Raw genomic sequence first — 144179 nt, 5'->3', positions numbered from 1 at the left:
TGTTGATAGTCATGCTGTAGTAGCATGAGTGGTATCTCATTGTGGCTTTGATTTGCATTTCCCTAAAGACTAAGGATGTTGAGTACCTTTCATGTGCATATTAGCCATGCGTGTATCTTCTTTGGAGGAAGGTCTATTCAGGTCTTTTTGCCATTTTTAAATTAGTTTGTTTTTTGTATTGAGTTGTAAGAGTTCTTGGTATATTCTGTCTACTATAGTCTTACCAGGGGGTGCCTGGGTGGCTCAGTTGTTAAGCTTCTGCTTTTGGCTCAGGTCAAGATCCCAGGGTTCTGGGACCGAGCCCCAAGTCAGGTTCCCTGCTCAGTGGGAAGCCTGCTTCTCCCTCTCCCACTCCGCTTGCTTGTGGTCCCTCTTTTACTGTGTCTGTTGCTGTCAAATAAATAAATAAAATCCTTAAAAAAATTTAAAAAAAAGTCTTACCAGGTATATTATTTGCAAATATTTCCCCCCATTTTGCAAGTTTTCTTTTTGCTTCCTTGCCTGTCTTTTGATGCACAAAAGCTTTCAATTTTAAAGAAGTCCAATTTCTCTATTCCTTCTGTTGCTTGTGCTTTGGTGTCATTTAAGGGACTTGGCCATATCCAAGGTCATGAAGATTTCCACCTATGTTTTCTTCTAAGGGTTTTATAATTTTAGTTCTTACATGAAGGTATTTGATAAATTTGATAAATTAGTTCTTACATGAAGGTATATGGTATATGGTAAGAGATCCAAATTCATTCTTTCACATATAGATATCCAGTTGTCCCAGCACAGTTTGTTGCAAAGGGTTATTCTTTCTCCTATTGATTGGTCCTGACACCCATTTGTATTTGTAAAACAACACAGTTGTGCATTCAACTTGTCTTGCAGATCTATTTATCTGCATAGCAAGGGTTGCTAGGTAATAATTGCTCAGTGATATAGTTATTTGAATATTTTTCTCATTGTTACGACATTCTCTGCCATGTTGCTCCCTATGTTTTGCAGGAGAAAACACTTTGTAATGAATGCTCTGTTATCCTTCCTCTCCAAATGTTATTCTCTTTTTACTACACTCTCCTACATAATGAGCATTTTTTGAGAGGAGCATTGGATACATACAAAAAGTCAGAAACATTGGCCTGGTTGACTTTGTTCAAGAGACCCACTGAGAGGACAGGTTTTTCTCAATATTGAATGAAGGAACTCCTTTCCAAGTGTTACCTAATTAAATGTGAAATTTGTGGTTGTGGTTTCTGACGTATGGACTTCTTTAAAAGGATCTATATTTCCAGATGTGTTACTTGGTATCGGCTAACTTTTACAGTGTGTTCTTCACAGTCCTCATTCACTTTAAGATCCTTTATTATAAAATAGCCTGAAGGCAATCATGCATATTTCATACCAAGAAAAAGAACTTTTCTATGTACAAACATAAAAACATACCTGAGACAATGAAAACATACAGTACATGGTTAGATATTAATGCCCTGGGAAGATGTTTGGGGGTTATAATCACCCAGATCCTTTCGTTAGGAGGTTCTATATAGATCATGGACTGGTGTGAGTTTGTTCACTTGAAAGTGAACCCCAAAGGAAAAGAGTAGAAAAATCTATCACCAATATCATTGAAAATTCTGTATGAATCAGATAATAAAGGATACATATTATAAACGTTTGATCTTCTCACCATGCTTTTACAGGTTTACCTTTTGCTTCCTCCCCGCCAGAGTCAAAGAACATACTTTAGGTGCTCCCTGCAATTCTGTCATTTCCCAGTAGGGAGCGCTATTGCATTAGAAGCTGCGCCAGTTGCAGCATTACCCGGGTGGGCCTGTGTTCCTTCTGTACTTTCAAGTCGGGGTTTTGTTTTGTTTTGGTTTGTTTTTAACAAAGTCCTGTACATGAATATTTTCTCTCTAAACTCTTACGGAAATGAGAGTTGAAGAACAACAGAATGCTTGCAAGATAGTCTTTTTACCCACTGTCTTCAGAGATGGTTCATTTTAAGTGACATTTCTTGGAGGATGATATCAAAGTCCCAAAGTACGAAATGCATCTCGTAAGTCATCAACCTCATACAGGGGCTGTAAAGAAAGAAATGAACCCAGTGGATGCATTTGTAACATTGTGGAAGGAAGGAAGTTGGGGGGAGTATAGGAAGAGGACAGGAAGGAATTGTATCAGAAGGAAAACAGAATCCTGAGGAGAGTCCAACGGAGAGACTTGTGGGTGATGAAAAGAGGGAAAGGGAAAGGCATCTCGGTAGAGGGCTCTGAACTGTGAAACAGAAGCGCAAACTCAAATGTAGGAGAACTAACTAAACATAAAGGAAGGTTTTCATCAGAGGAGAAATGGAGAGTGATACCCGCACACACATGCACAGGCAATGTCACAAACATAAGAAAGGGAAATATAAGGAGCTCCAGGAAAAGATGACTTCGGAGGGAGAAAGCCAACGAGAAGCGAAGAAGCCCCTTACCAACAGAATGCGTCGAAGCTGTCTGGATAGTCGGACGGAATTTTCGTGCAACCCCTCCCAGGCTTTGAAAGTTTTTTCACGATTTTCCACAAAAGTATTCCAGCAATAAAAATAATCTTCAAAAAAGGAGGGGAATGGGGCAGATAGTTCAGATCCCAAAATGGAGAGGAAAGAAAGAAAACCCTGCCCCCCCCCCCCCCCCCCTTAGATCTCATTTCCCACAAAGTCAAGTGTCCATGCCCTTAATTTTCTTCCTTCTATTCTAGTCAGTTTTGGGCTGAATCCCACCCCCCACCCGGCCCCTCTGATTTTTCTCCTGAATTGCAGTCCCGGCCACGTCCCCTTCGCACCTTTGAAGGTCATGATGGCGATCTGGACCCCCGCGCGGTGCAGCCGCCGCAGCCCCTCGGGCTCAGCCTTGCGGTCCTCGCAGAAGTAGAGGCGCGCGGTGAAGATCCTCAGGCTGAGGTTGGGGTACCCTCTCAGAAAGTCGGCCACGTGCCGGGCACAGTCGTAGCAGGGGCTCCAGGAGGTGAACCAGGTGACGCGGTAGCACCGGCCAGGGTCTAGGTCCCAGTCGGAGATGTAGCGGAGGAAGAGCAGCTCCACGTGGCAGCCCGACTGCAGACAGAGGGGGGGACTTGAGTGAGTGACGTTTAGTGACCTTTCCTGCGGTGCTGGCAGCTTAACGGCCACGAATTCATCTGCCTGCCACAGTCAGCTTTTTTAGGGTGTCTGCATTTGGGCCTTAGGGTTACAATAAGGCTGTGGGTTTTCTGTCGAACAGAAAAGCAGGAGGGTGCGCTGGGTCGGCTGAAGTAGCATCATGGTACCCCAGAGTTCTGAGTTGTGTCTGTTGCTGGAACATTTAGGAAACACACCAGACCACTAGGGGGCGGTAGGAAGCGTGGTTGAGGACTGGAGCGGGTAGAGGCCAACAGGGAATGTTGAAAGAGAGGTCACAGGACTGATGTGGGTTCAGAACAATGAAATAATGGGTTTGCTCATCGTATGATCCCTGTGATTGTAATAATCTCACAATAGTGAAATATAGCAAGTCTGCCTAGTATGGCAGAGAAGTCATTAGTCCCAGATCTGAAGATCTAGTTTCCATTTCCTGGTGCCATTACTGAGGTGACTGGGACAACTCACCCAACTCTTGGATCTTCTAAGTCCTCACCAGTACAATGGGCTTGTATCGATTGCGAGGATTAAATAAGAAGGAAATGAAGGGTCGGTAACTGCAAAGCCTTCTCTACTTAGAATGTGTCTCATCACCCAACAGGAAAGAGATTAGAATGTAAAACAATTGCAGTGAGATAATTTACGCAAGACAAATGGAGGCAAAGGAAATTGAATAGTAAAATAAACACTTAACAGTGAGCCAGACAATGTTGGTCCACCTACAGATTATGGAGTCTTCCCTGGGATCCCACCAAAATCAGATGTTGCTGCTTGTTTTGAGACAGGGAATACTCATTGGCAGAAGTTTATGTAAGCCCATCTGGAGATGGTGAAGTCGCTTGAAAATGTAATTCTCTGATCTTGCAGATGCAATCTAGAGATTGATTGAATCAGTCAACCAATTGAGGCTTCCCTGAGTATTCTGGGTCTCACCATACTGAATGTACTCATTAGCCTGTGGTATATGTAAGCAGGAGGGACTAGAAATCATTTGGAAAACAGAACTGAGTCATTATTTTTTGCTACTTTTTCCTTAACTTTCAAAAATTCTAAAAATTTGTTTTTATTTAAATTTAGCTTGAATGAGCTGATGATATTCTTCCAAATCAAAGTTTGGATTTCTTCCTTAATCTCAAAGGCAGTTAGGATGCTGAAGAAAGTGAAGGAATATTTGGGGGCAGTTACTCTTGGCATTGAAGCAAGGGGTGGCAGTAATGTGCCCAGCATGATCGGGGAGGACGTGAAGTGGCATAATGTGAGGGCATACTTACTGTGGTTTCCTGGACAGAAAGAAAAAGATTTCTGAAATCTGGTGGAGACCTAAGTGTGAAACTGGCTGAAAGTAGTACTCTCTGTAGATGGTTCTAAAAGTGCCTGCACTCTAGCTTGGAAGCAATTAACTGATACCTTGTTTCGAAGGTGACCGAAGTCCAGTGAAAAGGAGGTGGCGCTATCCCGCCGCTTCACCACGTAGCACAAGTAGGTCTCATGGCGACCCTTAGCCCAGCGGACATTCTTGAAATGGTAAAGAAATTTCCTCTGCTTCATCAGGAGGCTGTGGGTGAGGAGAGGGAGGAACTTTCAGGAGCACCACTCACTCTCCGCTCACTCCTGGCTTTCCTCCAGTTTTTAAAAAAATCTCTAATGATTTGAGCCACACCAGAGAAGATCCTCTTTCTTACCTTGCTGGATACCTGAGACCTGCTGAACTTGGAACCCCTTATAAACCCCTCTTCATGCTTATATTTAAGACCAGTTGAGGGCGCCTAGGTGGCTCAGTTGGTTAAGTGTCTGCCTTTCGCTCACGTCATGATCCCAGTATCCTGGGATCGAGTCCCACATCGGGTCTTTAAGGAATCTGCTTCTCCCTCTGCCTTCCACTCCCCCTGCTTGTGCTCTCTCCCTCTATGACAAATAAATAAAATCTTAAAAAAAAATTGAGACATAGCCAGAACCCCCAAATGGTATGACGTCATAGGATAGTCTCCTCCCATAGCTGTCTGTTACATGCTGACGACTTGGACTTAAAAACTTGTTCCTTGGTTCCATAATTTTTTCAAAGTTCCCCTCCAAACTCTATCTAAATGTCCAGTATGTACTTCAAACCCAACATGGTCAAAACAGTAATTCCTAAACTGTCCTCTGTCCTGGCTATCCTGTCTCTTTACTTTTTCATCTCAAATAAAAGCTTAGGCTTAGGCTTATTTGAAAAGCTTGGGCTTATCTTTGATTCTTCTCCTCCATATTTAATGGTCTAAATTTATTTATTCAAATCTCAATTTTGTTTTAGTATTTTTATTTTCTAAACCTCCAGATATTTTCTGGTTCATATCTGCATTATTCCCTCGGTTCACTGTTTCAGTCTAAGCCCTCAATCTTCTTTAGGTTTATCTCTTGTCCTGGCTTTCTAAGCTGGTCTGGTTCCCCCCCAGTCCCTCCAAAAGAACATTCTTCGTACTGTGCCAGAGCGATCTCACAAAGACCCAGGTGTGACCATGTCGTTTCTATGCCGAAAAATCCCCAGTGAATCTCTTGTGCCTACAGGATAAATCCCAAACTCTAAGGTGGTATTTAGGCCAGTTTTTACATTTGATCATCAAATCGACATTTCTTGCTTCCTTTCCTGCTACTTTTCCCCTTCCTTTCCCTGTCTTCAATTGCCTATGCAGCTGATCCCTTGGCACTAGTATCTGATCCTGTACGGTCTTTTTTCTTTCCAGTCACCTAGCTGATGCACTTCCTCTCAGTGAATGCTTTCCTACCTTTTTCGTTGGACAAAACTTATATATCCTTCAAATCCAGTTCACAATTCAACTGCTCTTTCTCACCCTGCTATAGAAAAATTTCTAGGCAAAAAGCTGAACACTGACAGCAACAAAAACCCTTCCTGTAGCTTCATTCTCCAGTTTACCTAGTCTATCCCTGTCAAAGCTCTCATCGTCTGTTACCAACTGATCACTGACATCTCTGTTTTCTCAATTGGATTTTCTGTGTTTTGAGGCAGAAAGTATCACTTTATGAGAAAAAAAGATAAAATAAAATGTTTTTAAAAATTTAATTTTAAAAATGTAATGATTTACAGTGTCTAATGATAATTCAATGTAGTGTCTAATGACAATTATGTTAAGATTTTTTCTAGTCTTTTTAGAAGCATGTTTACACGATTTTGATTATACTGATCTCATGCAGTTTTGCATCCTGCTGCTTTTTTTTAACTCGGCAACATAATCCATTACTTGTGTCGCCCACATGTGGGGACTGGTTGCTCTAATTTCCTTATGCCTAACAGTGTTTTGCATGTCGTAAGCACTAAATTGAATTGAATTTGTGGAAATACTCTCAGCTAGCCAAAGTTTCTTTGCAGCTGTGGACGTAACACAAGCTATACAATGTGGTTGATACCAAAGCACTAGTGATGTCTCTCTGGTTTTTGTCCCTGGTCTTTTCCAGAAATGTATTTACCAAGTTGTGGAAATAATGCTGCCACCTAATGGCATTGAGCAGAAGTGCAGTAAACTCTTGAAAAAGTAAAGACCTAGGCAAGGATTTGAATATGGTTTGCTGGCAAGAGAATTGAAACTTTTTCGCCTTCATTTTTTTTTTTAAATACACTGAGGTATAATTTACATACTTCACCCATTTAAAATGTGCAGTTTTATGAGTCCTGGCGAATGTAAACACCCAAAAGTGGAACCACAATTGGGACACAGAACATTTCCAGGGCACCCCTCCCCCAAATTTGCTTATTTCACCTTTTCAGTCAGTTCTTCCCCCCCAACCACTAATCTTTCTGTAACTACATTTCTCTCCACTTCCTAGAATTCCATATAAATCTTACATTATCTCTTCCTTTGTGTCCAGCTTCTGGCACCTAGCATAATGAATTTGAAATTCATTTGTTGTGTTGCATGTATCAGTAATTTGATCCTTTTTACTTCCAAGTAATATTCTATTGCATGGCCATAGCTCATTTACCCATCTGCCTGTAGATGGACGTTTGGATTGTTTCCACTCTGGGGCTATTGTGAAGAAAGCTTCTACAAAACATGTACCAGTCTTTGGGGGAGGACAGACGTTGAGAATTAATTTTAAAGCAATACATGTGATAGACCGTGAAGTTAAAAGTTAAATACCCAAGTGTCAGCCTGATGAGTTAAGTAAGCAGGAACATACTTTTTATAGCTGTCTCAATTTAAATGTCGCGCTTCACACACAGGACGCTTACTGAAATACACTTTAAATCCTGAGGCAGAGAACTAGATTAATCACCAGTATACACATTATACCAAACAATATGAAAATTGTTTAATCATATTGTTTTGGAATTCAGTTAGCAGGAATCTGACATGAATGCTAACAAAGATCTAATAATCGCTGTCTTTATTTTAAAATGATAATGTTGCTTTTGGGCAGCACATGTGCTAAAATTGGAATGATACAGAGAAGATTCGCACAGCCCCTGTGAAAATCACATGCAGATTCATGAAGAGTTCCATATTTTTTTACCAAGATCATGAGTTTTGGGACGCCTGGGTGGCTCAGTTGGTTAAGCAGCTGCCTTCGGCTCAGGTCATGATCCCAGGGTTCTGGGATCGAGTCCCATATCGGGCTCCTTGCTCGGCAGGGAGCCTACTTCTCCCTCTGCCTCTGCCTGCCTCTCTGTCTGCCTGTGCTCGCTCGCTCTCTCTCCCTCTGTCTCTGACAAATAAATAAAACTTTAAAAAAAAAAAAAAAAAACCAAGATCATGAGTTTTGATGGGGAAAACATGCCAAGTTCTCATATACCAAAAAATAAAATAAAATAATTGTATATTAATCATCATAGCACTTACCACCATTACTGTTACTGTCAGGACATAATTTGCATATAATCATTAGCATAAGTTGAATACATCATAAGTGCTTAATCAGTACTGAAGTAAAAGGGGGAAAAATGTCTTGGCGCTCGGTTTTAAACAGATTAAGCATCATTCCTCACTGATAAATTTCTTTAAACAGTTAATGTACCCTTCTGGGCTGTATGTCTGAGAAAAGGGTGGAGGGCACTGTGTCAGGCAAAGCAGGTGTTTTGGGGGCATCTGCTGTTGGGAGAAAGCAAAAGTGTTCTGGGAATATAGGAAAGGACATGGCACAGCTAAGGGAATTCAGATGGCCTTTAGCTTTCTGCTCACACAAAAATCCGTCGTTACTGTTTCTTTCAGAAGTGACCAGTCACAGTGAAGCAAATTGCCTATGACCTTTTAATTAACTTTCTTGGTCCCTCACTTTCCTTCAGCTGTAGCTAGGAGCCTGTTTCAAGGACCTTGCTCTCTTAGTTTCTCTTCTGGGTACGAAGGACTTTGTAGGGGCAGTTTTTCGAGCTCACAGTTTGACAGCTGCTCTAGACAGCTGTGCTCCCTGAGGCAGAACCTGCTGCATCCCCAGCAATGCAAACTGGAGACAAATGGGTTAAAAATAATCGTGACCAAGTCCTCTCCTGTCCTGTGCCATCACTGGTGCCCTCTGCAAATATCCTTTTCCCTAATGATAATTACATATTTCCCTTTTACTCCTGTTGAATTTCGTCTTTTCTCCTTGTTGCCTTTGAATTCCAACTATTAGTTATCGCCTAGCATTTCATGTACAAATATTTTCACTGAACCCTTTACCTCTGACTTACACCTCAGATTAATTTTCGATCTCATTGCAAGCTGAGCAGACAGTTGACATTTTCGCCCTCAAGAAAATTTTCTGAAAACTTTAGTTTTCCATTAAAAAATCTTAATTCTGGGGAACACCTGGCTGACTCAGTTGGTGGAGCGTGCAACCCTTGATCTCGGGTTTGTGAGTTCAAGCCCCACGCTGGGTGTACCGATAGATTACTTAAAAATACAATCTTTAAAAAAATTTAAAGAAATAAAAATCTTAATTGTGTAGTGTAAATTCTTTGTCAAAATTAAATTGAGGTAAAGTTTATGGATTAAGTATTCTCATATTTTTAGTAATCATAAAAATAGGAATAAAATAAATTGTGGTAATAACTTGTCATAAACTGCATGTAAAAATATTGTGTAAATCTTATTAAATACATTTTAAGAAATATGTTAAGCAGGGTCTGAAGAAATTGAAAGACTGGGTAGATAGTAAAAATGCCATTAACAGCCCAGTAATTGGAACTATAACATTAAATAACTTGACTGATTTTTTTCTTCCCGGAATAGATATATACCATCATAGTGACTTTCAAGCAATTTTTAATATTGGCACTAAAAAATAATTTCCTTACTATGTAGCTGAATTATTCAGTATGTAGCTAAATTATTCAATAAAATCTCCCCAGGAAGGTTTACAAAGTCCTTTTGCAGTTCAATATTTACAAAATTATTATTACAGTTTCTGTTACTGTTCTTAGTATACTATATTCTTGTTATTACCTTTCCATGCTTTGGATGTCTAAACACTTGCTATGTTAATATTACCATAAACTAGTTCTAACTGCAGTATGTGGCCATACGTGGTGCATGACAGTTGAGTGTGGAAGAGAGACAGAACAGAGAATTACGCAGAGAGCATGTAAGATCTGAACAGATGAGACAGCGCCTGAAAAAATAAATGCACATATTGACCAAGCAGTGAGTCAGATAGTGAGAGGAGAGAAAGGGATAGCTACCGATCTGAAAACTCAGATTTACTCTGAGAGAAAAGCCAGGGCAACCACCCATGAAGAGACTGCTTTACCTGTCCATAGTGGATTCCATAGTGTCTTTCTTAGTCTTAGGCATGGAAAGGCTTGCCTCAAGTCCTGCTGCTTCACTGACTGTCTGGTGAGGCTTTGGCCCCACACATTCAAATCTGAACTTATCCTCGTAGGCTCCTCCTCCCAGGCATCATCACTACCAGGTACCCAACAGCCTTCCTCCTGTTTGGGTCCAAAAATGGTAGGTGGGGCTGTCAGAGTCAGAGTCACGTGGGTACATGATCGAGGGCTTCTCTGCTTAGTGTATAGGTTCCTATAGGGCTACAGCTCTAAAAATCCAGTATAGACTCCACAGGTCACAAAGATCAGGAGCTAGTAGCTCTAGACACTTCAGAAATTGTATACCTAGTGACAAATAGTATCTTTAATTCTTTTTTTTTTTTTTTTGAGATTTTTTGTCAAAAAGAGAGTACAAGCAGATAGAGTGGCAGGCAGAGGGAGAAACAGACTCCCTGCCCAGCAGAGAGCCCTATTCAGGACTCGATCCCAAGATTCTGGGATCATGACCTGAGCAGAAAGAAGGCAGGCACTTAACTGACTGAGCCACCCAGGCACCCCGCATCTTTAATTTTAAAAGCATAATAATAATAATGTTCATTTAAATGGCATCTTACACTCTGTTAGGTGCAAGTATCTATTCCCTTCCTTACGTGCACACTGTCTCTCAGTCCCAAAGACCAGCACTAAGAGCTCCTGCTTTGCGGCTAAGCAGGTAAAGTCAAATGAATTATATAGGACTTCGGAATAGAAATTTTGCCTCCTAAACTAATGATTTTTTTCTCTTTCTGATTGCACTACAAGAATGACTAGAAGACTAGATGATTGATTGCACAAGAGTAATTTTTGTAAAAGCTGTCTTTTCCACGAAAGCCATATATTTTGAATTGAGAAGCAGCAGCCTCCCCAACCATTAAAAATGTTTATTTCATCAGACAGAACCAGCATCTAAATGACTGCATTAAACTTGGAACACAGGTTGGGCTTTTCGTATAAAAGGCTTTAAATTTCTGCCCTTACCCGATTTGGTCTATTAAAGATTTTGCTTCTCCCTCCTACCTCAGTCTGTATGCATTCTATTTCTTCACTCAGTAGAAACTTAAAACCTAACTACATGGTAGAAGCTGGGTGCTCGGGATGCAGTGGTGAGGGATGCATCGAAGATCTCAGCTCCCTTCTTGCCTCAAGGCTTTAAGTACCATCTACACATTGATTCCCAAATCTCTAGCTCCAGCTTGGACCACTTCCTTGAGCTCAGGACAATTGCAAGCTGCTTCTGCCTCAGCATCTCCATTTGAATATCTGATGGACATCTCAACCAAACTAAGCACCTGTGTTAGACACACACCTGTTCCTTTTGCCATCTTCCCTATCTTGGTGGTAACATCATCCCTCCCATGGCTCAGACCAACCTGGCAGTCTTCCTTGATGGCTCTCTTCCTAACTCTACTTGCAGAATAAATCCATATCTGACCACTTTGCAGCACCCTCAGGTCCGAGCAACCTGGATCGCTACATTTAGCCTGCCAATTGGTCTTCCGGCTTCACTCTCCTTAAATTACAGTCTGTTCTCCACACAGGAGTCAGAGAAAGCTTTTTGTTGTTGTTGTTGTTTTAAAGATTTCATTTATTTGTGAGAGGAGGGAGGGAGGGAGGAAGGGGCAGAGGGAGAAGGAGATGCAGACTTCCTACTGAGCAGGGAGCCAGATGTGGGACTTGATCCCAGAACCCCAGGAACGTGACCTGAGCCGAAGACAGATGCTCGATGGACTGAACCACCCAGGCGTGCCATTGAAACCCTTTAGATCATGTCAGTCCTCTGTCAATACTCTCCAGGTCTCCCCATTCTCTCAGTAATAGCCAACAGCCTTATATGATTCACAAGACCCTCTACCATCTGCCCCTGCTTTACCTCTAAATTTTACCTTGAGGGGCACCTGGCTGGCTCAGTTGGTAGAGCTTGCCATTCTGCATCTAGGGGTTATAATTTTGAGCCCCACGTTGCATATAGAGATTCCTTTAAAAACTAAAATCTTAAAAAAATGATCACCTAAGTCTAAAATAACAATCACATAAGTCTAAACCATAGAAGTTTAGCCTTTCCAATTTGGCCTACTCCTCCCTTCTTTACTCTATCAAATCTTGGACATTAAGGGAAATTTCTGAAGTGGGATAAGGCATAGAACAGCTAGTACTTCTGAGTACTTATCATGGTTAGACATTGTACTAAGCACATTAAAGACAAAGTAAATGTATTTAGGAAACCTGTGGTGGGGACAAATCTCTTGCATGCCCCTGACTTGTGCTCCTGGTCACTGATTTGATGGATTGCAAATTCTACTTTGCTTCCCCAGTGGGTACCCAGACAAGGATGGCCTAATGCCAGTTCACGCTCAAGGACTCTCTAAGGTGGGCACGGATTTAATGTGGGGAAGCCTCACTTCACTTCACAAGGCTCTCTCTCACTCGCCTCCGACAAACCACACCAAATACGAAGTACAGCAGATATCAGTGAAGTGTTGGCGAAATCCAAAGGAGTAATACATGTGAAAGAAGTATTGAATTAATAGGTTAATTTTGGCTCTTTATAGTTTCGGAAAGAATTTCCAGAGAATTCTGCTGTTCACAGGACTCTGCTCAAGACCCCATTCCTGCCCTCCAGGCTACTCCTCTCGGTCAAAAAGCCTCTTTTTCTCACTTCCACAGGGAAACTTGACCTTGGATTCTTCTGGATTATTCTCACCCCTGGATCCTTTTCCTGTGTAGACATTTATTTCTCCAAGTCTTTATTTCTGAAAGATTCTGAGGGCACCAGAAAGAGGATAGCCAGTTACCTTTGGCACTCTGAATTCAATGGAACGAATGGGAAAGGGGAGAAGGACACTTCACAGATTCTTCAGTGGAGACCAGAGTGGGGCAGGGCCACAGGCATTCTGATCCCTTTAAATTGTCTCCTCAGATAAGAGCTGGGCCTTTACCATATTTTCATCCAGTTGTCCAGAGAATTGCATACCCACCCACACACATATACACATCCTCCTAAAAGATAAATATTAATTTTAGAGATGGTAGTATCTCCAAATCCAAAAATTAGAAATTCCCCAGGGACCCAAATGATATTGCTGCTGTACTTTTCATGATTATGCCAAGCTGTATTAGCTCCCTTTATGTATTCTCTCATCAAATTATTCCCCTTTATTCCAGCCAGAAATAAGAAAACTGGCTCATTGCTGACTCACATGCCTCTTTGTTTGGTTTTGGTTTCACTTGTTTTCATTTTGCACAATTCTGATCATTTCTAAGTGTATAATGCAATGGCATTAATTATATTCACAAGGTTGTGCCACCATCACCACTGTTTCCAAAATGTTCTCATCACCCCATAAAGAAACTTCATAACCATTAAGCAATAACTCACCGTTCCCTCTTTGTACCTCCTGGTAATCTCTGATCTGCTTTATTTATTTATTTATTTTTATTTAAAAAGATTTTTATTTATTTTATTATTTATTTGACAGAGAGAGAGAGATCACAAATAGACAGAGAGGCAGGCAGAGAGGGGGGGGAAGCAGGCTCCCTGCTGAGCAGAGAGCTTGATGCGGGTCTTGATCCCAGGACCCTGGGATCATGACCTGAGCCAAAGGCAGAGGCTTTAACTCACTGAGCCACTCAGGTGCCCCTCTGATCTGCTTTATTAATTTGCTTTCTCTAGATAGTCCATATAAGTGAAAAACATACAATGCCTGTTCATTTGCATTTGGTTTCTTTCACTTTGTATGTTTTCAAGATTCATGGTTTAGCATATATCAGAACTTCATACCTTTTTATGGTTTATACATTTATAATGTCCCATTGTATGTACATAGCACATTTTACCTATCCATGCATCTGGACACTTGGGATGTTTCACCTTTTGTTATCCTGTGTAGTGTCCCAGTGAAGATATGCATACAGCATGAGACCTTATTTTCAAAGTAGAAGTGGATGGGGCGCCTGGGTGGCTCAGTCTGTTAAGCGTTTGCTTAAGGCTCAGGTCATGATCCCCGGATCCTGGGATGGAGCCCCACATTGGGCTCCTTGCTCAGTGGGGAGCCTACTTCTCCCTCTTCTTCTGCTGCTCCCCCTGCTTGTGCTTGTGTGTGCTCTCTCTCAAATAAATAAATAAAATCGTTTTTTGTTAAGATTTTATTTATTTATTTGACAGACAGAGATTACAAGTAGTCAGAGAGGCAGGCAGAGAAAGAGAGGAGGAAGCAGACCCCCTGCTGAGCAGAGAGCCTGATGTGGGGCTCAATCCCAGGACCCTGGAATCATGACCTGAGCCGAAGGCAGAGGCTTTAACCCACTGAGCCACCCAGGTGCCCCTAAATAAATAAAATCTTTAAAAAGAAGATTTATCAAACTAGAAGTGGAGTCACCTTCTGAATAACATAGACATAGGAACACACACACATACGTAAAAGTTCTGGGGGCACCTGGGTGGCTCAGTTGGTTGGGTTTCAGCGCGGGTTGTGGTTGGTCCCAGGGTCCTGGGATCGAGCCCCACATTGAGCCCTGCTCCACAGGGAGTCTACTTCTCCATCTGCTCCTCCCACTCTCTCTCCCTCTCTGTCAAATAAAAAACAAAATCTTTAAAAAAGTTCTGGCCGAGGGGTGCCTTGCTGGCTCAGTCGATACAGTGTGCACAACCCTTGAATTCAGGATTGTGAGTTGGAGCACCATGCTGGGTGTAGACATTAGGAAAAAAATAAGATCTTAAGAAAATAATTCTGGAGGAAACTGTGGTCACTTAAAAAGATCCAGCGGCTCCTCACATAAGGGCCCTCCTTTCTGCTCATCCTCTGGCTGGGGAGAGATTTTCGTTCCACTTTTCACAAGCTCAGTCAATACCTGAGAAGTAGAAAAGCTACACATGACGTCTGAACCCAAGTCAGCCATTCTTCCATACTGTCGATGCAATACTGTCAGGCTGGTAAAACCAGCCCAATAGAATCATGATCAGGTTGACTGTATCAGCTCAGGAATCTTTATCAGAGCTACAGAGGATTTTCTTCCCTGTATTCCTATATCACTTAGAACTGGGCTTGGCTAGATATGTCAGGCAAACTCAGTGAATTACTTATGGAAGTTATAATTTCTCTCCCACGTAAAACACATAGGTGTCTAGCAGGGAACTTATTTATTTTCTTTTTTAAAGATTTTATTTATTTATTTAACAGAGAGAGATCACAAGTAGGCAGAGAGGCAGGCAGAGAGAGAGGGGGGAAGCAGGATCCCCGCTGAGCAGAGAGCCCGATGGGGGGCTTGATCCCAGGACCCTGGGATCATGACCTGAGCCAAAGGCAGAGGCTTTAACCCACTGAGCCACCTAGGCTCCCTCTGGCAGGGAATTTAATCTAAATCTAATTGAAACATGCATTTTGGAGCTCTTCATTTTGTCAACAGTATCTGTGGGTCATGTTTTTGAGCCGGAATGTTTTTCTCATCTCTCAGTTCAACGATGGGGTGTGAGTCTCAGCCAGGCACCGCTGGGAAATGAAATGTTGCATATCGGGAATTATACAAAAACAGGGGGTGTGGGAGAGGATACAGGAAGGTGGCTATGGGGTTGCCTGGTTAAAGTCAATTGGTGGAGCATATGACTCTTGATATCCAATCTGGGATATAAGTTTGAGCCATACATATTGTGTGGAGATTAAAAGTGACTATGGAAAAAAAAAAAGTGACTATGGAGTCAGTTCCTGCAAACTGGTTTCTGGAGTAGAATTATCTGTGAATACTTACTTGATTTATAAAGTAGATTTGTAGATTTGTTATGGTGTTGGAAAAATCTATGAACACAACGTAAGTATATTCTTGGATATCTCCTGTTTGAAAATCTCTTCAGTGTAGAGACTATGAAAAGATTTCCTCCAACAGATGTAAAAGTTTTAAATGTTTATTACTTGAAAATGAAGGTTCTGGGGGCACCTGGGTGGCTCAGTGGGTTAAAACCTCTGCCTTCGGCTCAGGTCATGATCTCAGGGTCCTAGGATCGAGCCCCGGATCAGGCTCTCTGCTCAGCGGGGAGCCTGCATCCTCTTCCCTCTCTGCCTGCCTCTCTGACTACTTGTGATTTTTGTCTGTCAAATAAATAAAATATTTAAAAAAAAAGAAAATGAAGGCTCTGGAGAAACTAAAATATGTTTTCATGTTCTGTTTGAAGGCAGTATTTGAAAAGCTCTTGTAAGTTACGAGCACGATACTTGAAAACTGAAGTTCGTTCAATTAATATTTATCGAAAGCCTACTATGAGAGATCATAAGGCTGAGCTTTGAAGGGGAACAATGACCCCCATTGTAGTTCTTCAAGGGGTTTGTAGTTTTGTTTAAACTTTCCAAAGTAGACAAAATACTTAAAGACAACATAAGAGAATTAAATATCGGTGAAAGATCTAAAAATTACAGAGTCAGGGACACCTGGATGACTTGGTTGGGTGTCCAGCTCTTGGTCAGCTCTGGTGGTGGTCTCAGGGTCATGGAATCTGGCCCCATGTTTGCTTAGCACCCAGCGTGGAACCTTCTTGTCCCTCTCCCTCTGCTCCTCCCCACACTCTTTCTCAAATAAATAAATAATGAAAAATAAAAATTATAGAATCATAATATTTCAGAGTTGAGGAACCTTGGTGTATATCTGGCCCTATGCTTCTCAAAATGACATGCATATTTAGAGATACACTTAAATATGAGGGCATGACAGTATATTAGATCCTAACTACAGGATAAATATGTCATGCTATCCTGGAACATACAAGTTTTCCAGAGAGTAGGGAAACAGCAAATTTAAAAATTTTATTTATGGCCCCACTCAGAAAAGACTGCACCAAATACCTTTTGTATTTTTTTTAAAGATTTTATTAATGTACCTGATGGAGAGAGGGAGAGAACAAGAGCAGGAAGACAAGCAGGGAGAGTGGGAGAGGGAAAGCAGGCTTCCCACCAAGCAGGGAGCCTGATGTGGGGCTCAATGCGCGGCCCGATTTGGGGCCGGATGCAGGGCTCGATCCCAGCACCCTGGGATCGTGACCTGAGCCAAAGGCAGATGCTTAACGACTGAGCCACCCAAGTGCCCCTGTATTTTTTAAGCAAATAGCAGAGACATAGATTACCAGCTTTACTTTTTTAAACCTAAGCTTAACATTACATATTTAAACAATTGTTAGAACTTACTAAGTTGCCAGCGGTCATAAACAACTAGAAAAAGATCCTCAATTTACGTTAAATGAGAAATGTATTACTATTAACGCATTAATATCTCTCACTACTAAATACCGAAAGAAAAATATTTTTGTGGGAGATTCTTCCTGGCAACGTTAACTTCACAGCGTATGAAAAAATCCTGGCCACCTTGGATTACGTTTAATAAAAGAAAAAAGCAAACATTATTTGAAGTAGAATATAATATGCACATTCATTTTCCTTACATGTATGGCTTTTCCCCAGTATCCTGTCCCACCCTCATGTAAAAAGTAAGGGTTCTCAAAACATGAAAGATTTAAAAAATGATCCTCCCTTGTATGCCAGGCTCACAAATGCAGTTGCTAATAGAGCATCATGTAAATGTTAAGAATGAACATTCCAGGGAAATTTCAGCCTCAAGTGGGTTGTTTGGGATTATATCCTCAAATCGTCAGTATTTATTATTATTCTTTTTTTTTTTTTTACTTTGAGATTTTATTTATTTATTTGAAAGGGGGAGAGAGAGCACACTAGCACACAGAGGAAGAGGGAAAAGCAGACACCCTGCTGAGCAGGGAGCCCGACTTGGGACTCCATCCCAGGACCCCAAGACCATGACCTGAGCCAAAGGCAGGCGCTTAACTGACTGAGCCACCCAGGTGCCCCCATTTTACTCTTACAGGGGAAATTTGAGGAACAGTGGCTCTCTAGTTCTCCATAGAAAGCATGAATCCTGGGGTGCCTGGGTGGCTCAGTGGGTTAAAGCCTCTGCCTTCAGCTCAGGTCATAGTCCCAGGGTCCTGGGATCGAGCCCCACACCAGGCTCTCTGCTCAGCGGGGAGCCTGCTTCCTCCTCTCTCTGCCTGTCTCTCTGCCTATTTGTGATCTCTCTCTCTCTCTCAAATAAATAAATAAAATCTTTATTAAAAAAAAAAAAAGAAAGCATGAATCCTAAAGCATCCCAAACAGTTATCTACTAACCTCTTGTATAATTGCAATAACCTGACATGCGTCATCCACTGAATGCCATGAGCTCGGGTGGCTGCTGGTGTGAATGTGAAAGCATGGTACTTGGAGTATGTGGAGTACTCCTGGTCAAAACTTCAGTATTCTCTGTCCAGGTCACAGAAGTTCCATGAGCAAAGGCTGGGACTTCGTGGATGTGCTTCATTTGTTTTAGCAGCAGTGAGTAGCTTTGTTTGGTTTGAGTGATGGCTCATAACAAAACAAGAATGACAGATAAAATTGAGATGTTATTCGTATTTTATGTAAGCTTTTAAAAAAATTTTATTTATTTGCAAGAGAGGGAGGCAGAGAGAGAACACTTGTTGAGTGCCTGCACACAGGAGCAGAGGGAGGACAGAGGCAGAGGCAGAGGGAGAGGCAGAGGCAGAGGCAGAGGCAGAGGCAGAGGCAGAGGCAGAGGCAGACTGCTCATTGAGCAGGAGCCCTACGTGGGGCTCGATCCTTGGATCCTGGGATCATGACCCAAGCCGATGATAGAAACTAACCGACTAAGCCACCCAGCTGCCCCTCATGAAAGCTTCTTAAGAAAAGCTTTTTTTTTTTTTTTTTAAAGATTTTATTTACTTATTTGACAGAGAGAGAGAGAGAGATATCACAAGTAGACAGACAGGCAGGCAGAGAGAGGCGGAAGGAGGCTCCCCACTGAGCAAAGAGTCCATCACAGGGCTTGATCCCAGGATTCTGAGATCATGACCCGAGCAGAAGGTAGAGACTTAATCCAATGAGCCACCCAGGCGCCCCTAAGAAAAGCTTTTGAACAAAGTTCTATACCTTGCACAATGGTTATAAATAAAAAGCTACTGAACAGGCATGATTTGCCCAGCATAAGAAAAAAATGTTCCCCCCCAAAGCTTCATTCCCTGTTTCCCTTTCTTTTAAAGGAAGGAAAATTCCATCTCTTATCATTACAATAACATTTTTCATTCCTGGGCATTTGGAGTTGGTGCAATTAAAAAGACCATTTTGTGAGGGGACATTTTGCTATTTTTCAAACTTATCTTCCTTACTAATTACCTTCTCCCCTCACCAACTTCTCTTGAAAAACCACAGGACAACCTGGTTAGTTTATTTTTAACAAAAACAACATGACTTGGAAATTATGCCTCTGGTGGCTGAGTGAAGTTTTGGACATCTGGACTTCACCACTGCTGATTTTCACCACGGGAAGCCCGAGGTGAGGTTTCACTCTGGCCAGCATGTGAGGCCAAAAGGCCCCCTGGGAATCCTTGAGGGCACACATTCCTGGGTCTGTGAGCCAAGATGCTCAGATAATGACTCCCCAGACCACTATTTTTGGACACCAGGTAGATTGTTCAATATGATACTTTCTTGTTTTTGAAAAAGCCCAAAATGGGATCCGTGTGGGTGAAATGTGGTTTTGGGAGTGCTCTAACTTCTGCATTTCCTGATTTTTGTTTTTCTCAGTTGGCTGCCAGACACATTACTGAATTTCTCTGGGGTATGAACAAGCTGAGGGACAGACCTTTAAACATATACAGGAATTACTCACTCAACTTCTGTGCAGCTGCCCAGGTCTCATTGAGGTTGCGAGAACAAACAAGTATTCATCAAAAGCCCAGGGATGGCCAAAGGGCTGAAGAAAAAGTTATTCTCGATGGGAAAAGTCACAAAAGAAGCTTCACTGATCATGCACATAATGAAAAACAGTCCAGAGCAGTGGGACGAGCTAGGTTTTGAAATGAAGCACGTTGAGTTCAGTTGTCGCTGCCACTTCCTAGCAGAGTGTTTGAGTGCGTCTGTTTCAGTTTCCCCACATGAAAAGTATGAAAAAAAATTAGTATTAACAGCTAATCTTTATTATGCACATACCCTATGCCAGCTTCTGTGCCAAGCACGTTGCATATATTAAGTACAAGAGGTGGGGACTATCACCCCCATTTTCAGACATGAACACTGAAGCTTAGATATGAAACAACTATCTTGCAGGATTCTTAAACATAATGTAAGCAAGGGACTCTAGTACTGCCTAGTGCATGGCAGATATTCTATAAAGAACTGGTTTTATAAAATATTTTATAGAACTGATCTATTTAGAAGGCCAGATATTTTAAAAATATCAATGGTAAGCGTCACGTTATGGGAGCGCATCGTTTTCTGATGAGTAATAAAATGGGAGTGAGGAGTTTTGCGGTTCTCACACTACAGTCTGAGTGAGTGTCTAAAATTGCAGATTCCAGGATTTAATCCCCAAAGAGTTTATTCAGCAAGTCTGGAATGTAGCCCAGGTTCTCTGCCTTTCTGACAAGTAGCCATTCATTCCAAAGCAGGTGGTTCATTTGGAACCTAATTTGAAAAATATTGGCCTAGTGGAGCTCAAGTCTCTCCAAGCTCTAAAAGTCTGTGTTTGTATGACTTCACTCTACAATTTTGTGTTTGTATGACTTCATATAGTTTTGAAAAATTGGCAAAGTGTTTGCTTCATGGCTCTTTAGCCAGTTGAAATGCCAGGGAAAATTAGAGACGCTCCAGATAGCATGGAGATCTTTTCTCTTTTTGTGGGAAGGTGCATTCCAAAGACCAAATCCCATGTTCTTTGTTTGCTCAGTGATGTAATACAAAGAATGATGATTCCAGTCTTGACAAAACAGCTCTGAACTGGATAAGGGACAGTTCCTGAAGAAAGTATACCATATTAAAAACAGTATGTTACCTATGGAATCGCCTTTCTCTCTCTTTCTCTCTAAATGGTCCTGAACAGTTGAAATCAAATCACCCTCTGCTCAAAGGAAGTCCTGGCACCATACTGGCAAATCCTTCCTCTGTTTTTATAGAGTCTGTGCTCATTATTGCTTTTCTTCTCAATAGTTGTTCTGTCACTAATCATTAAATCAAACCCTCTTGGTTTTATTATATTCAGTATTCTTTCTTTTTTTTTTAATTTTATTTATTTATTTAACAGAAAGAAAGACAGTGAGAGAGGGAACACAAGCAGGGGGAGTGGGAGAGGGAGAAGCAGGCTTCCTGCTAAGCAGGGAGCCCAATGCAGTACTGGATCCCAGGACCCTGGGATCATGACCTCAGCCGAAGTGAGCCATCCAGGCACCCCTATATTCAGTATTCTTGATGAGATTTGAGAAACAGCTACTTGATACCAGCAGTTCCAAATTGTGGTTGGCCTGGTTACCTCCTCCCCCCCAAACTCTCACATCTTTTCTCCTCCTCACCGGTACATTGGCTGAAAGTACCAACAAAGATTTCTTTCCTTTACCAGAGGGAGACTGGAAGAGCCAACTATATCAGGAACAGTAGGAGAAAAACACTAACTTATCCAGTACATTCCGTGTTTTGGTTAATTTATTAATAATTTATTTTGGTTAATTTACTCTGCAGGGTCCTGTCTCCCACATATCCCGAGTACTTTAGACCCCCCTCCACAGGTTCCATAGAGCAGGTGTGGTTACAGCATATGAAGAAGTGAAGTCAAAGTTCTCCCTAATGAGATAGTTGCTGTGGATAGGCTCTATAGCTAGTTGTTTATGCTCCAAAGAAATAACCTATTTAAAAAAAAAATTTATTTATTCATTTATTTATTTGTTTATTTATTTATGTATTTAAGAGAGAGAGAGAGGGGCACATGGGTGGCTCAGTGGGTTAGGCCGCTGCCTTCGGCTCGGGTCGTGATCTCAGGGTCCTGGGATTGAGTCCCACATTGGGCTCTCTGCTCAGCAGGGAGCCTGCTTCTCCCCCCCCCCACCCCCCACCTGCCTCTCTACCTACTTGTGATCTCTCTCTCTGTCAAATAAATAAATAAAAATTAAAAAAAAAAAAGATTAAGAGAGAGAGAGTGAGAGAGAAAGAGAGTGCCTGCATGAAAGCAGGCAGAGGAGCCAAGGGGAGGGAGAGGGACAAGCTGATGGTGCTGAGCTCGGAGCCTGTCATGGGGCTTGAACTCTTGAACTCGGGACCCTAAGATCATGACCTGAGCCAAAACCAAGAGCTGGACACTTCATCAACTGAGCTACCCAGGTGCCCCTTCATACGTATCATTGTAACAAACATGGTTATGGCAGGCACAAAAGATCAGAGTATACAATTCCATTTATATTAAATATCCAGAATAAGTGACTCCCGAGAGGCAGAAAGCAGATTGGTGGTTTCCCAGGGGCTGGAGGGAGGAGGAATAGGGAGTAACTGCATAATGGATGTGGAATTTTCTTTTGGGGTGATAAAGTTTTGGAAGTAGGGGGGAACCTGGTTGGCTGATTCAAAAGAACTTGAGAGTCTTGACCTTGGTTTCATGAGTTGGAGTCTCCTGTAGGGTGTAGAGATGATTTAGATGAGTAAACTTAAAAAAAAAAGTTTGGGAAGTAGTAAGTACAATGTACATACCGAACATCGTTGAACTGTACTTATTTTTGTTGTTGTTGTTGAACTGTACTTATTAAGATAGTTTTATGTTAAGTGAATCTCAAAAATTCTTGATTAATTCAGACTTCAAGGACTGAACAGCCAGAAAAAGGAGGAGAGTGACTAGTAATGGGAATGGGAAGGAAGAACTCAAGTTATAAATGGCGGGGCACCTGGGTGGCTCAGTGGGTTAAGCCTCTGCCTTCACCTCAGGTCATGATCTCAGGGTCCTGGGATCGAGCCCAGCATAGGGGCTCTCTGTTCAGCAGGGAGCCTGCTTCCCCCTCTACCTCTGCCTGCCTCTCTGCCTACCTGTGATTTCTTTCTCTGTCAAATAAACAAATAAAATATTTTTTTTCTTAAGATTTGTTTTTAAAGATTTTTTTTTTTTTTTTTTGACAGAGATCACAAGCAGGCATAGAGGCAGGCAGAGAGAGGAGGAAGCAGGCTCCCCACTGAGCAGAGAGCCCGATGTGGGGCTCAATCCCAGGACTCTGGGATCATGACCTGAGCCGAAGGAAGAGGCTTTAACCCACTGAGCCACCCAGGCGCCTCAACAAATAAAATCTTACAACAACATATAAATGGCAACTTGGCTTGACCAGCACTTAGGAAGTAGGTGCTCATGGGAACTGAAGGCTGTGGGTACAGTTGTACAAAATTAATGGCCTCTTTATTTCTGACCAGGAGAAGCATAATGAATTTGTAGTATAAATAAAGCACTGTTTTATCTCTAATCAAAAATCAAACCTGGAAAGAAAACAGGAAAATATATGCCATTACTGGAAACCCAAGGTGTTATTCCCAGCAGAAAGAAAGAAGCTGAGTAACAAGTGATTCTAATTAATCTCCTTGAGGGAAGGCACCACGTCCTCAACTTTGTATCCCCAAGCATAGATAGTCAAACATTGCTGGTGGTCTGTCAGCTCCTGTTCTCACCATCTGAGTCGGTTAATCTTACAAAGATCCTAAGCATTTGGTATCATTGAGTTCTGTGAGGCATGGAAAGATTAGGATCATAATGGCAGAGTTAGGATTTGTACCCAGGTAGTTTAGCTCCAGAGTTTGTGCTCTGAAACACTTGCTGTATTTCCTGAAGGAATCAAAGAAACAATAATTAAAAGACTAACTAGTCAGCAAACATATGGATTTTCTTTATCCTTCTGAGGAGAGGAAAATACATGAACCTCTTTGGCATTTCCCATGTTCTTTCTTCCAGCCAGATCATAGCTCTCAACCACTGGGTGTCTGCAAAAAAATTCTCGAGTGACCTAGTTCGTGGGTAGTCTACAGTGGCGTGTGAAGGCAAGCAACACCTGCTTTCAGCTTTAACTTTGAATATGGGAGTGCACACACATCTCTCACCAGGCAAAAAAGTGTTGGGCGCCCTGGGATAAACAAGGAAGCAAATAAGTAGGATTGTACCAGCTAGCTCTGGTCTCAAAGCCAACCTTCAGTCTCTCCTGTGAAATTGCTGACCTTTAGCAAAAATGATTGTACACCTCTCTTTGGCAGTGGTGATGTCTGAAGTTAGCCTTTGAGGGTATGCTAATCATGTGGAAAAAATTCCTGTTTTTCCACCAAGAACGGACTAATAAAATTTGGTTGTCTTAAGAATCTTTTTTTTTTAAAGTATACTGGATTTTTTGTTCCAATTTTTGGAAAACTCTAGACTCCCTCAGAAACCTTTTGCAACTCATTTCTGACTTTTTTTTTTAATTCTATTTATTTATTTGACAGACACAGAGAGAGAGGAAATACAAGCAGGGGGAGTAGGAGAGGGAGAAATAGGCTTCCTGCTCAGCAGGGAGACTAATGCAGGGCTCCATCCCATAATCCCGCCCCACAATCATGACCTGAGCCAAAGGCAGACACTTAAGACTGAGCCACCCATATGCCCCACTCATTTCTGACTTTAAACACCTTTGTCTTTGAATCTTCTTTCTGCAATGGAACGAACATTAACCTAACTAGTGAGTTCAGCCGTGTTTCCACCACACTAAATTTTATGAAGTCATTAGCACCTCTCCACTTCTCAAAACCTTGCTCCCTGTCAGAAAAATAGGAGCCATAATCCCTTCAACCGCCCACCTCCTGGGGTTGCTCTCAGAATGAAATATGAGGCTCATAACAAACAAACAGCCTGATTAAAAAATTTGAAAGTTGGGGCGCCTGGGTGGCTCAATGGGTTAAGCCCCTGCCTTAGGCTCAGATCATGATCTCAGGGTCCTGGGACTGAGTCCCGCATCGGTCTCTCTGCTTAGCAGGGAGCCTGCTTCCCTCTCTCTCTCTCTGCCTGCCTCTCCATCTACTTGTGATCTCTCTCTGTCAAATAAATAAATAAATAAAACCTTTAAAAAAAATTTTCAAAGTTAAATTTAGTCTGGGCTAGTTGGAGTAGGAGGTGGTATCATGCAAATCGCCCTCCACCGCCACAAGGACCCCCAAAGCTAGGGCATCTGCCAAAGAATGGACAGGCTGACCCGGTTTCTGGGCAGATGAACCAATGACACCTTCCACTAAGTTGTGCCAAAAAAGTTTGCATTTCCCTAACCAGCCGCCTTGGTCCCTTCCCTGGACCGTTGGAAGATGAAGCTTCCTGGCAGAGAGGACAAAACAGCTCTGGTTGTAGGGACAGTAACAGGTGACCTTACGTGTCCCCAAGGTGCAGAACAGTATCTGCGTGCATTGCGCAGGCACGGCCACGCCCAGAGAGGCATCCCCAAGGGCAGAGGCCAAATCTTGGCCTTAGACCAGCTGGCCATGGACTCTCCCAAGCACTGTGGCGCTGGCCTGACCTGCGCTCCAGTCCTCGCAAGGGCCGAGAGGTGTACAGGCGTTTGGACAAGGTCTCACGAAAAGGGCACACCCACACCAGACCCTAAGCGGGGTGACTGCGGGGGTGGGGGGCGCTACAAAATCTAACCCCAGATTCTGCTCTCTTTCTCTCTCTCTCTTTTAAAAAGATTTATTTATTTATTCGATGGGGGGGTGGGGACACAAGCGGGGAGTCCTAAAGGGATAAGCAGACTTCCTGCAGACCAGGGAGCCTGATGCGGGGCTTGTCCCAGGCCTCTGGGATCAAGACCTGAGCCAAAGGCAGCCACTTAATGACTGAGATAACCAGGCACCTCCAGATCCTGCTCTCTTATTAAGATTTTGAATGGTGGGGGAAAAAATTAAATTTAAATGAGAAACCTTAAATTAGAGAGAAACTAGTATTGGTGATATTGTACATCCTTTGCAGGTCTGCACACCTGTCTGCTGGGTGGCTAATCAGCAAGGGTCAGCTCATTTTGGTGCAAGGGAAGGAAGAGTAAACCTACTCCAGAACAGTTAGGGAGAAACCAATCCACTAAAGTAGAAAAAAATCTTTCTGTTATATTAAATATATACTGTTGCAGGTGCTAACCCTTTTGAATCTTCCTTGTTCTCAGAACAACTGAAATAGATGTGCTCCCATAAATTTACAGGTGAGCAGCTGTTTGCTTAGGAACACAATAGTGAGTGCTAGGTTAGGATTGGCCCTGAAAGAAACACGAATTCTTTTATATTAAAATGAACAGGATATGGGGCGCCTGGATGGCTCAGTGGCTCTGCCTTTGGCTCAGGTCATGATCTCAGGGTCTTGGGATTGAGCCCCGCATTGGGCTCTCTGCTCTGTGGGGAGAGCTCTCTGCTCTCTGCTCTCCCTCTGCCTGCCTCTCTGCCTACTTGTGATCTCTCTTTCTCTGTCAAATAAATAAATAAAGCCTTTAAAAAAAAAATGAACAGGATGATGTAAATATGTATTTTTTTTAAAGATTTTATTTATTTATTTGTCAGAGAGAGAGCGAGAACAGGCAGAGTGGCAGGCAGAGTCAGAGGGAGAGGCAGGCTCCCTGCGGGGCAAGGAGCCCAATGTGGGACTAGATCCCAGGACGCTGGGATCATGACCTGAGCCGAAGGCAGCTGCTTAACCAACTGAGCCACCCAGGCGTCCCTAAATATGTATTTTATTATACCTAGAGCCGTGTTGATTTGAGTGTAGGTGCCCCATGCACAGATGATCTATTTGGCTGCAAGGTAAAAGAAAAAATTATTACTCCCCTATGTCACTAAAACATACTGTGATTCTTAGGAATTGTACCTACACGTACAGTTTATAATTTATGAATTATTTTATTTTACCACTTATTATACTGTGCCTGATCTTTTCATCCTAGTTTCTGTGAGATAATGGTAACATAAGAGCGTAGTTTAACATTACCAAGTTATAGATTACCTTCCAGCAAAGTGGTTTCTCTGAATAACCAGTTGAGGAGCTCTCATTCATTTTATATGAACTTTTTCGAAGTACTTTTGTTTTCAAAGCTGTTGACTTTGAGGTTAACATTGCACATTTTCATAAGCTTTTTATATTAATACTTTGTTGGGGCGCCTGGCTGGCTCAGTCAATGGAGCATGCCACTGTTATTCTCAGGGTTGTGAGTTTGAGCCCCGGGTTGGGTATAGAGATTACTTAAATAAATCAACTCTTGAAAAAAAAAAAAAAAACCAACATTGTTTCCCTTTCTCCGAAAATCTCAGACCTTTTGGAAATGGATGGATAGGTATATGAATGTAACTTTACACAAATAGAGGAAAACTTTTTCTGGGCAGTCCTTATTATCCTTCAATGTAACTCCTTGTGTTTGAGCCTTGGGGACAGAACAGCATGTTAAGAAATGATGTATAATGACACAGTTAATAACCTCAGTGCCCATCTATCCCTTAAGTATCACTTGGGTTATTTTCCACTTAACTGATAGCTTCTATTTGCTCAAATTCCATCTGTTCTTCTTTTTCTGGGTTAAGGGAAGAGGAGAATCTCACAAATATAAGAGATCATCCTGAATTCAGTCCTTACGGTTTTTCGTGTAAATTTAATCATGTACTCCATAAAGCTACACATATGGTAGGTAAACCCACAGAAGAAAGGAAAAGGGAGAGGAAGGAGAAAATTAGCAGAGATAAGAGAAAGGACCTGTAGGTCTTTTTCCCTGCATTAGGAAAAAACCCAGAACCTTCCTGAAAGTGATTGGACAAATTGAAAGAAAGAAAGAAAAAAAAAAAAAAAACACCTTTTATCGGCTGTGTAAAAAATAATTGAGGGTTTGAGGTGAAGTGAAGCTCATTTTGTCAACAGGAAACTATGGGCTCTGCACCTCTATTTATATAAACAGCATTTGCTTTTTCCATCTTGGGTTCTGCCCAGAAGTGGTTGTCTGACTGCTGTTTCTGGTTCTGCTTCATTGGTTTTTAGAAAAAAAAAAAAAAATGTGGCCACATGTTCCTTTCTCTACCACAGAGAACCTCAACAAGTCACTTTCCCTGATATTTGGTTAGTGAAAATGGTAAATGATACAGGATTTCAATGTTGATTGTTGTATTTTTCAACCACATCTTTGCTTCCCTGTGGACCATCCTGCCTCCCTTCTGCTGTGATCCTGAAGTTTTTCCATTCTACCCTGCAAAGTTACAGGTCTCTCGGTACCTCTTCCCCTCACTTTCCAAATTCCCTTTCCCCATCAGAGCTAAGAATTCCCATCTTCTAGCATCCTGGTCCCCTGCCCTGATGATGCCAACCTGCTGTTACTCTCCCATCTGCTAACTCCCTTTGTCCAGCACTCTTCTGTCTTCTTTTCTGTTCATTCTCAAATTTCTTTCTTGCCTGGGTTACAGCTGCCTCAGTACTGGAGGAAAGGTAACCTTAGAGGTTGCAAGTTGTTTGCACCTCAGACCGGGTGTCAGGTAGTTGGTTTGACACAAACACCCTGGGGCAGAGGAGGGAGGAGCTTGTGGCTAGCAACATCTACTTCTCGATGTCATCAAAAGCAAGGCCCAAAAGTCGGGAGACCAGCTGGGGTTTGCACCATCTGCCTGAGAGTCAAATGAATACTAAGAGAAAGTATGCATAGAACTATATTTAGAGTAGAGTGCACACTTGAATTTCCCGTTCAAGGAGAAAGGAGAATTTTCATAAGCATGCAGTGTGGAAAAAGTTAGGCTCAGAGCAGAATCAGCTCAATTTTTAGAAGAGAAAACGGGAGTAAACCTCCCGGCTAGGCAGATGAAGCTGTCATCTTTCAAGGTACCAGGTAGGGATTCAATTCCAAAAATTGCCTAAAGATACATTCTTTTTTTTTTTTTTTTAAAGATTTTATTTATTTATTTGAAAGAGAGTGAGCGAGAGAGAGCATGAGCAGGGGGAGGGGCATGGAGAATGGGAGAAGCAGACTCCCTGCTTGTGAATCCTACAACAATGAGATCTGTTTCTGGGCCAGGAGCCCAGAAACAAGGGGCTCTGATCCCAGGACTCTAGGATCATGGCCAGAGCCAAAGGCGAGCCGAAGGTAGATGCTTACCAACTGAGCCACTGAGCCACTCCTGCCTAAAGACACTTTGACCAAATCCTTTAATTCCAAGATTAAAAATGCACTGTTTTGATTCAAGTAATTATTTTTCATCAAAATATAAATTCCTCACTGAAGAGGGTTATCATTGGTGTTTGCCAGAAAATGGATAATATTAACACCTAAAAGAGTAAAAAGGTTTTCAAATCCTTTCATGGGAGGAACAAGGAATGAAAACTAGAACATCAGAAATGGGATGAAGGTAAAAAACAGTGGGTAAGAATACAGAGGGAAAGGGGGCACCGGGGTGGCTTCGTTGGTTAAGTATCTGCCTTCTGTTCAGGTCATGATCCAGGGTCCTGAGATTGAGCCTCATGTAGGGCTCCCCGCTTAGCAGGGTGTCTGCTTTTCCCTCTGACCCTCGCATGTTCACACGTACTCTCTCGTGCTCTCTCTTAAACAAATAAAACCTTTTTTTTTTAAGATTTTTATTTATTTATTTGATAGACAGAGAGAGATCACAAGTAGGCAGAGAGGCAGGCAGAGAGGGAGGAGGAAGCAGGCTCCCCGCCGAGCAGAGAGCCTGATGTGGGGCTCGATCCCAGGACCCTGAGATCATGACCTGAGCTGAAGGCAGAGGCTTAAACCACTGAGCCACCCAGGTGCCCCAATAAAACCTTTTTTTTAAAAGAGGGAAAGGAGGCGCCTGGGTGGCTCAGTGGGTTAAGCCTCTGCCTTCAGCTCGGATCATGATCTCAGGGTCCTGGGATTGAGCTCTGCATTGGACTCTCTGCTCAGTGGGGAGCCTGCTTCCCCCTCTCTCTCTGCCTACTTGTGATCTCTCTCTCTCTCTGTCAAATAAATAAATAAATAAATATCTTTAAAAAAATAAAAAGATGGAAAGAACAGGAGTGGGGCTCCTGGGTGGCTCAGTCTGTTGACTGACTTACTCTTGGTTTCCGCACAGGTTGTGAGATGTATGCTGCCCCTTCACCCCAGTCTAGCCCCCTATGGGGCTGCGTGCCCACCAGGGAGTTAGCTTGGGATTCTCTCCCTCTGCCCTTCCCTCCACTGCCTCGCCACCTTCTTTCTAAAATAAATAAAGCTGAAAAACAAAAACAAAAAAAAAAACAGGACCAAATCAACCTCTTGAAACTGATCTGGAACTGTTCGCATGGGAAAGTTGTGGTGGAAAATAAGAATTTAGAAGCATAAGGAAAGAATGGGAAGCAAATTAGAAATGTTGGTTTACATATCAAGAATAAAAAAGGTAGAGAACCTAAGAACAACGAGAAATGGGAAAACACTGGAAAATGATCAAGTAGAAGAGAAGCGAGGGTAAATCAAGAAGCTTTACCTAGCTCGACTGTTGGGTCCAAAGGGGTTAAAAAAGGAAAATCATTTTCTGATGAATTGAGGAATTTCCTGGAGGAGAGTAAATGTGGTGTGTTGGAGAACTGATGGCAAAATGGTGGAGTGAGGAAGGTTACAATAGAGAATAGTGGGATAGAGCAATGCTGGTGCTCCTTTTGCAAAGTGGGATAAAAGCGTAAATTGGTGCAGGGGGCAGGGGAGTTGGCAGAGAAGCACCTGGGTGATGCAGTTGGTTAAGACTCCTACTCTGTTTTTGGCCCCAGTCATGATCTCTGGGTTGTGAGATGGAGCCCCTAGTTGGCCTCTTCACGCAGCACAGAGTCAGCTTGCGATTCTCTCTCCCTCTGCCCCTCCCTACTCTGCGTGCTCTCTCTCTAAAGTAAATAAATTAAAAAAAAAAAAAAAAAAAAAAAACTTGGGGCGCCTGAGTGGCTTCGTCTGTTGAGGATGGACTCTTGATTTCATTCAGGCTGTGATCTTAGTGTCGTAAGATCCAGCTCTGAGCTTAGCTTGTTCCTCTCCCTCTGCTGCCCCCACCCCGCCCCTCTCACGCACTCTCTCTCCCTCTCAAATAAATGAATAAATCTTGAAAAATAAAAAATTGTTTTTTAAAGATTTTTTGTTTTTTAAAGATTTTATTTATTTATTTGATAGAGAGAGACAAAACGAGAGAGAGAACCTAAGCCGGGGGAGTGGGAGAGGGAAAATCAGGTTTCCTGCTGAGCAGGGAGCCTGGTGTGGGGCTTGAATCCAAGACTCTGGGATCATGACCTGAGCCGAAAGCAGACACTTAATGACTGAGCCACCTAGGCGCCCCAAGAAAATTGTTTAAAAATTAAAAAAGCAGGGTGCCTGGGTGCCTTCAGCTCAGGTCATGATTTCAGGATCCTGGGATCAAGCCCTGCATCGGGCTCTCTGCTCTCTGCCCACCCCACCCCCGCTCCCGCCTGCCTATCTACCCACTTGTGATCTCTCTCTCTCTGTTAAATAAAGAAATAAAATCTTTTAAAAAAATTTTTAAAAATCACAAATTTGTGGAGCGCCTGGGTGGCTCAGTTGGTTAAGCATCTGCCTTCGGCTCAGGTCATGATCCTGGAAGCCCAGGATCAAGTCCAGCATTGGGCTCCCTGCTCAGTGGGGAGTCTGCTTCTCCCTCTGACCTCTCCCCTCTCATCCTCTTTCTCTCTCTCTCTCTCTCTCATTCTCTCTCTTTCAAATAAATAAACATATAAATAAATAAAATCTTTGAGACTGAAGCACTACCTATTGTGCTAACAAGGCACCTAAATAAATAAAATCTTTTAAAAAAGGCACAAATTCCTGTCATTTTAAACATATGAGAAAAAGAAACAAACAAATACAAAACCACTCATCCAGAAAAGGAATAAAGAAAAACTTATTTTAAAATGTTTAATTTGCAATATACTCAATACTGGGATTGAGGTGCTTTGTGGTGGGAATGCCACCTCATTCAATATATGGTAGGAGGGTCATGTTCATGGTGAGATTCTTAAATGATTCTTGGAAATTCTGTGCCTGTTGAGATTTCTCTACAGTGGGTATAATATCCACTTAATAAGTCTATTTATATATGAGGATATTTACTTTTAGAGGCTATAGAGCAGAGATTACATGCTTTGGGTCTTTTCCTAGCATTTCTCTTTAATCAGTTGTGCAAATCCCATTAAACTAAATTGTTTCTTAACAGCAAAATCTGATGCTCATTTACATAGTTTTCTTTCAAGAGGAAAAGAAGTCAACCCTACCAAGCAGAGAGGAATTCTGAGTGTGTAACTTGCCTCAAAGTGTCTTACTTCCATTGATTTTTGTGGGCTTCTTTGGAAGGTTATTAAGTTATTCAAATAGAAGCATCTATAGTGTGTAATCAGTAACCTGTAATAGGATTTTTTTTTCTGTTGTGTTGTGGACTACTGTCTTAACATGAAATTTCTCCTCTTATAAGCAGACATGAAGGCTATGAATTAGACTGCATCTAGGCTTCAAGAAATACGAATAATCCACTTAAATCTTGAGAATCACAGAAGGAAAAGATACCTTAGAATCAACATAAATCTAACCTTGTAGTGTTAAAGATGGGAAATTAAACCTAGTTTACTGGTTTACCAGGTTACTGTTAGAGCCAACATAAAAATGTAGGTTGTGTAAATATTGTGTTTTATTACTCTTTGTTATAAACCATTTGGCAAACTTGGCCTGCCTATTAAAATTTAAGTCTGAATGCTCTTCTTAAGCACCAAATCAAGCTATTCTGGAGTCCATTTGCATGGTAATTTCTACAGATTTTGTCTAGTGATGATGATGAAAGAAGTAGCGACAAATCAGGAAAACCCTGACCAAACTCAGAAATTATTTCACATTAAAATGTCTAATTTGAGAGGGTGGGCTAACCGCCATATGACCAAAAACAAGTAAATGAGACTTTGTACCCCTGCCTGCCAGTTGGACAACTACATGAAAAAGTGAACAGGGAACCATGAGTCCCAGTTCCATACATAGCCTACTCCTCTCTCTTTTTCCTTGGCCTCTGAACGCAGCAGACCTCATCTTGGGTCTTTATGTGTTGCCAGTAGGATTGTGTAGCTCTGCGTTCTGGAGAATTCTCTAGGACTACAAAAATTACCATGACTCTTCTGAAAAAATCCAAGCAGGCAAATCCAGCAAAATAGTTAAAATAAGAGTAAAAAAGTCTATGTAAATGAATGACATGTTAATCTAGGAAGCTCTTGAAAATGTTTAAAAAAAAAAAAATGGAGTTCTAAGGCCAGCCAAAATGGACAGCAACAGCTTCTTCCTCCCTAAGATCTAGTTCAGACAGATCCGACGGTCAATATTAACCTAAAGTTTATTTTCCTTTGAAATTGTGTGTAGGGTGTTTGTATATAAGCCACATGGTTATCATTAATCTACATCTATGATATTGAGAAACAGCAAAACCATGCAATAATACAGACTGTGTTATCAGTCAGAGAATGGAGGCAAAAGCTAGGCACTGCAAAGGGATTGGCTTAAGAAATACTAATGTCTATGGGTTAGCGGACAATGGTTGGACAAGAAGGAGTTCCCTCTTGTTAGGGCATTCTCTTCCTCCCACCCACACATTATTCTTTCCTCTTCCTTGGTGATCACAGACCGCTGGGTCTCTGCAAATTCACATTTTCACAGGGTGGAAGTCGGAAGTAGTGGGAGCGACGGAGTCGTCTTGGGGGTAAACCAGCCATTTGACGGCAAAGTTCATCTAGAAGAGAAGCAGAGCATAATGGGTTGGGAATGCAAAATAGGTAACAAGGGCTTCCATGTTAAGAGATAGAGGGCCGTAGGGTTCTGTAGTGAAAGACTGAAGAGAACTAGATCTGGGCTACAACCCCAGATGTGCAGCTTACTGTTATTTATTACTTACTAGAAATTTCCTTAACTTTGTTGAATCACACTATCCCTTCCAGGATAATAAGCATTAAATACCAGCCTCCACAGTGTAGTTGTGAGTATTAAAATGAAATAATATGTGCAAAGTACCTAGCCCAGGTGGCAGGTAAATTTTAGGTTCCTCTGGACGCCTAGCTCCCAGTTCTTATAATCATGGATTTATTAATAGCAAAAACCATGAGATTCAGTCATTGACTATCTGTTTACTACGTGCAAATAGCTAATTTTAGTAAATCCCCTGAGACATTTGAAAGTGCCTAGAGTCCAAAGTACTCATCCCTCAGTCTCAAGGTGCTTCCCTTGCAGGTGCTTGCACAAGGCCAGTGGGGGCAAGTAATAAGTTTCCTTCTGCGAAGTTAACTACAGCTCTTACTCAGAAGCTCAGTGCAGGATGGGCTGCTGAGTCAGAAGGGGCTGTGTCTGTGGTGCCTTCACCAACCACACTTAGCGTTCGGGGCTGGCCATAGGGAAGGTGAGAAGTATCTTTATTCCCACAATGCATGGTTTATAACCACACACTTTGGACTCTTGTAATCTTGTTTTTCTTTTTTAAAGTTGTTCTACCCTCATTTATTTCTAAATTTTCACAATAAGTAATTTCAATGGTTCTTGGAATTGGCAGACTGTTTAAAATGTTGCCAACTTCAAAATGTCCAATCTGGTTTATTTTTATTATTATTTACTTATAGGCTCTATACAAACATCAGTGTCTCCAAATTAGTAGATTTTTTTTTTTTTACAAAGTTGTTCCTTTATGAACATGGCTGCCAATTCTTAATCTACTATTTGTAATGGCTGACTTGGCATTTTTTTTTTTTTAAGTTTTCTTTCTTTCTTTTTTTTTTTTTTTTGTAATCTCTATACCTAATGAGTGACTCAAACTCATGACCCCAAGAACAAGAGTTGCATGCTTTCCAGACTGAGCCAGCCAGCTGGCCCTGACTTGTGCTTTTCACCTTGAACCCCAGTGAGCTTCATAGCAGCTAGGGCTTCAGAAAGCTCTATGTGTAGGAGAAGGTGGGGGTTACAACCTAGCTGGAAAGAGACCCAAGCACCGTTTTCTTACATATTAAGCATACTTCTTTACTTAGATTGCTTATTTAGCATAACTTGGCAAACCAGGGAGTTGATGGGGGTTAAGGAGGTGGCCTAAAGCCCTCCTCAGAAGCCAGACCTTGGAACCATTAGGACCATGTTTCTACTCCTCTCTCTCATAACTGCCCCTCCCACTGACACCCAGCCATCATCTTACCTTTCATAACTTCGTGTTCTTTACAGACAAGACGAGAGCAGATCTCATTGTTGATGATGTACATACGTCGTAAACTGCCAGAGTCCCAGTAACATGATTAGGAAAGTAGATAGAAAAGAGCATTGGGAGGGAGAACTAGCCTAGGCCAAGGTTGCCTGCTCAACTTCTGTATTCCCCACTCTCCCTAACTGTTCTCCTCCACTCTGGATTTCCTTAATTTTTCTGGACTGCTTTTTCTTCCCTCCCAGAGGAATGCAGGGGATGGAATGGTATTAATTATTCTTCTTAGTGATACTTTGCACACTCCCACCTAGAGTTAAGTTGAATACTCCTCCCCGCTATTGGATCTTTCGCTTCAGCCTTTTTCCGTGAGGTACTAGATTTCACTGTACCAGTACTTCTCTCATGACTATCTTTTCCCCAGCTCTCATCTCACTAGCCTTCTAGCATCTAGTCATACTGGTCAATCTGTTCTCCATATACCTCAGTTCAGATTCCGGGTTCTATCTGGCACCAGCAGGAATAGCTAAGGATCATGTTAAAAACTCCTTCTAGCTTCCAAAAAGTGAAACCCCAGAGTGGGTGTTCATTAAGCAGTTACGGACATGAAACCACTACCATGGATGATGCTTTCTACCTGTCCTGGGACCCCTTACCTTGTGAAACATAACTGATGAATGCATTGTTTAACTGGCCGATGCACAGAGTAGAGTCTCGTGCAGGCAAATTTTTCATCCCGGCAGTCTGAAGAAGTCCAGCAGAGAAAACAGGGATCCACAAAGGATTCAAGAGACGGAAGAAGGTAGACAGAATGGGGGGAAAAAATACGAAGTGATCTCTACACAGGATTATTACAAGTTGGGGGAATGCCCTCCCTATTGGCCAAAAGAGAATGGTAGAAAATTGGCTGAAATAAAATTTAGGTGCTTTCCTACCTGGAAGCAAAAGTAGATAAAATAATCTCAGGGTTCTTCTAGGAAAGTCTTTCTAGGGTTATCCAGGTGGCCATATGAAATATAAACTGAGATGCTTTTAACCCCATTCTAAAGAATCAGAATTCTTAGGGGGGCCACAGTTTCTGTTTTAGTAGTTACCAATCCTAGATGCACATCAGAATCATCAGTACACTAGAGAGAGCAACTTTGGGCATGGCAACCAGAGTAATACTGAGTCCTTGCTGTCACTTCCTAACTCATTAACCACCACAGAAAGTCCAAAGGCAGCTTAGGAAGAGGAATCTTTCAGGACCATCCAACAATGGTCCCATCTTTTTCCCATGAGCTTGAGGATAAGACTTTATTAAAAAAAAAAAAAAGTAGAAATGAAGGACACTAAAAATACTCCTTGAGAAAGAACTGGAAGCAAGCTAGAAGGTATATCAAGTATCCTCCAAAGAGCAAGGAGGTATGAATCCCTGAGAAGAAAGCTGAAGAAAAAGATGTGCAAAAGACATTCATACCTGTTGTGGTATTTTTATCAGCAGGAGAAGCTGGAAGAGAGAAATTTTACTCAGTTATTACCAGTTCTAGAAGTCACTACTTCTGCAACTGTCATGTTACCTCACTTATAAATAAAAAACCAAAGGAGTTGATAGTGCTTTTAGCAACTTCTAACAGAAAACCCACAGTGGGCTGTACTGTTCCACAAAACTGGAAAGATTTAGAAGTTAGGATGGGAAATCTGATTTTGCCTTTCTCCTCTTCTAGAATTGAAAATGTATCTTTGTTTTGTTGACCAAAAGCACATTTAGTGGAGACACCATGCAAGGATCCCTATGCCCAGAAGAGCTTTATCCTACAGCTAAGGAGAGAAAAGATTGTTACCCTGTAGAAGCTCTTACTCATAAAAGAAAATTTCTTCTCTGTAAATCAAATACATCATCGAGGGTTCTCTCAGATAAAAGTTATTCAGCAAAGAATAGCAAAGGTCACAGCCATAGCCAAACCTAATCTAAGGTCAAGTTAAATACAAGCCTAACTTGTAGAATGAATAATAGGAGTAAGATGAGTCTTGGGAAGACACTAACCATGGGATTTATGTGTCAAAATGCCATTGGAAGAGTTGCTGGTAGATAGAATACTATGGGAAGAATGCTACATGATCTCATCTATTCCCTGGTTTCAATGGCAGACTTACATGCTGAGAAATCTCAGACTTCTACTTCCAGCCCAGATCTCTTTCAAGCTCCCAACCTATAAAGCCACCTGCCATTTTATGGAAGAGTTTGTCGATTTTTCAAAGATCCTTCAAATCTAACATGTCTTAAACTGTCCTACTTACCCTTCACCAATTCAACATGCTCTTCAGTGAACGGTCCCACCATCTACCCAACAGGACACTGGACGTCATCTCAACAGTCCCCTATCATAGCTCACACTTAATTCTCCCTGCCTCCACCTCAGTGAGTTCAGGCCATCATCTTTTATTGGGACTAGTGCAATAGCATCCTGGCTGGATTTCCAATTCACAAATCTGATGGGAACCTTTCTTTGTCTAAAACTATTCTGATGGGTTTTTAGTTCCATCCTAAGCCTTTCTTGGATCGTGTTTCCTTCACCCCAGAGCTCTTCTCTCTAATTACTCGATTCACTTTCAGTTGTCATTCTAGAAGCCACTTAATCAGTGTGTCCTCCACAGAACCCTTTCCTAAGCCCCGGCACTGACTATACTCAAGGACTCTCTTAGTCTTCTATTCCTTCTGTTGCTTATCCTGATTATGGCCTTTTGTGAAATTAAATAAAGTTACACATTTGTTTATCTTGTGTAGTAGACAAAAAAAAAATACCAAGTAAAAGAAAATCAGTTTTGTTCATCTTTATATTCCTGATACTCAGTAGTAAGTTTGCGATAACTATTTCTTCAAAATCTAGTTTCTGTCTCCTTTTCCCACATCCTACCCCTTGTTTCTTGTAGGTTTTGCCCTAATTGTTTTAAAAAAATGTTTCTTCAATGTGCCAAGCTCTATTTTGTGTTCAAATCTTGGAACATACTGTTCCTTCTTTGACTGCCTGGCTGGCTCCAGTTCTTCTTTCAAGAATCAGTTCAACCGTTACTTTGAGGAAGTTTCCCTTTAGCTTCCCAAACATTGACTGTTTATATATTTGTCTTGCCTTTACCCACCCAGGCTCGGAAACTCTGAGGAAAAGATCGCATATTGGTGTTTTGTACATCAAACAGCCAGCACAATCCCTGCATGTTACGGGATCAAAAATGCCATTCATCTAAATTGAACTGTTGGAAGAATGTGCTCATTGAACTGTAGTCGCGTCTATTTCGGATCCTTCACCAGCTGTACTGCCTTCCAGAATGGGCTCTGGGGAAAGCCCAGAATGGCCCCAGTGGCCCTGGGATCCCCATCTGAACTCACCCAGGTCATCTGTGGAAGGCTCGATATCAGCCAGAACTGAAAAGGCACAAAACAGCAGGTGTGAGGAGGGCTTTGAACTGGCAAGGGGGAAGGCAGAGGAGAAAAAGGAAGAATGGAGGGGTGCCTGGGTGGCTCAGTCGGTTGAGTGTCTGACTCTTGGTTTCAGCTCAGGTCATGATCTCAGGGTCTTGAGATCAAACTGCAGCTTGGGCTCTGCACTGGGCCTGGAACCTGCTTCGGATTTTCTCTCTGCCCCTCCCCCCATTAAAAAAAAAAAAAGATTGAGAAAAAGGGAGAATGGAGGTATTGGGGCAAAGTCAAGGCTGTGGCTGGGTTTGTGTGTTATATCCAAGGGATTAGGATTAGGGCTAATTGAAGTAATTGTGAAATTTTTTGAAGAATATTTGGCCTACTGACATTATAGTTTATAATACATGCCTTGTTTTAGGTAATCATCCACTTTGTTTCATCTTTTTAGAGGACTGGGGGACTCCTTCCCATTATCCCACTGTCACTGAACAAAACACCCCCAATCCCTCTATTCCTTTCTTAGACAAAAATACAGGACTAATTCAAAAGCTGGAATATATTGTGGATATTAACAAGACTCAAGCCATTTTAAAAGCAGTAGTAAGACTTACCTGTTTCATCTGTAGAGGGCTCATTCACCAGATCTGCAAAGACACAGCACAGGAAATAAAAACACACAGGCAGGGCACTTGGGTGGCTCAGTGGGTTAAGCCTCTGCCTTTAGCTCAGGTCATGATCTCAGGGTTCTGGGACTGAGTCCCGCATGGGGCTCTCCGCTCATCAGTGAGCCTGCTTCCCCTCTCTCTCTGCCTGTCTCTCTGCCTACTTGTGATCTCTCTCTCTGTCAAATAAACAAATCTTTAAAAAAATATATTAAAAAACACAGGCAGAAAAAGTGGGAAAGAGAAGCAGCAAAAAGGGTTGATCTAAAAGGAGGCAAGAAAGATCGAAATGAAAGGATGTGGGCTCCTGGGCCATATCCTCACAGCATCAGGGGTATCTAAGACAGACACTTGGGTCTGCATGAGCTCAGAGTGCCCACTGACCTCTTTTCTATGCCTCATTTATCATTGTACAGATATCATCCTCAATCCTTCTGTTCCCAGGATGAAAACAAAGAAAAAGGGTAGCTTACTAGGATCTTCTGTGAATGTCTCTAGAGTCACTGGAGTCACATCATCTGAATAAAGAAAAAAAGCAGGAAACATTTATTTTTAATTAAAGTAATTTTTGAAGATTTTATTTATTTGCAGGGCGCTTGGGTGGCTCAGTGGGTTAAGCCTCTGCCTTCAGTTCAGGTCCTAATCTCAGGGTCCTGGAATGAGCCCCGCATCAGGCTCTGTGCTCAGCAGGGAGGCTGCTTCCCCCCTTTTCCTGCCTGCCTCTCTGCCAACTTGTGATCTCTCTCTGTCAAATAAATAAATAAAATATTTTAAAAAATGATTTCATTTATTTGAGATAGAGAAAAAAAAAAAACCATGAGCAGTGGGGAGGGGCAGAGGGAGAGGGAGAAGCAGACTTCTCACTGAGCAGGGAGCCTCTACCTAGGACTTGATCCCAGCACCCCGGGACCATGACCTGAGCTGAAGGCACATGCTTAACCAACTGAGCCACCCAGGGGCCCCCAGAAAACACTTTCTGAGCATTCCCTGTCCCCCTCCCATTCTTGCACTCGCAGTAAGTGAAATCTGTCTAGCACAGTTGCCAATGCACAGTGAGTATCCCACAATTGTTTTTCGTTGTTTGTTTCTCCACCCAAGTCCTTTCCCCACAAACCAAACAAATGTCAGTTTCCCACTTCCATGAATATACACATACAGTCCTAGCCCAGAATATCCTTTTCCCTTTGTCTCCCATGCCCATCAGATAATCCTCCACAGGCATCCCCTAAGTTTAGGAATAGAAGAATAACATATTTCATTGTCCTATCAGATAATAATGTAATAGCTAATTTGGGTTTACTAGGTGCCAGGCACTACTTAAAAAATCTGTTTTTACAGAGGATAAAATTTGAGCACCCAACAAGTAAATAATTTACCCAAGGTTATACAGCTTGTTGCAAGTACAACGGATTGATGATCTCTTTGCAATACTTAATTTACGTGCAAATTGTCTTTACCAAAGACACTGATTCCGATAATTACAGGTTTGAAATAATTGGATATCAGTTTGCTGATATGTTTACATACAAGTATGCTCACCCAAGGCAATGTGGATGATTTTCTTTTCTTTCTTTCTTTCTTTCTTTCTTTCTTTATTTATTTATTTGACAGACAGAGATCACAAGTAGGCAGAGAGGCAGTCAGGGAGAGGAGGAGGCAGGCTCCCTGCTGAGCAGAGAGCCCTATTCAGGGCTTGATCCCAGAACCCTAGGATGATGACCTGAGTCGAAGGCAGAGGCTTTAACCCATTGAGCCACCCAGGCACTCTGTGGATGATTTTCCGATGCTCAGAAGAAGTGAGGTGAGAGAAGAGAGGGTGTGTTTGTAGAGAATACCTTGCAGTTAATCATTGGAAAGTAAAGGCAGTAGGAAAAATAAAAAAATAAATGGTCCAGGTCTTAAGGTGGAATCTATTAGGATATGCTAAGAAAACTGTATCTGAAACTATAAATAACAGCACTACTTAAAACAAATTCTCTCAACTTTATTATTTTTTAAAGGTTTTATTAATTTATTTGGCAGAGAAAAAGAGCACAAGTAGGCAGAGAGGCAGGCAGTGAGCCGAGGAGGGAAGCAGGCTCCCCGCTGAACAAAGAGCCCCACGACACAGGGCTCCATCCCAGGACCCTGAGATCATGACCTAAGCCAAAGGCAGAGGCCCAACCCCCTGAGCCACCCAGGCGCCCCAAATCGTCTCAACTTTAAAAAGCAAAATAACAACGCAATGTTAACACCTAATTATTTAAATATCCCATCTATAATTACTCTTTCTTGCAGATGACTTATCGTCATAATCTAGTTTGCCCACTAGGGGTCAGCAAATTGTTTGCTTTGACTTTTTCCTTACAACTTCAGCGTCTAAATGCTACGTTTTGTCTGGAGAAAATAGCGTTTTTATAAAGCATGCCAGAGCTATTGACCACTGTGGCAGAGGCAAAACGCAAATAATGCGTTCTGAAGCAATTTCCCCCGCTGCTTACATAATCCTCTTTTTAAAAAAATTCCAGGTAGAAAGTCATCAGATCTGACAAAAGAGCCCTTTTATAGTTAACACTCAGCATTAGCTTTCGTATTTCAGATGAAATTTTGGTAAAAGAAATCGAAGTCTGTTCCAATCCCTAGGACGTTTGAAAAACCCCTAGCGCGAGTCCTTCCAAAAACCCTTAAGAGCGGAGTGGAGCCTTTCCAGGGTGTAGCTAAATGCCGCCAGTTCCTTTTCTATCTGCATTCCAGTCCAGTCGCTCACAGATATGCAAGTGAACCGGTGGGTGAGCAGAGGGGTTAAGAATGAGTCCTTGCCGTCACCTCAGAATTTCTGGATGGAGTACTGGTTTTTGGTGTATTCCTCAGATTATCCATCTTTCCCGTGAGCTACCACCGCATAAATGCTTATCTAGGATTCATGTTCTCTGAAAAGAAATCCCAAGTAGGCAATTTTTTAAAAGATTTTATTTATTTATTTGACAGAGAGAGATACAGGGAGAGCAGAAACACAAGCAGGGGGAGTGGGAGAGGGAGAAGCCGGCTTCCTGCCCCGCAGACAGCCTGATGTGGGTCTCGATCCCAAGACCCTGGGATCATGACCTGAGCTGAAGGCAGACCCTTAACGACTGAGCCACCCAGGCACCCCTTAAGTAGGCAATTTTTACAAGACCAGTGCTCTAACCCCTGAGCTACCGAGCCTTCCCCTATGTAGGCAATTTTTAAAAAAGATTTTATTTATTAGGGACAGAAAGCATGGCTCAAGCGGCGGGCGGGGGGGGGGGGGGCATGGGAAGGGATAGCAGCAGGCAGAGGGAGGAGGAGGCTCCCCTGTGAGGCAGAGTCCCATGCAGGCTCTATCCCAGGACCCCCGGATCATGACCTGAGCCAAAGGCAGACACTTAACTGACTGAGTCACCCAGGAGCCCCTTAAATAAACATTTTATTTTATATTTATTTTTAAATGCTTTACTTATTTGATGGGGAGAGAGAGAGCACAAGCAGGGGGAACAGCAGCAGAAGGAGAGGGAGAAGCAGACTCCCCACTGAACAGAGAGCCCACACGGGGCTCAACCCCAGGACCCTGGGCTCATGACCCTAGCCGAAGGCAAATGCTTAACCTATTGAGCCACTCAGGTGCCCCTTAAGTAAGCATTTTTTTTTTTTTTAAGATTTAATTTATTTGACAGAAATCACAAGTAGGCAGAGAGATAGGCAGAGAGAAAGGAAGAAACAGGCTCCCCGCTGAGCAGAGAGCTCCATCCCAGGACCCAGGGATTATGACCCGAGTGGAAGGCAGAGGCTTTAACCTACCAAGCCACCCAGGTGCCCCTTAAGTAAGCATTTTAATCATATCATATTTCTTCTAGAAAAGCACCCCAAACTTGTAGACAAGGACTAGACTTTAACCAGCCCAGAGAATGAATGCAAAAGTTCTTTGCTAATGCTGAACTCTGAAGGCTCAGAAAATTTGGGATTCAGAATTCTTTACCTGAAACAGATTTAAAAAAAAAAAGTTGTGTTTCTTTATTTTTATCTTCTGTACCACGATGTACAGAAAGAAATTATATTGTGCCCCAATGCACACATAGAGAACTGAAATGAGTTTAAAAAGATAATGCTTTACTCTGGAAATGTTCTTGCAATGTACCCCGCTTTTATTTTAGTCTGTACTAATTCATTAAAAATTACCCATTGTGATCTGCTAATTTGATTTTATGGTCCATTAATGGGTTACATACTGCTGCGTTCTCAGGAGTTGGGAAAAGTAAGAGATAAATTGTAATAATGTTGAATGTCTAGAGGCAGAGTGGAGATGTTTGATTGGAGTTTCCATCATCAAGCTGTAGGAAGTGGCCACTTGGAAACCAAAACTTTTGGTTTCTGCCATTAGTGCCAGAATTTCGCTGTAGTACTGAGATGACTTTTTATTCTGTCTGCATGTTAGTTTCTCTGTTGCTACATGGATAGGAAAAAGCTGTTAAGATTAGTAGGGTTTTCTCAGTGAGATAAGAGCTACATATAGGAGAGAGGAAACAAGAGATGGGTATAGAGGAGGATTTAGGCAAGGTATTTCACTTGTTAAAAAGTAAGAAGGGGGGCGCCTGGGTGGCTCAGTGGGTTAAGCCGCTGCCTTCGGCTCAGGTCATGATCTCAGGGTCCTGGGATCAAGTCCCGCATCGGGCTCTCTGATCAGCAGGGAGCCTGCTTCCTTCTCTCTCTCTCTCTCTCTCTCTGCCTGCCTCTCAGTGTACTTGTAATTTCTCTCTGTCAAATAAATAAATAAAATCTTTTAAAAAAATAGTATATACAATGATATTTTAAATAAATAAATAAATAAAAAGTAAGAAGGTTTGTGGCTCCTGGGTGGCTCAGTTGTACAGCATCTCCCTTCAGCTCGGGTCATGATCCCGAATCCTGGGATCGAGTCCCATATCAGGCTTTCTGCTGGGTGGGAAGCCTGCTTCTTCTTCTCCCACTCCCCTTCCTTGTGTTTCCACTCTTGCTGTGTCTCTTTCTGTCAAATAAATAAATAAAATCTTAAAAAAAAAAATAAAGGCAAGGAACTTTGATGAACAGGATAACAGGGTTGTGGAAACTGGTGAGCTGAATCCGATTTTCCATACTTAGGCAATGTGATTCTCTGTTATATCATAGATGCTTTAACTCTGACCATTCATCTGCATTATTCTTATATCCCCAGCAGATAGGGCACATGACTGACTCAGCTGGAAGAGCATATTACTCTTGAATCACGGGGTCTTGTGTTCAAACCCACACTGGGGGTAGAGATTCCGTAAATATATACTCAAAACACAGAAGAGTCCAGTTCCAAAGGTTTACCTACCTCCTCGTTGACCACGGACTCCTAGTGGTGTCCAATCTGTACCAAAGGACAGAGAAGAGAGATAAATGACTCCAGCTCTACACCCCATCAAGCTTTTATAGGATGAATCAAAAAATGATGGGAAATGGTTGTACTTTATTTTTCTGCATTCTATTTCTGTATAGTTCAGTACAAAATCACTCAGACCATTAGTGCTGACATGGAAACCCTCAAGAAAAATACATTCCTGAGAATAAAGCCCTGCTTTGCCAAGCCCTGACATGGGATGCCCTCTTGCCCTCATTCCCTAGCAGGAGTCAGATCCTGTTCAGCAGTCGGGGCTAACTGCCTTTCTGAAGTGTCCTGTCCTAACCCCACAGCCATAGTCCGAACTACACTATGAACAAGGCACAAAGTAATTTTCTGACAGTGTGGACCTGGCAGCATGAGAAAATAGAGCAGGATTTCTTCAAGGTGCCAAGATTCCCTTTCCATGGCCAATCTTTCAGCTCTGTTCTGTGACATCTGTGATAGCTTTTCTTTAGCGCATAGCTTGGCACGTTTGTGTGCATGTGAATGCATGTGTGTGTGTGCCGGAGCTAGTGTGGGTAGGTGTGAGTGTATATATTCCCACTGTGCCCCTTCACGCACTGAATTTGGTCCCGTTTCTTATTAACTGTTTCTTATTAGCTGTCTCCGTATGTTTGCAAATACATTGGCGTGTCAGCTTCTCTTTCCTCTGTTGACCGGTACATTGATGTGTGTGTGTGACCCTCTTTTGGGGTTAATAAGCATTTGTGTGGATCTTATATTCATAACCCTCCACATACTTCCCAAGTCTGAGATCATCTCTGGTCTCATCCCAGCCCCTGCTTGTCAGACACAAATCTGCCCTTTTCTTGAATATTAGTTCTAGAACTCGGGAGCCAGAACGACTGCTGCCAGTCCCCATCACCATCCCACCCCATAACCTACAGCTCCACATTCCCCCCAGGAGCTGGAGAAAAGATTGAAGGGAGGGACTCACCAGAGGGGATGAGGAGGGCAGTGAGGAACAGCAGCACCTTGGGTCCCAAGAGCAGCATATCTGAGAGTGGTGTTGGGAGAGGAGAAGCTGTGATGTTCAGGACACATCAGCATCTGAGGCCCAGGCAGGGCTGCCTGGAGGGTCCCTGTCTCTTTGTCTGCCCAGGGCTTTCCCTGGTCCCCTGTGCAACTCCAACCTTTTCTCTTTTCTTTCACCCAACATTTCTCCCTCAAATTCTCTCTTTGATCACTTACCATCACTCTCATTCTCATGCCTTTTTTCTGCCAAGTCAGAGGAAACTATATACTCTCGATGGTGCATGGTTGCCCCCAGTGTGTGGCCACTTTCACCCCCGGTGTCTAGTATTTTGATATCCGTGACTTTTAAATATCATCCACTTATCTTGGTGTCTCGTCTTGAATTCCAAGGATAAATGGGGTATTCACTCAATCCAAGTCAGTGACATTCCCCACGGCCCCCCTCCGGCCTTTCAGTTTCAACACACACACACACACACACACACACACTCTCACCCCGCACACCCTCTGTCTGTCTAGGGTTTTGTACAATCAAACAACTCACTGTGTATTTTTCCTCTGCTCTGTCCACCGAGTCCTTTGGCGGCCGAATGGGCCTCTCTCCTTCTCACGCTGTTTCTACTTTGGCTGGAGAATAAGATGAACAGGGCCACTCCCTGGGAAGGACTTCAAATTTGGCCTACTCTGAAACAATGAGATGAGGGAGAGCGAGGGGGAGAGAGAGAGAGAGAGAGAGAGAAAGCCAGGCTGGAGGAGTGTGATGAGGCGGGAATGAGAAGGGGGCTGGGGCTTTGCAGTCACTCACACCCTCATTCCAAAGGTTATGACCACACCAGTGAGGGATGCTGCTGTTCCCTGGGAGGCCGGGCTTCTGCTGGCAAAAGCCTTTCTTCCATGAGCTTCTTTTCCCTCTTGCAACCTGGCCCCAGTCCCTAGTCCCCAGCCCCTTTCTGCCTTGGGTTCCTTTTCATCTTTGGATGGTCGGCCATCCTTCTTCTTCTGCCCTTCTCTGTCCGTCCTCCATGTTTGAATCTTCTCCATCCTCCTGTCTCGCTGTCTTCTTCAGCATTCATCTCTTCACCACCAACAAATTCCTTTATGTTCCTATATTTCTCTCTTTCTCTTTTTTCTCTTTCTTGACCCACACACATTCAAGAATGTGATTCCCCCACCCCCGGGAATCCTATTTATTCCATATTCAAACACACACAGACACCACATGAGTTTTGTCTAAGAGGAGGGTTGGCTGTTAGGAAAAGTTGAAAAATATAGTACTATCTGAATCCTTTTGAAGTGGGGAGGAGCTCTGTGAGAAGACATGTTAGTCTTCTTCTGTCTTTTGACTTTGTTTAGATTTATGCTCAGAATCCTGGTTTCTGGAATCTTCAGGAGAAAAGGCCATTAGAAGCCCAAAGAAAACTGGGAGCCAAGCTCACTTTTCTGGCCTTATTTTCCAACAGTACTTTCCCCCACATCATGTCATAAGTAGATGACACTTTCTGTGATCCAGGAGTTTTAAAGACTTTGTATTTGTTCTTATTCATTGAGACTGAGGGGCTACGCTGGTAAAAATGTCTCCACTTTGGAGGGAATAAATTTGAATTACAGAAATGCAAATCTGAGGGATTGTTGAGCTGCTGTGCATTTACTAGGGTGTAAGTTTCATTCCGTGTGAGCTCCTTAAGTCTACATTGTCTGTCTCCCTGAGGAGCTACATTAGAGGAGAATACAGGTAGACAGAGCAGATCATGTTCGCAGAGTATAGATTAGAAAAGGAAAAAAAGTAACAAAGAGAAGGAAGGGAGGAAAAGAGAGGAAGGAAGGAAGCTAGTTAGTTGGGAGGAAGGCAGAGCAATGGACATAATCAGAAATAAGGAAATAGCACCTTTGGTTCCTCCAAAGGACAGATACGTGCCCATCTCTGAGATATGTGGGTTCTGGCCAGCCTCTAGAACAGAGCTGAGTACCAGATTGAGCTCTTCCTCATCTGCCTGGCTGAGAACTTGCTCTTCGCCCATCTGCTCGGCAGTGAGAGTGCAGATCCTGGAAAAACAGATGTGATTCTAGTCTGATGAGAGGGAGAGAAAAGGCAGGGAGGTGGGGGTGGGGAAAGAAACAAAAAAAGCCAGATGTGAAGCAGAACTAAGGCTGGACATATAATAGCGAGCTTAGAGCAACAATCATGTTTTCCATGAAGCTCAGACAGATGGACAAACTGAACTCGGGCCAGTCATTTGGCAGGGACAGCAATGACCTCAACGTGCTGGCCCAACTTGACACCATAGCATAGGAAAACCTCCCCAGGCAATAGGAGGGGGTGCTCTCCTGAGGTCATAGGAGGGAGTCTGGAGTTGGGGCAGTGAAAATGGAACAGAATGTTCATAGTATAAGGCACAGGGAGAGGGCAGGCAGCAGCGGCTTAGAAGGAAAGTAGAGGAAATCCAGTAAACACGGAGTGGGGGAAAGTAGAGACCATCATCATCTGTTCATGCTGGGCTTATGGGCATTCAAGAACACAGTTCATTTTAAAGTAGTCTGATGAATTTTTTTTTCTTCCTTGAGGTTGTGGTGGCCCCTTTCCTCTTGCATTGTTCCCCTTCTGTTTTCAGAGCCTAGGCTTAGAACCTCGGGTTTGGAGAACCTCAGAGTTCCTTTTCTCAAGGTGATTTGGTGAGCCTCTTTTCTATTCCGATATCAGTTTATCATTGAAGTACACGGCGTCGCGATTGTCACCAATAGTCAAAAATAAGCATCGGCCATCCAGAGCCCCGAGGCTATAATTTTCTGAGGTTCTCACTGACACTGGGGAAGGACTTCTGGGGTAGCAGTCTGTGCTGCTATCTAACACAGGCTGATCTCTGGGGGTGGAGAGCAGGTTCTCCAGCAGCAGGAAGGTGCACCAAGATACTGACCAGCAGGTGCAGAAGCCACTCCATGCTGGCAAGGAAACGTTTGGGTTACCTAGGAAAAGTGTTGTTTTCCAAAAGGGTGTCCAGTTCATGGGTAAAGTGCAAGGAAACAGAAGGGAGGCAGACATGCAAGACAGCACGGCACGCTGACTCTCTTCTTCTGTTTATTGGTCTGTAAAGAATGCACCCATTAACCGAAGGCCTCTGGGCAAATGTACAGAAACGTTATTACTACAGTCTGCTCTAGCTAAATTAAATCCAGGGCCTAATGCGGGGGGGAAAGAAATTTCCATAAAAGGAAGGCAAGAAGGGAGGAGAATTATACGAGGTGGGAAAGGAGAAAAGGCAGAGAGCTGTGTGTGGAGAGAAATGAAGCAATAAACTAGTAACAGCCAAACTTGAAAAGATGGACTCAGTGTAGGAGTCAGACGCTAGCAAACATATGTCGTCAGACAACATCCCACTTCTCAGGAGCCCAGACTAACTGTAACTCACTTCGTGCTTCTGTGCTTTGGACTTTGTGTTCCATCCTTTCTGACACCAGTAAATAAATGCTCATAGGTACTTCAAAACCCAGGTTAGATGCTCTCTCTTCCCACAAATCTTTCCTGGTCTCCTCTGCTTCTGAAGAGTTTTTGTTTTGTTTTGTTTTTATTTTTGTTTTTTGTTTGCTTTTTAAGGATGTTACTTATTTGAGAGAAAGAGAGAGGGAGAACATGAGTGGCGGGGCGGGGGTGAGGGGTAGCTGCAGAAGGAGAAGAAGAAGCAGGCCCACTGAAGAGGGATCCCAGAGTGGGACTTGATCCCAGGACCCTGGGATCACAGACTGAGCCCATGGCAGATGCTCAACCAATTGAGTCACCCGGGTGCCCTGTTTTTTGTTTTAAAGTATGCTCTGCTCCCAGCATGGGCTTGAACTCCCCTCCCTGAGATTGAGAGTCACATGCTCTACTGACTGAGCCAGCCAGGTGCCCCTGCTTCCAAAGAGCTTATCATTCTCTCTATTGAGCTACCTCTTTATTTTTATAATCATGTCATCAACTCTGTTGTATTCTTTCATTTGCATGTTTCTATTCCCGATTAGACCATGTTCCTTGATTGCAGAGGCTAGGTCTTACTCATCTCTGGCTGATATTATGATTAGCACTGAAAAGTCAAAATTTGGCCATTTGAATTGAGTTGAGATGATGACTTAAAATTATAACTTGCGATTTCCACGTAGAGACTTTCAAAAACTGGGGTGCCTGAGTGGCTCTGCAGTTAGGCATCTGTCTTCGGCTCAGGTCATGATCCCAGCATCCTGGGATGGAGCCCCTCATCGGGCTCCCTGCTCCCCTGGGAGTCTGCTTCTCCCTTTCCTTCTGCCCCGACCCCTGTTCATGCTCTCCCTTTCTCTCTCTCAAATAAACCTTTAACAAAAATTTCAAAAACTGAGTCAAGTGTAAAGAAGGAGAGGATAGAATTCTAGAGAAGAAAGTAGTTTGAGTATACACAAGGAGTAGAGCAAGTAAAACAAATAGTCAATGTAGTGAAGTGATCAGAGGGGAATTAGAGCAAAAGGAAATAGCCCCAGAAATTGGGCAACAGTTAGTCTAGAAACAAAGGAATCTTGGCAGGAAGGCTGTAAAGTCAGTGCATGTGATACATGTGATTTATATCTACAGTGATTAGTACTTGGGTCCCATCACTTTGGTTTGGGTGAGTCTGTTGGCCCTGGTGGTCTTGCATCATACCCCCGCACTCTCTTGACGACACAAATGTAAAATGAGGAAAGATGCTCAATCCAGGTTCAGGATTCTAAGTTTCCTGAAACCCACAACAACAAAATTTATAAATAACTGTGTCTATAAACAAGCAAAATAGGACAAATACTAGATGTTCACACTGAGCAGGAAATCTCCATCTCCCTGTTCTACGCATCAGAAAACAAGCAAAACAGAAAGTGTGTACTTTGCAGATACGGGGAAAGAAACAGGAACGTTCAGGGTATAAAATAACAATAGCTCATAAGTTTGATAGATTTATACGATACATATTTATGTTTTTAGAGATTATATGTGCTAGGCAGCCTGCAGGATCTACCCCCCACCCAGGCCCCCGCCTCGGGATCCCCACCTCCTGTGCTTTATGCCCTTGAGTGTGGGCTGGATTTTGGGACCACTAACAAATGCGATGCCGCAAAGGCATGGCGTGTACCTTCCCACATGATATTACAAAGACTGGCTTCTAGCGTTAGTGCTCTCTTTTGATCTCTTGCTTGCTGTTGCTCTGAACAAAGCCAGCTGCCGTGCTGTGAGCTGTTCTATAGTAATGCTCATGCAAGAGAAGGCATGTGTCTTAGTCAACAACAGTCATCCACCTCAGGACCACAAAAAGCCACGTGAATGACCTTGGAAGTAGATCTTCCCTCAGTTGGACCTTGAAGACTGCAGGTCCAGCCAATATCTCGGCGATAGCCTTGTGAGACCCTGAGCCAGAGGTACATGGCTAAGCTGCACTTGCATTCCTAATCAACATAAACTTGGGGAAAATAAATTTTTGGTGCTTTAAGCTGCTAAATAGATAAGGAATATGTCCTATCCTATAATCATAACCATTTCATTTATTATATAAATAAATAACAGATTTCTAACTGTATATAGTATATAATAATGTCTTATAATATTGATACACTTATATGGAAGGCAAAATTAGCTATTATTATGTGTTAGCTATTAATATAGACTAGTTAATAGTAATGACTAATTTTTATGGAACATTGACCATATGGAAGACACCATGTTAAAAATATGATTATGCTCCTTTTGAAATTAGCACATTTATAGGAAAGCATAGAGAAAAGAGAGATGAAAGGAAACAACAGGTAATGGAGAGGGGAGAGAAGAGAAGGGAAATACACACACAGTAAGACGCAAGAAAAGGAGAAAGAAACAAGATGGGAGAGATAGAACTCATGTGGAAATCACAGAACGATCCTTTAATATCCACTATGAATTTATATAATTTAGTGGTACAATTTACTTGAAATGTAGGCCATAAAAAAAGAACCAGGTTTGCCTGGGTGGCTCAGTGGGTTAAAGGCTCTGCCTTCGGCTCAGATCACGATCCCAGGGTCCTGGGACGGAGGCCTGCACTGCATCACTGCATTGGGCTTTCTGCTCAGCAGGAAGCCTGCTTCCCTTCGTCTCTCTCTGCCTGCCTCTCTGCCTACTTGTGATCTCTGTCTGTGAAATAAATAAAATCTTAAAAAAAAAAGAATCAAACAATTTGAGGCACCTGCCTGGCTCAGTCTGATGCTTGATCTCTGGGTTGTGAGTTCAAGCCCTATGCTGAGTGTGTGTGTAGATTACTTTAAAATGTTAGGGGCTCCTGAGTGGCTCAGTCATTTAAGCCTCTGCCTTTGGATCAGGTCGTGATCGCCTACTCCTGGGATCTAGCCTGTGTCAGGCTCCCTGCTCAGTGGGGAGTCTCTCTCTCCCTCTCTTTCTTTCAAATAAATAAAATCTTAAGAAAATTTTTAAAAAAGAATAAAATGTTAAAAAAAAATCCAAACAATTAGAAAATCTGTTTTGCAAGAAAGAACTAAAAGAATTTAAGTAATGTGCCTGGAGGAAAAAACCTGAAAAAGGAACTTAAATTTTTAAATGTGCTATTGAAGATTTTTGTAAATTTAAATGTACCGCTTCCACAAATAAAAGGACACTGTAAAAATGAATTTATTTTGGTGTTTAGTTTATATATTGGAGTGAGTTCCTGCATAAATGACTATGAGTAATTAAAATAAACCTACTCACTTTGCTTGGGTAGTTCAGTCAGTGGATTTGTATTACTTTATTTATTTATTTATTTTTATTTTATTTATTAATTTATTTATTTGAGAGAGAGAGAGTGCTCGAGCCTGAGCAGATGTGAGCAGGGAAGGAGCAGAGGGAGAGAAGAGAATTCCAAGCCATCTCTGCCCTGAGCTTCACATAGGGCTCCATTTCACTGCCCTGAGATCATGACCTGAGCCCAACCAAGAAGAGTTGGTGGCTTAACGGAGCCACCCAGGTGCTCCAAGTGTGAGACTCTTGATGTTTGGGTTGCAAGCTTGAGCCCCAATTTAGGTGTAGAGATTACTGAAACAAAACAAAAACTTTCATAAATAAATAATATAGAATATTTATTCAACAAACAGGTAAAACTTCCTACACTCCCGCCATTCTTTTATAGACATTTGAAATAGAGTAGAAATAAAGTGGGCAATATTTTGCCATTATTTTGCTTACATTCCTTAAGGCAAGCTATGGTAATTCTTTCTTTGCTGATAGACTTCTTTAGTGACTTAACCTTGATCTATTTCTAGAAACAATGATGGACTGGATGGTCATTAAAGTTGGAACTCCTCATAAGTAGGCTCCACACCCAATGTGGGGCTTGAACTCAACAACCCTGAGATCCAGAGCGGCAGGCGCTATGACTGAGCCAGCCAGCTGGCCTGTAATTCTTCTGGCAGCAGAGGGAAGGGGGCTCTTAGAGCTGTCTGGAAGATGGTGATAGGCAGGAGGGCAGTACCACACATTCGAACACTGCATTCCGATTGGTTATCATGAACAGTTGGTATCTTTCCACTTGAAGATTTTCTCCCCAGTTCCCTTAGTAGTGCTCTTTAACAAAACATGTATTCTTTTCCCCGAGTGGTGTGTGCTGCCTGCTGCCCACAGGAATCCACGACGCGGTCGCGGGCCATGGTTCTCCATGCCGTGTTGACTCATTTGGGTTTCGACAGCATAGCCATGGGTTGAGATAGAGCATTCCAAGACACAAAGGACGAGGCAGAGGTCTCTCAAGGTTCAGCCTCAGAGGTTACCCAGCATCCCTCTTCCACGTTCTATTGGTCGAAACAAGTCTCGAGCGTCAGTTCCAATTTTGGGGGAGGAGCAACAGACTCCCTCTTCGTGGGAGGAGTGGCAGAAAATGCGTAGCCATCTTCATTCTACCTCGTGTTTCTGAGGTTGCAGCGAATCTTTTCAACAGCCTAGGTAAGTGCCTTAGGGGCGACATTTGTATTTTGCGCTTTCCTGGAGACCTCCTTCACTTCTCTAAACAATGCAAAGGACAACTTCGCTCTCATTTTCTTGTTTTCTGCACTGTTGACCCGTCCTCCTGGTTGAAATATCCCCTTCCCTGGGCATCTCTGACCCTTCATCCCTTTTTCTCTCTTTGCCTTGGCCAGTGTCCTTTCACATTACTTTTTCTTCTGTTCACACTTAAATGCTGGTAGTTGTCAAGGTGCTTGCCCGGGTCCTTCCTCGTCATTATACTTGATCTCTCAGTCACATTCACTCCCGTGTCTGTGTTTTCCCTCTACAGACTTAGGCTCCCAGATCCACACCTTACTCTAACCCACATCTGTCCCCTGAGCTCCACATCTGTGAGTCCAACAGCACGTCTCTATTGGCATGATGGTCCCACAGGCACACTGAGTCAGTCAGACTTCCCCTGACAGGAGAGAAAGCTAAAGAGCAGAGCAGACTCTGGCTGAGCTTTCAGGAGTGACTACCAGGAGACTCTAGTGCCCCTCACAGCATCACAAGGGTACCTTCTAGACTGAGAGCTCACCACTCCGGCTCTAGAACCACCCTGGCTCTGCCTCACTTATGTTGGTTTTGACCCCAAGTCTCCTAGTGCACATGGTTGCTGGAACTAAGTAACATCCTAGCTTCAGCTGTAGGAGAGTCTAGAGTGTGTGGTTTTTAGTTTTCTGCCGTGGAATGCAGGGAGGTACCCAAGAAGGAGGTTGAAATAAATGTTGACTAAGTTAAATCCTGATGGCTTGGTGTCTAAAGTGAAGTCATCTTCTTCCCCTTGTGGTCTCATCTCCATCCGCCTTAGGACTGTGCTGCCGATATCTGGCCAGCTACTGAATTGAAGTATGGCAAGTCAAGCTCAGGCTCCCCATTGCTCTTTCCTCTCAACCCTGAGTCCTCCTCACACACCCTTGGTCATCAAAATTCTACGGATCTTACTTCCTTCATCTTTATGATCCGTCCATTCTGTCCATTCTTGCCATCACCACTTGAGTTCAGCCCAACCATTGTTCCCAGTTCCAACATTTCTCCACTCTCGTTCCTAATAACACAAAGCACAAAGAGCCCTATTTCTAGCGCTGGTCAAATGAAGTCACTTTCTGGCTTAAAGACATCAAAGGTTCCTCATCCTTAGAGTATGGATGGAATTCTTAGTGTGTATACAGGGCTATTTATATTTTTTATCTCTCAGGGTGCCTGGGTGTTTCAGCCTGTTAAGCATCTGCCTTCGGCTCAGGTCCTGATCTCTGGGGTCCTGGGACTGAGTCCTGAGCTCAGTGAAGATACTCCCTGGGCCTCTGCCCTTCCCCGCTCCCGGCCCCTCCCCCCACTTGTGCTCTCTCTCAAATAAATAAATAAAATGTTTTTATCTCTCATCACCAGTGCTCCAGCCCACCCACTCCTTCGAGAATGTTTGCACCTTGCTTACCGCCTATACTGAATTACTTGCACTTTTTTTTTTTTTAAGATTTTGTTTATTTATTTGACAGAGAGACACAGCAAGAGAGGAAACACAAGCAGAGTGAGTAGGAGTGGGAGAAGCCGGCTTCCCTTTGAGCAGGGAGCCCAGTGGGGGGGATCATGACCTGAGCAGGCAGACACTTAACAACTGAGCCACCCAGGCGCCCCTACTTGCACTTCTGAAAAGCTGCAGGTTCTCTCTTCTAAGCCATTGTATATGCTACATTCTCTTTGCCACACCTCCACCATAGGTAATTTCCCACAATTTTTATGTTCATCTGGCTAATTGCTACTCATCCTTTTCACCTCAGCTTAGGTAATATCTCCTTAAGATTGCTTTCAAGAGTGTCTCCACTACAATGAGTGGCTCAGTGTGGACAGATTGTTTACTGTTGTATACCCAAAACTGAGCGTAGAGACTCAATCTGTGCATCAGAAGTGGAGTGGAAAGGGGAGAAGCTGTAGTTCCTAAAACTGATCACAAGAGGGCAGCAAATAACTTCTTTAGACCCGGCAGGCAGTTTTGCTGGTTTTTCTCGCAAAGCATTTGCTATTCCAACTGTCTATTGATATTCATGTATGATGACTCTTGAGCTATGCTTAATGAGATGGAAGATTTCTAATGACTCAGAACTGTACTTCATTTATATTCTGATTGGTATCTCAATGCCAGCCACTTCACTAAGTACTGGTAATTACAAAAAGATGAATCAGGGACACCTGGTTGGCTCAGTCCGTAGAGTATGTGACTCTTGATCTCAGGTTCATCAGTTGGAGCCCCATGTTGGGTGTATAAATTACTTAAAAAAAAAAAAAGTTTTATCAGTCACAGTTCCTGCATTCAAGGAGTCAGTTTAGTGGGAAAGAGAAGTGATCCTGAACTTTAGTCCTTGACATACGAAGAACAAGTGACTTGATCCATTTTGATGATGGAGCAGTGAGAGGGCTTCCCTGGCTCGGTCCATTAAAGCATGTGACTCTTGATCACTACGTTTGTGGGTTCAAGTCTCCTTGGGCCTAGAACTTACTTTAAAAAAAAAAAAAAGGAAATAGCAGAATGGTTAGTTATTGGGTGCAGATAAGGCAGAATCTCTTAAATGACTGAAATGTTTGAAGAGCAAGATCACCATGAACACAGCTAATTCTACCCAAAGTTATTCTCGGATGCCTGGAGAAGTTTAATCCATATTAAACCCACTGATTTTCTTTCTTTCTGTAACAGACTTAAGCAGTATTATGTTTGCAACAAAAATTAAGTGAAAAGTACAGAAAATTCCTCTATACGCTTTGCTCCCCACGCTCACATCCTCACCCACTGTTAGAGCCAAGCATTTGTTAACAACTGATTAAGGAAGCAGAGGGCAAAGCATAAATGGACACCCTGCAAACCGCTCCCCACCCAAGTCCGGGTGGGATCTATGTGACCTTCTTACAGGAATCTCCCAACTATTTTAATGTTAATACCTTGCTAGAGGTGAAAATAGCCTTACCTTGTCCTCTTTAGCATTATCCTATGGGTCATCTTTAGCTTATGGGCGCTCTTTTGGAACCACCCTTCTTACCTCCCCCAACTCCCAAGTATCTAATCAGTCCCCGCTAAACCCTGGGGCAGCAGCTCCTGCCCACCCAAGGGTCCTGTCCCCCTGCTTTAGTAAAACCATCATTTTGCACCAAAGTTGTCTCAAGAATTCTTTCTTGGTCATCAGCTCTGGACCTCACCCCGCCGAACCTCTCCTGTATTCTAAAGCCGGATCACTGACTCTTCATCAACACATCGCTATCACCCAAAGCCCAGAGTTTACCTTAAGGTTCATTTTTTCTGTTTTAAGTTCTGTGGTCATGACAACACCATTAGAGTATCATAGTGGTTCACTGCCCTAAAAGTGCTCTGCCTAGTTTTTTTAAAAGTAAGCTTTATGCTCAACATGGGACTTGAACTCATAACCCTGAGATCATGAGAAGCCTGTGAGTTCTGTTTCAAGATTAGTGGATTTTTGTTGTTGTTTTTGCATGTGGCGGTCCAGTTGTTCAGCATGATATGTTGGACTGTCTTTGATCCATTGTATAGCCTTTGCTCCTTTGCCAAAGATCAGCTGACTCTATGTGGGTCTATTTCTGAGTCCTCTGTTCTGTTACTTTGATGTATATGTCTATTCCTTTGCCAATGCTACACTGTCTTGATTACCGTAGCTTTATACTAAGTTTTTTCAGATTTGTATATAAGTATTGGTTTTATTTGGTGCTGGGACATCGTAAGTAATATATATTCAGTCTTAACTCCTCACATACAGTTCTTAAAACTCTTGGCATCGATTCGTGTCTTTTTCTATGCTAATGAGGTGACTGGTGGTTGCCAGCTCAGGGCTCAAGGAAGGAGAGCCTTGGGATGGATTGCTGGTTGCCAGGAGAACAAACCACGTGGTTAGAGGGCTGGAACTTTGAGTCCTACCTCCAGGGAAGCAGTAACTCCTCCTGGCCTTTGATGTAATGAAATCCATTTACCCCTTTGTAATGAAATCTCCATCAGCGGATTTGAAGAGCTGCTGTTTGGGTGAACACATTCTGGGATAACATGGAAGTTCTTGAGGTGGTTTTGGAATATAGGTGAGGTTCGGTGGGGTGAGGTCTGGAGCCCACAACCAAGAAGGAATTCTTGGGATGCCTTTGGTGAGGAATGGTGATTTATTAAAGCACGGGGACAGGACGCATGGGTAGAAAAAGCTGCTGCACCGGGGTCTTGAGGAGTGGAGTTGGGGGGAGTAAGGAAAGGGGAGGGTTCAAAAGAAATTTCATATGCTAAAGAGGATATACGTGCAAAATACCAGAGGCCTCACCATTATCAAATTAAGGTGGTTTTCCCCTCTAGGAAGGTATTAACAATAAGATCAAGATCGATGGGAGATTCCTGGGAAAATGTCACACATGTCCCACCCGGCGGGGTGGGGGTTGCAGGGTATCTGTTTGTGCTGTGTTCAGCCAGCCTTCCGCTCCCTCAACACTCTGCACTCATTCCTCATACCTTATCTTATGCGACCTCATCATTGAGCTGCTCCTGAGTTGTAGTCCTTGTAATAAGTGGGCAGTAAGGAAAGCACTTCCTTGATTTCTGTGAGCCATTCTAGCAAATTATTGAACTCCAGGATGGACTCCTGATTTCTAGTTGTTAGAAGTACTGGAGGCAGGACGTCAGTTGATAGATGGGAGTCATTGGTGGGATTGAGCCCCTGACTTGTGGAATCTGACCTTAACTCCAGGTAGCTGGTGTCGAATTTAACTGTGGGATACCCACTTGGAGTTTGACAATTGATTAATGAGTTAAATAACCCTACACATTTGGCAGAACTTCTGTGAATAGAGAAGAAATGGCTTTTCCTTTCAGGTTATCATTAATGTTAAATTTTTTAGATTTATTTGTTTATTTGAGAGCCCAAGAGCAGGGTGAGGGGCAGAGGGAGAGAGAAAGGATCTCAAGCAGATTCCACATTGAGTGAAGAACCCAGCTCAGGGTCCATCTCACGACCCTGAGTTTATGACCTGAGCCCAAAACAGAAGGTAGATTCCCAACCTGCTGGGCCACCCAGGCACCCCATAAATTGTATTTTTTAAATTTCAAATTCCAGTTGTTCATTACTGGTATATGAAAAAAAAAAGAGAATTTTATTATTTGTATTCTGCAACCATGCTATGATCCCTATTAGTTCCAGGAGGGTTTTTTTGTTCAATTCCTCGACATTTTCTACATAGATGATTGAGTCATATGCAAATAAAGACAATTTTATTTCTTCATTCTCAATGCATACACCTCTCTGCTGTTCTTGTTTTACTGCAATAGCTAGACTTCAATAATGTTGAAAGCAGTGATGAGAGGAGATAACCTTGCCTTGTTTATGATCCTAGTGGGAAACTGTCTCGTATCTCACTATTAAGCATGATGTTAGCTAACGGTTTCTACAGCTCTGGTTTGCCGCAGCACAATGGGATCCTCAGTGGAGACTGAGTAGTTCCCCATTACCTAGGGATGCAAAGTAACTCATCCATCCTGTGCAATGTCCCATTGCAAATTTTAGGAGATAATTCCTTTCTCAGGCATGATGAGGTTTGGTGTTCTCAGGGGCATAACCCCTTGATCCATGGTGAGTTTCTTGTACCTTCCATACCTTGACAGTATTGGGTGCCTTGATGGGGTCCCCAGTCTGGCATATGAGCATATGAGGCAACAGGCCTTGGGGCCCCTGGGTGGCTCAGTGGGTTAAGCCTCTGCCTTCGGCTCAGGTCATGATCCCAGGGTCCTGGGATCGAGTCCCGCTTCGGGCTCTCTGCTCAGCGGGAAGTCTGCTTCCTCCTCTCTCTCTCTGCCTACCTCTCTGCCTACTTGTGATCTCTCTCTGTCAAATAAATAAATAAATTCTTTAAAAAAAATTATGGGTCAACAGGACTTACAGGTTGACCATTCAAATGTATTAATGTTTAGGACAGGGGTCCTTGACTGGTTCAGTTAATAGAGCATGATTTGGGGACTGGAGATCAAGCCCCATGTTGGGTATAGAGAGATGACTGTAAATAAAATAAAAATTACATAGTTGTGAAAACCCAGTTTTTCTGAGAGAAGACTCCTTTTTTTTTAAGTGATCAAAGACCTGATAAAGACAAAACACAGAATCTTTGTTTTTTTTGGCAGATTACATTGAAGTTTTATGTATTCAGATAAATAAAAACCTTTGTTTACAATTTAAGAGCAAACCAAAAATCTAAGAAAATGTATTTAACAGAAAGGAAGCAAAATTTTAATTATGCAGTAGTGTACTTTTGATATTAAAACTGTCCTTTTCTTTTTTAACTTTAAGTACGTTCTGATCTTAGCTTGACTACACGTAAAATTCTTTAATGTTCTTTTCCCACAAACTTTCTCAATTTTCTTTATCCATTCAGGGGTGCCTGGGTGGCCCAGTCAGTCAAGTGTCTGCATTCTGCTCAGGTCATGATCCCAGGGTTCTGGGATCAAGCCCCAAGTCAGGGTCCCTGCTCAGTTGGGAGTCTACTTCTCCCTCTGCTACTGTCTCATTCTGTCTCTCTCTTAAATAAAATAAATAAATAAGTTTTTGTATCGGGGCACCTGCGTGGCTAGTGGGTTAAGTCTCTGCCTTCAGCTCAGGTAATGATCTCAGGGTCCTGGGATCGATCGATGCCCAGCAGGGAGCCTGCTTCCCTTCTTCTCTCTGCCTGCCTCTCTCCTACTTGTGATCTCTGTCAAATAAACAAATAAAATCTAAAAAAAAAAAAAGTTTTTGTATCCATTCAGCTTTATCCTATCTTATTATTTTTTTCATCTTGGAACAATAACTTTATTTTAGGACAAAATTACTTTCTTTCCGCCTTTACCCCCCCAACAACCGCTGCCCCGCCACCATGTCCTTCACATCTTTCTTTACCCTCTCAAAAAATTCTATCACATTCTACTTCCCTTACCTTCTTTTCATGCAGTCATTTCCTTCCACCCTTATTATTTCTAGTAGTTTTGAAAAAAACAAAAACAAAAAACCCTTGCCTGTTTTATAAGTCAATTTTGGCAATATCCTAGAGGGTAAAGAAAGATTATATACAGAACATACATCAGTACAGATAACTTTTATTTCACTCCCATGGCTAAAGCTTTTTATTGATATTTGTGATCTTTTGGAGGCTACGGTGTGGTACTTTAGGGTCAAGGGAACTTACAAAGGACTGTATCTGAAAAATTCTCTTTTTGCTCCTTTTTTGTCTTCAGCCTCCTCCTGCAAAGTTTTGGATAACCCCTAGGTCTTTACATTTCAAAGACATGATAAGATTTACAGTTTCAAGGCAGCAGCAAAAGAATGTTAAATTTTTGCCGTAGGCATTTTGGGATGATTGCTACTTAAAAATTGCTTTTGTTTTGGGCATTGATAGCACTGGGCATTTTATTCCTTTCCTTGTCAATCATCACAACACCCTCTTCATTCACATCCCTTTTCCAGGGAATTCTACCATTTAGCATCCTAATCAGGCTTTGTCACAAGCAGTCACACCTTAATCTGCACCCCCCCCTCGCTTTTGAAAATGACACACTGAGGTTTCCAGATTATTCCGCTATTCCACTTTGTCAGCTAGGCTAGCCCCAAAGCTAGCAGAAGAGTGGAAACCTTCATGCCCTTCTCTTAGCTCTTCCTCCAGCTCTAACGCCAGCTTCAGTGTCTTGTTGGATATTGGTGGCTGGCTAGGCTGTCCACGGGAGAAGCCAGCCCATCACAGCGGTCATGTGTTCCCCTTTTCTGCAGAATACTCTACAGTTCATCAAATAAACCCATCAAACCAGCCTGCATTTTCAGGGTGTCCTTATTCTCATACAGTGATCTATAAGCATCAAACATAGAAGCCACCTCTCCCGATGACTTAGAAGGCAGTACCACTGTGGGATCTCCCTTGTAGACACCTCTTTCCCAAGGCCCATTTTTTCGCTCTCCTGGGTGGCTTACCAGTTGTTGGGTTGCCCATTGGACCTATATGGAGTGGACAAGGAGAGACGGAAAGGCAGACTTTTCCAGATGAGTAAATGGCAGGATTCAGAAGCAAAAGATCTTACAAGGTTTGTCTTAGGGGGCCTCAGGATGAGTAGATCTGTGGACCTACCTGCCAAATCTTAAAAGTTGATACCTGGGTTTAGTCACATCTGTAGTTCAGATAGCCTCAACACTGATGAAGTTCTAGAACATAGGTGAGGTTCGGTGAGATAAAGTCCATAGCCGATGACAAAGAATTCTTGAGACATCTTTGGTGCAAAATGGTAGATTATTAAAGCATGGGATAGGACCCTTGGGCAGGAAGAGCTGCTGCCCTGGGGACATGAGGAGTGGTCTATTACATACTTGTAAATTGGGGGAGGGGATTAGGGATGCTATAAGTCTCTAAGGAATTTGGGAAGCAAGGTTTCTAGGGTCTTGAGGGGCTAGCTATTGTCTGGGGGAAAAGGTTATTCATTACCAGTAATAAAAACTTCTCTTTAGATGTTTATCAGTGGGCCTTATGCTTGGGAATGATTGTCGACACTATCTTGGAGGTTTAGAGATAAAGTTTCCTAAGGAATTGTTAAAGTGACTTACAGGATCCTGGTTGGGGGTAGGGGATCAGTCAAGCTAGGATTGTCCTTTGGCCTTAGCAAAGCCTCAAGGTGAGGGTAATTGAGTCCCTAGAGGAGAGTCACTCCGCCTGTTTCAAGGGCTTGTCAATAGGTAAGCAAATTTAATAATTTTCTTCTGCCTCTGCTTCCCACATCAACACCATGCTTCTGTCTGAAGGCTGTGTCCTTGGGGAAGCTTCTGGGAATAGGGAAGGCAAACAGAATGCACATTCCAAAGATGGGGTGAGGGAGAGGGCCCTCCAATTATCCAAGTCCACCTTGCAGTCAGCTGGGCGAGGTCATGTTCTCTCGATGACCTCTGCCAACACCGAGCTGGGCCCACTTCATTTCTGACTTATTCCTGAAGCCAGTCTGGAAAAAGAAATGCTCAAATCAAGCTCATAACACAAAAGTTACAGAGCTAAGGTCAGAGAGGCATGAACCCCTAACGGTCCAGACATAGGGAAAAAGCAGTGAACTTATCGGGCTCACTGGGTATTTACCTGGCTCACTGGGTTGCTCTTTGCCTTGGGGGTTATGAGGGATCTCCTTGATAACCAGAACTATTAAAAATATAAATGGAGGCATATTAAAATTTTAAAATAATTTTTAAATAATTTTAATTATTTATATTTATTATGTTATTTTAATTTTTTAAATAATTTTTAAAAAGATTTTATTTATTTGAGAGAGAGAGAAAGAATATGAGGGGAAGAGCAGAGTCGGCTTCTCCGACTCACTGCGGAACCAGGAGCCCAACGTGGTACTCGATCTCAGGACCCTGAGACCATGACCACAGCAGAAGTTAACCGACTGCTTAACCGACTGAACCTCCCTGGTGCCCCTGAGAGAGACTTTTAGAGAAAAAAGGCAAAAGCAGGGAGATTAATTGCTTCATCATTTAGTTGATTTGGCCATTTGTGACTGGCTGTCCTTAGCTTTAAATTTTGTAACCTTGAGATATTTATAGGTTGATTATGGTTTCTTATGTAGAGCCTCAGTTTAATGGTCCCCTTGTTTATTAGTTAATTTAACACATTTCATGTAGATTTAGGAAGGGCTCTGTGGAAGAATTGAGAAAATCAGGGGTTATCAAACTTAAGTATATCAAAATTATCCAGTGCATGTCAAAAACTCCTGAGCTCTTTTGGCGATTTCGTATGTTTGTGTTGAGGGTAGGAATCTACACTTGGCAACCACTTCCTCTTGGTCTTGCTAAATGCCTGCTTGCTTACTTTGTTCCAGTGTTTCTCAGCCTTGACCTGAGCTTGTGTCGAGATCCCCTGAGGATATGATTGGTAGATAAGATAAGCCAAATGAATTTGAATTTCAGATAAACAGCAGATAAATATTTAATATATCTCAAATACTGCAGTATTTGCAACAAATATCTGTTTTAATTGATATTTAAATGTACCTTCTCTCCAACTATCGTTAAATACTTTCACATTGGTTGTTTGAATCTTCCTTTTGTCAGATATGTGATGGGTGTCTGTCTTTTAAGGGAATTTCAAAATATATAATCTCATCAGTAGTCTTTCTTTATCACTGATTTTTTTTTTTTTTATTTAAAGAGGGAGAGCGGGGGAGGGGTAAGGAGAGAGAGGGAATCTTGAGCCAAAATCCAGAGTCAAATGCTTAACCAGCTAAGTCACCCCGGCGCCCCTCACCAATTCTCTTTTTAACTTTCTAATCTCTTCTACTTCTAGGGTTACCACAGTAACTTACTGGGTAACAGAAAGTTTGAGAAGCTATTTTAACTGATCTGTCATAATTCTATCTCGGTTCTTTGTTTCTCCTTTTACTTTCACATCAGCTCCATTTTCTCTCTTCCTCAGCTCTCCCCTCTGACCTTCCTAAGTCTGTTTTTTGTTGTTGTTGTTGTTGTTTTTTGCTTTTATTCCAGTTGTCCTTCTTGAAATTTCTACTAGGACTTTCTCTTTTCCACTTCTTAACCTCTTTTCTGTTTTTTTTCCTCCCTGCTTTCTCCATGTCGAAATGAGGCTCCGCTAGAATAAGTTAGGTCACTAGGACTCAGCCTACAGTGTTGTGTTCCAGAAGAAGATTCTGTTCCGACAGACCCTTTGGTGAAGCAAGTTCTCTGTCAGGAGAAAATCGAGCTTCAAGAAACAATTCCTTTGCCCGAGGACCTGTTGGGAGGGTGATGGATGGCACTGCAGTTACGACTTCCAGAACTGCAGGAAAAGGAGGGGAGCCTCTGCCAGCGAGCAGGGGGGAGGTGGCTGGGAGAAAGAGCCAGTGAGGAAGAGCTTAGAAGAGGGGAGGAGGAGAATGTACTGGCGGCGCCTGCTGCCTGCAAAGACCTTTCTGCAGATACTTTGTCTTTGTGAGCTGACTGCAGAGGCTCTGTGCATGCAGAATGTATGTGAATGCATGTGCTGCTGATTTCAGATCATGGGTCTGTGTGAACTGCTGAATGCAGGAAACGGGAATGTATTGTTGAAAGGATTTTGCAGTCAGAGTGCTTGTTTGTGGTTGTGTGGTATGTGTGACGGACTTTTTGCCAAATGCACTGTTCTGATTCCAGTTCTGAAAGTTTAGTGAAGTCTAGCCGACTAAGCCAAGTCACAACAAAGTCCGAAGGAAATATGGGGGCAACAGGAGCTGGAAATAAAGAGATCTGTTTCAACAAGAGAAAAAAAAAGATTTGAAAAAGAAGGAATGAGAAAATAGAAGATCAAACAATAGACATTCCCTCCATAGGAATTTGAGAAGAGGAGGGAGAGAAAAGTAGCATTCTTCCTAATCTTGGCATTATATTTCCCTAGTTCTTCCTGCACCTTGGTGAGATGGTTCCTAGTTTTTCTTATTTCTCTCGAGACAGGGTCTGTGTAAACATGAATATTACAGGTATATTTTGGTTACTCTGGGGGATGTTTTAAAACTTAACGGTTATCCAAACAGGAGCATTAATGGTTTTTAAAAAGAAAAAAGAGGGTTCATGTTGTTGTTGCTGTTAAATAGGAAAGCAGATGGACATTATGGAATGTCATTCAGTTTTGAACAGAGACTTAATTGGGGGGTGCCTGGGTGGTTCAGTCCTTAAGGGTCTGCCTTCAGCTCAGGTCATGATCCCAGAGTCCTGGGATCGAGTCTGAATCAGGCTCCCTGCTCAATGGGAAGCCTGCTTCTCCCTCTCCCACTCCCCCTGCTTGTATTCCCTCTCTTGCTATGTCTCTCTCTGTCAAATAATAAATAAAATCTTTTAAAAAAGAGAGAGAGAGATTTAATTGAACAGGATTAAAGAATTACCTTTGTGGTGATTAAAATAGTAACGTGCATGACATTTCAAAAGCAGGGGTTGTGGGAACATGCCCTATCCCCACCCTCCAAAGTAATACTACAATTATTGACAAAATTTAACAGGAACTAATGAAATACTTAACTTCGGCAAAAGAACTTGTAGACCTAGACAGATAAACACAGAGGCAGCATCACTTTGAACTTGGATGCAGGCTGGGGAGGAGGAGTTCCAGTTGGGAGCGTCCCAGTTTTGCTTTATTGCCGAAACACTAACTACATTTTTTTAGTTTCAAATCGTAATCATTACAGTGTCTTTCTCAGTTCTTTACTCACGTCATTTTTTTAAGGTTAGAAATTATTATAATTACATTTCCAATGCTACCTTTGCCCCATTAATTAATAAGGCTTTTGTTTCATTCAGCCATCTTTTCCTCCTTCCCTTCCTACTGTTTTTTTTTTTTTTTTTTTTAAATCTGCCTCTCTCCTTTGTTATTTCCTCCTCTCCATCATGGTTCCCTGGATTTGATTAAAACTCTCTTTCACTTCTTTCCTCACCTGTCTCTCCTTTATCAAACTAATTATTTTTCAGGCTTGTCTTTCTCCTTGTTCCTTTCTCTGCCGTCTTTGTCTCCAGCAGAGGGGGTGTGATGGTGATGGCGGTAGGGATGAGGCCTGGGCGAAGGCAGGCTGGGAGGGGGAGGAGGAAATGGTGTGTCTGCTGTTTTCTGCCATCGGCCTACGAAAGGCTGAAAGGCTGATTTAAGCTCTGCTCTGCAAAATTCCTCACCAGCCCGCTTAACAGCTCTCCCCCTCAAAGAGTCTCGCTACTTTTCCACCTTAAATTTTACCTCCCCTTCTCCCACCACATTTCTCAGATGACATCAGCTGTGACTCCCAGGGACACTGACCTACTTTTAACCTCTGTTAGGCACCAAACCCTGGTTTCTCTGCTAACCTCCGAGTTTCTGGTTTAACTACTTTTTGCCCTAGTGTGTCATTGGGTCCCTTTTTAAACCTCAGCACATTTCCTGGTCCCTCGTAAGGCAGTAATCCTTGACCATTGAGGAAAAGCTAATGATAAAGCTTTCATGACTTCAGCAAATTCATTTATAACTGAAATGGATTAGTACTTTTTTTTTTTTTTTTTTTTTTAAGATTTGTTTGACAGAAAAAAACACAGCTAGAGAGGGAACACAAGCAGGGGGAGTGGGAGAGGGAGAAGCACGCTTCCGTCTGAGCAGGGAGCCTGATATGGGGCTTGATCCCAGGAATCAGGACCTGAGCCAGAGGCAGACACTTAAGGACTAAACCACCCAGGCAATAACAGGTATTAGTAATTTTTGTTCAGTCTTTATAGGTATGCTTGGCTAATGGACTCTTAGATCCTTTGTGACAAATTCTGATACATGTATTTGCAAACATTCTCTATATGATACTGAAGACATAAGCCCAAACCGCAGGCATTGATACCTGAATAAAACTTTATATACACTTATCCCCCACTTAGCCACCGGAGATATGTTCTAAGACCCCCAATGGGGCCCCGAAACCACAGATAGTATCGAGACTTATGTTTTTTTCTATACATACACACCTGTGATAAAGTTTAATTTATAAATTGTGTATAGTATGAGATTAGTGATAAAATAATTAAAGAGAACAATTAAAATAATTTACTGTAAAAAAGTTACATGAATGTGATTTCAAATATCTTGTGCCGAACTCCCCCTTCTTGTGATGCTGTGAGATGACACAATGCCTGTGTGATGAGATGAAGTGAGATGAATGACATTGTGACATTGAGTTAAGCTGCTGTTGAGGAGGATCATCTGCTTCCTGACCTTGGTTGACTGTGGGTAACGGAAACCACAGAATGCAAAACCACGGGTAAGGGGGGCTGCTGTACTAAGAAGGGGGGGACCGCAGAGAAAACCAGTTTTATAGCCTTTGGAGGGATTAGAAGAAATGGTTAAGAGTATGTAGTTTGATGCTTGGACTCTAGCTATGGTTATGTCACTTAAAGCTGTGTGAGTTTGTAAAAGTTATTTGGACTCTCTGTTCCTCAGTTTGCTCACTTGTAAAAGAAAACACTGAAATCCAGTAGGGTTATTACAAAGTTTAAAAGCTCTAAAAGCTTCCCTAAAAGCTCTGAGCATGTTCCATAATCTTTAGACATTTTAGGTTTATGAGTCTGGGTACAGATAATTATAAACTATACATGTTTCAAGTATTATTCTGGTAATTTTCTCATTCCTATGTTTTCATTCGTTTCTTTACTAAGCAAGTCACTATTATAGATCCTCTGTTTTAGTCTAGGTTGTCTATTCTGGCTGTCCAGAAAAGTTCTTGGAAACAAGCAAGAAGGATTAGAACCTGTGTATTAGAGATTTGTCTGGTAATTCCATTGTGCCACCCAACATGGATTTCTTTCTCTCTTTTTTGTCTCTTCTGACTTATATTGTGCTGTTAGGATAAAAATTCCAAAGCACTGAGAGAGAGAAGAGAAAAATCAAAGAGTTTGGGAATTCAGGTAGAGTTGATGGAAGTGAGGCTAACTAAAAAAGCAAGGAAGAGTTAGAACTAACTCAGGGGCACTTGGGTGGCTCATTTGGTTAAGAGGCCACCTTCAGCTCTGGTCTTGATCTCAGGGTTCTAGGATCAAGTCCCACATCAGGCCCCCTGCTCAGTGGGGAGCCTGCTTCTCCCTCTTCTACTCCCCATTCTTGTTCGCCTTCTGTCAAATAAATGAATCTTAAAATAATAATATGAAAATAACTCAAAAAATAAAAAGAATAAAAGTTAAAAAAAAATTAACTCAACAATCAATCTGGGGTTTGAAAGCCAAGAAAACAGAAGTGATCTAAGAACAAAATAAAAGGGGCACCTGGGTGATTCAGTTGGTTAGGCATCTGTTCAGCTCAGGTTCTGATCTGAGGGTCATGGGATTGAACCCTACCTGCATAGGGGCTCCGTGCCCAGCAGGGGGCAGTGTGAGTGTCTGCTTGGGATTCTCTTTTTCCCTCTCCTCTGCCCTTCTTCCCTCTCTGAATAAATCTGATTATAAAATAAAATGAATCTGGACAGAATAGATACTGCTGTTTCTTTTTATTTAAATTCAGTTAACATAAAGTAGTATTGGTTTCTGAGGTAGAGGGCAGGGATTCATCTGTCTTATATACTACCCATTGCTCATTACATCACCTGTCCTCCTTAATGTCTACCCAGTTACTTCATCCCCCCCCGCCCAAATTGCTCTGTTTCTTTGCACTGAGGAGAACAAATGAATTTATACTCAGGAACAGGGCTTCACAGTTTAACTTTTTTAATGTGCAGAAGACAGCAAAGCTGACCGGAACAGTCATGGTGGTGCTAGATCATTAGAATGCTTCTAGAATTCTTTTTTTTTCCCCCCCTGGGGAGTCGTGAGGATGTTTTTGTTTGGTTTTGGTTGGGATGTTTTTAAAGAGCGTCATATAGATACTTATATATATAAATTATTAGTGTGGGGGAGGGGCAAGGGGCATACATCGCAGAAGGCGCGCGCACAGGGACTGAGGACGGGCAGGGGCAGCACACGATGCAACGCAAAATAGCCACATCAAACAGATGAAATCATCACACCAACGGGGTGGGGGAGGGGCGGTGGCCACCGAGGGCTGGGCACGGGGGAGGAAGAAAGCACGGGGACAGCAAAAAGGGACCTGGTCCAAGATACTGTGCGCTGCTTCTAGAATTCTTATTTAATATGTAAATATTAATAATTTGTGGCACTGATAGTGAGATAAATTGTGAAAGGTCCGCATAGCCCTTGTGTGGTTTAAATATCAGTTTTTCAGGAGGCGCCTGGGTGGCTCGGTGGGTTAAAGCCTCTGCCTTCAGCTCGGGTCTCATGACCCATGACCCAGGAGGGTCCTGGGATGGAACCCTGCATCAGGCTCTCTGCTCAGTGGGGAGCCTGCTTCCTCCTCTCTCTGCCTGCTTCTCTGCCTACTTGTGATCTCTGCCTGTCAAATAAATAAATAAATAAAATCTTAAAAACAAACAAACAAAAAAACAGTTTCAGGATGCCTGGGTGGCTCAGTCAGTTAAGCTGCTTGCCCGCTCAGGTCATGATCCCAGAGTCCTGGAATTGAGTCCCCTGTTGGGCTCCATGCTCAGCGGGGAGCCTGCTTCTCTCTCTGCCTCTGCCTGCCACTCTGCCTGCTTGTGTTCTCTCTCTCTGTGTCAAATAAATAAAATCTTTTAAAATATACATTTTAAAATATAAAATGCTGTTTTATATATAAAACCCAGGGGTCCCTGGGTAGCTCAGTTGGTTAGGCCTCCAACACTTGATTTCAGCTCAGGTCCTGATCTGAGGGTTGTGAGATGGAGACCCACATCAGACCCTGTGCTCAACACTAAAGTTGGCTTGAGATACTCTCTCTCCCTTTGCCCTCCCCCTGCTCCTGCTCACATTCTCTAAAATTAATAAATCTTTTTTATTTTTTAATGCTATTAAGGGGCGCCTGGGTGGCTCAGTGGGTTAAGCCTCTGCCTTCGGTTCAGGTCATGATCTCAGGGTCCTGGGATGTAGCCCCACATGGGCATCTGCTCAGCAGGGAGCCTGCTTCTACCTCTCTCTCCGCCTGCCTCTCTGCTACTTGTGATCTCTCTGTAAATAAATAAATAAAATGTTTTTTAAAAAATTCTGTTTATTTGGGGCTCCTGGGTCGCTCAGTGTTTAAGGGTCTGCCTTTGGCTTGGGTTGTGATCCCAGGGTCCTGGGACTGAGCCCCACATCGGGTACTCTGCTTGGTGGGAAGCCTGCTTTCCCCTGTCCCACTCTTCCAGCTTTTGTTCCCTCTCTGTGTCTGTCTCTCTCTCGCTCTCTGTGAAATAAATAAATAAATAAATAATCTTGTTTTAAAAAAGAAGTTACTTATTTGAGAGAGAGAGAGCGAGAACAAGCAAGGGGAGGTGCAGAGGAAGAAGCAAGTGTCCCCGCCGAACAGCGAGCCCCACCTGGGACTTGATCCCAGGGCTCCAGAATGATGAACTGAGCTGAAGGCAGACATTCCACCTAATGAGCCACCTAGGTGCTCCAAATAAAACCTTTAAAAAAAATAATCAGCAGCATTTCTGTGGTTGAAGTGTCTACTAATTCATTTAAGGTTTCTGTTACTCTTCCAGATTGATAAACTTAAAAAAAAATTTTTTTAGATTAAAAAATTATTGGGGTGTCTGGGTGGCTCAGTGGGTTAAAGCCTCTGCCTTCAGCTCAGGTCATGATCTCAGGGTCCTGGGATCGAGCCCTACATCGGGCTTTTTGCTCAGCAGGGAACTTGCTTCCCGCTCTCTCTCTGCCTGCCTTGCTCTCTCTGCCTGCCTCTCTGCCTACTTGTGATCTTTCTCTGTTAAATAAATAAATACATAAATCTTTAAAAATTATTTAAATTCAATGTAGTTAACATATAGTGTATTAGTTTCAAAGGTAGAATTTAGTGATTCATCAGTTGCATATAATACCCAGTACTCATTATTACATCATGTTCCTTCCTTAATGCCTACGACCCAGTTACCCCCCCCCCACGCATGGACTACCCCGAACATGGGGCTTAAACTCAATCCCAAGATCAAGAGTCACATGTTCTACCAAATGAGACAGCCAGGCGCTCCTGGATTGATAAACTTTTAAGATACTCCAGTAAAGAGGGAACAAGAGACTAGGAAATTACCACCAATGATTTAATCTCCTTGCCTCACTTTTCTCTGTCAGACGGGACTCACAATCTAAGCTTAACCTTACCAAGTTGTCTGAAGCTAAAATGAGTTAATAAATGTTGATGGCTTTAAATAACATTTTACAAATGGTTATTTTTCTCTTTAAGACATTAATCTCAAACTTTCCTGTGTCTAAGAATTACTTAGGATGCGAATTAAAAATATAGTCATGGCTGATTCTGTAAGTTTTGAGTTTGTCTCAAAATGCAGATACGCAGGGCACCTGGGTAGCTCAGTTGGTTAAGCGAACTGCTTAAGTGACTACCTTGGGCTCCGGTGGCGATCCTGGAGTCACGGGATCAAGTCTCGAATCTGGCTTCCCGCTCCTCGGGGAGTCTGCTTCTCCCTCTGTTTCTCCTCTCTTTCTGTCTCACCTCTCTTTCTCTCAAGTAAACAAAATCTTTAAAAAACAATGTGGATACACAGGCTGAGTCAAAAGGTCAGAGGTGAGGGCCAAGGAATCTGCATTTTAAACAAGCATTCCAGGTTATTCCTGTGTAATAGAGAAAAAGAAATATTCCTAACAACCAGATACAATTAAAGAAGGAGAGGGAAACCTACATTACTCTTTTTAAGTCTTGTCTTTCTTTACACCCTTTTCTTCTGATTCAGCAAACGTACGGTGTTCACTGCCTCCCCCGCCCCCATCCTCCTTTGTGTCTGGCACTGGCATTTTCTTAGCATAGTTAGACGCTCAGTTTAATGTGTAGAAATGGAGTGGCGGAAAAGGAGGAGGGATGTGGGTGGGGAAAGGCTAGATCAGTATTTAGCTATGCTAACTGAAGACTGTCGTTGTCGGGCTGGTTCTAGCCGGCTGGTTCTGGGAGAGGAAGCAGTGGGGAGAGCTAGATCAACGCAGCTGCTGCCACCATTCCTTATTTGCGAGTGTAGGTTCTGATGTGACACCCACTTTTCTCCACCAATAAGAATTTTACAGTAATCACTTAGCTAACAGCCTAAAGAACACTATTTGAGGTACTGAATACAATCCTGGATTCATTCCTGTTTACAATTCTCCTTTTTACTACTTTGAGGACTTTAATTTTGGTCAAATCCCAGCTTGTTTTCTTGTCTAAAGCCGGGAGGGAAAGATTTGCACCAGATGGTGTCTATGGGGGTACTTAAAGAGTTTTTTTGTTTGATGTGCATTTTAGGTAATAATATATGAGTTCTGTTTTTCTGCCTGATGTAGAGATAACACCAGTGCAACACAAGTCTGATCAGAGAGAGGGAGTTGGTTGGACCTGGACAACTTTGTTAGGGGAGATTTTTTAGTTTTCATGAACTCGTTGAATTTTCTTTTTGTTTTTTAAAAAGATAGATTTATTTATTTATTTATTTAACATGGAGAGAGGGAACACAAGGAGGGGGAGTGGAAGAGGGAGAAGCAGGCTTCCTGCTGAGCAGGGAGCCCTATGCGGGGCTTGATCCCAGAACTCTGAGATCATGACCTGAGCAGAAAGATGCTTAAGGACTGAGTCACCCGGGCGCCCACTCGTTGAATTTTATGTGCCTTCCACCCAGGAACTTTTAGAAGTGTTTCTTGGGGCACCAGGGTGGCTTAGTCAGTTCGGCATCTACCTTCTGCTGAGGTCATGATCTCAGGGCCCGGGAATCGAGCCCCAAGGTGGGCTTCCTGATCAGTGGGAGCCTGCTTCTTCTTCGGCTCCCCACTTGTGCTCTTTCTCTTGCACTCTCTTTCAATAGTCTTTATCTGCTTATTTTTTTTTAAGATTTTATTTATTTATTTGACAGACAGAGATCACAAGCAGGCAGAGAGGCATGTGGGGAGAGAGGAAGCAGGCTCTCTGCTGAGCGGAGAGCCCCATACGGGGCTCGATCCCGGGACCCTGGGACCATGACCCAAGCCGAAGTCAGAGGCTTAACCCACTGAGCCACCCAGGCACCCCTATCTGCTTATTTGTAAAGATTTTATTTTTTTTGAGACAGAGTGGGCACGTGGAGTAAGAGGGAAAATCAGACTCCCTGACAAGCAGGGAGCCCAGTACGAACGCCATCCCAGGACTGAAATCATGACCTGAGCTGAAAGCAGCCACTTAGTTGGCTGAGCCACCCAAGTTCCCCAAAGATTTTATTTTTAATCTCTACACCCAATGTGGGGCTCAAACTCAAAACCCCAAGATCAAGAATCATGTGTTTTACCACTGAGCCAGCCAGCCGTTCCAATAGCTAATATTTTGGAGCACTTACTATGTACTGCGTTATGTTTGAGTTACTTCATCTTTATTTTGTTGATGAGATAGCTGAGGCTTATAGATTTGAAACAGCAATCACATGCCACTAATAAAGCTGGGATTTCAAGTCAAATTTATCTGACTCTAGAGATGCTAGGCTAATTATGTCTTCTCAAGGGATTGAACTGGCTGAAGAATATTAATTTAATGGTTAAAAATGAGTGGTTAAGGGGCACCTGGGTGGCTCAGTGGGTTAAAGCCTCTGCCTTCTCAGGTCATGATCTCAGGGTCCTGGGGTCAGACTCTCTGCTCCACAGGGAGCCTGCTTCCTCCTCTCTCTCTCTGCCTGCCTCTCTGTCTACTGGTGATCTCTGTCTGTCAAATAAATGGGTAAAACCTTTAAAAAAAAATGAGTGGTTAAAAACCAAGATAAGCTACTTAAAATACTTTTTAAAGGAAGCTCTACCCCATCATGGCGCTCAGACTCAGAATCCCAAGATAAAGAGTTACATGCTCTACCCACTGAGCCAGCCAGGTGCCCCAGAAGTACTTTCGAGCATACATTGCTACTCAAAGGAGATGTGAGTCTAAACATATCAACCATAAAAGTACAAAGATTACAACTGAGTCTAGGAAATCAAGCTTTTCTGGGCCTTCCTTTTCATTATGGAAATACCAAAAATAATTGCTTTTCCCTCATTACTTCATACAAAAATATAAAGTATGAATTTGATTATCATTAATGTAAATATATAATAACAGGTGGTTTAAAATGAGCCATATCCTAGGCTTTTTTTCAGGGCATCTGGGTGGCTCAGTAGGTTAGGTGTCAGACTCTTGATTTTGTCTGGGGTCATGATCTCAGGGTCATGAGATTGAGCTCACATTGCTCTCCGTGGGGGAGTGGGCTTGAGGATTCTCTCTCTCCCGGCCCCCCCCCGCCCTGCCCAGTGCCTGTGCACATACACTCTAAAATAGACAAAATCTTAAAAAAATAGAAAAACCCATTCTGTTTTTTGTTACTTTCTACTTTTAGTGGAGAGCAATGTTACATACATTATTAATTTCTTTGGATATATCTGGCATCTAATGACAGTATGTTTATAGATAGCATTTTTTAAAAGGCAGATGGCGGGTGAATTAATAGTCTAATACTTCCTACCCACAGTTTCACCCTTCCTTTTCTGGGTGATGCATGGTTACCCCAAATTGGGTTTCTTAACGCTAAGAGTAATGGACAGGCTAGGTATTATTGATAATCTCCTGGGCCAGTCACGCAACCTTTTCCCTGTGTCAATTTCTTCCTTTATCTTTTGCCAGATTCTCATTGTGTTAATATCTCTGTGATCGAGGTTTCCTTGATCACAAAATGCTTCTCTTTTGTCTTCAGATTGAATATACTTTGTTTCAGGAGATGAATATCAGGGTGGAAATAAATAGAAACATTTTAGCTCTGTAAACTTTTCTTCCTTTCTTCTGAAGGTAGTGTGTCCTGTAGCACATTTGTTCCTCTAAATGTGTCCTTTGTGAAAACTGTTCATTATCCTAGGTTCACTATCAGTGGCAAAACATAACAGCAGTAATCACTTACAGTAGCACTGTAATTTGTAATTTGTTCCAGGCCTTAAGTCTTATACACTTATTAGCTCCTTTACTCCTTATACTAACTCAATGAAGTAACTACTTTTATAGTTTCTATAAATATTTTTTAAAGATTTTATTTATTTATTTGAGAGAGAGAGAGAGAGAGAGAGAGAGCATGAGAGGAGAGATGGTCAGAGGGAGCAGCAGACTCCCCATGGAGTTGGGAGCGCGAGGTGGGACTCGATCCTGGGACTCCCAGATCATGACCTGAGCTGAAGACAGTTGCTTAACCAACTGAGCCACCCAGGCGCCCTCTATGAAATATTTTTATAGATAACTCGTGTAATCAGGTAGAGTAAGATACAGAGAAGTCAGGGTACTTTAGAAGATCACTTAAATCTAATCCAGTCCAGAAATTACCACCCTGGGTTATGTTGTATCTCTTAAAGGACTAAGTACTGAGTGAAATCAGCAAAAAACAGCAGACCATAAAGATTGGGAACCGAGTGGGGGGAAAGAATTTGTTGGCTGAGGCTATTCAGAATGGAATGTGACTTGGAAGAATGCAAACTGGTTAGGACATTATGGTATTTCATATCTGGGATCTTGGTGGTAATAAATGACTAAGGTTATTTAGAAATGCATTTGCCATATAGAGTCGCACAGTCATCTGTTGCCTTTGTTTTCATTCTTCATGATCTAGAAAAAATAACAGTAGTATCATAGCTGAACATACATTCCTAGCTTCCTTTGGACTATAATTTTTATAGACATCTTGAGGATTTTCAAAATGCTCCTAAATATACTTCATTCTCACAGGAACCTTGAAATATACTCCTAGCTTTTCATAACAAAGGCTCGGAGGAAGTTAAGGGAACTGATTAGCAGGGGGTGTGGGGGGGTTATATTGGTTTCCAAGTAGCAAAGCTGGTTGTACCACACTACCCCGTCTAGATATTTAAAGTCCTGAGAATATATGGTGTATTGTAGTTTAAAATTTTGCCTCATAATGTACAGAGGCAATGTCTTTATTCCGTACACGGATAAGGACCTTATAGGTATTGATCTTTGTTCCCAGTCTTTGCCTCTGGGGGGGGGGGGGGAGACCACCGCTTGAGGGGACTCTAGGCGGGGGCACCGGAAAGGCTGCGCGGGTGGTGGGCTGGGCTGAGCTGGGCTGGGCGTGGACACGCAGACAGCACACTGTCCCCAAGAGGCTTGGTGGGCTGGCGTCAGGGTTCGCAGTGTGGATGAATGGGGCCCTAGGAGGGACTGTGAGGGTGGGGAGGGTGTACAACGGAAGGAATCAATCTTGCGGTTTGGAGTTGGGAACAAACCTCGCCCCCCCACCCGTTTTCCTTCCTTAGTGAGGACGGTTTGGGGGCGGGTGGGGAAAGCGCGTCCTCGAAGCGCTCTCGCGCCCCCATTTCCCTCTCAGCGCGCGCCCTCCATCGCCCCTTCACCACCCGAGAGGCCGGCGATGGCTGCGAGTGGGGACCCGGAGCCGGGAGGGCGGGTCCCGACGCAGGTGTTGGATCCGCTAAGCTCGGCTCGGCGCGCTGGCCCGGCCCCTTGCCCCGCCGGCCACCGCCCCCCCGCCCCCTGCCCTCCGCGCCGCCGCGCCTGGAGGGCGGGGCCGGGGCGCGCGAGGGTCCTCTGCTCGCGGGCGAGCGGCGCGCGGCGCCTCGGTCTGGGGGAGCGCGGGGCGGTCTCCGCTGGCGTCGCGCGCGCTGTGTGTGAGCGGGGTCGCGCGCGCGCGCACTACAGGCGAGTGAGGGAGCGAGGGGCGGCCGGGTGTGAGTGTGTGTGAGGGTGGGGGCGAGTGTGTGTGGGAGTGGGGGGTGAGGGAGAGCCACACCGACCGCGAGGCTGTGAGAAAGTGGGCGAGTGTGCGAGGGCGCCCGGCCTGGCTGCGGGAGCCGCGGTGGTGGAGGAGAAAGGAGGCGGCTCCCGGCATCCCGACCCCCTCCCCCCTCCTCTCGTTCTCGGACCTCCAGCCCGCCCGGCAGCCCGCGATTCCGTCGGAAGCCACCGCCCGGCTCCGCTGGCCGAGAGCGAGGGAGGAGCCGCCCGAGCCAGGTGAGCGGTGCGATCGCTTCTCTCCTCCGGTGTAGTGGCGTGAGGCGGAGGCGCGCCCGCTCCCGCCTCCCGCGCCCCTCCCCCCAGTGGGGGACTGCAGTCGGAGGGACTCGACGACGAGCCGGGGCTCGGCCGGGGCGGGGAGCGGGCCCGGGGCGCGCCGGGCGCGGGAGATAGTGAAGGCCGGGGGTCGCTCGCAGCAGGAGGCGGGGGGAGCCCGGGCCGGTGGTGGTGCTGGGCGGGGGCTGAGGGGAGCCGTGTGCGTGTGACGGGAGAACTGTTGTTGGAGAGAGGCAGCGGCCTCGGTCGTGAAGTGTGCTTCCTCGCTTGTTGAGGGGGTGTGGTAACCCTGGGAATGCTTGGTGGAGTAAAACACGTTGTGCCAACCTGTCCTCGAGAGTGTGGTAATCTCTCCTGTCGCTGCTTCCATCAGACATTCCTGTGGTGTGACCGAGGGAGGAGGATGTGTTCGTCCTGCACTTGAGCATGGTGGATTCCCTGTTCTTCTCCTGAGGCATCAGATTTTAGAAAGTGTGAGAGTCATTCTTTCTCCTTTGACAGTCCTCTGAATAAGAGTGGGGTGACAAATAATTGGACCTGATTTTTTTTTTCCCTTAAGCATTTGACCGTGGTGCAAAGCTTGCCTCCCTAGCCCCTCCCTGTAAAAACCTCGGAATGGTTGGAGATAATAACTTCAGATTTGCCTTACTAATGTATCCTTATCTCTGGTTGCAGATTTGTAATCCCGGTATTTTATCCCAATTGTGGGTATGAATAGAGATGGGGCGTTAATTGTATTCAATGAGTGGGTTATTATGCTAACCGTGTTGAATTTAACTTTGATGTAAATTCTTTCAGCGTGCTGTTATTTTCCCATTAATTACATAAATTGTTCTCACATCTTTGGGGAGTTGGGTTAAATTCGAAATCTGTATGGAAAGTACGTGGGGCAGCCTAATATGGAAAATACTCCTTTTTTGTGGGCGCGATGTTTATTATATTTAACGAAGTTTGTAATTATTAACTGTAACCATTAGAATTTAAATGCTATGTAGATCTCATTTCTTTCACAGCATTGGGTAGTTTAAAAATCTTATTTTTTGTTTCTTAAAAAATTCATTGTGCATTTGGAATAAAACACACAAATTCCAGTCATGGAGGTTGAGCATTTATTTTCTAACTTTTAGAGTGACAGCCTCTAATTTTAAAAATTAACAATCATAAATTTCCTTTCTAATACTTACTGTGTGATATTTGGTTAGTGTGTCAAAGGGGAGAAGGCCTATTTTGTTTAGAGGCCTTCTTTACCTACCTTTAGAGGTAATCTTTTATTACTTTCTATCTTGGTTAGTGCAGTTAATTTCCTTCTTTCCTATAATATATTCAGTTGTCAGTTTGGCAAGATGGCTGTTGATGTTTCTATCTTTCTCTCCTTTTTTTCCTCTCTTGTTTTCTTTTACCCCACTAGGTGCCGGAGCACTATCTGTCAGGGAGGGGGCACTCTATGATTTTGAGAACAGAGTGTCCAGGAGGGGAAAGCAAATCCAGTCACATAGAATCCTCCACTCAGTGAAGATCCTTTCTTTCTATTTCCACCTATGCCCCTGCAGGGGGTAAAGAAGAATTGTATGTATCTAACCTTTAGACTTGGGGCTACCAGCCAAATGCCACTTACCTTAGTTTCTGGTGGATATCTTCATTTTTTTTTTTTTTTTTTTTTTTTTCTTAGATTCCATATTGAATACAAAAGAGTCTGAAGGTGAGGGGAGAGTGACAGCAAATTTCCCTTTTTTTCTTTTCCTTCTCATTCGGTCCCCTTTTCCTCTCCAAAGGGAAATTGCTAGAAGTGTTTTATAAATTGTCTACCCCTTCTTAGCCATGTTACGAAGAAACACTAAAGAGAACTTTTTTTTTTTTTTTTTTTTTTTTTTTTTACCTGAGACCAATGAATGCCAACCAAGCTTCAGGCATTAGTGTGTTGGGGTACAGCACAGAACATGGCTTTTTAAAAAACCTCTCCCAATTCTTGCTTTCCTCAGTATGTATCCATCTGGGATTTGCTAATGGAGTAAGTCTCTAGACTGAGTTCTCAACTTCTCCCTTCCCTATGAGCTGAAAGAAGAAGATGAACACTGGAATGGGTTGAGGGGGAGGGGAGAGAACAGAGCCAGTTCCACAGATGGAGAAGTAGCTTTTGTCATCTTCCTCTGGGAAGCAGGCATAGAGTCCTAAACTAAGTGAAAGAGGGTGGGGGAAGAACTTCTGTACCCAGGAACAACATGTGAAGAGTGAGAGAAAACTAAACATAAAGCAAAGGAAGGAGTTTGTTGCTTACTACTGTCAACTGGTCTGGGGGTGTATTTTAGTGATGTGCATTTGTAGAGAGGGTTTATGACAGGTTAGTTTACAAAGAGTTTTACAAAGAGCAAGTGGGGTTAAGTCATAAGCTTATGGGAAAAGAGCCTTGGGAAATTATAATCTAATTTTTTAAAAAATCTGGGAGGAGATTGTGATAAGGATATTTAGTTAACTGTACTGTGGGATGTGCAGTTGTTTCGAGAGAGGTTGAATAGGAGAGATTAGGTACAGATGATGAGGAAATTGTCTTTCATTACTCGGGAATTTTCCTGCTTGTCATATTAAGGATAATATTAGTATATTAAATAATATAGTATATTAAATAGTATATTAGTATATTAAATAATAATATACTACATCAAAATACCTGTACATAATGTATTTTAGATTCATGTACCATATGTATCTTTGTACATACTAGGTTTGCAGAAAAGAACAGAGTTTCTGGCTTCATGATAACTCATGCTGTGGTATTTTTTTTTAATGTTTTCTTTTCCAATTTTTTTTTTTCCTTTCAAAATTGGCTTAGAGGACAAAAGCCACAGAGCTAGCCAGCACTACTCCCTTAGAGTCTCGTCTGCATGGAACCCATCTGCTTATATCTTTTTTACTCCTTTTACTAAAATTACAGGTTTTTTTTTTTCCTCCTCTGACTTTAATTGTTAACAAAGCTAATTATTTAAGGATGAATTGTATAATGGCAGTGGAAAGTAGGTTTAGGTTTGCGTTGTTTGTTTTTTATGAGAAACTGAAAAGATAAATTAGGAATTTTTAATTTTTTAAAAAATATTTTATTTATTTATTTGACAGAGATCACAAGTAGGCAGAGAGGCAGGCGGGGGGCGGGGGGGAAGCCCAATGAAGGGCTAGATCCCAGGACCCTGAGATCATGACCTGAGCTGAAGGCAGAGGTTTAACCTACTGAGCCACCCAGGCACCCCATAATTTATGAATTTTTTAAAAAGATTTATTTATTTGTGAGAAAGAAAGGAGGTGAGCAGAGGGAGAGACTCTTTAGGCAGGCTCCCTGCTGAGGGCAGAGCCCAACATGGAGCTTGATCCCAAGGCCCATGAGATCATGACCTGAGCTGAAACCAAGAGTCACCAACTGAGCCATCCAGGCTTCCTGATAAACTGTGAATTTTTGACAGCTGTGTTTAGATCTAATGGGTATATTTACTTGGTATTAAATATTGAAATAGCTTTTTTTGACGGGGGAGGTACTGCCTTACAATTCAATAAACAAACTCCTTTAAAATAATTCCTAACCCCTAAGCCTTAACATTTGTCTGTCATACTTAAGGTTCTGTTACCTGCTGGGGATAATACAGAATAAAACGGAATCTGTCTTCATGGAGCTCACAATGTAATTTCATTGATCCTTGTTCTTTTCATCTGGCAGTCTGTTCTCCCAGCAGTGTTTGGAGGCGTTTACTAGATTCTTGTAAAATGTGTACCAATTTGTCAATTTTTTGTCAATGATTTTTATTACCTTTCTTTCAAAAGTGGCAGTACATCTCCAAGTTGTGAAAAATTCTACAATTGTTGAATCACTGTATTGTACACCTGAAACTAATATAATATTTATGTGAACTAACAGGAATTAAAATAAAACCTTTAAAAAAAAAATTCCAAATCTACCCCTTAATGTTTTTACTCTATTCAGCTCCTTACCACCACCCTCCACTTGTTTTAACCCTTTCTCATACTAGCTCTTGGCTTCATGTTCTTAGGCATATAAAAATATGGTCTCCAAAAATAGAACATGGATTTGCTATATTAGATCACACCAGTTCTTTCTTACTGCTCCACTGTCCCACATTTGGCAGCATTTCAGACTTTGATAGTTTGTCGGAAAACTACATCTTGGAAATTCATGCAGATTTGTCTAAATAGCAGGCTTTAAATATTTCCTGAGTTTATCCCTTTGACATATAGTTAGCCATATCTATAAAGACTTTTTTCAGTTTCACTATATTAATAGTTTCCTGACTCATTTTTTCAGTATATTGTCCAGCAAGAAAATTAGGAAGACCCAACATTTTTAACATGTTAAGCATGATGAGACTTTTTTTTTTTTTTAAGATTTTGGGGTTTTTAAGTAGTCTCTATTCCCAATTTGGGGCTCTTAATTCACAACCCTGAGATCAGGAGTTGCATGTTCCACTGACTGAGCCAGCCAGGCGCCCCTAAACATGATGGACTCTGAGGGAGCCACACTGTGCACTGCATCTCGGGAAGATTTTGTAGATTTTGTACGATGTTCCAGAGAGAGATAGGTTGATTTAACATTCTTATATTAAGTGAAATCTTGAGAAAAATTTTTTTAAGTTTATTTATTTATTTGACAGACAGATTATAAGTAGGCAGAGAGGCAGGCAGTGGGGGTTGGGGGGAGCAGGCTCCCCACTGAGCAGAGAGCCCAACATGGGGCTGGATCCCAGGACCCTGGGATCATGACCTGAGCTGAAAAGGCAGAGGCTTTAACCCACTGAGCCACCCAGGTGCCTTGAAATCATTAGAAATTTTATTTAAATTCCATTCAGAGAAAGCTTACCCCCCCCCCCCAGAGGACACTTTTTTTAAGGAAGATTTTAAGTAATCTTTACACTCAACGTGGGGCGAGACCCCACAATCCAGAGATGAAGAGAGGCATGCTCCACCAACTGAGCTGGCCAGGTACCCCATGCAGAGGAAACTATTTTAAAAAGTGTAATTAGTTTTGTATATCACAGACTGCTTTGAGAAATTTAGTAATAAAGCTACAGGTAAATTAAGTAAAGGTGACATTTTTCTGAACCCTTAGGTAAATATGTGTAAAAATTTGCATGTTAATTTGCTTATGACATTTTTTTCTTCTCTAGTTTTCTTTTTATTGTGGTTAAATACATAGCACGAAATTTACCATCTTAGTCATGTTTTAAGAACGCACATTAGTGGTATTAACTATATTCACATTCTTGTGCAATTGTCCACCATATTCATTTCTAGAACTCTTCATACAAATAGTCTTGATTCCCCCAACATCCCAGCCCCTGGCAACCATCATTTTACTGTGAATTTGGCAGTTATATACTAGTGCATAATATCCTCCAGGTTCATCCATGTGTAGCATCCATTGGAATTTAATTCTTTTTTAAGGCATTGTATATATATTCTGTATTACTCATTCATCTTTCGATGAACACTTTGGTTGCTTCCACCTTTTAGTTATTGTAACGCTGTTGTGAACATGTGTGTACAGATACCTCTTTGAAAACTCTGCTTTCATTTCTCTTGGTTATATACCAAAAGTAGAATTACTGGATCATATGGTAGTTATATTTTTAATTTTTTGAGGAACTGCCATACTGTTTTTCATGGCTGTCGTACCATTTTACATTCCGACTGACAGTTTGCAAGGCTTCCAGTTTCTCCACATGCTCCCCAACATTTGTTTCCTGTTTTTGATAGTAGCCATCCAGTGTGTGTGATTTTACTTAACATGGTTTTGATTTGCATTTTCCTAATGATTATTGATGTTGAGCATCTTTTTTGTGGACATTTTAATATCAGGTAGTTTTTAACTCTGTGAGGACTAGGATTATGTCTGTTTCGTTTACCGGAATTTTTTTTTAAAAGACTATTTATTTGACAGACAGAAATCACAAGTAGGCAGAGAGGCAGGCAGAGAGAGAGGAGGAAGCAGGCTCCCTGCTGAGCAGAGAGCCTGATGCAGGGCTTGATCCCAGGACCCTGAGATCATGACCCAAGCTGAAGGCAGAGGCTTTAACCCACTGAGCCACGTAGGCGCCCCTACCAGAATATTTTTAGAGTACATAGTAGTCAATCAAATATTAATTGAATATATTATTTAATCAAATACTTTGTTTATTTAGTACTTAGAGTCTTAGGTGATCTGAGATTACAACTGATTTTTGACCTTGAACAATTTGCTTCTTTGGAGGGAGGGATACTTTTCCAGGGATGTTGTGAAAATAAATGTAAAAGTGAAATGGATCAAATGTAAGATGATCTTGTTAGTGTAACACAATCCCTCTTACAAACAGTACTGCTACATGCTGACATGCAGACTTTGATGTTAAAGGAATAATTTCCTAAAACTTTTGAGCAAGGTATGACAGACAATACTTAAAATAAAAAGTTCTGTGGCCTGTAATAATTCCCAAATATCACTGACATAAGCAAAAGAGGTAGTAGGTAGTCCAAGGTCATGGCACCACACAGCTGTCCGGGGTTCAAGTTCTAACAGGTAGCTGTGCTTTTCCTAGGGTTCACTCCTGTCCATAAGAGTCCAGGTGGTTGTTAGAGCTAATAGTGGGAGAGGAGAGAAAGAAAGGGAGAAAGAGAGAGAGAAAGAGAAAGAAAGAAATAGAAGTTAAGTTTAAGGAATTGGTTAGTATGATTGTGGCAAGTCTGAAATTCATGGGGCAAGCCAGTAGGTTGGAAATTCAGGGAGGGACTTCTGTTATAGTCTTAATGCATAGTTACTTCTTTGTGGAACTTGTTTTTGCTCTTTAGACCTTCATCTGGTTGGATGAGACCCACCTACAACATAGAGGGAATCTTCACTCAGTGTCAACTTATTACAGACTTTAATCATATTTACAAAATATCTTCATAGCAACATATAGACTAGCGCAAACAGTTGGGCATCATTGTCTAGCCACGCTGACACAGTTGAACTAACAAAATGAAAAATCCAGGTGTTGAAGCAGGTATGTGAATAAAAACTTTTTACTTGCTCAGCTGAGGGAATAGTCGGTGGCATTTAGTTAGGAATGTACAGTAGGCAGATTGAAATAGGATCTCTCAAATTTAGTTGGAAACTGGTTGGAAAAAGATTTAGTAGGTCAATGATATATTCAAATTTCAATAATAATAGTTGAAACCTGGTGAGGATGACAGTTACAGAGAAAGGAGAGAAGGGTTCAGGAAGGAAGTCCTAGGGATTATGTATAGAAAAAGAACTGTCAGGAGAGAAGGGTCACGTACAAGAAGACTGAAGGAGTGCCTAAACTCAATATATGCAAATTTGTTATTTTTCTCTGGAAGCCTGACATAACTCTTATATTCCCCATCCAAGACAGAAATGAAGTCATCAGAAGCACATCTGTAGTAATTGCCAAATGGAGTAAATTCTTAATTGTACATTAGTATGTATATTTTCCTTATCTAACCTTTTTTTCATTCTCAGTCTTTTGATTCTGAGTTTATATGCTATGTCTTATCTGGAATAAATAATGTTCCTAGGAGTAAGAGGTGCCTCAATAGCTTTATGGTAGATTATAATTGTGCTTTTTTCCTAGCAGAATAAGTACCATTGGGAAGGGGGTCTCATGAGAAAAATGAAAGAAGCACTTTATTTATGATTCCCATTTAATTAGCCCTGCCTAGACTATTGACAGATCACAGAGACTTTTATTTACATGTGTATCCAGAAGTTGCATGGGAGAACTATGTCTAATATAAATGTAAATTTTCTTTGTCACATGTCTCTTTGTTAAAAAAAGAAAAACTGATTTAGCAGTTTATCAGTAGCATTTATTTGGTATCTGATATTTGTGCATTGTTTTCCTTAATATTGTGTGTGTGTGGGAGGAACCATTTTACTTTTACAAGGGACTCTACTGTCTTTTAAAATAGTGAATATAATCTGAGGTTTTTTATTTTTGAGACTCAGGACTATCATTTTATTTGTGTACTTTTGGTTTCCTGGACTGTAGATATACCATTATGCTTTTGACTTCTTAGCAGTTTTTTTTTCTCCTGGATGTTTATTAATGGGATAAACAGAAAAGTAGATATGTTGGAGGAGATGCTGGCCTCCACCTGGCCCGCAGGAAGGTGGCCTCCCAGACCAGGAGGGCCATGGGAGTGGGTTGGAGGGGGGAATACAGAGCCTCTGCCTTTGTGGTTGGAGAGTCTTTACCTCTTGTTTCCTGGCTATTCTTAGATGTGAATCCCAATAGGGCAGCCTGATAAGGATAAGGCCACCCTGGGTACCTTTCCAAATAGGAGTGGACCATTGGTTGGAGGAGAGAGTTGTGCTCTTTATTTCCCTGGCAATAAACTGGTCTTGGAGTTCACTGTAAAATTAAAATGGATAAAAAATTGGGGGTGCAAAAAAAAAATTGGGGATGTGTGGGTGGCTCATTCAGTTAAGCTACTGCCTTCGGCTCAGGTCATGATCCCAGGGTCCTGGGTTCCAGCCCCGCTTTGGGCTCCCTGCTTAGCAGGAAGCCTGCTTCTCCCTCTCCCATTCCCCCTGTTTGTGTTCCTTCTGTTGCTGTTTCTCTCTGTCAAATAAATAAATAAAAATCTTGGAAAAAAAAAAAAACCAAAGCCATTTCCTTTAAAAAAAAAAAAATTGGACAGGTATCACTTGAAGATACCAGTACAAATGAAACCGTAAATAATAAGCTGGAGATTGTTAAGCTAACTTGCCTTTTTCAGGCTGGGGACATCATCTCCTTGGTGGACATTGGAATACAGTATGGCATACCTATGATTGTTCACATGAAAAGTAAGACATAACATAAGAATCTTTTGAAGCTGATAAAGAAAATGTATTCCATATGAAGAAGGCTAATCTCAGTGCAGGGCAAGGTCATGATCCCCAGATGCTGCCGTATTGACGGCCACTAGGTGGATTTGAGGAACCGTAGTCATTGGTATTGATGTTGGACCTCTTCAAGACAGTGTCCATATATTTCATAAAGTCTTCTGCAGAGCATTTCTCCAGTTCCAGATCTGGGGGTGCAGGTATCCCCTATGAAAGCCTTGCAGAGATCAGGCTGCTCCATTGGGAGAAATGAAAGGAGGGGCACCTGGGTGGTTCAGTCAGTCAAACATCTGTGTTTTGCTAAGTTCGTGATTCTTGAGTCCTGGGATTGAGTCCTATATCAGGCTCTCTGCTCAGTGGGGAGTCGTCTTCTCCATCTCCCTCTGCCCCTCCCTGCTGCTCATGCTCTATGCTCTCTCACTTTCTCTAATAAATGTTTTTTTAAAAAATGAAAAGAAATAGGGAGGCTAACCCGAACTTGCAGTTAGTTGATGGTGGCATACCAGTGTGGAAACACCCAAAGATTATGCATGGGTTTAAGAGCTGCAGGATGAAGTCAGACATGATGCTTATGTGCATCATCTGTTGGGAGTTGCTGCACAACGACATGAGATTGCAGCCCAGGAGTGTTTTTTTGTCCAATTATAGAATCAGTGAACATAACATGTTGTGTTAATGTTGTGGCCTGCGCATTTTCCATGAGTTGATATACCAGTATTGGCCAACATTTCTACTTCCCAGTTGCCAGTGGCTTTAATATCCTATCCCGAGTTCTGTTGGGGGCCACAACTGCTTTACTCATTCAATACAGTTTCATGCAGTGAAATTCAGTCATATCAGTGAACAGATGATGTTCAAGACCTAAGTGTCAGGGAAGGCACCAAGATGGCTTTGGAGTATTAAATGTCCTTGACAGGGTGGTCCAAAAACTACTTGGTCTAAATATCTTAAGGTCATTTTATAATGCCTCTCTCAAGGGAAACTGGGGAGGCATTAGGTACTCTGATGCGACTTTTCTTATGTGGAGCTTTTCCTTTGAGACTTTTCAGTGACCACATCTTCAGTTCATATTTAGACTAAGGCTCAAGAGGGCATGTTCTTTTTTTAAGAGGTCATGTTTTTGTCCACAGCTGTGGAACAATAACACAAGGGGTCAGAAGCCTCTAGGCACTAGTCATCCCCTTTGCTGATTTCTTGGGTCTTGGCCTGATGCATTGCCACATTTGAGAGCTCTCCCCTTGCTTTTCCACAGGTACAAGTAAGTCATACTCTTAAGTGTATCTCCCATGTTATTTTATTCCTTCCCTGCTTTCTTGTGATTGATGCCTTGAGACCCTGGGTTATGGGGCAGGTGTGAGTGTGTGTGTTTGGGGTTGGGGCTGTGTGTATGTGTGTGGTGGTGCATCTGGCTCGTGATGTTCTGGTCTTATGGTGTACATCTATGGAACAGGCCCTTCTGACCGAGACCCTGGAGAGTGTGTGAATGGTGCATGAGGAATCACTTTCAGTCGTGGTGCTGGAAGCCATCTGTATGGTCATTCCTTTCTCTAGTTCTTACCCTCATTCTTTTTTCTGTGTTAGGTTTGCCATGTCATCTGGGGTGATACTAGGAATTTTTTTAAAGTAGGCTCTATGCCCCAGTGAGGCTAGAACTCAGGATCCTGATATCAAGAGTTACGTGCTGTACTTCTGAGCCAGCCAGGGGCCTCAGGAATTTTATTTTTGAAAAGTTTTGTTTGTTTGTTTGTTTGTTTGAAACCACCTGTTAACATTTGTTAGTAAAACTTGAAACTTTTTGCTTCTTAGGGAAATTTTGAACTGTTGTCTTACTCGTGATACAAGCTTTTGCTCATGATGCAGATTCTGAGAAGCAGCACTCTGTGGAAGAAAGTCCTTTTTTGTATTCTAGTAAACAGTCTGTTGAAAAAAGTTCTATTTAAAGGAAGCATGAAAACCTTGAGTAAGAGTATGCTATCCCCTGATTAAAATAAATTTTAGTGAATGGACCCCAGCATTTAATGTTTTTTTAAGTTGCTTCATTCTTGAACTATTTATTTATTTATTTTTAAGATTTTATTTATTTATTTGACAGAGAGACACAGCGAGAGAGGGAACATAGCAGGGAGAGTGGGAGAAAGAGAACAGGCTTTCTGCAGAGCAGGAAGCCTGACGCAGGGCTGGGTCCCAGGACCCTGGGATCATGACCCCAGCAGAAGGCAGACCCTTAACGACTGAGCCACCCAGGCACCCCTTGAACTATTTATTTTGATTAAAGTTGCTATATAAATGATTTCAGTGTTGATACTTCTCTAGTAACACAAGTGTTACTATCTCATTATTTAAAACATTCCTATAAATATGTTTGTAATAAAATAAATATGACAAAATAAGGGAGGAAAATTGCATAAAAAAACTACAGATATATGAATATATAGAGAGTTAATTGTGTTGGGAAGGATCAGGATATACTGATGATTAGTCTCATCTATTTTATATCAAGGTATTTAATATATAATTAAATATAATAAAGGGAATGACATTGAACATGATGTAGAAAATGGGACTTGTACTAAGTGATCTGCTGTAATTATAAAATGGCAGTGGTAGCTTCCCCAGTGGACGATGGAGAAATGTTGTTTCATGGGAAGTTGTGAGTTTCTATATTTCTAGTGGTATAAAAATTTTTTATTTGAATGAAAGGGAAAAGGCATCATATTACATTATTCATTTTTTATTTGTATAGTTAATATATAATCACAGCATTTATTTGTGTGAAAGCCAAGAATCAGATTTCTTTTTTATCTTACATATAAATATTTTATTTGTAATATAAATAATAAATATAATATAAATAATATAAATTATATTTTATTTTATATATTAATAATATATTATATATAACATATTTTATACATATTAAATATATGTTATAATATGATATAAATAATAATCAAATAATGTTTTATTATATACAAATATATTTTTTATATTTTATTTTATATATATATATATAAATAAAACATTATTTGATTACAATCGCCGAGAGATTACACAAGCAGGGGCAGAGAGAGAGGGAGAAGCAGGGAAGTAGCCTTCCCACTAAGCAGGGAGCCCAATGTAGGACTCCATCCCAGGACCCTGGATTGTGACCTGGGCCGAAGGCAGATGCTTAATCGACTGAGCCACCCAGACACCCCGTTAATAAATAATTTTAAGTAATCTCTATGCCTAATGTGGGGCTCTAACTCAGACCACCAGAATCAAGAGTTGTACACTCTACCAACTGAGCCCAGCAGCCAGGTACCCCAAATAGATTTTTTTTAATATGAGGAAGTGAAACTTATTTTCATATATACAGGGGAGCCCCACAAACATGAAATTCCTTAAGTAAGAATTCTTTATTTACTCTGTGAATTTTGTCTTTCTGTATAGAAAGAATCGGCATTCAGGAGGAAATAATTCAAGAGAAGGAAGACCAAGCAGATCAAGATGTGTAGCTCTGTGGCAGCCAAGTTGTGGTTTTTGACAGATCGTCGAATCAGAGAAGACTATCCCCAAAAAGAGATTTTACGAGCATTAAAGGCCAAATGTTGTGAGGAGGAATTGGACTTTAGGGCTGTGGTGATGGATGAGGTGGTACTGACAATCGAGCAAGGAAACCTGGGTAAGTCTATACTAAGTAGTTTAATGGAATTTTTCCTTAAAATGTTTTGAATCCACATTTTTTAGGAATAGTTTGGAGGAAGGAATTCTTACTAGCCTTATCATTATGAAGTATCATCTAATCTTAAAATCTAGCATTTTTTTTTTTTAAGAGAGAGAGCACAAGCCTCTTAACCAACTGAGACACCCAATATTATGGCACCCCCAAATCTACTATATGTTATGGAAGAAATGGAAACAGTAGTACTTAATGAACCTCTTGCTTTATTATGTGGGAAATAGTTGTGAGAGAAATTAAAGATGATCTACTAATTTTTTTCCCATTATTGCTGCCTTCTAATTTTTAAAGACCTTGTTTATAAAGTGCTCATACGAGAATTTACCTCATGGTGGTCTTTTTTAGTAAATTCATCAAATTCCACATGTGAGGGGTGCCTGGGTGGCTCAGTGGGTTAAAGCCTCTGCCTTCAGCTCAGGTCATCATCCCAGGGTCCTGGGATCAAGCCCCGCATCGGGCTCTCTGCTCAGCAGGAAGCGTGCTTCCTCTCTCTCTCTCTCTCTCTCTCTCTCTGCCTGCTTCTCCGACTACTTCTCTGCCTACTTGTGATCTCTGTCTCTCAAATAAATAAGTAAAATCTTAAAAAAGAAAAAAAATACTGTAAAAAAAATTTCACATGTGATTCTTACTTTCTTTTTTCTTCATAAAATATTTTTTACATATAGTATAAAATACTAATAGAATTTTATTCTTTTTGCTGGTTAGAAATGTCCTAATGATTTGACTCAGTTGGTGAGAAGTCTGGTATTTTCAGTATTTCATGTTTGGTTTTGGGTTATAAGGGGAAGATATCTTAGAAATACAGACATTCTTTAGAACTGACTTAGGAGTCTTTACATCTTTAGAAAGTTAAGACTTTCTTTTTTTAAGATTTTATTTATTTATTTGACAGAGAGATCACAAGTAGGCAGAAAGGCCGGCAGAGAGAGAGGAAGAAGCAGGCTGTCTGCTGAGCAGAGAGCCCAGTGCAGGGCTCGATATCAGGACCCTGAAACCATGACCTGAGCTGAAGGCAGAGGCTTAACCCACTGAGCCATCCAGGCGCCCAAAAGTTAAGACTTGTTATAGCTAAGTTGGTCATTTCTGTTAAGGAGCATTATATGGTGGCATATACATGGCATTTTTAATTAACTTTCAGAAAATACTTCATAGTTTACTGATAGTATTAGGGTATAAGACAAACACTTAAAATAGATTCTACATTACTCGCTTTGTGTCTAGAATCATGATGAGACCATGTGTTTTAATTTTCTCATCAGTAAAGTGGAGAGAGATGGTTATTGTAAGAATATTATTCAATATGTAAATCTGCTATGAGGGTAGTTTCATTCACACCTTAGTTAATGGATCTAGAATCTTACATGATAACATGGTACTATGGTTTAAGTAGGTAGAATCTCTTAGCAGTTACTCTTTACTCTGCCCTCTTGACATTTAATTCATTCTCAGTACCTTTCAGCAGTTACTGTTTTGTCAGCTGATCTTTAATATGTAAATTAATTTATATCAAAGACTTAATAGAAAAACAGAATGTTCCCCATTTTAGTATAAATGATCCTCATGCTAATTTAAGATCAAAAGTTATTGTTGCTGTAGAAATAACTTCTTTAGAACTGAACTTTTTCTAGATTATTTCACTTTAGTGTATAAGTAGTTACTACCTTTACAGGAAAGATGCGCAGTATTTTATTTCAGTCAGGCTTTCTTTTTTTAATGTATACACCTAGGTCTAGCACTTAGTTATTCAGATTCTAGAGATCTGGGATAGAGCCTGTTTCTTTCATTCTTTCATAAATATAATGAAAGTATTTATTATGTGCTAGTTAATTGGTATGGTGTGCAAAATGAAACAGGCTAAGATTAACATTAATCAAGTGATCATGCAAATAAGTGTAAAATTGTTATAACTTTGGTAAATTATAAATAGAGTAGAGTGGATTTGCCCCCGTGCCCTGTACTGTACCTATGACAGATACTCCTGATCAAATAAATTAAAATCCTGAATCTAAGGCTCCTGGGTGGCTCAGTTGGTTAAGCATCTGCATCTTAATTTCAGCTCAGGTCATGATCTCAGGTCCTGGGCTCCAGCCTCTTTGGATTCTGTGCCTAATGGGGAGTCTGCTTAAGATTCTCTCCCTCTGCCCCTCCCCCTGTTCATGAACATGTACCTTCTTTCTCTCTCATATAAATACACATTTTATCTCTAGAATAAAAAAATAAAATTCAAAATCTGTCACATGCTTTTAGAGTTCACAGCTTTTCAACATAAGTGCATGTACAGTTGTTGAGATTGGAGTCAGAAATTTGGATACTGTATTGTGTTAGGAGCCATGCTCTTGAAGTATGTGTGAGAAGAGGCTTAAAGGGCGGTGTGGTACATAGCTCACTAAACACCACTTCCACAGGGTTAGGGTATATGTTTCTGTGTTTTATTTATTTATTTTTTAAAAGACTTTATTTATTCATTTGACAGCACAAGCATGGGGAGCAACAGGCAGAGGGAGAGGTGTTATTATGTTTTAAAGGTTGGAAAACCAAAGGCTGCATAATATATACTGGCAAGAATATAGAGAAATTGGAGCCCTCCTACATTGCTAAGGGGAATATAAAATAATGTAGGCTCTTTGGGCAAAATTTTGGCAGTTCCTCCAAAGGTTAAACGTAGAATTACCATAGAATCCATCCCACTCCTGCATATATATCTAAGAAGAATGACACATGTTTGGGAGTGATTAAGATGGCTTGGTGTTACTTCTTCTTTAAATGTTTGGTAGAATTCACCAGTGAAAACATTTGGTGCTATGTTTTTCCTTGTTTGGCGATTTTGGATTATTGGTTCAATATGTCTATCCTGATTTTTTAAATTTTTTAGTGATTCAGTCTTACTAGGTTGTATATTGGCAGGAATTTATCCATTTTTTCTTGGTTATCCAATTTGTTGGCATAATTTTTCATAGTTGTTTCTTATAAATCTCATTTATTTTGGTGACGTCCATTGTTAATATCTCCTTTCATTTCTAATTTTTGTTACTAAAGGCCTCTCTTTTTTCTTAGTCTAGCTAAAGGTTTGTCAATTTGTTGGTCTTTCCAAAAGTTAGTGTTGACTTTTTTCTGTTTTTTCTATTTCAGTGATGTGTGTTCTAATCTGTATTTTTCTTTTTCTCTTCATGGTGGGTTTAGTTCTTTTTCTGCTTGTTTATGGTGTAAGGTTAGGTTGTTGGTTGGAGATTTTTCTTAATGTACATTTTTTTTTTTAAGATTATTTATTTATTTATTTGACAGAGAGAGAGAGAGAAATCACAAGTAGGCAGAAGTAGGTAGAGAGGCAGGCAGAGAGAGAGGGAGAAGCGGGCTCCCTGCTGAGCAGAGAGCCTGATGACAGGCTCGATCCCAGGACCCTGGGATCATTACCTGAGCTGAAGGCAGAGGCTTAACCCACTGAGCTACCCAGGCACCCTAATGTGCATTTTTTTTTTTTTAATGTACATCTTTATAACAGTACACTTGGCTCTTAACACTGCTTTCACCACATACCATAAGTTTTGGTGTGCTGTGTTTTGCTTTTGTTTTAAGATACTTTCTCATTTCCCTTGTGACTTCTTTTGTCTCATTTGTTTTAAGTGAGTGTTATTTTTAGGGGCTCCTGGGTAGCTTAGTTTGTTAAGTATCCAACTCTTGGTTTCAGCTGAGGTCCTGATCCTTAGGGTTATGAGATCAAGCACTGCATCGGGCTCAGCGCGTGGCATGGAGCCTGCTTAAGATTCTCTTCCTCTCCATTCCCCTCAAAATAATTGTTACTTAATTTCCAGATATTTGTAAATAGTTTCCTTTTGTTAATTCATTTCTAGTTTCATTCCATTGAACTTTAACAAGAAAAGATACTTGGTATTATATCAGTATTCTTAAATTTGTTGAGATTTATTTTGTGGCTTAAGATGTGATGTATCCTGGAGAAAATTCCATTTGCCCTTGAAGAATGAGAATTGTGTTGTTAGGAGTATTTTTTATATGTTAGGTCCATTTGATATGTAATGTTTCTTCCAGTTACTTTGTTTCCTTATTAAATTTTCTGTTTGTTTGCTCGATCCATTATTAAACGTGTAGAGTATTTGGATTTTTCACTTATTGTTAGTGTCCATTTCTCTCTCTGGTTTCTCACGGTTTGTTTCATACATGGGGGTACTGTATTGGGTGCCTGCATATTTATAATTGTTATAAGTTCCTGGTGAATTGACTCATCATAATAATGATGATTATCTCTTGACAGTTTTTCTCTTATAGCCTATTTTGTCTCATAAGTAGGACCACTTCTCTCTTCTGGTAACCATTAGCATGGAATATCTTTTCTTAGCCTTTCACTTTCAGCCTTTGAGTGTCCTTACATCTCAAGTGAGTCTCTTGTTGATAGCATATATGTGGGCATTGTTTTTTTCTTTTTTAAGATTTTATTTATTTATTTGACAGAGAGGTAGAGAGTACAAATAGGCAGAGAAGCAGGCAGAGGGAGAAGGGAGAGGGAGAAGGAGACTTCCTGACAAGCGGGGAGCTGGATGTGGGACTCAATCCCAGGGTCCACAGGAAGATACTTAACCGATTGAGCCATCCAGGCCCCGCCCAGGCATTGTTTAAGGTCCATTTTGTCCCTCTATCTTTTGTTTGTTTTTGTTTTAAAGACAGATGTGGGGAGGGACAGAGGGAGAGACTCTCTAGCTGACTGACTCCTCACTGAGTGTAGAGAGGGACACAGGGCTCCATCTCACAACCTGTGAGACTACAACCTAAGCTGAAACTAAGAGATGAGTGCTTAACTGACTGAGCCACCCAGGCACCTCTCTGATACTTACTTTTAATGTGATTACTGAAAAAGCAAGACATTTTATCATTTTCTGTATGTCTTATACCTATTTTGTCTCTTTTCCTCTCTTGTTACCTTCCTTTGTGTTTTGTTAATTTGTTGTCGTGGCATGCTTTAGTTCCTTATTTATCTGTTATGTATCTTCTGTAGGTGTTTTATTCATCATTATTGTGAAGATTATATAATAAAACATAGTATGGTTTTAATTTTATTTTAGGTGATAAATTTGTTCATATATAAACTCTACCCCTATGAATTTCCCCTAATATTGTGTTAATAATGTCACAAATTATATCTTATATTTTGTATTCATTGACAGTTTTATAGGCATAGTTATTTTGTATGCTTTTAACTTTTTAAATTTTTAAAAATAAGCTCTAGGCCAATATGGGGCTTGAACTCAGGACCCCAAGATCAAGAGTTCCATGCTGTTTCTACTGAGCCAGCCAGGTGACCCTGTATGCTTTTAATTTCAAATGCTATACCAGTAATAACACTGATTTATGCACTACCATTAGAGTATTTTAGGATTCTTTATGTATTTATATATTTACCTTTACCCAAGAGCTCTTTTTTTATACTTTTGTGTTGCCTTCTAGCATTCTTTATTTTTAAAGATTTTTTATTTATTATTATTTTTTTTAAAGATTTTATTTTAGTTTTAAAAATATTTTGTTTATTTATTTGACAGAGAAAGAGAGAGAGACCACAAGCAGGCAGAGCAGCAGACAGGGTCAGGGGGAGTAGGCTCCCTGCTGAGCAGAGAGCCCAATGCAGGGCTCTATCCCAGGACTCTGGGATCATGACCTGAGCCGAAGGCAAAGGCTTAACCCACTGAGCCATCCAGGCGCCTCAAGTTAATTTTTTTTTTAACTTTTATTCTTTTTCATTTCTGTTATTGGACTTTCCATTTCAGTCTGCGATTACTCCTTGGTGTCTTTGTTGGGATTTTTGTTTGTTTTGTTTTGTATTTTGGATCTGTTGATTTTTGCATTTTTTAACCATGGTTTTCTTGATTTCCTTCTCATGTTTTAGTTCTTTTAGTATCTTTGAGACAGTTGTTTTACTTCATTTGAAAGTTATACTTACCTGTTGCTTTGAAAGGCTATACTTTCCTGTTTCTTTGTATGCCTTCTTAGTTTTTGTTGAATATTGTACATTTGAATCTAATAATGTAGTAACTCTGGAAATCAGACTCTCCTCCTTTCCCAGGGTTTGTGTTTTTGTTTACTGTTCTTTGTTTTCTTATTGTTATAGATGGTCTGTGTCCTGCAGATTAGCCTGGGCTGTAAATGGAACGTTTTCTCAGGACTAAACCTTTCCTTGTTATGTATGGTCACTTTGTAATTTTTCCCATATATGCAGGGTTTTTTTTTTTTTTAATATTTTATTTATTTATTTGACAGACAGAGATCACAAGTAGGCAGAGAGAGAGAGGAAGGGAAACAGGCTCCCTGCCCAGCAGAGAGCCCAGTGCAGGGCTGGATCCGAGGACTCTGAGATCATGACCTGAGCCGAAGGCAGAGGCTTTAACCCACTGAGCCACCCAGGGGCCCCTGCAGTTTTTTTAATAATGTCCTAGTCTTTCATGTCTGGCTCCTGAAAGGGGAAAATGACAAGACATAAGGGAGCAGAGAGGTTATTTGAAGAAATAAATCCCCTGGAAGTCATTTTACCTGGAAGGGGAGGGGCTTATAACCATGGGTGGAGATAGTACAACAGTGATAGCTACTGCCCTTTTGGTTTGCAATTCTGTGATCAAAAGTTGTAACCAGTAATCAGAGGAGAGGTCTTCAATATCTGAAGGACAGGGTCCTTTTAGTGAACGCTGGCTTCTGCAAGTTGTCAGTTGCCCCAGGAACAGGTGCATAGTGTGCTTTAGGATTGACTTGGGGACTCTAACACAGTTATATATGACAGATTTTTCAAGTGCAGTAAAAGTCTAGGGGTGGCTGACCGATTCCTGGTGTACCCTACTCCACCCTTCCCAGAATTGTCTCTTATTTTTTTTTTAAAGAATTTATTTGAGAGAACAAAAGAGAGAGCATGTGTGTGCATGAGTTGGTGGGGGGATGACGGGGTGAGAGAGAAGCAGACTCCCTGCTGAGCAGTGAGCCCAATGTAGGGCTCCATGTGGCGCTCAATTTTAGGACCCTTGAATTATGAGGCAAAGAGGCTCTTAAGTCTCTAAGCTACCCAGGCACTACTGTGTTGTCATTTTTTATTGCTTCTCTGTCTTTTTCTTTTTTGCTTTGTATTTTATTTTGGGAGTAAATTTCTTTTTATGTATTTATTTATTTATTTTAATTTTATTTATTTGACAGAGATCACAAGTAGGCAGAGAAGCGGGGGGGTGGGTGGGGTGGGTGGGAAGCAGGCTCCCTGCTGAGCAGAGAGCCCTATGTGGGGTTTGATTCCAGAACCCCAAGACCACAACATGAGCCAAAGGCAGAGGCTCAGCCCACTGAGCCACCCAGGTGCCCCTTGGGAGTAAATCTCTTGCTGGATATATATATATTGTGAATCACTCCGTGGCTTGCCTTTTCAGTCTGTTAATGGAATCTTTTGGTGGGTGGAAGTTGTTAATTTTAATTAGGAACAATTGATATTTCTTTTTTTATTTTTAAACATTTTATTTATTTGAGAGAGAGAGAAAAAGCATGAGTGGGGGAGGGGCTGAGAGAGAAGCAGACTCCCTGTGGAGCAGAAAGCCCTGGGACCTGGGATGTGATACAGGATCCTGGGATCATGACCTGAGCTGAAAGCAGATGTTTAACCAGCTGAGCCACCCAGGTGCCCTATATTTTTTTGGTTAATGCTCTTTGTGTCCTGGTTATGAACCCAAGAATTCCTTTGAGACACATACTGAAATATCTACTTGATAAAATATGACAATGTTAAGTGAAATTATGAAGTTGGAGAAAAAGACATACCGTATGGTACCATTTTCTAAAGGAGACCTATATGTAATTATAACCTTTGCTGGGACCCTGTGATTTTATACTTTACCCATGACGACCTTTGTTGTCTTCTTTAGGAAGAGATGGCAACAACTTGATTTATATTCTCCAGAACTCATTTCATACCTGAAATAGTCTGTAATCTCTTTTTCACATGTTGTCTCTGGAAAGATGTTCAGTCTGGAAATTTGAGTCTAGTTTTCTCTCTCTCTCTCTCTCTCTCTTTTTTTTTTTTTTAAGATTTTATTTATTTTTTTGACAGATCACAAGTAGGCAAAGAGAGGGGGGAGGAAGCAGGCTCCCTGCTGAGCAGAGAGCCTCACGTGGGGCTTAATTCCAGGACCCTGAGATCATGACCTGAGCCAAAGGCAGAGGCTTAACCCACTGAGCCACCCAGGTGCCCTAGTTTTTTCTCATTTTAAAAAATGGTTTTGTAAGAAGAAATCCGTTTGCTTTTATATCTATTGCTTTACTTTGGTGTTTGGTTTTAATTTCTAGATTTATAAATTACCTCATTTTAATTAGACATATACTTTGTTGCCACCGCCCATGTTCCACCCACCCCACTCTTGATGTTATAGTGCTGTCATAAAATTGATTTGGTTGTTTGAAGCAGTTACTGCCAGTGACACCTCAGCAGGCCCTAATTTATTGGTCTAATTCCCACTTTTGGGCAGTTTTCCCCCATTGTTGCATTAGTTGACAAACCTATCCCCAAATAACAGTTATTTCATATAATTAAAATATTTTAATTTATTCTGAAGATTTTCCTTAAACATTCCCGGGAAGTTTCCTCTTAGCTGATTGCTAAGGAAAGAGAAAGGAATAGTTTGAGAGTAGTACTATATAAAGCATAGCACTAGGCACATATATCTCATTTTTTCTCTTTTTAAAAATACTAACAGCTTTCTATTTTTATTTATTTATTTATTTTAAAATTATTTTTATTTATTTATTTATTTGACAGACCGAGATCACAAGTAGGCAGAGAGGCAGGCAGAGAGAGGAGGAAGCAGGCTCCCTGCTGAGCAGAGAGCCCGATGGGGGGCTCGATCCCAGGACCCTGGGATCATGACCCGAGCCAAAGGCAGAGGCTTTAACCCACTGAGCCACCCAGGCGCCCCTAGCTTTATATTTTTATTAATTATTAAGTGACATAAACAGTACTGCAATTTAAAGCAAATATCATTGGATAGTTTTACCATCCATAAATCAGTGCTAAATACATACACAGAAATGAATTGTAACAATACTGTTCGCTAAATTATTTTTTGCTTATCAGTGTTGTTAGCTGTGTGCCAAGATAAGTATTGGACATACAGAGTTTAGCAAAATAGCCCTGTTCTAACTGCTTCATGCCCTCTTTAAGGTAAGTGGGAGACATGGACATTATAGAAAAGATGAAATAATTATTCACTTAAGTGGTATAAAAGAAAAGTAAAGTGTGATATGGGAATAAAATGTGATCTATGGAATCAGTAATCAGATGGAACCAGGGAATTGACTTTATTTTTAAGATTTTTTAAAAATTTTTAAGTAATCTTTATACCCATATCGGGGCATGAACCCACAACCCTGAGATCAAGAGTGGAATGCTCTACCAACTAAGCCAGGTTTCCCCAATGGAATCTAATTTATTTAAAAATTAGAAAAGGCCTCTCAAGGAAGTGAAACTAAAACGTAAAGATGGGTGTGCCTGGGTGTCTCAGTGGGTTAAGCCTCTGCCTTGGGCTCAGCTCATCATCTCAGGGTCCTGGAATTGAGCCCCGCATCAGACTCCCTGATCCTTGGAGCCTTCTTCTCCCTCTCCCACTCCCCCTGCTTGTGTTTTCTCTCTCCCTGTGTCTCTCTCTGTCATATAAATAAATAAAATCTTAAAAAAAAAAAGTCTTTAAAAATAATAAAACCTGAAAGATGAGTAGGCATTATCCAGAGTTACAGTGAGAGGGAGACTATATGTGTTGGTTTTAGGTAGTTCTGGAAGAGGAATTGCTGTTGTCAGACTGTCCTCCAGAAAGTTTGTATTACTCTGTCCTTTTTCAGTATCCTTTTCATTGTGATTGTTTGCATTTTAATGTTAGACAACAATGGCCCTGGTTGAATCACTTTTCTGCTTAATCTTTTAGGAACTTGGACTGTGATTCCAAACCCAGCTGGACAGTGAGATTTACAGTTGAGTATTTCCTTAAGTCAGAAAATAAGTTGAGTATCAAAGGAAAAACCTTTAATGTCTTCAGTCGTCAGGAAGAAATATCTTTTCTTTTTTGAGCTCAGGTCCTCTACTCCCATTATCAAAATGGTTGGGAGCTTTGATTATGTTTAGTCTCCATGCTCAATTGGTCTGAATGTTTATTAATTCTCCAGTGGATACTTGAATCAAATTTTGTCTTCTCTAACAGCACCAAATGTCCCTATACCAGTCAGAAATCAGAGCAATTGCCTATCCCATATCCCTTTCCAAAGTAGTTCAGGAAAGTGAAGCAGTTGGATTAGTTGTACCTTTAATGCTTTAAACTTTCTGATTTAGGGATCAATTTTCTTAGGCAAATGTCTTTTTTACATATGATATTGAATATTATAGATTAAGGTATGAATAGATAATGTATGTTCATATGAATAAAAGTTACAGTGATAATTTACAGAGAAGAAGTGAGATAAATTAAGAGATGTGATATTCTGGCAAGTAAAAAAGCAGGTTCTTAATTATAGATGCCATGTCAAAATAATTCCCTTGGTTATGATATAGGATGAGATAGTGATGAAGACGTTGAGTATCCCTGGTCAGTGCCCCCAAACTATGTTCATTAAAGATAATCAAAACTGTCTTACCAAATACTATTAAGTTGTATGGACTATATAAAATGTAGATAAAGTTGCTGGTTCAGTTCTTGGCCTGTGGTACATTCTTATTTGTTGGCCTTCAGTATCTATCCCCCCACCCCCACCCTGCTTTTGTAGAAACACCATACGGATTTTCTTTTGAGAAATTCCCTCTTCTATGTTGTACAGTCTTTTTTTTTTTTTTTAAGATTTTATTTATTTTACAGAGATCACAAGTAGGCAGAGAGGCACGCAGAGGGAGAGGGGGAAGCAGGCTCCCTGCTGAGCAGAGAGCCCAATGTGGGCTCCATCCCAGGACCCTGAGACCCTGACCTGAGCTGAAGGCAGAGGCTTGACCCACTGAACCACCCATACACCACTATGTTGTACAGTCTTGGTGGGACTGTAAGTCAATGGTGCCTTGCCCCTTGATAGTCAAGCTAGGTAGTAGTTTGGAAGTCTTTGTCCCTCTCCACCCTCCTCCCCTGCCTTTTTTTTTTTTTTTTAAGATTTTATTTATTTCTCTCAGAGAGAGTACAGATAGTGTTGGGAGGGAGAAATAGGCTCCCCGCTGAGCAAGAAGCTCCATGGGAGACTCCATCCCAGGACCCTGGGATCATGACCTGAGCCAAAGGCAGATGCTTAAAGGACTGAGCCACCCAGATATCCCACCTTGTTTTAAGATTTTTTTTTTAATTTTTTTTTATTTTTTTAATTTTAGAGAAAGAGAGTGGAGCAATGGGGGAGAGTAAGAGACTCTGAAGCAGACTCTGCAGTGATCTCGGAGCCCCATGTGGGGCTTGATCTCCCAACCCAGAGATTATGACCTCAGCCAAAATAAGAGTTGGGTGCTCAACCTACTGAGCCACCCAGGGACCCTCTTTTCCCTTGGAATTTGAGCAGTTTAACTAAAGGATAGAAGGAGAATGTTTGAAATTTAATAATGTTGGTATGCACCTAGAGATTCTAGGTTCGTTCTTGGTCTTAGATTCCCAGAATGGCCCTTGTCTTTTTTCTGTGCTTGTTCCATCATCATTCTTTTTAATTCTAAACACAATCCTGTGTCCAACTATTAATTGTTTTTTCTTGCTCAACTTAACTAGAGATAATTTATTCCTTACAAATCAGATAACCTTCAACAATGCAGAAATTAATTCCAGAGAATGTACTGCAGATTGTAGACCTTCAGAGAATTGATTACTTGGCATAGATAGGATAGAAATCAAATTAGGATAATTCTGGAATGGTGATCTAATAACCCATGATACACAGTGTTAAAAATGGTGATTAAGTAGTTAACCTTTATTTACTTAGAACCATGGTTGTGTTGGTGTTGCCACAGAAAACATTTTTAAGGAAGTATGAGGAATTTGGGGGCACCTGGGTCGCTCAGTCAGTTAAGTGTCTGCCTTTGGCTCAGGTCATGATCCTAGGATCCTGGGATTAAGCCCTGCATTGGGTTTCTGCTCAGTGCCAAGCCTGCTTCTCCCTCTCCCACTCCTCCTGCTTGTGTTTCCTCTCTTGCTATCTCTCTTTCTCTGTCAAATAAATAAATAAACTAAAAAAAAAAAAAAAGGAATTTGGAAGTGGGAGACTAGAATGGCCTTTTGAAGGAATTGGAGGAACTTAAAGGAATAAATTAGTTCAAATATCTCAATTCTTTTTTTAAGGCAAATAATAAAATTCAGGGGCTTTTTCGTATCTGGGACTATAGGTCTAACTTAACCATTAGAGTATATTCCTGCTGAAAAGAGACTGCCACCTATCATGCTGCTTAGTGAATTAGCACAGCTAGAGTTGGGAATTACGTGACATAAAGAGGTTGTGCTTTAGAACTAGCTAGATTTAATTGTCCTGGCTGATCTAGTTATTAAACCTTTGTCAGTTGGTCAGATTGGTTGTATGGTTTCATTTATTTGCTGGAAAATTAAATCTGTTGGTAGGTTCTCTTTATAATAAGTGGAATAAAAATTTAAAGGCCTACTCTATAATGTTGCACTCGGGATTACTTTAGCTGTATATAAGATTCCCTGGCATAGTATCTCACACGTAGTAAGTATACAGTAAATGATACTGTTATTAATTGGCAACAGGAAAACATGATAATCTTCTGTTTATGCAGAGTACTTTTTAAACATTATTTTTGTATTTATTTTTTAAGTATGCTCTATATCCCTTGTGGGACTTGAATTCACAACCCTCAGATCAAGAATGTACATGTTGTACTGACTGAGCCAGTCAGGTGCCCTGTACACACAGTATTTTCGATACTTGTGAAATTGGATGATCTGATTTTTGATGACTGTTCTGTGATAGGTACCCTAGTGACAAGTCACCGGAGAACTTAGAGTGGTAGTGTTAAACTAAACTAGTAGTTACTAAACTAACTAGTAGTTACTAAACTCAGGTAAAGAATAATAGTCTGAGGTCTTAGAATTCAAATTATAAAATTAAATTTCTTTTACAAACACTCACATAGCAGTATACGAAGCCTGTTACAAATATCAACTCATTTGATCCTGGCCATAATCCCATGAGGTTAGTGGTGTTATTTGTTTCTGTTTTACAAATGAGAAAATGGAATCCTAGATTGGTTAAATGTTTTTTACCCTAGATCATAAAGCTGTAAGTGCTGGAGTCAAGATTTAGAATCAGGCAGTCTGTCTTTTGATCTTGGAATATATTCATATTTCTTCTCTTTTCCCACATATAAAGTGGTATATTATAAATATTCCTTCCTGTTTTTTTCCTCATTTTGGTTCTCTAGGATTTTTTTTTTTTTTTAAGATTTTTGTGTATTTATTTGACAGGGAGGGAGAAGAAGCAAGGGGAGCAGCAGACTCTGCTGAGCAGAGAGCCCAGCGTGGAGCTCAATCTCTGGTCCCTGGGATCATGACGTGAGCCATAGGCAGATGATTAACCAATTGAGCCACCTGGGTGCCCCAGGTTCTCTAGAATATGTTATGCAAATAATGCCTGCAAATGATGACAGTTTTCTTCTGCCTGATCTTAAAAGGGAGTACTCTAAGTTTATTCCAGTAAATAAACCTGGCACTTACTATAAAATTTTTTTGGCAAATAACCTTTACCAAGAAAGTTCCCTTTTCTTCCTGGTGACCAAAGAAGTGGTTAAAACTTTTTTTATTTTTTAAATTATTAACGATTTTATTTATTTGAGATAGAGAGATTATGAACAGGCTAGAGGGGAAGCAGTTTCCCCACTTAGCAGTGAGCTCAGTACTGGGATCATTACTTGAGCCTAAGGTAGGCAGTTAAGTGACTGAGTCATCCAACTGCCTGAAGTGTTTCTCTTTAAACCACATACTCATCAGAACTTGTTAATGGTCAGCTGTCGGTTCTAGCTATTTTAGTGGGTATGAAATAGTGTCTTTGTGGTTTTATATCCCAGCTTACTAATAAGGTCGAATATCTGGGGTGCCTCAGTTGTTAAGTGTCTGTCTTCAGCTCAGGTTATGATCCCAGGGTCCTGGGTTCGAGACCCACATTAGGCTCTCTGCTCAGTGGGAAGCTTGCTTCTCTCCCACTCCCTCTGCTTGTTTTCTTCTCTTGCTGTGTCTCTCTGTCAAATAAATAAATGAAATCTTAAAAAAAAAAAGGTTGAATATCTCTCTCTTTTTTTTTAAGATTTCATTTATTTATTTGAGCAAGGGAAGGAGTGAGCAGAGGGAGAGAGAATCTTAAGGACACTCTGTACTGAGTCTGAGCCAGGTGTAGGGCTCTATCTTATGATCCTGAGATCATGACCTGAGCTGAAACTAAGACAACCTTTAACGGAGTGTGCTACCCAGGCACTCCAAGGTTATCTTCTTATATATTCATTTGGGTATCCTCTGTTGTGGAGTGCTTGTTCAATCTCTTGTCTATTTTGCTGTTGGGTTGGTTGTCTGATTATTTTACTTTTCTAAATGCATCATTTGTAGCTTGCTTTTTACCTTCTTAATGATGTTTTGATAAAAAAAAGAATTTAATGTATTTTAACTAATCTTGTTTATGGTTGATTCTTTCCATAACCTACATAAAATATTTTTTTCCTGTGTTGAGGTCATGAAGATAACCTCTATGTTAGCTTTTAGACAGTTAACTAAGGGTTTTGTCATTTACATGTAGATTTATAATCCACCTAGAATTGATGTTTGTGTATGGTGATAGGTAATGATAAAGTTTCATTTTCTTTACATTTCAATGTTTGGTTGTCACAGCACTCTGTAGTAAGGGAGACTGACCTTTCCCCCCGCCCCGCTCTCCAGTGTTACTTTATAATAAATCAAGTATCTATACATGGGTGGATTTATTCTGCTCTTTTGCCTAATTTTGATTCTTTTCACCAGCTTTGACAGAGGCTTAATCACGACAGTGTTAAGAATCCAGTAAAGCGAGTCTTCTATTTTTTTCAAGATTATCTAGTTATTCATGTTCTTTTGCATTTTATATATATAAATTTTATTCTTAAGATTTATTTATTTATTTTAGAGAGAGAGAAAGAGAGAGAGGGGATGAGCGGGGGGTGGGGCAAAGGGAGAAAGACTCTCAAGGAGATAACACACTAAATGTAGAACCCAGTGTGGGGCTTGATCTCAGGACTCTGAGATCATGATCTGAGCAGAAACTGGGAGGCGGGCATTTAACCAACTGTACCATCCAGGCACCCCGATTCATAAATTTTATAATCAGCTTATCAAGTTTCACATAAATTCCATTTGAAATTTTGATTAGTTTTTTATTGAATTTGTAGATCAATTTGGGAAGAAATGACACATTCATACTATTGAACCTTCATTATGCAGATGTTTACATGTGCTCTTGGGTTCATTCTCTCTCGTTCTCTTTAATGTTTCTAATGATATTTTGTAATTTTATTCCCACATGTCTTGCACATCTTTTATTAGATGTAACTTTGTTTCTGTGAATTTGTTGTTATTATAAATGGTAACAATAAAAATTTTTTGTTTCGGGGCACCTGGGTGGCTCAGTGGGTTAAAGCCTCTGCCTTCGGCTCAGGTCATGATCCCAGGGTCCTGGGATCAAGCCCTGCATTGGGTTCTCTGCTCAGCGGGGAGCCTGCTTCTTCCTCTCTCTCTGCCTGCTTCTCTGCCTACTGGTGATCTCCCTCTGTCCAATAAATAAATAAAATCTTAAAAAAAAGTTTTTTTGTTTCTACTTCATTGCTGGTTAAGTTTAATAATATACTGATAGGTAATTCATTTATGTCAGTAATTTATGATTATTTTGAATTACTTGCTTTTAAAATTATATCATTTACAAGTAATAACAGTTTTCTATTTCATTTCCAATCCTTATATCTCACTTTCTTAACAGCATAGAGCAGGACCTTTGGGACATTGTTGGATTAAATAGTTATAGTGAATATCTTAGTCTTACGATCTCAGGGGAAAGCTTTCAACATTAAACCATTAAAAATGTTGTTAGCGGGGCACCTGGGTGGCTCAGTGGGTTAAAGCCTCTGCCTTCGGCTCAGGTCATGATCCCAGGGACCTGGGATTGAGCCCTGCATCGGGCTCTCTGCTCAACAGGGAGCCTGCATCTTCCTCTTTCTGCCTGCCTGTCTGCCTACTTGTGATCTCTGTCTGTCAAATAAATAAATAAAATCTTAAAAAAAAAATGTTGTTGGCTATAGGATTTTTAAGATATCCTTTATCAGATTAAGGAAGTTTTCTGTATGTATGCTAAAAGAATAAAAAAAAAATACTGAATGCTTGTTGAATTTTATCAATGTCCATACATCTATTAAATGGTTATACATATTTTTATAGTACTGTAAATTATTTGGTTGGTTTTTTTAAGTTAAACCAAACTAAAAATTTTAGAATAAGCCCAACTTCTGTATGATGATGATTATTATTGTGGTGGGTTTAATTTGTTAATAGTTGTTGAAGAATTTTGCATTTATGTTCATAAATGAGATTGCCTTGTAACTTTACTTTTGCGAACTAGTCATTTTCAGTTTCTGCTAAGTTGTGTTTGGCCTCACAAAAAGGGCTGGGGAGTGTTTTTTGTTCCAGAAGACAATATGGTAACACCTTTATTTTTTCCTTAAATGATGGAATTCACTTAAGAAAAAAAAAAAAAAGATTTATTTATTTATTTATTTATTTGACAGACAGAGGTCACAAGTAGGCAGAGAGGCAGGCAAAGACAGAGAGTGAAGCAGGCTCCCTGCTGAGCATAGAGCCCGATGCAGGGCTCCATTCCAGGACCCTGGGATCATGACCTGAGCTGAAGGCAGAGGCTTTAACCCAGTGAGCCACCCAGGTGCCACTGGAATTCATTTTTGAAAGCTTTTGTGTCTAGAGATTTTTTTGGGAAAAGTTTTAGTTAATGGGTAATTTGTTTTAGTGGTTTATTTCTTCTTGCAGTTTAGGTAAATTGTATTTTTTTCTGGAAATTTTTGTACATTTTATCTAAGTTCTCAGATGTGTTATTTATAGAATCATTTCATTATCCTTTTAATGTCTACAGGATATACTGTGAAGCTCCCTTTTCATTCTCAACTTTGTGCCTTTTTTTTAACTCTATATCAGTCTTACCAGGGATTTAAACAAATGTATTTGTTTTGGGGGGCAAACTTTTCGTTTGGTTGTCTTTTCTAGTGATGTTGGCTTTTCATTCCATTAATTTCTGCTCTTAAATTTTGTTTCCTTGTTCTTTGGGTTTTTTAGATGTTAATGTGATTTGACTTCTCTTTAGTGTATTGAGTTTGCTAGTTTTTCTTTTTAAAATTTTATTTTATTTGTCAGAGAAAGAGTACAAGCAGGGAGAGTGACCGGCAGAGCATAGAGGGAGAAGCAGGCACCCCGCCTCCCCCCTGAGCAGGAAGCCCAAAGTGGAACTGGATTCCAGAACCCTGGGATCATGACCTGAGCCAAAGGCAGACACTAAACTGACCGAGCCACCCAGGTGTCCCAAGTTCCCTAGTTTTTCTAAAGCAGTTTATAGAGACAATTTTGTTTTCTGACAGTATAGCTTCAGGCTCAGACATGGGTTTCAGTCCCTTTTCTCCTTCTTGAAAACTGTGAGATAAGTTCAGATTTCAATAAATAATAATTGACCTTTTCTTATATGCCATATAGTGCTGAGAGACATAGCTGTTAAGATAGTCAAGATTTCTACTCTTATGGAATTTACTTGTTACTTTCTCTAGCTCTGATTTTCCCCGGCTGCAAGAGGGAGTAGTCGATGACAGTGATGATTAAGTTTAGTGCCTGTTATGTGCTGGGTACTTTTTCACTAATGTTAACCATCTTAGTTCTCACAGCAACTCTGTAAAGGAACTATTTTTACTTTTCCCGTTTTACAGATGAGGAACTTGAGACACAGATAAGTAAAGTAACTTTAGCCTGAGGTTGCACAGTGGATAAATGGTGGAACTAGGTTCGAATCAGATGTGGGGTTTTTGTTATAGGCATGCCAGAGAGGACTTGGCAATAGATCTTTCTTTTTTTTGCCTTTGCTATCCCCTCACCATTATTCCTTGCTGGTTTTGGGTCTAAACGAAACATTTGAGAGGAAAAACCCTAATCGCCTACATTCTCTGTAGTTTTCTTTGGAACATTCAGTATTCAGAGAGTTTGATATAGTTCCTTTTTTATTAATTATTCCATAATCTTTCATTTATATTTATTTAAAATTACATAAATAGGGGCGCCTGGGTGGCTCACTGGGTTAAAGCCTCTGCCTTCGGCTCAGGTCATGATCCCAGGATCCTGGGATCAAGCCCCGCATCAGGCTCTCTGCTTAGCAGAGAGTGGCAGCTGTGGAGGTTAAGCTGTGGAGCCTGCCCCCCCGCCCGCCCCGCCGCCGCTGCCTACCTTTCTGCCTACTTGTGATACATGTCAAATAAATAAAATCTTAAAAAAATAAATAAAATTATATAAATATACTTGTATATTTGTATTTATTATAGTTGCTTTCAGAAAGTTTTAAGTTATCATTAGATGTATAAGCTGGTATTGATTGCCAGAAGTTGGTAGAACAGATTGATATATTTGTGTTCAACCCTGAACCACTGTTACAAAGAAGTTTGCCCTTTCTAAAGTGGATGGAAGGGGCTTTGTCTACATCACAAGGAAGCTCTGCTGCCCACACACCCCCCTTTCTTCTATAGCAGTCTATTGCTGGAAGACTACAGTAAATTTTCTTTTCTTTTTTTTTTTAAGATTTTATTTATTTATTTGACAGAGACACAGCGAGAGAAGGAATACAAGCAGGAACAGTGGGAAAGGGAGGAAACCTGATGTGGGACTCGATCCCAGGACCCTGGGACCGTGACCTGAACCGAAGGCAGATGCTTAATGACTGAGCCACCCAGGCGCCCCAAAGTTTTATGGCTTTTACAAGTCATTTACAGTGACTTGAATTATACATTTACTTACCTTCTATATAGCCTTTCTTTACCATTTCAGGAAAGATACTATTTTATGAGGGAACAAAATATATTAATTAGATTAGATATAGTATTTCAACTTTTAATTTTTTTTTAAAGATTTTATTTATTTATTTGACAGAGATCACATGTAGGCAGAGAGGCAGGCAAAAAGAGAGGAAGGCAAGAAGGCTCCCTGCTGAGCAGAAAGCCCAATGCCGGGTTTGATCCCAGGACCCTTGGATCATGACCTGAGCCGAAGGCAGAGGCTTTAACCCACTGAGCCAGTCAGGCACCTCTAATTTTTTTTTTTTTTTTAAGATTTTATTTATTTACTTGACAGAGACACAGGAGGAGAGGGAACACAAGCGGGGGAGTGGGAGAGGGGGAAGCAGGCAGGGAGCTGGGAGCAGGGAGCCCAATGTGGGACTTGATCCCAGGACCCTGGGATCATGACGTGAGCTGAAGACAGACACTTAATGACTGAGCCACCCAGGCACCCAGCTTTTAATTTTTAAATCCTATTAGGATAGTAGAGGTAAACTTCATAAAGCTTTCATGCTAAGTTAGCAAAATAGAAGTATATCTTGTTTCTAATAGTGAGTTCTTATGTGTCAAATATTTTAAAAATCAGTTTGATTGGGATTAGGGACAAAAGGGAACAAAGAAACAAGTTCCCAGGTTTTATTGCTATTAACAGTCACCATTTGTGCTATCCACCTACCCTCCCCAGCAATGTAAACTCGGAATAATTTATAGCCATAACAATTATTAAGCACTTACTATATGCCAATCATTTATTAAGTACTTTACATACATGCATCATTCCCCCCACCCCCCAACTGTTGTCCTCTTTAAAAACTCTCAAGTAGGGCTAGGATTTTATCCCGAGACTCAGATTATATTAAAGTGGGTTTTCAGCAAATGTTTCTGAACAGATGAAAGAAGGACTATATAAATGGAAGAGTCCCTTAAAGCTATTTTGTCTTTTTGTTTATCAATTTCAGGAAGTATTTCTCCTAAGATAATTATCTTAAAACTATATGTGGAAATGCTGAAGAGAATGTACTCAAACCTGCAGAGTTTGAATGTCCGCATCTATAAAATTTAAGGAGATAAATAATTTTATTTTTTTTAAGAGATGGATTATTTTAGTTAGTACCATCACATTTCTGTTAATTGGTGTCTTAGCTCTTTCTGCCAGTTTTTGGTATAGAGTTGGTTATATTGACCTCAGATTCTTTATTTGTTAAAGATACTTGGAAAAGAAACTACCAGTCACAACCTTCAATAAAGGTGCTTTTATAAAATGGACAGTGATAATTTGATTGCTTGTTTACCTGCTTTTGGTTTCCCTCTTCTTTTCTCTTCTTTAAAACTTTTCTTCATTTTGTTTAAGTCAGAAAAAACCCTACCAAATAGTTCACCCACTTTCTGTCTTTTTTTAAAGATTTCATTTATTTGATACACAGCAAGAGGGAATACAAGCAGGGGGAGTGGGAAAGGGAGAAGCAGGCTTCCTGCTGAGCAAGGTGTTGCTGGGCTGGATTCCAGGACTCTGGAACGGGACCGGAGCCGAAGGCAGACGCTTAACGACTGAGCCACCCAGGTGCCCACTCTCTCTTAAAACACATGACTGTTAGCTGCAGTGCAGCAGTGCTCAGGGATGATGAGGTAGGCTATTAACAGTAGTTAATTGTTTCTTTCTCTGCCACTGGTGAGGGATCTGAAAAGGAATTTTCATCATTCCCAAAAGGACTTACCTTTGAGAAAAATAATTTTGTCTCTACCTGAGATTATTAGCTAAGACTGAGAAACAAATTGTAGGGCAAAAGGATTGCTGAGAAGGGTTAAAGAAGGATATTTTGATAGGAAACACAAAATATATCCTGTTAGGAAGCAAGTAAGCAAATAGGAAAGACATCATATATATTCTTTGTCGAATGGATTCTTAGTATTCCAGTTTTTGGTGTTTGATAATTAGTAGCTATTTGAATTCTTACCCAATTTTAATAAAGACTTTCCAGTGTTTTATATAATTCTTCAGAATTATCTGTCCTTTTGTACTATAAATTCCCATTATCCAATTGTGCTCTTTGAAATTTAGGTAATTTTCTTACTTCATTTTGACAGTTTGGAACCTGGTCAGGGAAACAAACCAGTAATTAAAAAAAAAAAATTTAAGAGGACATTTCTCATGTGTTAGATATATGTGAAGACAGATATGCAATTTGTATTTAATGGTAGGCATTAATCCTGTGTGACCAATTGGAAAATGGGTTTTAATGTCTTGAGTATCATAAAATGTTCTTAATTATTATTATTATTATTGTTTTTTGGTGATATGACTCTTTTAAAATGAGGGAAATACCACTTTTTGGTGGTAAATTTTCAGTAGTTTTGTCAGTTAAGTATTGGAACAGTTTCCTGGAGTGTTGACCCAAACAATTATATTTTTTTATGTGAATTTAGCTGGGAGTATGGAGCTCAAACTTGTTAATCTCTTATACTGTAAATGTACTTTTTCTAACTAGAACTCACAGACTGAGAAACATTTCACGTCCTAGATTTGGTTGTGATTACCTTTAGCAAGCTATTCTAGCTATTAGTTACTTTTCCATTCTCACTTCTTCCAAGATGAGCTAATAAGTAATTTTACTGCACTAATAACATTTTGAACATAAATGGCAAGGAAAGTAGGATAGCAGTGGAACAGTAAATGAACTTTCAGTATTGGTGAAAGGATGAAAAACTATTAACAAATAAGAGAGGAAAGCTGTGCAACAAACACTGGAGATTTTTTTTTAAATTTGATTTATTTATTGGACAGAGAGATCCATCCATCACAAGTAGGCAGAGAGGCAGGCAGGGAGGGGGAAACAGGCTCCCTGCTGATCAGAGAGCCTGATGTGGGGCTCAATCCCAGGACCTTGAGACCATGACCTGAACCAAAGGCAGAGGTTGAATCCATTGAGCCACCCAGGTACCATGACCCAGGAGATTTTTAAATAGGAATGACCAGTATCAGTTTTCTCTAGATGAATTTGATATGATGTCTTGGTTTTGGTCCCCACTCAACCCCCACCTTGTATTTAAAGTTTATTTTTTTTTTTTAAAGATTTTATTTATTTTATTTGACAGGCAGAGATCACAAGCAGGCAGAGAGGTAGAGGCAGGTAGAGAGAGAAGGAAGCAGGCTCCCTGCCGAGCAGAGAGCCCGATGTGGGGCTCAATCCCAGGACCCTGGGATGATGACCCAAGCCGAAGGCAGAGGCTTTAACCCACTGAGCCACCCAGGCGCCCCTGTATTTAAAGTTGTAAGTGAATAGAGAAGTTGAAAGAAAAGAATTACGGGCAGCTATATTCTCGATGCCTAGATGGAGTGTTCAGTAGTAACCTTTTGTTCTTTATGTCTCTTTCTCCTAATATGTATAAATATTATATACATTAAACACAGCTTTTTGAGAGAGTTATTAGCCTTTTACAATAAGTAGCTATTTTCAAGTTCCCCCTAAATGTTTCAGTATCTGTAACTAAAAAAGTAAGGACACTGTCCTGTATACTTTAATACCATTAGCGCACCTTAAGAAATGAGTAACTCTTTAATGGCATCTGATACTTTATTTATTTATTTCATTTAAAAAAAAAATTTTATTTATTTGACAGACAGTGATCACAAGTAGGCAGAGAGGCAGGCAGAGAGAGAGGAGGAAGCAGGCTCCCCACCGAGCAGAGAGCCTGATGCGGGGCTTGATCTCAGGAACCCGGGATCATGACCTGAGCTGAAGGCAGTGGCCCTAACCCACTGAGCCACACAGGCACCCCTGGCATCTGATAATTTAGAGTTGGATATTTATAGCTGAATCTAAATATCTTTCAGTTATTCTTTTTAGATCAGGCTCTGTAAGGGTCTATGCAAAGGTATTTGGATGTAATGTCTTGGTCTTTCTAGAGTTAGAAAGACCAAGAAATGGTTTTTCAATTTTTTTCTTCAGTGACATCAAATTTTTCAAGTGATCGGAACAGTTATCTTTAATGTCTCATACTCTGGGTTTGTCTGATAGTTTCCTTGTGATGTCTGCCTTCTGAAGTTTCCTGTGAATTGGCGTGATTACATACATGTTATGCATTTTGAGCAAAAAATTACTGACAGGGTGATGGTAGGTACTTCATAGTGCATTTAACCAGGAGGCACAAAATGGCTGTTTGTCACTGATAGTGATGCTGAGTTCGGTTCCTGGGTAAGTAATCTGTGTGGTCTATTACAAAAACCTATTTTTACTTTTTGCCTAGCAAATCTCTGATATTTTAGCACTATACAAATATTCATCGATCTTTTCTTAATGCTTTTAACATCTTTGATCTTTGCCTGATTCACTTGCTGCATGAGGGTTTCAATTTTTGTTACTCTATGTTAATGGCATTCATCTCCAAAAAAGAGCTTTTCTTAGTAAACTGTAGTTCCTGCAGAAATGGTGGGATAAATGTAATTTTTCCTTAACTACTTGTTTTTAGAATAAGGAATTATGTAGTAGTCCCTTAAGTGATAGCAAATGAGGCCCTTTTTTTGGTCCTTCTCTATAATTATTATGAATTCATGAACTTTTTTTTTTTTTTTTTAAATTTAAAATGTTATCAGCTGGGGTATCTGGGTGGCTCAGTGGGTTAAAGCTTCTGCCTTCGGCTCGGGTCATGATCCGAGGGTCCTGGGATCGAGCTCCACATCGGGCTCTCTGCTCAGCATGGAGCCTGCTTCCTCCTCTCTCTCTGCCTGCATCTCTGCCTACTTATTATCTGTCTGTCAAATAAATAAAATCTTTAAAAAAATGTTATTAGTTAATTGACCTTTTTGATGGTCATATCATCTGAAATTTGGCTAATTTTGAACCCCTCCAAACTGTCACCTGTGTTTTAGGGACACATCTCCCTTAGTCTTTGAGTGCTTCATGATCTCTGACATAAGAGATTGTGTGGGTTTTTAATTGTGCACATACAGTGTTTTCACTTAAAACTTCCAGTTAAAATTCTGACAGTTTTTTTTCTTTTTGAAGATAAAATATTCAGAGCCACAATAAATAAATAAAATTCTTAAAATTCTGTAAGCTCTAAGTATCTCAGAAATCCTTAAGAATCCTCTGGAACATTAGAAGATGGAAAAAAGGGGTGCCTGGGTGGCTCAGTGGGTTAAATAAAGCCTTTGCCTTCGGCTGAGGTCATGGTCCCAGGGTCCTGGGATTGAGCCCCACATTGGGCTCTCTGCTCAGTGGGGAGCCTGCCTTCCCCGCCCCCCGCCTGCCTTTCTGCCTACTTGTGAGCTCTGTCAAATAAATAAATAAAATCTTAAAAAAAAAAAAGAAGAAGAAGATGGAAAAAAAATATCAGTCAGAAAAGAACCAATTTCTTGTTTCCTGAGGACAAAAACACTAGTGCCCCCCTCCCCACCAAAAAAACTGCTAGTACTTACTCTTATTGGTATAGCCAAATTCTACTCTCAGAAAGGACAGGTTTACATTAGAGCTACATAAGAGATTCTCCACTTAATTTTTAGCAAGGAGATTGTTAATATCCCAAAAGAATCATTCAGCTTGGAAAATAATCAGCCCATAACACCTTTTCACAAAAACAGTAGGCTTTTAATATGTAACAGACTTTGAAAAAAAATTTTTTTTTCATCATAAGTATACTTTTTACTATCACCTTTTTCCCTGTCCCTTACCTGCCCACCCTTCTGGTAACCATCAATTTGTTATCCATAGTTGAGAGTCTCTTTGTCTCTTTTTTTCCTTTGCTCATTTGTTTTGTTTCTTAAAATTCCACATATGAGTGAGATCATATATTTCTTTCTCTGACTGACTCAACTTCATTTAGCATAATACTCTCTGGTTCCATCCATGTCATTGTGAATGGCAAGATTTCATTCTTTTTTATGGCTGAATAATAACTCATTTTATATATATGCCACATCTTCTGTAGCCATTCATCTATCAGTGGACACTGGGGCTGCTTTCATAGTTCAGCTATTGTAAATAGTGCTCCAATAAACAGAGGGGTGCATGTATCCCTTTGAATTACTGTTGTTGAATTTTTTGGTAAATACCCTGTCTATACAATTCTGGATCATAGGGTACTTCCATTTTTACCTTTTGAGGAACCTCCATATTGTTTCCCACAGCAGTTGCACCAATTTGCACTCCCACCAACAGTGCAAGAGTGTTCTTTTTTCTCAAAATCTATGCCAACACTTTTTTCTACTTTTTTTTTTTTTTTTTTAAGTAGGCCCCATACCCAGCATAGAGCCCACTGTAGGGCTTGACCTCATGACCCTGAGATCAAGACCTAAGCTGAGATCAGGAGTTGGGTACTTAACTGACTGAGCCACCCTGGTGCCCTTACATAATAAATTTTTTATGTCAAAAATAGAGGAATTTTGCTTTTCTAAGATTCACTTATTATGGGCTGTTAATGCTTGATCATGCACTTAATCTAAAATATAAACTCTGAAATACTTGTACTGAAATGTTCATCCCAGTCCAAAATAAAATTAGATGAACAGTTTCACAAGGTGAGGTTTAAGTTAAGTAAAAAAGGTAATATATTTCTGAGAAAGTGGAGTCAAATTGAGTGGTAGCACATTCATCTGCACTACCTGTTATATAATGAGTGTAGTAGAACTGTGGGGAAAATTCTACACATTTACATGCATGTATGTACTGAATAACAGGGATCTTATATTTCAGTTTTATAAGCTCTACATCAAAGATAATGGTAGCTTTTGCTAATAGTGCCCAAGAGATGAGTAACATTTAAGGCAGAGCTGTGAGAGAAGTTGCTTTGCCTTTTGGGGCTCACATTGATTTGTACCTGCCCTTCTTTCTAGCCTTGGTTCACCTTCCACTTGTCTAAAATAATGAAGTGTTTGTTTCTGATAATAAGAGATGATGAATTTCTGTTCATCAGTAATACCCCATAGTGTAGTATGCAGATCTGCACTTTGGGTAAATTACTCCCATACTCCCAAGTTTTGGTGGCAACAGATAGGTGGTTTCTATTGGTGGTGTGGACTAAGCGAGGGAGTATCTCCATTGCTTTCTTTAACTTTTATGTGTATTTTGAGAGAGAGAGAATGCACAAGGGAAGGGGAGAGAGTCCTAAGCAAATTTTGTGCTAAGCCTGACTTGGGGCTCGATCTCATGACCCAGAGATCACAACCTGAACTGAAACCAAGTTGACTGCTTAAGCAATTGTGCCAGCCAGGTGCCCTGAATTTACCACATTTCTTAAAAGTGCAGTTTAGGGAAATGCGATGAAAATGTAATGATGGTTGAATTTTTCTTTTGGCAATTCACAATATCTTTTTCTGATCACTCAAACTTCTTAGCATTCAGCCTTCCTATTTCTTCTGTTTTATTTAATGAATTTGATCATTCTCTCCTGATTATACTGACCTTTCTCGTTTTTCACAGTATTACTTAAAAGTAGATTTTCCTAGGGGCACCTGGGTGGCTTAGTGGTGAAGCATCTGCCTTCAGCTCAGGTCGTGATCCCCGGGTCCTTGCTGTGTGGGAATCCTGCTTCTCCCTCTCCCAGTCCAACTGCTTGTGTTCTCTCTGGCTGTCTCTCTCCCTTTCAAATAAAATCTTTTTTTTTTTTTTAAGATTTTCCTAGTTTTTTGGCTGATTTTTCCCCCTTAGGTTTTCAGTTCCTTTTCCTGACTTTTATTGAATCTACCAAATCTTGGTCTTAGGTTTCTTCACCCCCCCCCCACCCTTTTCAGCCTATATATCCATTTCTTTAGCTATTATGTTGTGGGCAAATTCCAGTAAACAGACAAATAAGTAACTATGCTCACATGTATACATACTCCACATTACCAATATGAATTATGTACACATACATATGTATAGTTTTAACACACACTTCTGCCTACAGAATAGTTCTACTTTGATGTCCTCATGTTATCACCAAAATCTTTTATATCTGAATTCAGCATCTTTTGCCCTAAAATGGCTTTTCTTTTTTAAATTTCCCATTCTTCATGTCCTAGTTTAAAAACTTGTAACTCCCAGTCTGGTCATTAAGTTTCTTCTGACTTAAAAAAAAATGCTTTTTACATTTGCCTTTTGATGCAAGTCACTGAGAAAACCTAAGAAATGGAGAAGTGCAGGGGTGCCTGGGTGGCTCAGTCAGTTAAGCCTCTCTCTCTCTCTTTTTGTTAAGCCTCTGACTCTTGATTTCTGCTCAGGTTGTGATTTTGGGATCATGACACTCTGTCTCAAATAAATAAAAAACATTTTTTTTTTTTTTAATGAGAAAGTGTGGGATTGCAGAAAACTGTGGTGCCAATCTCAAGATACTTGTAGCAGTACTATGAACAGTTACAAGAATCCCTGAATACACTGACAAAACCTCACATCTCCTGATGACCACCTACCTATGGTGCAGCTGACCCTGGAGGATAATGACTTCTACTTCTCTTTGACCTTTAAATTTTTGTGTAATTCTCTATTGGTGGTAGATTTTCAGAATTGAACCCTGCTGGTAAGGGAGTGTGGGAAATGCTTCTAGATCCTGCCATATTGAGAAGGATTAAAAGGTAGGATAGGGGCGCCTGGGTGGCTCAGTCATTAAGCATCTGCCTTTGGCTCAGGTCATGAGATCCCAGGGTCTTGGGTTGGAGCCCCAAATCGGGCTCTCTGCTCAGCGGGAAGTCTACTTCTCCCTCTCCCACTCCACCAGCTTGTGTTCCTTCTCTTACTGTGTCTCTGTCTGTTAAATGGGTAAATAGAATTTTTGTAAAAGTGGGGGGCGGATAGTGTGAAGTATCAGCAGGTAGTATGCAGCGCATACCCTCAGTTCCTTTAGAACAAATATAAATTCTTTAGCTTAGAATTTTGTATCTAGCAATTCCAGATCTGAGTAGTTACCTGAATGAAACTGTCTTGAAGATTTATCTGCATGCCCCGTGTTCAGTGCATTATTATTTATGATAGGTAAAACAGGAATAACCTAAGTGTCCGTTGACAGATGAATGAATAAAGAAAATGTGATATATATGTACATATATTTGAATATTATTCAGCCATTAAAAAGAATGAAATTCTGCCACTTGTGACAATATAGAGAGGACCTTGCAGGTATTATATTAAGAGAAATAAGTCACACAGGGAAAGGCAGATGCTGTACAATCTTAAATGTGGAATCAAAAAAAAGCTGAACTCATATGTACAGATCATAGATACAGAAAACAGTTTGGTTGTTGTCAGTGGTGGGTAGTGGGATGGGGGAAATGGGAAATGATGATCAAACGGTACAGACTTCCAAGTTATAAGTAAATCTTAGGGATGTAGTGTTCAACTTGGTGACTGTGACTAACGATACAGTAATGTATATTTCTTTTTTAAAGAGAGCATGGGTGGGGAGGTGCAGAAGGGAACGGAGGGGTTCCTGGGTGGCTCAGTGGGTTAAAGCCTCTGCCTTTGGTTCAGGTCATGATCCCAAGGTCCTGGGATCAAGCACATCAGGCTCTCTGCTCAGCATGGAGCCTGCTTCCTCCTCTCTCTTCCTGCGTCTCTGCCTACTTGTGATCTCTGTCTGTCAGATAAATAAATAAAATCTTAAAAAAAAAAAAAAGGAAGGGAAGGGAGAGAGATAGAGAATCTTAAGCCGACTCCACACCCACTGTAGACCCTGACACAGGACTCAGTCTCACAACCCTGGGGTTAAGACCTGAGCTGAAATTAAGAGTTGGTCGCTCAACAGACTAAGTCATGCAGAGACTCCTATATTGTATATTTTAATGTTGCTAAGAGAGTAGATCTGATCACAGAAAATTTGTAATTGTGAGGTGATAGATGCAGTTATCCTTTCCCAATGTATTTCATGTAGTAAATCATTCTTTTGTACACCTAAAACTAATACAGTATTATGTGGCAGTGATACCTTAAAAAAAAACCTTGGGCTTTTCATGTTTGACACCTTAAATGACCAGCCTTATTTTTTACATTCTGTCAGTAAAAATTGTAGTTGTTTGTTGTTTTTTAAAAAGATTTATTTATTTGACAGTCAGAGATCACAAGTAGGCAGAGAAGCAGGCAGAGAGAGGGGGAGAAGCAGGCTTCCTGCCGAGCCCAATGGAGGACTCGATCCCAGGACCTTGAGATCATGACCTGAGCCAAAGACAGGGGCTTTAACCCACTGAGCCACCCAGGTGCTCCTGTAAAAATTGTAGTTGAACCACGTATTTTTTTTTTCTTTAAAAGGTTTTATTTATTTATTTGACAGACAGAGATCACAAGCAGGCAGAGAGGCAGGCAGAGAGAGAGGAGGAAGCAGGCTCCCCGCTGAGCAGAGAGCCCGATGCAGGGCTCGATCCCAGAACCCTGAGATCATGACCTGAGCTGAAGGCAGAGGCTTAACCCACTGAGCCACCCAGGCGCCCCGAACCACGTATTTTTCTTACTGATCTTTTACTCTGTGACTTCCAGCTCACGTAATGTGAAGTTTTCTTCCTCTTTTCTTTAAACACACACATACCTAACTCAGGTGTTAATCTACTTTTCTCTCCTATATCAGAACTTCCACATTTAAAAGTGTCTCTCCCACTAGAGTGGATTCTTCTAACATTAAGGACCTGCCTTATTTGCCAATCTATTTCTAATCTTTACAAAATAATCTGACACACAGTAATTGCTTAATAGTAAGTGAATGAGTAAGATATTGGTTATATGGTTTATCTCTGAAAGGATAGAATTCCAGTTAATTCACTAAAAAGAGAAGGAAATAAAACTTTAAATGTACTGATAGAGGAAGAGATCTCTGATATAATTTTGAGTGATGAGAGAGAGTAAAATATCTTAAATATTTTTCTATACTTAGCAGTGGGAAAAATATATACCACTGTTAACACTGAGTACCGGGGCACCGGGGTGGCTCAGTGGGTTAAAGCTGCTGCCTTCGGTTCAGGCCATGATCCCAGGACCCCAGGATCCTGGGATCAAGCCTCGCATTGGGCTCTCTGCTCAGCGGGGAGGCTGTTTCCCCCTCTCTGTCTCTGCCAGCCTCTTTGCCTACTTGTGATCTCTGTCTATCAAATAAATAAAATCTTTAAAAAACAAAACAAAACACTGAGTACCTAGGATGTTGATTGGGAGCTAAATACATTATATATTTTTTGTATTTGAATGTTTTAAAACAAGCATACTATTTTTTAATGCAAACAGGTTTTTTTTTTAAGACTTGATAATTTTTTTTTTTAAGATTTTATTTTTTTATTTGACAGAGATCACAGGTAGGCAGAGAGGCAGGCAGAGAGAGAGAGAGGAGGAAGCAGGCTCCCTGCGGAGCAGAGAGTCCGATGTGGGGCTTGATTCTAGGAACCCGGGATCATGACCTGAGCCGAAGGCAGAGGGTTTAACCCACTGAGCCACCCAGGCACCACAAGACTTTATAATTTTTAAGTAATCTTATACCCAACTTAGGGCTCAGACTTACAACCTGGAGAACAAGGGTTACATGCAGTCCCAAGGAGACTCCTGGGCTCCCAGGTTTTGGATTTTTTTTTTTTTTTTAAAGATTTTATTTATTTATTTGACAGAGAGAGATCACAGTAGGCAGAGAGAGAGAGGGGAGGAAGCAGGCTCCCTGCTGAGCAGAGAGCCCGACACGGGACTTGATCCCAGGACCCTGAGATCATGACCTGAGCCGAAGGCAGCGGCTTAACCCACTGAGCCACCCAGGTGCCCTTGGATTTTTTTTTTTTAAGAATACATTTTAACAGGTGTTGAATAAAATGCAACACCTAGGTATAAATTCATAACAAAAACCATAAAAGAAGGCAACTTCCTTTTTTTGCTTTATCTAAAATGAACACATAAAATTAATAGAGTTAATTTAATGTTAGCATACAGTGTATTATTAATTTCAGATGTACAGTGTAGTGCTTCAATTCCATACATCGATTTGCCTTTTTTTAATATATTTTCTTAAGATTTTATTTATTTATTTGACAGAGATCACAAGTAGGCAGAGAGGCAGGCAGATGTTGGGCTCTATCCCAGGACCCTGAGATCATGACCCAAGCCAAAGGCAGAGGCTTAACCCACTTAGCCACCCAGGCACCCCCTTTTTAAGTATTTATAAGTAATTTCTAGTCACAGCATTGGGGCTGGAACCTACAACCCTGAGATCGAGGCTGTACCAACTGAGCCAGCCAGGTGTCCCAAGATTTGCTTTTTAAACATTCAAGTGCCAGTTTTCACTACTACTACTACTACTACTACTACTACTACTACTACTTCTTCTTCTTCTTCTTCTTCTTCTTCTTCTTCTTCTTCTTCTCCTTCTCCTTCTCCTTCCTTCCTTCTTCTTCTTTCTTCTTCTTCTTCTTCTTTCTTCTTCTTTTCATCATCATCAAGATTTTATTTATTTATTTGACAGGGAGAGATCACAGGTAGGCAGAGAGGCAGGCAGAGGGTGGGGAGAAGCAGGCTCCCCACTGTGCAGGGAGCCCGATATGGCACTTGATCCCAGGATCCTGAGATCATGACCTGAGCTGAAGGCAGAGGCTTAACCTGCTGAGCCACCCAGGCGCCCCCCCAACTTTTTTTTAAAATTCAGCATATATATCTGGACTTTTTTTTTTGTCTCTGAACATAGAGATTATGACGGTCTTTTTAGTTTTATTAAGTAAGCTCTACACTTGATGTGGGGCCTTGAATGCATGATTCTGAGATCAAGAGTCCTAGGCTCTACCACCTGAGCCAGCCAGGTGCCCCATGACTTTTTTTTAAAGGCTTTTTGGGGTTTCATTTTATTGACACATACTAATTTAATCACTGCAGGAATTTTTCTCAAGTTTTCTTTTTTCTTGTAAAGAATATAAGGAATAGACGTCTTGTTCCAGTGAAATCTTAACAAAATTGTACTTTTAGTTTTGTGATCCAAACTCTTAAATATTTTGGTATATTCCCTTTTAATAATCTTGGCTTCATTCCTATGTATTTCAGGTCTTCGGATCAATGGAGAACTAATAACTGCCTATCCCCAAGTGGTGGTAGTGAGAGTACCAACCCCTTGGGTGCAAAGTGATAGTGACATAACTGTTTTGCGCCATTTAGAGAAGATGGGATGTCGGTTGATGAACCGACCTCAAGCCATCCTGAACTGTGTTAATAAATTTTGGACTTTTCAAGAGTTGGCTGGCCATGGTGTTCCTCTGCCAGATACTTTCTCTTATGGTAAGTGCACTAATAAGAATTTATAGCCCAAGTTTTACACCACTTATAGTTCCGAAAGCTGTACTAAATTAATAGGGTTATGTGATATAAGGAAATTGTGAACATGAAGGAATTTCTTACAGAAATAGCTTTCAGTCTTAACAAACTGGGCCCAAGAATTATATATTCTGCGTTAAGATTTAATTCAATGATATTGTAGAGTGGATTTAGTAAACTGTTTGTAAAGGGCCAAATAGTAAATATTTTGCACTTTCTGGGCTATAAGTTCTCTCTTGTGGCCCTCAGTAATGCTGTTGTAGTGTGAAAGCTGTGCTCCAATAAAACTTCATTAAAAAAAAAAAGACACTGGACCAAATCTGTCTTAAAGGCCTTAGTTTGCCAATGCCATGGTAAAAGATAATACAATTTGGTGACATCTCTGTTTAATGTCTGATTATATTTTCATGATAATTCTTCAAAAATTGTTTTCTTTTAAAAAAATGACAGTATTCTAGATATACTTGAAAACCAGTGCTCCAAAACTGTCTATGGTAAAGGTAAAGGGTCTTTTTTTTTTTTTTTAAAGACCAACATGCTGTGTTTCAGTACTTCTTTTTTTTTTTTTTTTTTTTTTTTTAAAAGATTTTGTTTATTTATTTGACAGAGAGAGACACAGTGAGAGAGGGAACACAAGCAGGGGGAATGGGAGTGGAAGAAGGAGAAGCAGGCTTCCCGCTGAGCAGGGAGCCCGATGCGGGGCTTGATCCCAGGACCCTGGTATCATGATCTGAGCCGAAGGCAGCTGCTTAACAACTGAGCCATCAAGGTGCCCCTTTGGTTCAGTACTCTTATGAAATATGATAAAAATGTCTGAGCAATGCAAGATGGCTATACAAGCTTCCAGTGCTACTCTTTTCATATTTATCTGGTCACATATCAGTAGTGGAGAAGTTACAAGCAGGCACAGGTTACCGGACACTTTTGAGTAGCACTGCCATAAATAATACTATGTTAGTATATTTCCTATCTGTCCATTTCTTTTGTTTGGAAAGGATCAGACTTGCTATAAATTATCACAATTTTCCATAAAGACAATTCTTCAAATAAATGTTCAGTAGTGTTCTTGGAGAGTTAATGAGGCCTCTTTAAAAAAAAAAAAGATTTATTTATGAGTGAGAGAACACGCACACGCACGCACATGTGGGGAGGAGCCATTGGAAAGGGATGTGCAAATTCTGCACTGAGTTTGGAGCCCGACACAGGGCTCAGTCTCATGACCCTGAGATTGTGACCTGAGCCAAAATTTAGAGTTAGACATTTAACTGAGTGAGTCACTCAGGGGCCCCAACTTAAATATTTTATAGAAAGGAGCTCCCCAAGTCTGTATGGCATGTGTGGATATAGTTGATGATTTTAGCAATTGCACAAGAAGAGACAATATGAATAGTTTGAGAATTCTGTGAGATGCTTTTGGGATCTAGCTTATATTAGGGGTCTATACTTTGGATTTCAGGAAAGTGGAAAGGAGAAAAGGGTTAAACAAATTAACAAATGTTACTTATACTCTAATGTTGAAGGTTTAAAATTAGGGGACAGAATCATCTTAATGTCTCTAAGCTGCAAATGTATGATATTGCAGTTGATTAATGAACTTTTTCTGGGTTAAATTCTTTTATATCACCATGCTGAGTTTTTATAGCTGTAGTTCATTTTTGCTCTAATCTTGTTACTGTATCATTTGTTTTTAGGCAATAAAAACAGTAAAGGATAAAACTTAACTAATGGGTACTGGGTGGCTCAGTGTAGAAAGAACTCTGATTAATGGAGATAAGAAAAATTAATTTGTAAGTTTCATGAGAGGGAGAACACAGGTAGCATCAACCTTGGATAAGTCTTGTAAACAGACTTAGTCTTCTTTTTTTTTTTTTTTAAAGATTTTATTTATTTATTTGACAGAGAGAAATCACAAGTAGATGGAGAGGCAGGCAGAGAGAGAGAGAGGGAAGCAGGCTCCCTGCTGAGCAGAGAGCCCGATGCGGGACTCGATCCCAGGACCCTGAGATCATGACCTGAGCTGAAGGCAGTGGCTTAACCCACTGAGCCACCCAGGCGCCCCAGACTTAGTCTTCTGTTTCTTAATCTAAACTGGGCAATGAGTACACTGAAGAAGAACTTGGTGCTTCTGTTATCTTGTGTAGCGGAAGAATAAGGGATAAAAATATAAAATACTGTATAGAATTAGGTAACTGAGTGGAAAGATAATTAATTTTTTAAGTTTGATATTAGAATATTTATAGTTTAAGATAGCTTTCATCTTTTTTTTTTAAATAAGTGTGTTGTTGTTTTTTTTTTTAAGGATTTTATTTATTTATTTGACAGAGAGATCACAAGTAGGCAGAGAGGGAAGCAGGCTCTCCACTGAGCAGAGAGCCTGATGCAGGGCTCGATCCCAGGACCCTGAGATCATGACCTGAACCGAAGGCAGAGGTTTAACCCACTGAGCCACCCAGGCGCCCCCTTTCATCCATTTTAAAAGGGGTTATTTTAAACTAGTATTTAACTGTTCTTACAGCTTTTTTTTTTTTTTTTAATACCTATTTATTTATTGATTTGACAGGGAGAGAGAGAGGGATCACAAATAGGCAGAGGCAGGCAGAGAGAGAGGGGGAAGCAGGCTCCCCGCCAAGCAGAGAGCTGGATGCGGGGCTCGATCCCAGGACCCTGAGGTCACAACCCGAGGCAAAGGCAGAGGCTTTAACCCACTGAGCCACCCAGGCACCCCTCCTTACAGCTTTTTAAAGTAGGCTCCATGATGTGCATGGGGCTTGAATTCAGAACTGTGAGATCATGAGGTCAAGACCTGACCTGAGATCGAGAGTTGGATGTTTAACTGCCTGAGCCACCCAGGCAGTTTTAACTTTTCTTTTTTTAAAAATAAAAATATTTTGTTCATTTATTAGCGTGTGAGAGAGAACGAGAGTGAGTAGTTGGGAGAGGGAGGAGCAGACTCCCAACTGAGCAGGGAGCCTGATGCAGGGCTCAATCCCAGGATCCCAGGATCATGTCCTGAACCGAAGGCAGATGCTCAACTGACTGAGCCACCCAGGTGCCCTAGGCACCTGTCAACTTTTAATAACTTTCTTTAAGAAAAACAAAATTTAGCCATCAGGTTCTTAATCTTCTACCTTCTCTGTGTTGCTTACTTTAGTATAGATAAAACTTATCACAAAACACCTGTGTTACTGTTCTTAATTTCTTTTTTGTTCAAACCAGGTGGTCATGAAAATTTTGCTAAAATGATTGATGAAGCAGAAGTACTGGAGTTTCCAATGGTAGTGAAGAATACACGAGGTCATAGAGGTGTGTATGAATTGTTCCTATGGTACATCATTTTGAAATTACTCTTGAGAACTAATAATGAGGTTGGTTATACAAAACAAAACAAATTTTTCTTAATCTGATCAATGCTATTATTATTTTCTTTGTATTTTCTCATGGTTATTGACTAGACAGTCTTACCAGTTGAAATATATAGCTTTTGAAGGACTTCGGGAGAATAAAAGGAAATTGTTGGTGCATGGTACTTCAGGCTTCTGGAAGTCTGTTTTGGCTAGAAGCAATTTCTATTCATTTAGTGGTTGTCCTGTAGATTTTAAGGTGCATATTTAATTTAGACCAACTTTCAAATTATATCTTTATCTTCCTCTTTAATAATGCAAGGACCTTAGATCACTAATTCCAGTGATCCCTGTCCCAATTTATATAGCTTGAAAACTTAAGTATATAAAGTAAAGCTATGAAGCTACAGAAGAAAGTATATAAAGATATCTTAATGACTTCAAGTAAGGATTTACTTTTTTTTAAAATTTATTTGACAGAGAGAGATCAAGTAAGCAGAGAGGCAGGCAGAGAGAGAGAGAGAGGGAAGCAGGCTCCCCGCCGAGCAGAGAGCCCGATGCGGGACTCATTCACAGAGCCCTGAGACAAAGACAGAGAGCACAAGTAGGCAGAGAGAGAGGAGGAAGAAGGCTTCCCGCTGAGCAGAGAACCTGATGTGAGGCTTGATCCCGTGACCCTGAGATCATGACCTGAGCTGAAGGCAGAAGTTTTAACCCACTGAGCCACCCAGGCGCCCCCAGAGTAAGGATTTCTTAAGGCATAAAATTTTCATGAATCCAAGTACTTCATAAAGCTTAATGCCTTGACAGTATGGCAGCCAAGAAGTCTTAGGGCTCCACAGAGAGGCTCCAGTGAACACAGAAGCTGCATGATCTCTTATGAATTAGCCTCAGAAGTCATACAGAAAAGGTTCTGCTGTGTTCCGTTGTTTGAAGCAATCACAGGCCCTCCTTGATTCAAAGGGACAAAGATTCCCCCCTCTTCTTCGTGGGAAGAATGTCAAAGGATTCATACCCTTTTTTTTTTTTAAGGATTTTATTTATTTATTTATTTATTTGATAGAGAGAGAGAGAGCACACGATCTTAAGCGGGCACTGGGACAGAGGAAGAGAGGGAGCGTAATGCAGGGCTGATCCTAGGATTCTAGCATCATGATCTAGATGATCATGTTGAAGGTAGATACTTAACTGACTTAGCCACACAAGTGCCCCACACCGGTGTTTGAAAAACAGCCACTTGTGGGCACCTGGGTGGCTCAATGGGTTAAGCCTCTGTCTTCGGCTCAGGTCATGATCTCAGGGTCCTGGGATTGAGTCCCTGCTGAGCAGAGAGCCTACTTCTCCTCTCTGCCTCTCTGCCTACTTGTGATCTCTCTCTCTGTCAAATAAATAAATGAAATCTTTAAAAAGAAAAAAAAGCCAGCCACTTGCTTTGGCACCAGAATTGACAAATACAGTAATGGAATTGACTAGTGAATTCAGAAATAAAACTAGGTATGTAGTAACATACTGCTATTTTTTTCTATGCAAATGTTATATATATTTATAATAATATATTACTCATTTTTACTCAGAGGGCAATGTTATGCTAATAAATTAGGCTGGCATTATTGGCTGACCTGGAGGAATATAAATGTTAGACCCCTGCTTTATGACATATACCAAAATAAACTCTAGATTACTGTAGGAATTAAGGTAGTGGTAGGAGAGAATTAACTTTATACACATTTTTGCATTGTTTCACTCATTACTATAACTGTTACTTAGGTTAAAAGATAATAGATTCTGAAAGAGCAGGTTGAGACTCAAGAAAATGCAGGTGGTGCACATCAACTGTGAGCAGTTTCACTTACATATATTTTTTATTCTTTTTCAACCACAGGCAAAGCGGTTTTCTTGGCTCGAGATAAGCACCATTTGGCTGATCTAAGCCATCTTATTCGCCATGAAGCTCCATACCTGTTCCAGAAGTATGTTAAGGAGTCTCATGGACGGGATGTGCGTGTCATTGTTGTGGGAGGCCGTGTGGTTGGCACCATGTTACGTTGTTCAACAGATGGAAGGATGCAAAGCAACTGCTCACTAGGTAAAAACAGTACAGGTGTCTTTCTTGTATATATAATACTATAGCTTCTCCAATGAGTATTCATATGTAACTACATGTAACTTAAGGTAAACTTAAGATAAACTTAAGTTTAAAAACATTAACTTTCACTTGTAACTATGATCAGTAGTTATAATATAATTATATTATTATATGAATATAATAAATGTACTTTTGAGTTGTTTTCTAATAATAAAATTGGTTTTCTCTGAAACATAAATTTGCTTTTTACCCATGCTCAATTTGTAACCCAGTTCACACTTGTATGAAATGTCTGACCAGAGTTAAAGATTCCATCTGGTGATAATATTTAATTTGCATGTAATTGTAGTTCACTCAGGCTGGGTCCTAACCTGTTTTACCCATTGGTCAAAAGAAGATTACTGCTTTTGATTTACTTTACTGTGTATTTTCTTGATGTCTTATTGTTAAAGTACCTTAGAACTTAGTCTGGGTGTTTTTCCTGTGTATTTCATTTCCTTAGTCATCTGACTTGGATTGTGACCTTAAATACTATCTGTGTTGTTATTTTCAAATTTATATCTCCATGTTGGGCTTTCTTTCTGAACTCCAAGTACATAAAAATAGCTGCCTGTTCAGTTTTCTACCAGTAGTTGTATAACACAATCCTGTCCAAAAGTGTACTCCCCATATAAACTCCCCCTCACAGTGTATTTCATTCCCAGTTTTCTCCTTATCATTTAACAACAACTCTGTCTCTCCAATTTAGTCCAAAATCCTTAGTCTTCAAGTCTTATACCACAAATCAAAACTGTCAGATTTCAATTTCTTTATTTCTACTCTCAAAGTGTATCCAAATCTGACAATTTCTCATTATTTCTGCCGTTAATATTGTTTTACCATACTTGGATTACTTGTAGTAGCCCCTAATTGGTTGTTTTGCTTCCAACCTTTATTCTCTTACAGTCTAACACCGCAGTAATGTGATAGATCTTTTTAAAATACATCTCAAGCCAGGCTTTGTTTAAAATCCTCCAGTGGTTCCTTGTTTCATTCAAAGTACAGTAGTCTATAGTGGTCTTACAGTAGATTAACAATCCCTGCATGATTTGACCCCTGGTTATTACTGAGATCTACAGCTACAGCAGTAAATCTCAGAAACATAATGTTGAGTCAAGAAATGAAAGTCTTAGAAGAGAATACCTATAGTTTTCCATTTATATAAAATTTAAATATATGTAAAATCAGTCAAAGTTTGCTGGGAATAGAAATTTACATAGTCAGGTGTAAAGAAAAACAATACTGACAAGTGTGAAATTCAGCATAGTGCCATGGAATAGGAGCACAGGGAATTTGAAAGGTAATCGTGATATAAAGCCTCTTTTGTACTCTTGAAAAAATAATTTCTGCCTCCTGGCATTAGTTCTTCATATCCCAGTTTCCGTCCCATCATATTATGCTTATTAGCAGCTACAGAGCTGAATGACATCTTTTCATTTCTGGGACATCTTTACCTTCTTAGTATTCTACCGTGAAATTTAATTAACAATTTTTATCCTTTAAGCAAAGAAATAACAAAGGTAAGTTAATTATATATTAAGTAATACTTTTAAAATTTTGAAGTAACTGAGAATTACAGAAAAGTATGAAGGATAATATAAAGGATTTATTTGTACCCATTAACCAGCTTGCAAAATAAGTTGTTGATTTAGTTCTCTGTTGACTCCCTTTCCTGCTCATTTCTTCCTCTCCCCAAGTTCTGAACTTCCTGTTTCTCTTTCCCTTAAAAGTACTTTCAGTTCTTCTGTTTTCCTAAACAAGATATTATTTCATATGTTATAAAACCTTATATAAATGATTTATAACGATATATATATATATTTCAAAGATGGTATTTATTTATATGATAGAGCATGAAAGGGGAGAAGGCAAAGAGAGAAGCAGACTCCCCGATGAGCACAGAGTCCAATGCGGGAACCTGATCCTGGGACTCTGACCCTGGGACTCCAGAATAATGACTGAGCTGAAGGCAGTTGAACCAACTGAACCACCCAGGCGCCCTCCCCCCTTACCATTATTTTTGAGATTCGTGTATTCAACATTTAGCAGTAGTTGACTGATTTTGCCTGCGGCGTAATTTTACCTTTTAACTGCTTCCAATTTGGACCTTTTATAAACAGTATTGCTATGGAAATTTTTTGTATCTTTAGATATAGGCCCAAGAGTGTTTCTAGGTTAACCCATTCACTCAAAAGTGAGATTTCTGTATCCTAGTGAGTTATACAACTTCACCTTTACTAGATATTACCAAATGAGTGTCCAAAGTCATTATATGTTTCTTATAGTGCCACCTTTTTGCCAACTTGGGATATTGATAGACTTTAAACATTTTGTCAGCCTGGTGTGATGGTATATTATGTTATTTTAATTTGTACTCCTGACCCTATCCAGCTATCTTTTCTGAATTGCCTGTTGAGGTCTTTTACCTCCTTTATTACTGGAATTTTTTTGTTGTTGTTCTTTTAATAAGACTTGGAAAAGAGTCCTTTATGTACTTCAGATCCTTCATCGTTTACATGAATTGTAAATGCAGTTTTTCATCCCAGCTTATGATATCTCATCTTTTTTATTTCTTCCAAAGATTTTATTTATTTTAGAGAGAAAGGGGAGTCCAGAGAGAGAAACAGATTCCCCACCCAGCAGGGAGCCCAACCATCCTAGGACTCGAGGTCTCGACCTGAGCTGAAAGCAGCTGCTTAATCGATTAGGCCCCCCCTTAGGCACTCCTCATCTTTTTTGGCTTATATATTTTAGTGAACAGAAATTTACAGTTTTCGTATCAAGCATATTCATGGTTTTCTTTACATTATTTTCTATTAAAGAAATTCTTTTTCACCACATGGTTGTAATCTATTCTTATTATAGTTCTCTAAAATTTTTTGAAGTTTAGCTTCCATGTTTATGTTTGTTAAGCAACCAGAAATTGATTTTGTTCAGTGTAAGGTAGAGATTCCCATTTTCTTTTTTCCAAATGAGTAACACCTGGTTTTCCCAACACTATTTATTGAATGGCTTGTTCATTACTGATTTATAATGCCATCTTTCTTCTGTTTCAGGGTCCTGTGGTCTGTTATATACTCTTCATTCCCTGTATGATTAGCAATGTGAATTCCTCTACCATTATGCCTACTATCTGGTAGAGCAAAAGTACCTCTGCCTTATTCTCCAAAATTGAATGCCCTCATTATTCTGTCCTCAGGGAGGCCTTTTTTTTTTTTTAATCCTGATATTTATTTTTCCATCTTTATTGAGATATAATTGACATATAACATTGTATAGTTTGAAATGTACAACATAGTGATTTTATATATGTATGTATTGCAAAATGATTACCACAATAAGATTAGTTAACACATCCATTACTTCATTTATTACTGGTGTGTGTGTGTGTGTGAACTTTAAAAAAAAAAAACTACTCTCAGGACGTGTGGCTGGCTCATTCGGTTAAGTGTCTGATTCTTGATTTTTGGCTCAGGTCAGTATCTCAGGGTTGTGAGATTAAGCTCCGTGTTGTGGGGCTCTGTGCTTGGCAGGAGGTCTCCCTTCTCTCACTCTCTTTGAAATAAATAAGATAAATCTTTTTAAAAAATCTACTTTTAGCAATTTTCAAATATTTAATATAGTATTGTTAACAGTAGCTATCAATTCTATACATTATATCCCCAGAAGTTATTTATTTTATAACTGGAAGCTTGTACCCATTGACCACCTTCACCCATTTCCCCTGCCTTCCCCCTAGCCCCATTCTGGTAACCACCAATCTGTTATGTGTTTCTGTGAGCTTGTTTGTTTGTTTAATTCCACATATAATCATACAGTATTTGTCTTTCTCTGTTTGACTTTTTCACTTAGTATAATTTATCCATGCTACAAATGGTAGGACTTCTTTTTTTTTTAATGGCTAAAAAAATATTCTTCTGTGTGTGTGTGTGTGTGTGTTTGTATCTCATATATTTTTTAAAAGATTTTATTTATTTGACAGAGAGATCACAGGTAGGCAGAGAGGCTGGTAGGGAGAGAAGGGGAAGCAGGTTCCCTGCTGTGCAGAGAGCCTGATGAGGGGCTCTATCCCAGGTTCCTGAGATCATGACCTGAGCTGAAGACAGAGGCTTAACCCACTGAGCCAGCCCGGTGTCCCCATATCTCACATTTTTAAAATATTTATCATTGCAGTGTAGTGGACATACTAGTTTCAGGTGTACAACACAGTGATTTGATAATTCTGTAAATTACTTGGTGTTCACCACAATAAGCATAGTAATCACCATATAACATTATTACACTGTTACTGACTATATTCTTCATCTATACCTTTATCTCCATGACCCGTTTATTCATTTATTTATTTTTTATAAAGATATACACATGTTTGCATGGGAGGGCGGGTGAAGAAGAGGAAGGGAGCAAAGAAGAGATCCTAGGGGCAGGGCTCAATCATGAACCCGAAATCTCCTGAGCTGAAACCAGTTAGGTGCTTAAGGACTGTGCCACCCAGGCGCCACCATGACCTCTTTGTTTTATAATTGGAAGTATGTACCTCTTAATCCCCTTCACCTATATTACCCAGCCCCCACCCTCTCCCCTTTGACAGCAGGTTGTTCAGAGGCCTTTTTTTATATGAATATTCTCTTACATTCAATATTTACAGTAAAAGTATACCTCTCAAGTTCTGGTACTGTAGTAAGTTCTTAATGACTATTAACTTCTTTAGGTATTGCTAGGTATTGTTAGTATTCCCATTTTATTTCAGAGATGAGGAAGGCCCAGAACAGTTAAATAACTTGCTTGAGATAACAGATCTAATAATGGTGCAGCCAGAATGCAAATGTACTATTTGGCTCCAGAGTTGTGCTCTTAACAACTCTTTGAATATGTTGATTTCCAAAATTGAAAAAATTACATGGATTACAGATACCATTTAGATTTCCAAGTAAATGACATGAATTTAGCTTTTTTTTTTAAACTGTTAAGCTGTGTGCCTCTGTACTCTTAATGTTTATTAACTATAATATGATCTCAGTTATGTGAAATTATGTAGACACATCTGATGGATAGTTAACTAAATGTTAGATAATTATGGTTAGTACTGGAAATGAGCTTTCAAGCTGTTTTTGCAAAGACTTTTGGTTTTTTCCATAATGAATAGGTTTTGGTTGACTTTAAAACATTTTAGTTTTATACACAGAAATAATTTATAAAATTATTTAAATATCATCCTTTCATCCTCCCCCCTAATTTTCCTTACCTCTTCTACTCCTTTCACCTACTGTATACATCTGTCCCCTTATTGATTTGCACTTATTTTCAGTTTTTTGCCACTGTGAGCATTTACTTTAAATACATATCTTTGTGAATAATGCTTTTACATACTGGTACTTTTGTGTTGAGGAGTCTTCAAGATTAGTATTGCTGGATCAAAATATCTTAATTGTTTGAGATGTAGTCAGATTAATTTACCAGAAGGCGAGAAGTGTATTTCTATATCTAACATATTAAAATACCCTTTTTTCTTCTCCCCCTCATAAGAACTCTTACTTTTTTTATCCTAAGTTTTTGCCCATTTAATGGAAGTTAAATGCTATCTCACTATTATTTTAATTTTTTTAAGATTTATTTTTTATTTATTCATTTATTTGACAGAGAGACAGAGATCACAAGCAGGCAGAGAGGTGGGCAGAGAGAGGAGGAAGCAGGCTCCCCACTGAGCAGAGAGCTCGATGTGGGGCTTGATCCCAGGACCCTGAGATCATGACCTGAGCTGAAGGCAGAGGCTTAACCCACCCAGGCATAGGTTAATTTAATTTTATTTCCCTGTTAATGATGGGCATATTTTTCATAGCTTCTTGGTAATTTATATGTACTTCTATATGAATTGCTTTTTATCATATTTGTCATCTCTTTTTGTTTAACATTTCCAGTAACCACTAAATGCCTGCTATAGAGCCCTCCTCCTCTAATCTCAGTTGACCAATCCAAAATGCCACATTTCAGTTTTTAAATTCTCCCCCTTTTGAGAACCACTGCTTGAGTACCTCTAGAACAGTGTTAAGTAATGATTTTAAGTATCTAAGTTTCTGATTTTCATTGAGATTGTTTAATGTTTTGCTATTCAGAATATTTAAGTAGCTTCATTCTCCTGGAGTTTTTAAGTAGGAATGACTGTCTAATTTTATCCTATGCCTTTTGGAATCCTTGTATTGATTAGTGTGTTTTCCACCTTTAATTTCTTGATGTGTAATGGATTATGTTGATAAATTTTAAATTTAAAACAGTTTTTGAACTATTCTTGCATTTCTAGAATAAACCTTTAAATAGGTATTAGCATGTTTTAAAATTGGGATTCCTTTAGTATTTTTTTTTTTTTTTTAAGATTTATTTGTTTGACAGACAGAAATCACAAGGAAGCAGAGAGGCAGGCAGAGAGAGAGGAGGAAGCAGACTCCCTGCTGAGCAGAGAGCCCGATGCTGGGCTCGATCCCAGGACCCTGGGATCATGACCCAAGCCGAAGGCAGAGGCTTTAACCCACTGAGCCACCCAGGCGCCCCTCCTTTAGTATTTTACGAAAATATTTACATCTGTTTTAATTGAAGATTGGTCTCTAATGTTACTTTTTAAAATGTCTTGATCACTTTTGATATCAAGGTTATATAACATTGGTTTTAATCAGTGTATTGGAATTTTCAGTCTTTTCCTAGGGCATTTTACAGGTAAAGTTGACATCGGATTAAAGGATAGCTAAAGACAACTCCACTTTGAACCCATCAGGTCCTGATTCTTTTTGTAGAAGTAGCTCTTCTATCACCTTTCTGGTCTCTTCTGTAATAGTGGTTGGCCTGTTTAATAAAGTTTGCTTCTTCTTGGATCAGTATTGGTGATTTCTCATTTGCTTAGAAATCAGCCATTTTTTAAGGTTTCAGTCTCAATTTCTTTATGAGATGATTGCTTATGTTTACTTGAATCTCTCTTTTGTCTGCAATTCCGTCTTTGATATCATTCATAATTTTGTCAGAGTAGCATTTGGTTTTTTTTCTCCTTTCTATTTTTTCTATTCTAGTTATTCAATCTTTTATTAAAACTCTCTTTTTAGTTTCTTTTTCTAAGAGTACTTAATTTCTTCTTTCTAATTTCAAAATAAAAATTTTGGTATGAAGTGTTTTTACAGATGGTATTTGTTTTCCTTTAATTTAGGGGATCAGTGTTCCAATTTCTAAGTCCTTAACCTTTTGGTTACTTAAGTCATTAATTTCTAATTTCTAATCTTGCGTTATTGTCAGAGAATGTTGCCTGTAAAAAGTGTTTTATAATGTGTTGGGGCATCTCAGTTCCATCGGCTGAGCATCGGATTCTTGATTATGCTCGGTTCCTTATCCCATGGTTGTGAGATCCCTCGGTTCCTAATGTCAGGGTTGTGAGATCCCTCGCTGAGCTGAGCATGGGGCCTCCACAGGATTCTTTCTCTCCCTTTCCATCTGTCCCAACCCCCCACTCACAAGCTCTCTCTTTCTCTTTAAAAAAAAAAAAAAGAGTTAAGGTTTTGTTTGTTTTGGGCAAAAACATGATTGATTGTTGTCAATATTTGATAAAGGAAAAATGGGTATATGGATATATACTGTAAGGCTCTTAAGTGAAGCTTGTTTTTGCCTTTGTCCGTTATCTCTTTCCCCATCCCTTTATTTTCAAAAATTTTTTCATTTTGGTATAGGATATAGATAAACTTTGTCTTTTTTTTTTTTTTTAAGATTTTATTTATTTATTTGATAGAGAACAAGTAGAGAGGCAGGCAGTGAGGAAGAAGCAGGCTCCCGACTGAGCAGAGAGCCCGATGCGGGGCTCAGTCCCCGGACCCTGAGACCATGACCTGAGCCGAAGGCAGAGGCTTTAACCCACTGAACCACCCAGGCGCCCTGATAAACTTTGTCTTTTATACTGTGGGAAATTTCAGTTTGTTTTAGTGTAATTGCCAATATAATTCATTTTATTCCTTCAGTTCTATAATTCATTTTATTCCTTCAGTTCTATTAAGTTCTCTGGTTTGTAACCTACCATTAATTCCATTTCCAACTCTGATTCCACCCCAGATTGGTCAATCTGGATGCTCATCCGTGGTTTTACATTCCATTAATGGTTGACTTCTCTTTCCCTATGCTTAAATCAGACACGTATTTCTTCCTGTTATTTGAGAATAGTTTTTCCCTGATACTCTCCGTTTTCTCCTCTCCTCTGTCTTCATAAAAATATAAAGTCTTTAAAATACCTTTGCCTCAATTTGTATTGTTTCAAATAAAATAGGTTTCTGTGAAAGTTTAATGCCATCTTCAGAATAGCATATTGAAAAAGTAGGGCGCCTGGGTGGCTCAGTGGGTTAAAGCCTCTGCCTTCTTGATCCATTCATCTGTTGATGGACATCTAGGTTCTTTCCATAGTTTGGCTATTGTGGACATTGCTGCTATAAACATTCGGGTGCATGTGCCCCTTTGGATCACTACATTTGTATCTTTAGGGTAAGATCTCCCTGATATGAGGAAGTGGTGATACAACATGGAGGCTTAAGTGGGTAGAAGAAGAATAAATGAAACAAGATGGGATTGGGAGGGAGACAAACCATAAGTGACTCTTAATCTCACAAAACAAACTGAGGGTTGCCGGGGGGAGGGGGTTTGGGAGAAGGGGGTGGGATTATGGACATTGGGGAGGGTATGTGATTTGGTGAGTGCTGTGAAGTGTGTAAACCTGGTGATTCACAGACCTGTACCCCTGGGGATAAAAATATATGTTTATAAAAAATAAAAAATTTAAAAAAATAAATAAATAAAGCCTCTGCCTTCAGCTCAGGTCATGATCTAAGGGTCCTGGAATCGAGGCCCGCATCAGGCTCTCTGCTCAGTGGGGAGCCTGCTTCCTCCTCTGTCTCTGCCTGCCTCTCTGCCTACTTGAGATCTCTGTCTGTCAAATAAGTAAATAAATAAAAATCTTTAAAAAAAATTAAAAAAATAATAAGAAAAAGTACTAAATTATTTCTTTGATTGAATTGGACAGGGATTCTCTAATGAAGGAAACTTAGGCTTAGGAAGTCACAGTGGTACAGTAAAATGTCATTTGTTATCACTACTGATTCAAAAGACAATTAACATTACAGGCAAGCTTTAGTTTTACTCCAGAAATTTATCATTTTGGTAACTTACCTTGTTTCTTTTTTGCCAGGTGGTGTGGGGATGATGTGCTCCTTGAGTGAACAGGGGAAGCAGCTAGCTATCCAGGTGTCTAATATCCTGGGGATGGATGTGTGTGGCATTGACCTATTGATGAAAGATGACGGCTCCTTCTGTGTCTGCGAGGCCAATGCAAATGTAGGTTTCATCGCCTTTGATAAGGCTTGTAATCTAGATGTAGCTGGTATCATAGCGGACTATGCCGCCTCCCTCCTGCCCTCTGGCCGGCTCACCCGGCGTATGTCCCTGCTCTCCGTGGTGTCCACGGCCAGTGAGACTAGTGAGCCGGAGCTGGGTCCCCCAGCCAGCACTGCTGTCGACAACATGAGCGCAAGTTCCAGCTCTGTTGACAGCGACCCTGAAAGCACCGAGCGAGAGCTGCTCACCAAGCTCCCAGGGGGCCTGTTCAACATGAACCAGCTGATAGCCAATGAGATCAAACTCCTGGTGGAGTGACTCCACCGGTAAATAATTACCAACAACTCCCTTGTAAAACTCATGTTCTTTTTCTTCTTTTTTCTTTCTTTCTTTCTTTTTTTTTTTTTTTAACCAACTTGCAATGCTGTTCATGGAAGGTACTCAGGAAGATGAGAGAAAATTTAGTAGAGTTAGTCAGGAGAGAAGCAAGGGGAGCTAGATTAGACCTCTGCTATTAAGATGTTATTGACTTTCATTTACAGATACCACAGGTAGAATGGCGGAAGAGGTGAGACACAGAGAAGTGTCAGGCTTTTATACTTACCCTTTAAAATTACTCAGTGTGTGTGCTCTCACATGAAGGCCATGAAGAACAGTTTTTTTCACGGCCCCTCGCTTTTGCTTTTGTACAATTGCACAGATTTTGGCATAGCGTAACTTCACATTACGTTGCAAAGGTTTGTAATGAGAGAGGAAAAGATCTACCTAAATTATAGGAATTTTTACAAATCTGAAAGTTCTGCCTCTACCATATTAACTAGCAAGTTTATGTTCATAGTTTATGAAGTCTTGAGGCGCTCTTTTACTGGAATTTTATTATTTCTGTTTTTTGGTTTTCCTTTAATTTGGGTGGGAGGGCAACATTGATATAATCCAATAAAGGTTTCTTAATGACATAATTGGCATTTTCGTATGATGAAAGGGAAATGAACAGTATTGCAATGTGTGGTACACAAAATGACATTTATTCCAATGTAGATAAAATTACACTAGTTTAAAATATGTGCGTTGACTTGTATTTGTTAGTGTTTTAACCTTTTTTGAAAGATATGCTCTGTTAATGTTGCAATTTTTTTTTAATACATGCTAGTCTAACATTCCCTGATCTATGCCTGCATCTTTAACAATGGCCAAAGTGAAGAAAGTGCTACCTTTTTTGTTAACAAGACACTGACTTGAAACATGTGCATTTAAAGCCTTCCTTTTTTTCTTTTGGTGGTTGGGCATTTAAAGTATAAGGACAAGGAAAAATATTTTTGGGGGGCAGATTAAGGGCCTATAAGTTCTTAAGTATAAAGCTGAAGTGATTTTATAATACCAGCATTATATATTTGCATTTTTCACATTTTAGGAGGGAGTATATATATATATATATGTGTGTGTGTGTGTGTGTGTGTGCACGCATGCATGTGTATGTATTTTGCTTTTTGTTTACACCAACCAGTCAAAAAAGGATAGATTCTAGAAAATGGAGCATGATGGGGAAACACAGTTTTTACTTTAAATATCAGATAACTTGTTTTAATAGCTACACTGGGTTAGAGGTACTCACTAAAGACATAAAGAGACTAGATGCTTCTTAGGCCTTTTTATGTATATGTATGTTGTTTGGTTTTTTCTTTGGTTCTAGACTGTTCAGTGTATGATTTCTTTAAGGCTACATGCTTTTCTATGCTTCTGGCTGTGCATTTTCTCCTATTATACATAGGTTTTAGGGTGGGGTGGATTGGACGTTTTTGTTTGGGGACTTATTTTGCAGTATTAAGTCTCTTATAGCCCAACTCTGAAGCCTTCAGTACTGTCCACTTTTTATATTCCTTTAATTTCTGAATTTATAAAAGCCCCAAATGGCATATAACACGAGCCTTTAAAACATGGGTAAATCTATTTGAATAATGGGTTTGGAAGCTGTGTTAAGAAATGGAGATGCTCCAGAGCTCAACGTAATTTTTTTTAAACAGCAAGTTCCATCTTACTGCAATCCTCTGAAGCTTTTACCCGAGTCCTTTCTTGCCTCTCCAGTGCTTTTTTCCTTCAGATGGACCTTAAACATAATTTCTCGGACACTACTAGAGAGACTTCGAGGCAATAATAAAGATCAGTATTAACCAGCTCTAACAGAGGTTTGATCATGCTTGTACAGTTTTGCCCCCATTTTAAAAAGGAATGTAATAAAATTTGTTTTTTTTCCATAGAATTAAATAATATTAAAGTTGAGTGAAAGGTTGATTGTTGGCAAATAGAATAGTACCTCTAATCTGTGCAGTGTCTCATTTCACCTCAAAAAGATGATAATAAGATTTTCTAATTTATTTTAATATATTCTAATCGCATATAAAAGAGTTTGACTTGCATAGGGTTATTTTGGGCCTTACGTATGTTTATAAGTACCTCTGACTCATTAACAGAAAGAAATACTTGGTACTTCTTTCACTGAATGACCATAGGAGGATGCATATTTGGGATAGAGAAATAAATGAGGGAGAAAGAAGTGCTTAATTAATTCATTTATATGATCGTGTAGAGAGCATCTGGTTGTCACATAAATTATGATACATTAAATACCTACATATATCACATGTATATAGATTTGCAAATTTAAAAACATTAATAGAACACCCTCTCTACTTGATAAAAAGTTCAGGGGTTTGTGTTGGGTGGGATAAGGTATCAGGAAAAATGTAGATAGCCTTTAAAACTATTTTACCACACTAACCATATACGATTATCAGATTATTTCACCTTTAGTTTTATTCACTACTGATCAATGTTTTGTGCATTCACACTATATTAAAACATAGCTTTACCAACCTATTTCTGGATTTGTACACACACGTTAGAATAAAGACGTTAGGAATGATCATCTTAGAGTTTAAAAACGTGAATATCTTCTTGAACTCCCTCAAATTAAGGTAAAGAATATGAACAAATCATTCTGGAAGAACCCAGATGAAACACCTCAGATATTTAAGTGAAAGTTAAATATATTTTCATATTGTTTAATAATTGTATAATCTTCATTGCTATTATGAGAGGTAAAAATGTATTTATCAATTATGTGTAATTCTTATGCCCAAATCTGAATTATTGTGAAATTGTGTATTGTTAAAATTGTAATTCTTAATTGTATTTTAAAAGTAACTCTGATACTGTTTTTATGTTACCTATGATGAAAACTGGACTACATACACGCGCGCACACACAGACACGCACACATACACGCACGACCTATTCACTTAAGATTTTTAATAGTTTTTTTCTTTTTTTGGTGCCTAATAATTGATTGGTCATTTCTGCTGGCTTTTGCTCCACTGAACTTTGAAATCTTTGTGTATATGCTATCAATAAGAAAATATGCTGGAACGTTAGAAAAAAAATCACCAAGAGACTTGTTTTCATCAAGCACTTTATCAGACTTTTAAGAAGGTATCGAAGGCATTGAAAGAATTGACTTTTCAAAATCATCTCTTCTTTTTCTCAAGAAGAAAACAGTGGAAAAACAAATTCTCTTCATTCAGTGAATCCCCAGTTTGGGGTCTGGGGAGCGTAGAGACATTGTGAAATCAAATCTTGTGTTACATTTTTCTCCTGGCTCACTCTTTTTGAGAAGGTTTATGGGCTATATGGCTGGTGAGACACGATCCCCTCCTAAGAAAATGTAGGTGCTCAGACAGGTAACCTCTGCTGCTACTGTTTTTATTTGTTTGTTTGTTTGTTTAATTTCTTTTAAAATTTGTTTTGTTGTACTAGGATATTTTTAAATGTAATATATTGCAGGATTTATAACCAGGTTCACTGCTTTCTTTCTTTCTTTCTTTCTTTTTTTTTTTTTCTCTTTAAAAAAAAAAAAAAACACCAAAGTTTCATTTAAGATACATTTAGGCGCCTTTGAAGCTTGGATTTTGGAATGTTTCAGTAGTGGCCAGAAATCTGCTGTTGGAATCTTCTAGTCTTCCAGGTTTAATTTGAAATGTTTTTAGTTTTGTTTTGGATTTTTGTGTGGTATTTTATTTCCTTTATATCAGTGCCCTTTTGCCATGCTGTTTTGGGGTGGCTGCCTAACTCTAGTGAAAATTCTTTCTATATTAACGGAAATTTGGTGTTTTAAATTCCTTAATGTTTTGCATTTTTTAAAATTGTTTTTAAAGAAATATTCTAACTGCTTGCACTGTTACTGTTCTTTGCCAGCCTTTTCAGGAGCCAAAAAAACAAAAACAAACAAACAAAAAAATACCCAGAGAAAAAACTTTCCTTCTTCCCCCTTCCTGATGATGAGTGAGAAGTATTGAGAACTTTCGGGGTCAGTGCCCTTCTAAACTCCCCTTCCCCCAATAATGCAGCTGTATAATGAATGGTAAATGCAGCGGTTTGGATTCAGGCACAGCCCCAGCCTGCTTGCAGGTAATTTGATTCTCCTTTCTTTCCATCGCAAGGCTAACTTTACTTTCTTTTTAAAGTTTTTTCTTTCTTTATGTACTTTAAAAGGCAACCATGGATTTGTAAAAACTCTCGTATAGAAAATAATGCCTAAGTATATCTAACAAATAATTTGATTAAGGAAGAACTTTTGGGGGTAAAGTTTGAATTGGTTGGGATGAACTCAGGACTTTGGGGATTTACTTTAGCCATTTAGATAACTCCATTCCTTGCTTATATGTCTATAATTATTTCAGAGTGTGACTTTTGGCTTTGTTTTTGTTTTGGGTTTGTTTGTTTCTTCCATTGTGCTACTCTGGCTTAAGCTTTTTCAGGGGTTGGTGTTCGGAATACACAGTGAGCTCACAGTATAAAGACATCAATTAGGAGTTGACAGGTATGGAAAACTAGAGTTTTGAAAAGGTAAAATTAGGCTCTAGGTTATATATATGGTAAAAACTCACCATAGTGTTGAGTTGATCTTAGTGCTTCTCTTTCTGTGACATCATTATGAAAGTGAAAAGGAATGATGAGACAAAGATAATAGAAAGCATTTCAGTTATTTTAGGAACAGTGTGATCTCAGGAACTAATCATTTTAGTATTTCTAAGATACTTCTTCTAACAAAGAGGTAGATATGAACAGTTTCATGTTATCATAGTGGTTCAAATTTTTTAAATTACAGGTTCAAACAGATTGGAGGGCATTTCTGAAGCACAAATCATTAAGTGTATTAACCAAGGCTATAAAATATAAAACAAAGTTAGTGGCAGGAATAGCAATACAACTTGTCCATTTTAATATAGCCTTTCTGTTACTTAATGTAGTATACCTTTCTCTGTCTACACCAGTCCCTTACCCTTTCCTCTTTTTTCCTCCTGTGTTAACCAAAGTTTTAGTTCTAATATGAGTTGTTGCCGTTGGGAAGATAATCTTTTTTTTTTTTTCTTTCCTGTTAGGTAGAACTTTAGTGACAGTGATCAGGACCTTTTCAGGATAGACTTCTGCACAATTTTATTCTGTGACTTTAGATATCCTATCTGAAGAGGTTTTAAGTTCACTAGTTAGCTAATAGGATATCATGGCTTGTTATGCATTTTACAGCTGAAGGCATAAAATGAATCATTAACCTGTTTTGTGCTTCAATTCACTCATATAAGATAGGGCCATCTCTCCCCTAAATATCCTAAGACAAAAATATGTATGTGTTGAAGTAAAATTTACTAACAGAGGAATCCCAACTGCCTCCTGAAGGAATTTGTGATATATACTAAAAAGGGCTTGTACCAGAGAACCTTGTTCTCTTACTAAGAATGGCAAGCATTAGAATGTGTGGACTATGTGATTGTGTGGGACTTGGAGAATTTCACAGTCTCCATTCAGCTTCCCCATGAAAGTCACGGACTTGTTAAGAACGGTCTTGCTTTCAGATTTCATCATATTCAAACTTATTAGCTGGGCCTTATATAGTGTATATACCTGGCTGCTACTGTGGGGTTTGGGAACATGAGGGGTGGGGTGAATTGTTGTTGTTTTAGGTTTCAGTCAGACAGACATCACTGTGCCCCAGTTCCCAGAAGCACAGCAGGCCTCTAGGAGCATCCGTGGGAACGGCGCAGTCCTGACATCACCAACTCTCCTGCTCAGGCTCATCCCATATACAGAGGTCAAAGGGTGGGGTTTGAGATCGGGGGAAGGAATGAGAAAGTAGAAACAATGTAACTGCAATGCCACTGTTGACTAGCCTTTGGTGCTTATGTCAGTGTTTGTTTTATTTCTTATGTTGGCAGAACTATTTTGGGGTAAAGGTAGTAGGGGGGGTGGAACAAAAACAAGCCATTATTATTATTCATTAGTGGATACTGTTCTTTAATAGCTAATAAAGAATAACCTTGAAACCTAAACCTTCAGTGACAAAGGGAATGGGAATAGAAATTAATCTCAGGACTTTAACAAACAGAAAACATTTTATGTTGTGTTAGTTTCCAGTTCTACAATTGCTATTACATTTGTCCCTCTGTCTCCCTTTTTCACCCTGATTTTTTTTGTGTATATATATATAGTTTGAGGAAATGTGCATTTGTGATCAGTCCTTTTAAAAGGACTCAGTGACTTAATCTTGCAAAAGATATACCCAGTGTTTATATGGGCATACAAATGCTACCCTATTTTAAATATAGGTGGCGTATGTGTTCGTGTTTTAATGTATTCAGAGCCATTGAGCAATAAGCAGTCCAGAACATTGAAAACTCATGCAGGTAAAGCACCTAATGCCTTTAGTTTCTAGAATTACTATTAAAAATTCCTTTATTGCTGCATCTTCCACAATTCTTTAATAGTCTCTGAACTTAAAATTTACAGGAGTTGTGGACTCTCTCATTAAAATTTTAAGTTGCTCACTTATACATAAGATTGTAGGGATAGGTGAAAAAGAAAAGTATAACAAAATAAATGGTTCCTTGAGATGGCAACTGCTGAGTATCTACATCTTTCCTCTTAAAAAATTCCCAGCTTAGCATGAATATTGATCATACATTGTTTAATTTTTTGTGATTGGGATTTTTGTTGTTTTGACTTGGGTGGGGAGATCTTGGGGAATCAGTGAGGAAGCTCATACACATGTGAAAATATGAAATGTTAAAGGAATTTTTCCATTTATTCTGAATAGTAAGCAAGAACTTTTTCTATATACCCTTCTGCTGCAGCAGAGAGATAAACTGGTAGGTGGCAGCAGAAGAAGGAATTCTTCAGATTGACGGCTACTGAAAGAATCTACATAGAAGAGATAGAGCATAACATACCAAGTAAAGGAAAGGGGGCAAAAAATGGAAACAGGACTAAAATGTTTGGATTTTGACTCTAAATGGTAAGTTATTTTCTACTAAGAATGTGTTAATCAGTCTACTGGTATATAAGGCATTGTGGTATGAAATCATAAATGGCTTTATAGGTCCTTACCTTAGGATGAATTTGGCCTAACGAAGGTACTATCATTTTTTTTTTATTTTGGGGGGGAGAAAAAACAAAACAAAAAACTAGCAGTATGTAAAATTAGGGACCTTTCCCCAGTATATTGATATATATGAACGTTTCCAGCTTTATTGAGGTATAATT

At 40.5% G+C, this 144179-nt stretch overlaps 3 protein-coding genes and 1 non-coding gene across 15 annotated transcripts in view; 2 read left to right on the top strand and 2 right to left on the bottom strand.

Moving 5' to 3' along the window:
- Positions 1–18366, bottom strand: part of AICDA (activation induced cytidine deaminase) — a 19065-nt gene extending 699 nt beyond the window's left edge. The window contains exons 1-5 of one of the 2 annotated variants that reach the window (XM_013056009.2): positions 18080–18366; positions 4556–4703; positions 2815–3085; positions 2465–2580; positions 1–2069 (exon numbers count right to left, since the gene is read on the bottom strand). The exon at positions 1–2069 is cut by the window's left edge and continues 699 nt beyond it. In XM_013056009.2, the coding sequence (XP_012911463.1) occupies positions 2016–2069; positions 2465–2580; positions 2815–3085; positions 4556–4703; positions 18080–18114 (624 nt within the window). In that variant the 5' untranslated portion in view covers positions 18115–18366 and the 3' untranslated portion in view covers positions 1–2015. Of the gene's footprint in view, positions 2070–2464; positions 2581–2814; positions 3086–4555; positions 4704–9865; positions 9946–18079 lie in introns of those variants that run through there. The other variant, XM_004752500.3, reaches the window with a different exon arrangement.
- LOC123390123 lies at positions 7548–7650 on the top strand. The gene has a single exon (XR_006604748.1). It is a non-coding gene; the product is annotated as a U6 spliceosomal RNA (small nuclear RNA).
- A 13259-nt stretch (positions 18367–31625) lies between the features above and the next one.
- On the bottom strand, positions 31626–46187 carry MFAP5 (microfibril associated protein 5). 6 transcript variants are annotated; one of them, XM_013056096.2, is made up of 10 exons: positions 45913–46185; positions 45331–45417; positions 44325–44360; positions 39469–39513; positions 38945–38977; positions 38304–38339; positions 36396–36425; positions 35593–35680; positions 34937–35010; positions 31626–33496 (listed from the first exon to the last, which is right to left on the bottom strand). In XM_013056096.2, the coding sequence occupies exons 2-10, from the start codon at positions 45386–45388 to the stop codon at positions 33384–33386; spliced, it is 513 nt and encodes a 170-aa protein (XP_012911550.1). In that variant the 5' UTR covers positions 45389–45417; positions 45913–46185; the 3' UTR covers positions 31626–33383. The 6 variants fall into 6 exon arrangements, with proteins under 6 accessions (XP_012911550.1, XP_004752560.1, XP_044928920.1 ...); XM_004752503.3 differs by having other exon boundaries at positions 45331–45390; positions 45913–46183; XM_045072985.1 differs by lacking the exon at positions 39469–39513 and having other exon boundaries at positions 45913–46187.
- A 20829-nt stretch (positions 46188–67016) lies between these two features.
- Positions 67017–143831, top strand: RIMKLB (ribosomal modification protein rimK like family member B). 6 transcript variants are annotated; one of them, XR_006604709.1, is made up of 8 exons: positions 76521–76824; positions 89180–89411; positions 121509–121739; positions 124992–125078; positions 126999–127202; positions 136444–141050; positions 143246–143323; positions 143771–143831. XR_006604709.1 is itself a non-coding variant. In XM_004752506.3 (7 exons), the coding sequence occupies exons 3-7, from the start codon at positions 89237–89239 to the stop codon at positions 136905–136907; spliced, it is 1161 nt and encodes a 386-aa protein (XP_004752563.1). In that variant the 5' UTR covers positions 76521–76824; positions 77258–77357; positions 89180–89236; the 3' UTR covers positions 136908–142502. The 6 variants fall into 6 exon arrangements, 4 of the variants coding, with proteins under 4 accessions (XP_004752566.1, XP_012911558.1, XP_004752563.1 ...); XR_006604708.1 differs by lacking the exon at positions 143246–143323; XM_004752506.3 differs by lacking the exons at positions 143246–143323; positions 143771–143831 and adding an exon at positions 77258–77357 and having other exon boundaries at positions 136444–142502.
- Positions 143832–144179: the final 348 nt, after the last annotated feature.

The sequence above is a fragment of the Mustela putorius genome, unplaced genomic scaffold (genome assembly GCF_011764305.1).
Source record: "Mustela putorius furo isolate JIRA1106 unplaced genomic scaffold, ASM1176430v1.1 tig00537227_pilon_pilon_pilon, whole genome shotgun sequence".
In the NCBI taxonomy this organism is placed as follows: domain Eukaryota; kingdom Metazoa; phylum Chordata; class Mammalia; order Carnivora; family Mustelidae; genus Mustela; species Mustela putorius.
The sequence above is the reverse complement of the archived record's forward strand: the minus strand, read 5'-3'. Positions and strand labels throughout refer to the sequence as shown.

Coding starts and splice junctions, on each gene's coding strand:
- RIMKLB (XM_004752509.3), top strand. CDS start 89,237: ATGTGTAGCTCTGTGGCAGCCAAGTTGTGGTTTTTGACAGATCGTCGA. Junction 89,412..121,508: donor AATCGAGCAAGGAAACCTGG/GTAAGTCTATAC, acceptor TATGTATTTCAG/GTCTTCGGATCAATGGAGAA. Junction 127,203..136,443: donor GCAAAGCAACTGCTCACTAG/GTAAAAACAGTA, acceptor CTTTTTTGCCAG/GTGGTGTGGGGATGATGTGC.
- MFAP5 (XM_013056096.2), bottom strand. CDS start 45,388: ATGCTGCTCTTGGGACCCAAGGTGCTGCTGTTCCTCACTGCCCTCCTC. Junction 39,514..44,324: donor AGTCCGTGGTCAACGAGGAG/GTAGGTAAACCT, acceptor TTCTTTATTCAG/ATGATGTGACTCCAGTGACT. Junction 35,011..35,592: donor CATCAGTTATGTTTCACAAG/GTAAGGGGTCCC, acceptor GGACTCTGGCAG/TTTACGACGTATGTACATCA.